Raw genomic sequence first — 141972 nt, 5'->3', positions numbered from 1 at the left:
TAGATGACAGATGAGTGATAGATGATAGGGATAGATGACAGATGGGTGACAGATGATAAGGATAGATGACAGATGGGTGATGGATGATAAGGATAGATGACAGATGGGTGATGGATGATAAGGATAGATGACAGATGGGTGATGGATGATAAGGATAGATGACAGATGGGTGATGGATGATAGGGATAGATGACAGATGGGTGACAGATGATAGGGATAGATGACAGATGGGTGATGGATGATAAGGATAGATGACAGATGAGTGATGGATAGATGACAGATGAGTGATAGATGATAGGGATAGATGACAGATGAGTGATAGATGATAGGGATAGATGACAGATGGGTGATGGATGATAAGGATAGATGACAGATGAGTGATGGATAGATGACAGATGGGTACAGATGAGAGGACAGAGGACAGATGGGTCATAGATCCTGGTGACAGATGGATAGATCCTGGATGGGAAGGCGACACTTTTGCAGGAGCCTGTGGACAGGATCGGCGCCTCCTTCTTGCCTGACGCGTGCGCCGCCCTTGCGTCCCTGCCTGTGTTCCCAGCCCCGTGCCTGCCTGTCTTCCCCTCTTCCCGCAGACCCTGCCTCTCTGTGACTGAGGACTGAGGGCACAGCTGCAGAGTCACCTCTGAGGGTGGCATTTGGAACTTCACACCTTCGGAGCCTGTCCCAGCAATGGGCCAGTGCTGGGACCTGGAGGTCAGCCACAGAGGCAAAGCCAAAACCAAGTGCAAGAGCAGTCCTGACTGTAGAGCTGCTCTCATCTTGAGGAGTGGCCCCTTGGGGGCGGGCAGCAGGCCTTCTCTGAACATGGCCCCGTCTTTATTTCACAAGACGCCGCGTCTCTGGAGGCCGGAGCTGGCAAGGAGGGACACGGTCTTGGGTCCCTCGTTGGACACAGCCTCTGGCCGCTGCTCTGGTCCTGAGGCCACCCTGTGATGCTCGCCCCTGCCCCTCCTGTGCACCCTCTGTGGTCCCAGCCGCCTCTGCTGGGGCTGCGTGAACGCCAGGGAAGGGCCGGGTGCATCGCACAGGAGCTGCAGTTCCGTCTGCGAGGAGGGCGACGGCGAGGCTCTAGCTGCTGAGGAGACTGCAACAACTCTGTGCAGCCAGAGCCGGGTCGGGGCCCCTCTCCCACTGCCCCGGTCCTGCCCCTGCGCCTTGTGACGGTGGCGGGCACTCAGGTGTTTCCACGCCTCGCCCCTCCCCGCTCCTCCTGGCCCCTGCTCTGGGTGGGTTCACGGTGCACTGCAGGCTTCAGGGTGCAGACCCTTCCCTCCGCTCTGCTCTTCCTTCCCGGCTGTCACTCAGCGTGACTGTGAGCGCGGCTGGAGGTGCAGGCGGATCTGAGCTGAGGGAACCCGCGGTACAGGGCCCGTCGCCGAGGCCAACCGCACGTGCGTTTTATTCTACCTGGGAGTCAACCCTGCTCTCTTCTGACCTGTCTCCCCTTCTTCCTCCTGAATTGTTCTTGATAACGAAATTGCCATGACGAGGATGCAGGACAGATTTGGCGCTTGCTGGACAGCAGTCCTGCAGCCGTGGCCAGTGCAAAGGCACCTCCCGTGGTAACCTGGCGTGCTTCCTGCAGGGAAGGGGAGCAGACCCGGGAGCTTGAGACTGGCGGGGGCCCAGTTCTTCAGTGGAGGACAGGCCCCAGCAGCCGGCAGGCGCACTGCTCCTGCGTGATGAGTATGCCAAGGGCCAAGCTCCTGGCTCCGACTGGCACTGCAGTCCAGGACTGTGCTGACCAAGACGGGGGCAGGGGAGAGATTGAAAGAACCAGTCGGCACCGACTGTCTGCTCACCGGAGAAGTTCCGCTTCATTCAGAGAAGGTGCACGTTTACAGAGTGGCCAGGGTAGGACGGGCGGTAGTGATTGGGCAAGCTTTGTCGCTAGGGGATTGAGGCAGGGCGTGGGGAGTGACTGGGTACGGGCCGCGCCGGCGGGAAACTGACCCTCAGAAGAGAAGCAGGATATGCGCCATATTGCTGAGGCGTGGTTCAGGGGGGGGCTTTTGCAGCTGCTTGTGGGGGGTTGGGCCTTAAGAGAGATGGGATCCGTCTGGAGGCTGAGTTTCTCTACCAGCAAAACGCTGATGCACAGAGAGAAAACGGAGGTTGAAACGTGACTGGTAGGGGAGGCCGGGGAGTGGAGGCTGTCTGTGGTCACAAGGAGGAAACACTGGAGGTCCACAAGGGAGGCAGGATCCACTGCTTTCAATGTGGCTGTGCTGTGTGTGTGGAGGTTAAGACCTGAGGCCGGCGGAGGAAAAGACTGGAGGCCGGCCGGCTGCCATCCCTCAGGGGCTAGAGTCTCAAGACCAGCCCCTTTCAAGGTCCTGTGGTGGTCACTGTCATGATGAGGAGCCTGAAAGCTGGCCGTGAGGAAGCCCATCACCTGGGCTGTCCACACGAGGGCAAACCACTTCATGGTGGTCCTCAAAACCACAGATTTCACTGGTTTCCTTACCACGTATCTCGCTTTTTGGCAAGAAAAATCAGACACGTATTGAAATTCCTTATTCCTCGGTATTTCTCTCCACGCGGCAGTAGTGATGGGTCTAGTCGGGGGGGCTGCCCGTGAGCCATCGCCTGAGCCGTGACCGAGCACGTAGCAGCTCACCACCATCTCTGCCTGCACGTTCTCCAGGGGGGGCGAGGAGAGCGCCCAGGTGAAGCCCGCCTCCGTGGGGGGCATGCAGGAGACCTGCAGTTCTCCGCCCCGGGGTCTGCGTGCAGACGGCTCTCTTGACCGCTCAGATGTGGACCAGAGGCTGGAGACGCCCACAGTCCAGGTGAGGCCTGTCGCGTGGTGTCCATGCCTGGAGCTGGTGGCCAGTGGCTCACGCTGACCTGAGCGTTTGTGAGGCTGCTTTAGACCCCATGCTCCCTGCAGACCCCCACTCTCGTGAGGAGGGCTCCTTCCTCACAGTTCTGGGGTGGCCCTGGGTGGGGGGTCAGTACCTATCACACAGGGTGGTGAGGTCAGGGCTCAGGGCTTTGTGGTGCCGCGGACGCTCTCCCTTGGTCATATCATGATCTCTGTTCCCAATTCAGTGGCACTCCTCCTGAGGACGAAGATGCCAGAAGTGACATCGGCAGCAGTGTGAAAAATGGACTTAGTGGCCACCGAGCGTCCAGCTTTCAGGCCTGAATCAAGCAAGATCCTGTTGACTCTCTCACAGGAGCCTTTCCACCAAGGGCTTCGAGCAGGGTCGAGGCGCCGGGCTTCTGCTCCTGTCACTGGTGGGCGGCAAGGACAGAGGCTTCGCGGAGTCTTAGTTGGTGTGGGCCACAGGCCAAAGTGCCACATGCTGGCTGGCTGGCCTCCTTAATGCTTGGTCTCCTGGTCTGGAGGCTGGGAGGCCAGGATGGGGGCTGGGGGCGGGTGACTGGCGAGGGCCATTCCTGGCTTGCTGGTGGGGTCTGTCGGGGGGAGGTCAGGGCTGATCTCCTCCTCCCTTCAGGAGGACAACGCTCTCCTCATGGGGACTCCACCCTCATACCTCGTCCAGACCCAATTTAGAAGGGGTCCTGCCTCTCCCCTAAGCTCGGAGCACCCACGTCCTAACATCCCCGCAGTGGGGCCAGGGTCTCAGCAGCTGGAGTTCTGAGGAGCACAGCCGTGTAGTCTGCAGTAGGGACACGAGACACCAGCGGTCTGAGCCCTCCAGGAGTCACTCTCCCTCTGCACCTGCCAGCTGCCCCAGCTCCTCCCGGCTCACCCTCCTCCCATTTGACCCAGGGCAGTCAGTTGGCTCATGGTTGTTGGAGGCTTAACTGAAGACAGGAGACTCCGAAGGCAGAGCTTTCTTAGGCTAGTGGCAGAAGAGGAAGTTAGGGAGCTTTGCCATGGGTATCACTGGCTATGCCTAGAGGCCAGGGGCAGGAACTGTGAATAACCTATGACAGTGTTTCCTGGCTTGCAGCAAGAACGGGACCTCAGCTGCACAGCCCAGGAGCTGAGCTCTGCAGAGGACATGATGAGCCTGGGGAGACAGGAGGACAGGAACCTCAACTGCACGGCCAGGAGCTGAGCTCTGCAGTGGACATGATGATCTTGGGGAGACAGGAGGACAGGAACCTCAGCGGCACAGCCCAGGAGCTGAGCTCTACAGAGGACGTGATGAACCTGGGGAGACAGGAGGACAGAAACCTCAACTGCACGGCCCAGGAACTGAGCTCTGCAGTGGACATGATGATCTTGGGGAGACAGGAGGATAGAAACCTCAGCTGCACGGCCCAGGAGCTGAGCTCTGCAGAGGACATGATGAGCCTGGGGAGACAGGAGGACAGGAACCTCAGCTGCATGGCCCAGGAGTTGAGTTCTGCAGTGAACCTGATGAGCCTGGGGAGACAGGAGGACAGGAACCTCAGCTGCATGGCCCAGGAGCTGAGCTCTGCAGAGGACCTGATGACCCTGGGAGAGAGGAGGACAGGAACCTCGGCTGCATGGCCCAGGAGCTGAGCTCTGCAGAGGACCCAATGAGTCTGGGGAGACGGGAGGGCAGGAACCTCAGCTGCATGGCCCTGGAGCTGAGTTCTGCAGAGGACATGATGAGCCTGGGGAGACAGGAGGACAAGAACCTCAGCTGCACGGCTCAGGAGCTGAGCTCTGCAGAGGACATGATGAGCCTGGGGAGACAGGAGGACAGGAACCTCAGCTGCATGGCCCAGGAGTTGAGTTCTGCAGTGAACCTGATGAGCCTGGGGAGACAGGAGGACAGGAACCTCAGCTGCATGGCCCAGGAGCTGAGCTCTGCAGAGGACCTGATGACCCTGGGAGAGAGGAGGACAGGAACCTCGGCTGCATGGCCCAGGAGCTGAGCTCTGCAGAGGACCCAATGAGTCTGGGGAGACGGGAGGGCAGGAACCTCAGCTGCACGGCTCAGGAGCTGGGCTCTGCAGAGGACATGATGAGCCTGGGGAGACAGGAGGACAAGAACCTCAGCTGCACGGCTCAGGAGCTGAGATCTGCAAAGGACATGATGATCTTGGGGAGACAGGAGGACAGGAACCTCAGCTGCACGGCTCAGGAACTGAGCTCTGCAGAGGACATGATGAGCCTGGGGAGACAGGAGGACAAGAACCTCAGCTGCACGGCTCAGGAGCTGAGCTCTGCAGAGGACATGATGATCTTGGGGAGACAGGAGGACAGGAACCTCAGCTGCACGGCTCAGGAACTGAGCTCTGCAGAGGACATGATGATCTTGGGGAGACAGGAGGACAGGAACCTCAGCTGCACGGCTCAGGAGCTGAGCTCTGCAGAGGACATGATGAACTTGGGGAGACAGGAGGACAGGAACCTCAGCTGCACGGCTCAGGAGCTGAGCTCTGCAGAGGATCTGATGTACTTGGGGAGACAGGAGGACAAGAACCTCAGCTGCAGGGCTCAGGAACTGAGCTCTGCAGAGGACATGATGATCTTGGGGAGACAGGAGGACAGGAACCTCAGCTGCACGGCTCAGGAGCTGAGTTCTGCAGAGGACATGATGATCTTGGGGAGACAGGAGGACAGGAACGTCAGCTGCATGGCCCAGGAGCTGAACTCTGCAGTGGACATGATGAGCCTGGGGAGACAGGAGGACAGGAACCTCAGCTGCATGGCCCAGGATCTGAGCTCTGCAGAGGACATGATGAGCCTGGGGAGACAGGAGGACAGGAACCTCAGCTGCATGGCCCAGGATCTGAGCTCTGCAGAGGACATGATGAGCCTGGGGAGACAGGAGGACAGGAACCTCAGCTGCATGGCCCAGGATCTGAGCTCTGCAGAGGACATGATGAGCCTGGGGAGACAGGAGGACAGGAACCTCAGCTGCATGACCCAGGAGCTGAACTCTGCAGAAGACATGATGAGCCTGGGGAGACAGGAGGACAGGAACCTCAGCTGCATGACCCAGGAGCTGAACTCTGCAGAGGACATGATGAGCCTGGGGAGACAGGAGGACAGGAACCTCAGCTGCATGGCCCAGGAGCTGAACTCTGCAGAGGAACCGATGAGCCAGGTGGGCAGTGATGGCCCTCCACATCCTTTGGATAAGGTTGCAGATAGATAGAGGACAGCATAGGTTCTATCTTTGGGGTCACAAGCAGAGACCCCCTTGAGTGCAAGGGTCTTCTGACCTGCTGAACAGTGAGGTAATAAGCGGTTCTATTTCCAGTCCCCACGTTGATGGCAACTTGTTGCTCAGCAACAGAAAACTGCACACTTCTCATCGCTGATTCCGAGAGCGAAGGCAGAAGAAATGTTGCCGACAGTGGAGGGGTCACAGAGAGCAAAGGGCGTGGGCACGTGCGGAGAACAGCCGGAGGACTGATCTGGATTTGGCTCGGCACCGCATCTGCCCCCAGGAGGCATTTGTGGGGGCCTAGAAGAGTCACGCGGGTCTGAGGCCCCCGCCGCCAACCCGCCTGCCTCCCCTGGTGTTCTCCTGGGGGAGACAGGGCTTCTTGAGGCCGTCGATGTGAGAGAGTTTAGAGAGTGCCCAGGATGGAGCTAGGTGGCGTCAGTCTTGTTTTGTTTTCTCCCATTCCATGATTTTAGTTATGTGTGTGGTTTATTTTTTATTATTTTCGTTATTTTTCTATTGGTTGTACAGAAATGAAATGGTTGTGGGTGAAGTAGAGTCACTCTGTTTGCATGGTCATACATGTACACAGGGTAACGACGTCTGTCTCATTCCATTATCTTTCCTTCCCTCCACCCCTTCCCCACCCCTCATTTCCTCTACACAATCCATCCTTCTTCCATTTTTCCCTTACTCTCCTGTTATGTATCATCATCCACTTATCAGAGAAATAATTCAGCCTTTGTGTTTTTTCTGGATTGGCTTATTTCACTTAGCATGATATTCTCCAACTCCATCCAGTTACCGCAAATGCCATGATTTTATTCTTCTTTATGGCTGAATAATATTCCATTGTGTACATATACCACAGTTTCTTTATCCATTCATGTATTGAGGGGCATCTAGGTTGGTTCCATAATCTAGCTATTGTGAATTGAGCTGCTATAAACATTGATGAGGCTGTGTCACTGTAGTATGCTGATTTTAAGTCCTTTGGTTATAGACCAAGGAGGGGATAGCTGGGTCAGATGGTGAGTCCATTCCAAGTTTTCTAAGTAATCTCTGTACTGCTTTCAAGAGTGGCTGCACCAAATTGCAATCCCACCAGCAATGTGTGAGTGTGCCTTTTCCCCACATCCTCACCAACACCTATTGAGCCAAAGCAATCTTTAGGAAGAGTGAAGCAGGGGGTATCACAATACCAGACCTTCAACTATACTACAGAGCAATAATAACAAAAATGGCATGGTACTTGCACCAAAATAGATGGTAGACCAATGGTACAGAATAGAGGACACAGAGACAAACCCACATAAATACCGGTATCTCGTACTAGACAAAGATGCCAAAAACATACAAGGGAGGAAAGAACCTTTTCAACAAATGGTGCTGGGAAAACTGGAAATCCATACACAGCAAAATGAAATTAAACCCCTATCTCCCACCCTGTACAAAACTCAACTCAAAATGGATCAAGGGCCTAGAAATTAGACAAAAGACCCTGCACCAAATAGAAGAAAAAGTAGGCCCAAATCTTCATCATGTTGGCTTAGCACACGACTTCTTTAACAAGACTCCCAAAGCACAAGAAATCAAAGCAGGAGTCAATAAATGGGATGGATGCAAACTAAAATGTTTTTCTCAACAATGTGAAGAGAGAGCCTACAAAGTGGGAGAAAATCTTTGCACCATGCACTTCAGATAGAGCATTGATCTCTAGAATTTGTAAAGAACTAAAAAAAACTTACACCAAGAATACAAATAATCCAATGAACAAATGGGCTGAGGAACTGAGCAGACATGTCAGGGAAGATCTTCAAGCAATCAACAGATAAATGAAAAAGTGCTCAACATCTCTAGTAATAAGAGAAATGCAGATCAACCCCTAAGATCTCTCCTCAGCCCGGTGGGATGGCATTATTCTGTAGAAGGCCGGGAGGAGGCAGACGGATCTGCAGAGAGACCAGGGGGAGGAGGAGGAGGCTGCTCCTCCACAGAGATGTTTCCTCTGTCCCCAGGACCAGTTCCCAGCTTCCACCACCTGCTGGGAACTTTTCAGTGCTGTGGAATGAGCCATGGGAAGGAGCCTTCCCTCGAGGACTTTCCAGCGGAGGCGAGGGCCGGCCGGGCGCCTTTGGTAGCCCTTCTCCCTCGGCCTCGCTGTCCTCCAGTGGTCCACACAGCCAAGTCCACTGCTAGCAGCCGTGCTCCTGGCCTTCTGTGCACTAACGCACGCTGCATGCGTGGGTTCCTGCCACGTCAGGTGTCTAGCCAAGCATGCGGTTAAGGGAATAATTCTGCAAAACGGGCCCATGGTGCTCAGGGCCACATGCTCTCTTTTCCAAGTAGCAATTTGTCTGCAGTTCTGCCTGGACAAAGTGCATAGGCTACATCAGGTTCCTCAGCAAGCTACCAGGTCCTGCAGGAGAAATGCAGGCCCAAAGTTGACAAGAGGAACTCAAGTTACCCTGCGGGGGGAGACTGTTGTGACCAGATCCTGAAACTTGGCAATGAGAATAATTCCTCCAAACCATAAAACCTGTAGGGATTTATGGTTAAGAATCCAGTTAGAACTGGTCAGCATGGGCCAAGGTGACCCAGAGTTGTCATGACAGTGGGGACTTGAAAGTCTGGTGTCACCATGCCGTCAGTCAAAGGTCAAAAGGTGGACCTGGGCAGGACTCTCTAGAAACTTCTCAGACATTCCCAATAAAACCGGAGTGCAGGAGAAGCTCTGTCCCTCTCCTCGCCGAGAGGATGCACCTTCTCCTTTGGGAGTGTCCCTTCCCCTCCTCGCCCTGCGGTAAACTCTTCCTGTCTGAGCAGCGTGACTCCATCACAAGAATCGGGTCGCGGGTGTTCTTCACGCTGCCTCCGTGTCCTGGAGGCCTCAGCTCAGCGTCAACAACTTGGTGCTAAGAGTCTAATCGCAGGGCTGTTTCAGAAAGGCTACTTACACACTCGGTGGTTCTCCAAGTGCTTCTCAAGTTGTCGTGTGGACAACACACACCACGCGAAGCCCTAGGGAGAGCGAGCACACAGCAACCCAGAGAGAAGGGCCCTCTGACAAGGGCTGCCCTGGTCCTGTGTCCAGCGCAGCTGGCCCGGACCCAGGGTCTGCTGTTCTGACCCATCACCCACGTCTGGAAGGATCTTCCACAGAAAGGTCCGTTCTGCGGAGCCCTGGACCTGCTAACTGGACTCAGCTCTGTCTCCGCGCGGAGGACCAGGAGCACACCCACGGCTGGTCTTGGTGGCTCCTGCTCTGTGCATGGTGGTGTCCAGACCAGACAGACAGTGACTGCATTTGGCGACTGCCCACTTGCTGAGGCTGAGGAGGGTCTGGGCCAGCCCCACCCACCGCCCACGCCAGCAGACAGGCTCAGGCGGCTTCGCAGGCAAAGCGGCTGTGGGAACGCGAGCGTGAGAGGGAGGCTGGCGACCCTGAAGCGTGCACCATGACTGGCTGGACCCGGCGGCCCTGGCCAGGTTCTGAGGACTCGAGTGCCCAGAAGGACGGAGGTGGAGAGTCAGGAGGAGACGCCGGGCTTCTGGGGAGAAGAGGGCTTGGGGAAAGGACACCAGGTCTGGACGGGAGAGGCAGGTGAATGAAACCCGCAGGCTTCTGCGGGCACTGCCCAGAGCTAGGACTGCACCTAGGACTTTGTGCAGCAAAGCACGTGCCGTGTGGTGCGAATCCTCAGAGATCGCAATCCAGGAGGACCAGAGGCCCTGCAGGGGTCAGGTCAGACCCTTATACGTGCCGGGACAAGAGCAGGTGTTCGCCTGATGCCATGAGGGAGGAGGGGAAGGAGGCCCTGCTCCCCGGGACAGGCCCTGGTGGGTGGGCGAGGACCACATGCCTGCTCTCTGCCATTTCCTCACTGGCAGAACCCTGTGCAGAAAGAGGCCCAGGCCCAGGGAGATTGTGCTCCTGCTCCGGCCCCTGGGCTCCTCCCAGCTGCCTCTGCCCCAGGCTCCCAGTGGGCTCCAGGTGCCCGTGAGAGGGGCCTGGGTGGGAAGCGCTGCGGAGGGCGGGCAGGAGCAACACCGCCCGGAGAGCACACTCCAGGAAGGGCCAGTCCCGAGGCCCAGGGCCCCGCGCCCTGCCCGACCGCAGGCCTGCCACCTCTGCGTTGGTGGACCTGCGCTGACTGTTCTGGGCCAGGTGGGAGGAAGGGCCAGCAGAGGGCTGGGCGCGGGCTGCTCTCCTGTGTGGGACCAGAGGGTTCCTGGACTAGGAGGCGACTGAAAACCCAGAGCCGGTGGTCTCGCCTCCACCTGTGTGCTGTGCGCCATGGCGAGCACTCTGGGGCCAAGGCCGCCCACCCGCCGAGCTGGGGAAGAGAGGCCCCAGACACCATGGGAGGGCGGGCCTCCATCCGACCCAGCCTGGGAGCTCTGGCAGTGCCGGTGGTATGGGTCATTCTTCCAACCACACCTGCCTGGGCGGCAGGGCAGCAGAGGCCCGCTCAGCGCAGCCGGTGCCCTTCTTGCCCGCCTCTCCCTGCTCCCCCCAGCCTCCCTGCTCCCTCCAGCCTCCCTGCTCGGGTTTCCTCCTGGGAAAGGCGGTGGGCAGCAGGCAGGGGCAGAGGATCATAGAGACATCACCCGAGGTTCAGATTTACTGATACTCCACTTAGAATTCATTCCTCAGAACCCGTTCACTTTATTTATGTTTATAAATCACTCATTACCCAGCACAATGGAATCTGAAAGCTCAGCTCGCGCCCTGCAGGCTGTGGTTTGGGGGAGGAGGCAGAGGCGGGCAGCGAGGAGGGCGTGCAGGCTGGACCAGAGGTGGCCCTGCAGGCAGGAGTGGCCCACCGTCCCTTCCTCCCTGGAGAGGGGACTCCCTGCCAGGCAGAGGTGGGAGGACTCAGCCACCGCCCACCAAAGTCTCAGGGGAGACTCTGGGGCCCCAGTGACACGGAGGAGCCACAGGAGGACAGAGGTGAAGTCGCCCTGGCTGGGACCGCAGCCCTGGGACGGGTCTTAGAATGAGCCACTCTCTGGCTCTGCACTCATGGCCCCAGCGGGCTGCGGCCAGCAGACGCAGGACACGGTGGGCGCGGTGGAGACCCCTGAGTCATGAAGGCGATTTCTCTTGCTCTCGTCGGCACAGTCAGCCCTTGAGCTCCTGAGACGCAGTCCAGCCGTGTGAGGGCTTGTCTGCCCGCCGGAGGCTGAGGTCCAAGCTCACCAGGACAGCACAGCAGTGCCCAGAGGTGCCCAGCGGCACCCACAGCAGGTCTGTGCACGGGCGGGGGAGGGGGGCTGGCGGGAATGTGCAGCCTGGGGTGAGGGAAGCTTCAGATGCACCTCACACTTTACTAGGAACAAAGAAAGCCAACCTGTGAAGTGGGAGAGGCAGGGAGAGAGCAAGCCTCTGCTCACCTCACCAGGACAGCAGCGGGAGGCCCCACGGCCAGCACGTCTGGACTGCCTTCCAGCTGAGGAAAGGGAGACCCGCGGGTGTGAAGGCACTCAGATGGAGTACGCTGGCTCCACCTGGAACCTACCCACACAGGGCTGGGTGTCTGCAGACCCAGGCGGGGCCTCGGGGACCCGCCATGGGGCTCAGCAGCCATTGCTGTCAGAAAAGCTGGAGTTCAGAGTGAGTCGCGTCTCCTCAACTCAGGTCAGACTCCTGAGTCCCACTGGGAAGAGAGGACGCCCCACTTTGCACAAAACTGTCAGCTCGGTTCCCTCTTCTGTGAGTTACAGCCATGATCCCAACAAGTCTTGGGGTCCCGAGCAAAGACAAGGCTCCCAGGGAGAACGGAAGGCGTGTTTGGGACCACACGAGTAAGGATCTGGGCCTTTAAAACCGTGGCTGGATGTCACACGACCGTGTGTACTCAGAGTGGAGCACGGCTGTGACCCGCTCTCCTGAGGCTCGGCTCCTTCTTCTGTTTAGAGATGCAGGCAGCGTGGCTCCGGCACGAGAGGCTGGCAGATCTGCACCCTGCTGTCCCATGGCACAGTGCGAAGACGTGCCGTCACCTTCAGACTCTCGGAACCCGTCTGTCCTCTTGGTGAGTCCACCCTCTTGCTGTAGGGAGCCGCTTCTGTTCATGGCCAGCAGTACCTCGGCACTGAGCCGCGCCGGTGTTATCGGTAACGCTGCCTCAGCATGCTCGTGGTCACCGGGTGGACGACCCACCTACGGTCCAGACTCACACCACAGTTGGGGCCCGTATTGCTTCTTGAAGTTCAGTGTGACATCTCGGCTCCTGATAACAATGTGTGACCCATGGCACTTAACGTAGCACGACCGGGGTGGCTGCAGGTCTGGCGGATTGCGCCTCGTGTTTTGTCGTTCCATCTGTCTTTTCTTTTTATGCCTTTTCTTTGGATGGATTTTTAAAATATGTTTAAAAAATATCCAATTGTGCCTCCTAATCGGCTGTTCTGCTGTACTTCTTTATGTACTTAGCCATTGTTCTTCTAGGTGACCTTGAGTTGCTATGGAACCTCTATATATGCCTGTTTACATCTAGGCTTTCCACTCTGTGCTATTAGAGTCATGCCTTTTCTATTTCAACGTAAGTTGTGAACTAACAATACATGTTTATTATTTTTCCTTTAAAGAGTTGATTGCATTTTAAAGAAATTAAGTTGTAAAAACAGTCTTAGACATACTGCATTTCACCGTATCAAACATTCTCTGTCTTTTCCTCATACACTATTTTCATCTTGTGTACTGAGTCGTTTCAGCCCCAAACATCCCTAAGTGTTATTTGTTGTTGTTGTTGTTGTTGTCTAGGTTACTGATTATAAATCCACCCAGATTTGTTTATCTGAGAAACTCTTCTGCATTCACTGTTGAAATTCCTTTGCTGGCTGTAGTCCCACTGTCCATCTTTATTGGTGACATTCCATTCTAGTTTAGCTTGCACTGTTTCGGACACAACGTCAGCAGTAATTCCTATGATTGGAACCTTGTGCAGAGTGTTATTTCCTTTCTGATTGCTTTTAGAAGTTTGCCTTTGTTTCGCGATTCGTCAGTTTTACTAACATATACTTCAGTGAGGTTTTCTTTGTGTTTCCTGCTTTAAACTTTCTGAGTTTTGTTAACTCAAGTAATTCGTGGAAATCAGCTTTGGAAAAACCGTTAGTTATTATTTCTTTACATTTTTTTGTGGCCCATTTTTTCCCTCTGCTCCTTCTGTAACTACAACTCCATGTGTGTTAAAGTCCTTAACATGGTCCTACATTTTTTAAAATCTGTTTCTCTCCCCAACCCAGTCTTGTGTGCATATGTTGTGTCAGCTTATTGATCTGTCTTCTAATTGACTGATCGCTACTTCTTTAATGTCCAATCTGCTGTGAAGCTCATACAGTACACGTTTATGTCAGATGTTATTTTTTTAATTTTAGAATTTTAATATCTTTAGTGTCCATGTCTCTGTTGAGATTTCTCACCTGTTCTTTCATTATGTCTAACTGTTCATTTTTCCTTTCCAAAAGACAAATTTGAGGGACAATTTATTCGATAAACAAGTTTGTTGTTTTGTAATAGTTACAAAGAGAGAGAATTTACAGAGACACTGCAGCAGGACCTCATGTATCTGTCACTCAGTTGTGCCTATATCTAACATCTCACATTTCTACCTTGCGTTTGTCGCTAGGAGGGAGCCGACATTGTTCTTTGATTTTTGGTCTTCATTTCCTCTGTCTTCCCCTCCTAGTTCAGGATCCCATCTAGGACACTGCATTCCGTCTGGTCTTCACATCTCTCTTTCTTCTGTGGTCTTTCTATCTTGCTGTTGTGGTTCCCTCGGGGTTGGATGAGGGCCGGTGTCCGTAGGGAGCTTCTCACTTTGTTTCGTCTCGTGTGTTTCCCGTGGGTCGACGGGGCTCATGGGGTTTGGAGAGAAGACAGCAGGGCAGAGAGGCCTTTCCCTCACTTGGCATCATGCATACGCCATCGTCATGATCGCTGTCAGTGGCTGTCTTGATAACAGGACCGTGGTGAGCAGGATCAGGGCCTGCTCTCTGAGGTTAGGCTGTGGCCTTTCCACGCTCTGATGTTTGGAGGCTTGTCACTAAGCACAGACCAGGCTCAGGAGGTGGGCCATCTTTTCATTTAAAAATTCTTGAGCATGTTTGTAAGAGTCGTTTAATGATCTTGCTTGTTAATTCCATCTGTATGAACATTTGGCCTATTTCCATTGTATTTTTCTCCCTGGTTAAGTGTTTTTCCCTGATTTTTTGCATGTCTAGGGGTTTTTTATCCTTGTGGGCATAAAGTTTGGAACACTCTTGCTTGCCTCCCTTTAATGTCTGTGAGCCCTGCCTGCTGGCAGTTCACTTGCTGACAGATCCGTGTGGCCCTGTCCAGAGCCGGGTGAAGGTGTCTGAGGATGGGTCCAGAGTGGCCCTAGGCATGGACTTTCCGAGTTGCTCCCTGTGGCTTCTCCTCTCCTGCTTGTCAGAAGTCTAATGCTTCTCAGAGCTGTGCAACCTGCACTCCACTCACTTGCTTCCTGTGTTTAATCTCTGCCATGCTTCAAAGAGTCCCAGTCTAGACAGGTGGAATGTATTTGGCCAAAGAAACTTACGTTCAGATTTTTGATAGACTTTTTATTTTATTTTTTGGCAGTTCTGTCTTTTGCAGTTCCTTGCTCCACAAATCACAGCTGCTTCAGCAGCCTGAAGTTTGGATCTCTGTTTCCGCTGCGGCCTGAGACTCCTGCTCTGTTTGGCTCCGCTTCCCTACACCTTCCTCTGGAAGTGGCCTCCACCCGCAGAGACCGCAGGCAGGAGGCCCTCCCCATCCCTTCTCTCAAAGATCATGGACCCACGGTGAACACGGGAACCTTCCCTCACTTGTTTCTGTTCCATTGGCATCCAACATAATGCTCCTGTGTGTTTACCCACAAATGAGTTTTAAACGATTCAAAAAGAATTGAAGAGTCTGGATAAACTGAAAAGTCATAACCATTTCGTCTTTTAATTTTAATTCCCCAAGAAGGTGGCGAATAGATCAACAACAACAACAACAGTAACTTTGTGAGGTAATGCATATGTTAACAGCTTGATTTAGTCGTTCTCAACGTAAGCATGCAGTGAAACTCAGGCTGTACGTCTTAAGTGTATGAAGTTTCTACTTAGTTAAAAAGCTAACAAAGGGCCCTTGTCACTGCTTGTGGGCAGAACTCAGATGGTAAGGCTGGAATGGGAGGACCACTAATAGTTCACTTCTGGCAAGTGTACTTACCTAAGAGTCAGAAAAGTCCCCTGACAGCCGACACTTCAGATGGCACCGTCTCAAATTGCGACTACCTTACGAGGGTCTCCTTGGTCAATAAGCAGGTAATGCTTGATTAATTAGTTACGAAGTGGGATGGAAATGTTGACCTATGGCTACAAGTGACATGATTCATTGTATGCATTCTACAAATAGGGGAGGTTGCCCCACAATGAAAAACAAATTCCCATAAACCAAAAGATGAAACGAGAATATTATTTTCCTGTTCTATGTAAGTATTCATAATCTTTAGGGCAGTTTTATTTTTTCCTTAGAGAAAATATTTAGGTTTGGATTCAGTAGAGGAATAATAACATATGATTTGTGGTTTTAGCTTTCTTAGTCGCTCTCCTCTGGAGTTAAGATGCCCTCACCGCAGAGGATGCAGCCACCCCAACCAAATACCACCAACGTGCCTCCTGAGGAGATGGCTGTGCTAGCCACCACCATCAGAGTGTCCTGAGGAGACCACCGCTCCACCCACCTCCATCAGAGTGTCCTGAGGAGACCACCGCTCCACCCACCTCCATCAGAGTGTCCTGAGGAGACCACCAGTCCACCCACCTCCATCAGAGTGTCCTGAGGAGACCACCGCTCCACCCACCTCCATCAGAGTGTCCTGAGGAGACCACCGCTCCACCCACCTCCATCAGAGTGTCCTGAGGAGACCACCGCTCCACCCACCTCCATCAGAGTGTCCTGAGGAGACCACCAGTCCACCCACCTCCATCAGAGTGTCCTGAGGAGACCACCGCTCCACCCACCTCCCTCGGAGTGTCCTGAGGAGACCACCGCTCCACCCACCTCCATCAGAGTGTCCTGAGGAGACCACCGCTCCACCCACCTCCCTCGGAGTGTCCTGAGGAGACCACCGCTCCACCCACCTCCATCAGAGTGTCCTGAGGAGACCACCGCTCCACCCACCTCCATCAGAGTGTCCTGAGGAGACCACCGCTCCACCCACCTCCCTCGGAGTGTCCTGAGGAGACCACCAGTCCACCCACCTCCATCAGAGTGTCCTGAGGAGACCACCGCTCCACCCACCTCCCTCGGAGTGTCCTGAGGAGACCACCGCTCCACCCACCTCCATCAGAGTGTCCTGAGGAGACCACCGCTCCACCCACCTCCATCGGAGTGTCCTGAGGAGACCACCGCTCCACCCACCTCCATCGGAGTGTCCTGAGGAGACCACCGCTCCACCCACCTCCCTCGGAGTGTACTGAGGACACTCTACCCACCACCCTCAGAGACCACCGCTCCACCCACTGCCATCAGAGTGTCCTGAGGAGACCACCGCTCCACCCACCTCCATCGGAGTGTCCTGAGGAGACCACCAGTCCACCCACCTCCCTCGGAGTGTCCTGAGGAGACCACCGCTCCACTCACCTCCCTCGGAGTGTCCTGAGGAGTCCACCGCTCCACCCACCTCCCTCGGAGTGTCCTGAGGAGGCCACCAGTCCACCCACCTCCCTCAGAGTGTCCTGAGGAGACCACCAGTCCACCCACCTCCCTCGGAGTGTCCTGAGGACACTCTACCCACCACCCTCAGAGACCACCGCTCCACCCACTGCCATCAGAGTCTCCTGTGTGCAGCTTTGGGCTACCTCCTCTGCCTGCTCCAGTTTTGCAGGCTGGCGAGTCCTCTGGCTGGAGAAGGCTCCTGTCTCCTGTTTTGGGTGTTGGTGGCCATGTTGGCCCTCAGGCTCTTCTCAGGGACTTCAACTCCTGGGCTGGCGGCCGTGTGGTCAGGTGGCTGACCTCCTGTTTCCGAGGTTCCTTGCAGGCTCACTGCTGCTCTCCCCGCAGCCTCCTGAGTGCCCGTTGTGTGTCTGGTGTCCGCTGGGTCCTGTGCCCGGGTCCCGCCTCCGTGCTGGTGTTGGTGAAAGCTCACTCAGTGAGCATCCTGCATCTCACCTTGGACCTGGGCGTCAGCTGGCCAGCCGTGCCCAGCCAGCCTCCAGGTGGCTCTGAGGGGAACCCCGAGAACGCCCTGCACAGGGCGGGCACGCCACCACGAGGGCCGGGTGCAGACGGTTTCCACAGCCCAGTCTGGACGGGCACCAGGTCCAGGCCCTGCTGGACAGCTGTGGAGTGGTGGGTGCAGAGCTCCTCTTGAGGCCGGCCCGGGGCCTGTGGGAAGCTGCCGTTCCCTCCAGCCCGCACAGCGCAGCTCCCGTCGGGCAGCACTTACCCCACCCTGTGAGGCACAGGCGCAGGTTGCCCCTCAGGAGGCCCAGGCCGTGCGCGTGCGAGGAGGGCACACCGGCCTCACGGTGTGGAGAGGCAGCGCAGGAGGTCGGCAGGACGGGCCGGTGACCTGCGTGGAGGCGCTGAGGCTGGCTGGGGCCTCGGGTTCTAGGCCAGGCCTGAGGACGGCTCGGGCCCCCACCACCCACGGGCTGTTTCTGCCTCATTTCGTTAGACAGAGGAGATCGCTCCCAGAAAGCCAGAGAGGAGCGCCATCTGGGACTGCGTCTCCCGACAGATGGCGGCCCTTCCGCCCGCGCTATTTCTGGCTGCGGATCACACGCCCCACGGCTGCAGTGCAGACGGGACGTGATGGACACCGTGCTGTCAGAGGCCTTCCTCCCTCGCTCCTTTGAAAGTTGTGGTAAAAATAAAACTCAACAACAAGCTTCTGGGTTTTTATCATTGTTGTTCAGATGAAGCCCTTGATTGGCAAGGTGAAAGGCCAACGGAACCCCCGTCAGAGGTGAGGTGTGGCCACTGGGGAGCCAAGGTGGCCTGAGGCTGCTGCCCCAGAGAAGGGTCTGCTGGGGATGGGGGCACGGGAAGGGTGGGAGACGGGTGGGAGACGGGGAGGAGAGAGAGAGAGACTGGGAGGGAGAGAGAGGGAGGGAGGGGGAGAGGGAGAGGGAAAGAAGGAGGGAGGGAGAGAGAGAGAGGGAGGGAGGGAGGGAGGGGGAGGGGGGAGAGGGAGGGAGAGCGGGAGGGGGAGAGGGAGGGAGAAGAGAGAGAGAGACTGGGAGGGAGAGAGAGGGAGGGAGGGAGGGGGAGAGGAAGGGAGGGAGAGAGGGAGGGAGGACATGGGAGAATGGGAGAGAGAGGGGGAGACAGGGAGGCCCATGGGGACTGTCCCTGGGGTGGCTGGGAGCTGAGCTGAGGCACCCCTGGTCTGGGCACCTGGGATGCTCTGGCACCTGTGGTCCCTCAGGGCTCTGCAGGCCAGCGGGCAAAGGCCACATGGGCCCCTGGGCCCCCAGGGCCTGGGCTCTGAAGCCCGGGGTGGTGGGTGAGAGGGGAGCCTGGGGGCACCTGGCAGGCGTGAGCGTGCAGTTCTAGGCCCAGAACGACAGTGCCACGCGCCCGTCAGCACCCGGGGACCCCTGGTCCTCGGCCTTCCCTCCGCTTCTCAGCCGCTGGGCCAAAGGTCGAGGTTCCGGGCGACGGCCGCTGTCCTCACGCTGCTCTGCGGGCTACACTTGGAGCCCTGGGACGGCCGGGAGGCCGCTGGCTCCCCGCAGCCCCGTCCTCTGATTCCGGAAGCAGCCGTCGTCACGGGCCACGCCATCTGTGGGGGCTGCTTTTTGAGGGGAAGCGCTTCTCTGTGAGCAGGCACACTGGTGGGCTCAGTGGAGACAGCTTGGCCCGGGCCCCGAGCTGCCTCGGCCTCCGCGTGGGGCAAGGGGGTGCTCTGCCCTGTCCGCCTCCTGCAGCTCCTGACTCCGCTCTCCCCTGCTCCAGGGACGGTAGGTAGGCCTGGGACAGCTCAAGCTGTCTGAGGGGTAGGAGCAGCGCTGGGCCGACTGCAGGACTCTTCTATCCGGCCCTGTTCTGAGGCTGGTGCGGCCGGACGCCATGCTCTGTGTGTGGGGCTGGGGTGTGCAGAGCTGGGGTGTGCAGAGCTGGGGTGTGCAGGGCTGGGGTGTGCAGAGCTGGGGTGTGCAGGGCTGGGGTGTGCAGGGCTGGGGTGTGCAGGGCTGGGGTGTGCAGGGGTGTGCGGGGCTGGGGTGTGCAGAGCTGGGGTGTGCAGAGCTGGGGTGTGCAGGGGTGTGCAGGGCAGGGGGGTGCAGGGCTGGGGTGTGCAGAGCTGCGGTGTACAGGGGTCTGCAGGGCTGGGGTGTGCAGGGCTGGGGTGTGCAGAGCTGGGGTGTCAGGGTGTGCAGGGCTGGGGTGTGCAGAGTTGGGGTGTGCAGGGCTGGATGTGCAGGGGTGTGCAGGGGTGTGCAGGGCTGGGGTGTGCAGAGCTGGGGTGTGCAGAGCTTGGTTGTCAGGGTGTGCAGGGCTGGGGTGTGCGGAGTTGGGGTGTGCAGGGCTGGGGTGTGCAGGGGTGTGCAGAGTTGGGGTGTGCAGGGCTGTGGTGTGCAGGGGTGTGCAGGGCTGGGGTGTTCAGGGCTGGGGTGTGCAGAGTTGGGGTGTGCAGGGGTGTGCAGGGCTGGGGTGTGCAGGGGTGTGCAGGGCTGGGGTGTGCAGGGGTGTGCAGGGCTGGGGTGTTCAGGGCTGGGGTGTGCAGAGTTGGGGTGTGCAGGGGTGTGCGGGGCTGGGGTGTGCAGGGCTGGGGTGCGTGGGGCTGGGGTGTGCAGGGGTGTGCAGAGCAGGGGTGTGCAGGGCTGGGGTGTGCGGGGCTGGGGTGTGCAGGGGTGTGCGGGGCTGGGGTGTGTGGGGGTGCGCTGTGCAGGCCTGGCTCCCACCAGTCCATGTGCTCAGACTCCACGCTTGTGCTTTGGTTAAGCAGGGGTGGTGTGGAGCAGGACGGGCGGCCGTGTCCCCTGCAGCCTCTGCTGCTCTCCACACAGAGCGGGGAGGCCAATGGCCTGGTCTTCCAACTTGCTCAGGCAGGGGCGGGAGGTGTCCCGGGCCCCACGCTCCCCCCTGTGGCCCTCGGTGTGGTCAGTGGCCCTGGCAGGCCGAGGGCCCGTCATCCGGGACCAGCTGCTTTCTGTGCCTTTGATGAGGCCCACCTGCAGATAAGGCGAGCTGGGGGCGTCAGGAAACCGCGCTGGGAAGACCAAGGCTGCGCTGTGGAGGGAAGGACGTTGGTCACTGATGGATCCAGAGCGGGAGCTCATGCCTCTGCAGGGGATCTGAAGCCCTCAGGGGACGCCAGCCTCCCGCCCTCCCCTGCTCCCAGCTCCCGCCCTCCTGCCCGCTGGGCTGGGGGCTGGTGGCGTGGGAGGCAGGGAGTGTGCATGTGTGCACATTTAAGTCCCCACTTGAAAGGAGGAAGAAAGGAAACAGCCACGGCTTTGGACCAAAGCGGCAGCTATTCATAATGGATGGGGCGTCATCATGAAAGGGCTGGGCTCTCTGCGAGGAGGAGCAGGCTCCCAGAGCAAGACGGAGGAGGCTGCGAGCTGGCAGCTTGAAAGGCCTCACTTCAGAGCTGGGGAGCGGCAGGCCGGGACCTGCCACAACACAAGTGCTCCCTCTTCTCTTTTCTTCCCCGAATCCCGTCTTGGCTGAGCCATGGCAAGACTAAATTAGAAAAAGCTGCAGAGCGTTGCGAGTCCAAGCGGAGCACAGGCCCAATCCATCACCAGGGAGCCTGCTACCTAATAAGGCCGCGCGCAGCAAATGTGCCCAGAGTCCACCCTCAACAGCCACACCGGGCTGTGGCACAGGGTGTCGGGCACAGCCTGGGGCACCTAGCGCCCGGCCGTGTCTCTGGCTCTGAAGGGCTGGGCCAGGCTGACCTGGGTGATGCCGGCTCTGCGGGCCAGGGAGCTAGAGCAGAGCCTGTGCAGACAGGTTCAAGGTTTGGGGAAGCGGGAAGGAGAACAGGCTCCTTTCTGGCCTTTCTGTCAGGAACACTTGTCAGAGCCCGAGGTTTCCAGAGTCCTGAGAGAGTCTGTGTTAGACAGCAGGGAAGGCGAGAAGACACTCTGGGCTGCCACCAGGTAGGGACATGGCACAGAGGGTCTAGGACCACCCCTAGGTCACTGGAGAACAGGATTGAGATGGGGGCAAACGCTTGGGACCCTAAGCAGGAGCATCGGCTGTGGCCAGCCTGTTTCAGGACAGCTGGACGCCCCGGGCGTCTCCAGGACCACTCCATAATTAGAAGATCTGCTGGCAGCAGCTCTGCAGCCAGACCTGCAGGTGGAGGATCTGAACGTGGGGCAGGCCCTGCAGAGCGGGGCTCTCCTGCAGAGCAGCACAAACCCAGTGCTCGGCCGCCTTAGGGAGATTCATTTATTTTTGGGACTCCAGCTTATTTGCTCAGGGAGCGTGGTGAGGGGTGGAGAGGGACATTCAAGAACTCACAGATGATTCTGACCTGTCGCTGGGCTTGAGGGTAAATCAGGTCAGAGTCCACAGAATTAGGGAGTGCTGGAAATCCCCAAAGTTCTAAAATGAACCCATGGAATCTGGATTAGGCTAAGAAATCTCCATTTTTGATACAAATCATAGGTCATTGGCAATTTCATGTGGTTCAGACCAATAGATTAAGTTCATGGAGTCCCCTGCTGGGCTTCTAGTTCTGTCCACCGCTCTTCTGTATCTAGCGTTTGACTTATAACTGGCCTGTATCTTGCATGGATTTCAGATAGCTTATAATAGCAAAAATCACATGCACAAAAATTGTCAGAAAATATAGAAAAAAGAAAGCTTTATTAAAATTAGCAATCAGGGAAAGATATGAACACAACCAAACGCTCAGTATACATTTTTGAGGTTTGGAGAATCTAAGGTAAAAGTGAAATGTATTTCCCCTGACCCTGGAGACGGTCCGTGTTCATTTTAGGGACACGCTGACTTCGGGTGGGACTTGCCCCGTGCAGACACTGGTAGCCAGAGCTGGGCAGGAACAAGCTGGCTCTGCAGAAGAGCACAGAGGACTTCACGACCCCTCAGGCAGCACAGCTCAGCGGGAAAATTTCAGGCCCACAGCCTCCCAGGGTCCAGCAGGCTGGGTGGAGGAGGCAGGGCAGCTATGCTGCCCGGGAAGCGCACGGCCCAACCCTCCCTGCCTGCTTGGGGTCCAGCTGCTGCCCAGGCTCCCCACGGGTACTTCCTGTGCCTTTGTTGCCTGTGCAATGCCTTTCTTGGCCCTCCTGGTGGGGCGCACTCAGCCTGATAGGTGGGGTTCAGGTGCACTTAGTTCATGCAGAGCCTGCTCGGCCCCAGGAGGATGTCAGTCAGTTGGAGAGGATTTATTCATTCACTGCACTGTTGCTGAGAACAGATGATGTGCCTGTCACTGTGCTAATCACAGAAATCACAGTCCTCCCAGGCATGGAATTCAGCGTAGCTCAGAGAGACGGTGGAGATGTCAGCAGAAACTTGGGGATACCGTGTATTAGGTGTAACAGAGGCATGGAGAGGAGGCCGGGCTGAGCAGGAGGAATCACTTTGCCATGAGGAAAGCCAAGCGACTTTTCTTAGCCTGGGTGGTACCAGGGTGAGGTCTGCAAAGATGCGTCAAGACAGGGGACGAGGCCTGGTGGAGGCAGGTGCTGCCTGGGCAGATGCACAGTGGCCGTGGGAGCAACGGGCAGCTCACTGATGGAGCGCAAGGGGTGGGGTTGGGGGCTGCAGACAGACGGGGACGTGGCCAGGAAGAGGCAGAAAGCAGTGTGTTCTGAAACAGTTCTGCACACACTCTACTCATTCTGCACGTATGTGAGTGCCAAGTATACGCCAAGCCCGGAGGGGCTGACGGCAGCTCTGCAGCTATTTTTGCCAGCCCTAAACATCTCGAGGCTGTTGTCATTTCCTTTCACTCCCGGCTAAGTTTAGCTCAGCTCCATCCTCTGGGTGCTCAGCAGCGTCCCTGTGGGCAGGGCAGCCTTCTGCCATCTGAAGCCCGTGCCCTGCCCAGTTCCCGTGAGCCCTCACAAGCTGAGGAAGGAAAGGCCGCACTGAGTCTCGCTCCTCCCAGGCCTCTGTCTGCCTTTGTCCTGAGGCCTGGGTCTGAGCTAATTGTGTGGGGCGTGGGTCAGATCAAGCCTCGCAGGGCTGTGTGCCATGGAAGCCGCCGAAGGCCAGTGTCTGCCACTCAGACTTAGGCAGAGAGAAGGGCAGGAAGGAGATGGACGCCCCGCGTCGCAGGCACACAGCCGGAGCTGAAGGCGGACGCGAGGCCACCCAAGAGGCAGCCGAGGCTCTGGAGCAGGCTGCGGGGCACCTGGCTGTGCTCTGCCTGGGCCGGTGAGGCCGGCGCGAGGAGCCTCCCCGCCCGGGACCTGGGCCTGCTGCCTGCTCGGCTCTCTGGGCGGCGCCGAGGAGATGGCCTTGCAATCACTCTGTAAGTGTTTCTAATGACAGCAGCTGTGACAATGAGCCAGCCGGCGCTCCGGCTTTGATGTCAGCAGAGAAGAGAGGTTTTCATTTGCTTCAAATGGAAACAGATGCATGAGGCAGAGCAAGTTCGGAGCAGGAAGTGGAGACGGGTTTCCCTGGGCATCTGTGGCCCCTCCTACGCGCCTCCGTTGGAAAACTTTCCCTCACCGACGAGCAGGGAGCCTGGTCTCCATGGCATCCCTCTTTCCTCAAAACCCCACTCCCACGAGCGTGGTGTCCTCAGAGAAGGGACAGGAAGGTGTCACGGTGCCACAAGGCTTCAAAGCTCCGCCCCCCAGGCACTGCCACGATTCAAGCCAGGTTGACTTCAAAGGCAGAGGAAAACTGCTTACTGGCCTCCGCCTCACGCCGAGACTTCTGGCAGGGGACTCGAGGCAGTTCCGTCTGCGGACAGGGAGCCTCTGTCCCCAGAACAGACAGCTCGCCTGCAGCAGGACCACATCCGTCTGGCCACCAGAAACCTCCATGTTGCTCTCTGCCCGGTGGGATCTGCAGTCAGGCCTCGAGGTCATCGCAGGTGGCAGGGCCCGTGGCTCGGTCCCTCACCACAGGTTCTGACCCTGGTCTGCTCAGGCTGCTGTTTTCAGGCCTGCAGTGCCCGAGCCTCTCCTGCATCCCACGCTCTCCAGTCTCCAGCTCGCTCCTTGCTGATCTAAGTGGTTTCTCCCTCACTACGCTTTGCTCCTGCTCCCGAGGGACCAGCCTGCTCTGGGCTCAGAGAATAGGTCCAGAGGTTGGAGCGCTTGCCATGGGGAACCTACGCCCACCCCACCCTTCTGCCCGCTTTCTCCTTCCTGGCTCCTCCGTTTTGTGCTAGCCCTGGCCCTACCTTATCTCCAGGGCTGCTGCTGTGTCCTTAGGCCTGACTTCTGCTCTGCTCCACCCCGCTGGATCCTGCTGCCTCCAGGGCTCCCACTCTCCGGATTCTGGAGTCTGGCTGCCTGGTTTGAGTCCGGCATGGGTTCAGGGAAAGGTCTTTCCACCTTCGTTTCTTCTTTGACAGGATGGCTCCTACCCACAGCGTCCTGTCCTCACAAGGATTCAGTGAGATAAGTCAAGGGCTCTACTGCCACTGGGCATAAGCGAGCCCGCAGCTTGCCCTGGCAGCGGCCAGCAGAGGACCCTCCTGGGCCTGTGGTCCTGGGTGCAGGCTGCAGCTTGAAGCCAGAGGTGGTGGCCACCGTGTCACTCCAGGGGTCCCGGCAGTGCAGGGCAGTGGGAGGATCCCAAGTGTGGGGGCCTCCGCGGTCGTGTCCACGTTCAGTCCAATGGGCAGCAAGCTCCACCTGGCCCGTGTGAGTCAGCGGCTCCCCTCAGACAAGACGAACTCCGCCTGAAGGAGGAGGCTGTGGGCCTTCCCCCTCAGACATGGCGGGCAGCCTCTCTGCGAGGCAGTGCGCTCACAGCCCTGAGGTCCACAGGCGGAGAGGCAGAGCCCACGCTGTTTGAAGGGCTGTTTAAACCAGCGTTATATTCACACCCTTAATTCATTTTTATTAAGGCATTTAACATAAAATAATTAGTTTAAAGATTAAAACCAAAATGACCACGATCTTAATTAGACCATCTTGCAGGGAATCAGGCTGTGCAGAGGCAGCCTGGGGTGGTGACGGGGCCGGCACCGTCCTCGGGAAGCCCCCTGCCAGAGGTCCAGGGCGGCCGCACCTCCCCTTGAACACAGAGGCCCCCGCGCTTGTTCTCTAGGAAATCTCGCAGAAAGAGCAAGCCTCTCCTGGCTGCTCCCTCCTCCCTGTGCAGCCTGCTGTCCTCCCCCCCGCTGACTGTGCCGGGCCGGCTGGCTCCCCAGCAGGCGGGCACTTGCCCGGGGGGTCGGCGAGGCTCCCGCCAGGCTCAACAGGTCTGGTCCCAGGACGTCCCCGTCCTGCACTTCAAAACCGAGGGGCCCTTTCCAAATTTTATTCAAGCACATTTTAGGGCCCGTGGAGGTGGGTGGAGCCGGGGCCTCACACGCGCCCTTGCACCTCAGGTCTGTGCCCAATCTCCAGTGGGGTCAGGTGGCTGGGCCACTCTTCATCACGGCGGACTCCCTTCCTGTGCTCTCCCACTCAGCCTCTGCTGCAGCTCCAGCCCGGGCTGGGCACGGCCGGTGACTCCTGAGCGATGCACTCTCTGGTGCCATGGCTGACGGCCAAGGCCACAGGGCCGGGCCCCTTCGGTTCCAGCTGCCCGAGGGCGGGTCCGACTGACGCTGGAGACAGACATTCAAGCCAGAGCTGCCGGTCATCAGTGGCACTGACCGGATTAACGAGATCGCCAGGAGGCCTGGAGGAGGACTGGCGGGTGCTGTGTGGACGGGGCCCTTCGCCCTCTCCTCTGCACTCCTCCGCGGCCTCTCCGGAGGAGCTGTGCCCCGGGGGCCTGTCAAGGGGCAGGTGGCCATGAGTCCCTCCACGACGACCCCCACCCCAGCCACACTCCCGGGCAGCCTGCAGCCCTGCTCTGAACTGGGAGCAAGGGGAGGCCACAGGACGCCGCCCACCCGGCCCGCAGAGCTGTCCACTACAACGACATTTCAAGGTGACGATTTCTCCTTCAGCTCGTATAAAAGAGAGCATTCCACGTGTGGAGTTACGGAATCGTTGTTGCACGATCGTATCCCATTATGAGCTCTTATTTCAATTGCTTTGAACAGGCTGCACGTCTGTCCCCGGGGACTACTTCCCGGCTGTGTTCCACCCAAATGTGGGTTTGGAGGAGGGAGGCTGGGGCTCCGTGGTGCAGCTGAACTATGCTCAAGGGTAGGTCCGATCGCGGTGAATGCTGGTGGAAAACCACGCTGGGCTGTGGACACCTGATCATAAGTGGATGCCGGGCCGGTCCTGCCCCCGGATGCTACTGCGTGACCAGAGGCGCCTCTTCCTCCGGGACTCTGCCCCATGCCAGGGCTCGGACCCTGGGCTGGGCTGGACCTTGGCCCCAGGTCTCAGCACAGAGCCCCTGGGGCTGGGGGCACTGGTTGATCACAGTCTGCATCCGTCCCAGAGGGGAAGTAGTGAGAACCTCCCTCAGCTTCAACAGCTTCTCTCCCTAGTCCTGGTCCTCGCTCGTCCCGAGACAGGACTGTCCTGGCTCGGTGCTGGGCAGCCTCTCCAGTCGCAGGCCTCCACTGCGCCTTCAGTGGTCCCGGGAGGCTCTCACGGGGCACCTCGGCCTCTCCTGTCCGTCCACTGTCACTACAAACGTCCCTGGGGAGCTGAATATCTTTTCATTTTTCATGAAAACACCGAAACCATTAGTTTTCTCTTGCAAGTAGCGTGCTGTGGTCACCGTGAACTCCAACATGGCGCCCCACAGACTCGGAGCACAATCCCTCCTGCTCGCTCAGGGCAGGCGCTCACCAGCCCTTGCGCCTGCATCTGTGCGGCAATCCCGCGTCCAGGGATTTTCCAGCAGAAACGTACCTCAATGAAATTCTTTTAGAATCCAACTTTGTCTCGGAAGGCTTTCTTTCAGATAAGAAGTGAATCCAGGTTACTTTTCGACGTAGGACAGTATAGAAGAACTAGTTATGTATTTTCCCCATAAGTAGTTTCAACAAAGTTTGCTGTTTTCAAAACTGTGATGTCTGAATCCCGAGTCTGGTCTGCGCTTCAGAAACGGCACATCAACCCTCTGGCTCCATCGGCTCCCGAGGGTAGATTGGACGCAGGCTGGGGTGCAGTGCGCTTGTTTTAAGTCTGAAACCTAAGAACGGTGGACCGCGCTTTCCTGAACGGACTTCATTCCCGCGGTTGGGCTCAGTGGCTGTGCACCCACCTGCTCTGTTTCCTGTCCCTCGTGGAGGTGCCCACAGGCGCCTCTGGCGGCCCCGGGGTGCTGCTGCTGACGCCAGCATGCTCCACGCTGGGCCACCATCTTCACAGTTCCCTGGGGTGTCCCTGCTGGAACCTTGATTGAATAAGTAAAATACCAGGAAACAAAAATCTGAAAGTGCCGATTAATTCGGAGAACATGAATTTTTCATTGTGTTCCAATAATTCTTTGGAAAACCCAAGGTTGGTGAAACCCGTGCACATTCACGGACACACACAGGCACACCCACGTCCGCCATGCGCTTTCCTGGAGAATAGAGGGAAGAGCGCAGGGAGGAGGGGCAAGTACAGAGGGCACTGGTGGTTCAGAGGCATCGGAGTCGCCTCTGCCGCGTCTGCAGGGTCCCGGGAGGGCCGCCTGGGAGTGTGTGGGGGGTGAGCCCGTGGAGAAGGGGTGGGAGAGCTGGCTCTCCGCCCGGGAGCTGCGCCCTGGCCTCCTTGGGTGGCGAGAGGGCATGGGCACAGGGCTCCACACGCGGAGACGCCCTTCCTGCTGTGGCCGCTCTCGGGCGCCTCACTCACAGGAGGTTTGGGGGGCTGCCAGCTGCCGGGCTGACCTGCCCATCAGAAACTCCGCACCAGCATGTTCATATTTACTCCAAAGACGCGTCTGGATGCTTCTCAGAGGCACATCCTCAGATGGCCTCTACCTCCCATTCCAGCACACAGTCAGAAGGCCCGCGCACACCCGGCGATCCAGCCCGGCCACCCGGGCTTGGCCGCTTGTCAAGAGGATGTGCCTGTTAGGACCGGGAGGGCCGGCGGTGCCGCTAACCACCTCACCAGATTGATTCTGACTCATTCACTTCAAAATGAGAATTGAGACGCTCTTGCCTTTTTTGTGTGGGGAATTTGCTTTCCTTAGCACTAAGTGCTATCATTTCTTGTGATTACAGAAAAATGCATCATAACTTTTGATTACGCCGCTATTAGGGATGCACGGTAGTGATCGCAGGAGCTCGTAAAGCGCTGCTGTGACTGAGGCTCATCGGATCTGTGTGGAGTAGGGGAGGCGGCTGTGCAGGGGTCGCTGGGAGCAGGGCCTGCTCGGGAGCTCGCTGGGGAAGGGAGCGGGCCAAGGAAGAGCTTCCGCCACGCCTGCCCCTTCCACTCCAACAGCAGCACCTGCCGCGGCACCCTCCACGCACAAACGGGCGACATTCCTGCCTTTGTGCTTAACAGCTGGGCACGCGCTGGCCACGCAGGTGGGCCGAGGTGAGCCAGCACCTGCTCTGGAGAGTTGGCAGCGCAGGCTGAGACGTCCGTCACGTGCACACGCACGTCATCCACACGGACGGGCTTGGGGGCAGCTTGCTGGTGGAGGTTTGCCTAGCGTGTGCGAGGCCCTGGGTCCACCCCCAACACGGAAAAAAAGTCAACTGGATTAAAAGTAGGACAGATGGCAGGGACCTGGGGGCCTAGGAGTCAGCCTCCGCCCTCCTCCAGGTGCCGACATCAGGCAGCTTCCCTGCTCTTGAGTGACACCATGACAGGCTGGTGGCTTCCCCCAATGGTGGCTGGTGGCTAAGCCCCTGCTGGGCACCTCTGCCACTTCATGAACTGGAGAGGGGAAGCGGTTGAGCCAGCAGGGGCCAGCAGGACAGAGGGGGAGGCGGGCCGTGCTCCCTCCGTGAGCCCGCGTGGGCTCCAGGCACAGTTCCCCAGCCTGCAGTCTCCTCAGTGGAAGGGAAGGTCCATCCAGTCGTCGGCTGGTGCTGAGCCAGAGGGCTTTCCACACTCTCGTCCAGTCTGTGTGTCCAGCATCCCTCCAGAGGGCAGGCTAGACTCTCAGCAGCGTGAGAGAGCAGAGCCCAGCAGACCCGGCTGTGTGTGGCTGGGGGGAGTCGTCCATGCTCGGTCATGATGTGGGTCCTTCAGCTGCAGCCGCGTGGCCCAACACATGTCCTGCCCTGGTCCTAAGGTGACCCTCGTAGGGGATGCTGCAGCAGCTCTGTGGGAGGGTCAGTGTGGGAAGCAGCTGTGGAGTCAGGATTTAGCCAGGCAGCTGAGACGAGGGAAGCGGGAGTGATGCAGGGGGGCGAGACCTGGGCAGCCGAGGGGGCCTGACTGGCCACTGTGAGGCAAGCTCACTGTCGGGGGAGCAGGGTGGCCTGGGCGGGCAGGAAGGTGCAGGCCCAGGGCCCATCCAGGCCAAAGGGTTTGGGTTAGGACGCTGGCCGGGAGCTGGAAGGAGCCGCCGTGCCGAGGGTTAGAGCAGGTGACAGCAGAGCAGCTGGCGACCGCGACAGAGGCTTTCGGTTACCAGAGCAGCAGGGCAGGGCCCCCAAGACCCCGCAGAGCCCCCGCGCCCTCCCCAGCTCCGCGTCCTCCGACCACCGCGGTGGAATGCCAGCCTCAGCTCCCGGCACGCTCTCGCCCTGGCGTGCTGTGCGCTGGTGTCCAGGCGACGGGCACCGGCCAGCAGAGCTCAGCTGTAGCCCGTTCCATCTCCGGTAGTCACTGCCTCTGGGCTGTGTGCTCTTAGCAGGTGTGAGGGCACGCTGGCCAGCGCCCGGGGCTGCGAAGGGAAGGCCCAGGGGCTTCAGAGACCCAGTCCTGCCTCTGGACTGATGCGAGGGGCGTGAGCACAGCCCTTGGGTGTGTGGCAGGTAGAGGTCCAGTCGCCCTCCATGGACGCTGGTGCCTGAGTTCGAGAGCGATCATGGTGCCCTGGTGGCAGTTTTCGGCAGAGGCCTGAGAGCTGCGATCCAGCTGCAAGTCAGTTTTCTGGAACACTTTTAAAAACCCTGGACCGTCCCTAGCAGACTGAACTCCAGTCTCAGGTGAGGCCTGGGAGTGGCGCTGGGACCGGGCAGTGTCCTGGTCTTGATGGGCGGTGCGTGGACCCAAGTGCCCGCTTGGCTTTCTGTGAGTGACCGCATGCCGGTCACTTCTGGGCACGCCCCGAGTGCTGACCGGTGTGACGCTGCAGCGGCTCTGTGGGAGGGGCAGTGTGGAAGCAGCGCTGGCCAGGGGCAGAGTCCGGATCTAGCCAGGCAGCGTTGCTTGGGGACGACGTTCTCCGTCACCGCTCTGTGCAGTGTGGTGCTTAAAAAGTCGGCTCGGCACCCGGGGGGCCTGGAGTGCCGACGACAGAGCAGCAGGCGGGTCGGGGCTGAGCTGCCCACCTCCACAGGAGGAGGAGGCGTGGGAGCCGCTGGGAAGGGAGCGGGGGTCTTCCTGGGCCGGGGGGGGTGCTGCCCCAGGCACTGCCAGCTCCCGGCACGTTGTGGGGCTGAACCGGGGTCGTGGGGCTCCCCAAGGCGGCTTCACGGTCTACTTAAGGATCAGGAGAAAAGGGCTGACGGACGAGGACCGGGAGATTGAGTGCAGAGGAGGACGGGAGGCGAGGGGGCTGAGGAGTCGAGCTGCGCTGGGCGAGGTCTGACCGGTAGAGAGCTGGGCGGAGGCCAGGAGCCTGGTGGGTGGAGATGTGGACGCCCACTTCCACCCAGAGTGGCAAGCGGAGCCGCCTGCGTGAGGGGCAGGGGCGTTGGTGGGAGGGGCTCGCCGGCCAGCGGGACCTCAGCTGAAGACAGATGGAGGGGCTCTCTGGAGAAGCGGCCACCCAGGGCGACATTCTCGGGGCTGGTCTCAGACAGGGTAGGGGCTGCTGCAGGGGTGGAGGTGAAGACAGGTGGGCTGCTCAGGAAATTAAAGCCCCAGCATGGCCCCGGGGGTTGTGCTTCTGTCCCTCTGCAATAAATATGTGAGCAAAGGGCCAGAGGGCAGAGGTGGAAGTTCAGCCTGGAAAATGAGGTGCCATGGGGTGTCGGGCTGTGCCCACGGCAGGTGGGACCAGGCAGACAAATGAGACGGCCAGCATGGCTTTCGCGGCTGACGGGTGGAGGGCTGCTCCCCCCAGCCTGCTACGAAAGGCCAAGTCTGGTGCTGTAGGAAAGAACATTCCAGAGGTCTTCGCGTGGCAAGGCACAGGCTCAACCTGGGACAGTGAGAGTGAAATCAAAATGGAAAATAAAGGGAAAAAGGAATGAAAGGGGGAGAAAGAATGTGGGAGGCAGAGGAGGAAGGACGGCCGTTGCAGGGAGTCAAAGGGCCAGGACTGTGCTGGGGGGCAGTGCAGCAGACCCAGGGAGACAGGAGAGTGGCAGAGCCGAGATGATTCGCAGGCTGCTAGCAGGGAGGGCCAGGAGCCAGCAGGGAGGACCAGCAGGGAGGGCCAGCAGGGAGGACCAGCAGGATCAAGGGCCAGGAGCCAGCAGGGAGGACCAGCAGGGAGGGCCAGGAGCCAGCAGGGAGGACCAGCAGGGAGGTCCAGCAGGGAGGGCCAGGAGCCAGCAGGGAGGACCAGCAGGGAGGGCCAGGAACCAGCAGGGAGGACCAGAAGGGAGGTCCAGCAGGGAGGACCAGCAGGATCAAGGGCCAGGAGCCAGCCAGGAGGACCAGCAGGGAGGGCCAGGAGCAAGCAGGGAGGACCAGCAGGGAGGTCCAGCAGGGAGGACCAGGAGCCAGCAGGGAGGACCAGCAGGGAGGTCCAGCAGGGAGGACCAGGAGCCAGCAGGGAGGACCAGCAGGACTGAGGGCTAGAAGCCAGCAGGGAGGACCAGCAGGGAGGACCAGGAGCCAGCAGGGAGGACAGTAGTGCCAAGGGCCAAGGCAGTGGAAGCCAACAGGGCTCAGGGCAGTGACCCCACCTGTGCCACACTGACACCCGCAAGCTGCTCTTCACTCCATCTCTGTCTCTTGGCGCTCAAGGGCCGCTGAGGTGCTGTGGCCAAGCTGTGCCGTTGCCGGGTTCTGGTCAGGACACTCAGGCCAAGGGGTTGCATTAGGGAGGGAGAGTGAGTCCACTAGCGGTGTGGGCCCTCTGCCGACTCCCAGGGAAGCCAGTGGCCTCCCCTGAGCTTCTTCGCTGTCTCAGCATTGTGCTGATTCCAGTGGACAGGCTGGGAATGGAGAGCAGCTCCTCTGTCCCTTTCTGGCTTCCCGAGGCTCCTGAATCTTGTCTTCTGGTTTGTTAGACCAAAGGGTCTTTGCTTGCTCTTCTGTCAGAGTGCAGGCGACGTCTGTAAATGGAGAGAGAGGCTTTGGGTTAGAGCCTGCTGTGTGGTCAGGCTTATCAGAGGCCAGGCAGGTGCAGGGTTGGAGAACCTGCCCTGCACACCTTCCAGGTGCAAACCCTAAGACGTGGATGTCCCGACTGCATGAGGGCTTGGCAACATGCAGTCTTGCCCAACAGCAAAGACCCGTCCGTGTTGCGGTGGTATGCGTCATGGTACTTAAATCCTACTTCAAGAGAAAGCAACAGTAAATAAATGTGGAAATTGTTCACTGCCACACATACAGAACCACTTAGTGTGGCGAGCACCGATGTCTGCGGTGCACACAGGTGTGATGGCCGGGGCTCGAGGGGCTGGGTACCCGGACAGATGGGGCAAGCAAGAAGGAGCCTCAGAGTCCAGGCCGTGGGCGTTCAGACGTCCACTGCGAAAGTCAATTTCACTGCGTTTGAAACGTTTGAAACGCTTGACTTACTTTAAGAAATAATCAGTAAGTGAGGAGAGGTGTTTGATTCCAGGAGTTGAGAAGAGGGAGTGAGCAGTGAAGCTTGGGGGCGGGAGTGGGCGGAGGAAGGTCACGGGAGGCTGACTCTCAGATGGGCTGGCTGGAAGCCCCCACCCGGCTACCCCAGAGCTCCCAGTGAGGGGCGCGGTGGGCCCGGGAGGCTGCGGCCCTGGAGGGGCTACCTGGGTAGCACGTCCGAGACCAGCAGACGGCGCCCAGAGCCGTGCCCACGTCTGCACCGGAGACCGTGCTGGTGGGAGCCGCGGTCTCCCATCCGAGTGCTGCAACAGGAATCCTGCGCGTTCTGCTCGGTCCTGGCAGATGGAGCGCCACGTGCGCAGCGCAGACAGTGTGAACGGCGCTCGGCAAACGCAGTCTGCGTGTCAATCTCTGACAGCAACGCGTCCTCACCACCAGGACACTCCCGTGAACGCTCCAAGGGTGAGAAAGACGGCTCAGAGCCTCCAGGCTCAGAATATCCATCCGCATCTGGAGCGTCTGCAGCTCGCGTCTGTGGCACCCTCCCAGGACCGCCGGCCCCAGCTCTGCAGGACACCGGAGAGTAAAGGGAAAGAGAAGGGGCAGCAAGGGGTGGGCTCAGGGTGGACGCCATGGCCGCGGGGGGAGACTCAGCCCATGAGCGCGGCCAGGGCTCCCCGTGGGGCCTGAAGGGTGCTGCGCAAAGTGCGCATGCCCGGGAACTTGCGGAGGCTGCGTGGACCAGACGGAGCGCGTGCAGATGGGCTCCTCCCTGCCTGGTCCTGAGGACACAGTGGTGTGAAGATGGGACTGGCCAACATCGCATGAATGTGCGAGGCCAGGCATCCTGCGAACCAAGCATGTTCACGTGTGTGCAGACAAGACGCAGTGAGCCCATCACCACACCATTCAGAGGCACCGATAAGAAGTGACCAAACATGACAGGACTGAGGCTGACCTGGGTGGACCACCATATGAGGAGGGCTGAGGCTGACCTGGGTGGACCATCCCTATGAGGAGGGCTGAGGCTGACCTGGGTGGACCACCCCTATGAGGAGGACTGATGCTGGCCTGGGTGGACCATCCCTATGAGGAGGACAGAGGCTGACATGGGTGGACCATCCATGAGGACAGAGGCTCACCTGGGTGGACCATCCCTATGAGGACTGAGGCTGACCTGGGTGGACCATCCCTATGACGAGGACTGAGACTGACCTGGGTGGACCACCCCTATGAGGAGGGCTGAGGCTGACCTGGGTGGACCATCCCATGAGGACTGAGGCTGACCTGGGTGGACCATCCCTATGAGGAGGGCTGAGGCTGACCTGGGTGGACCACCCCTATGAGGAGGACTGATGCTGACCTGGGTGGACCATCCCTATGACGAGGACTGAGACTGACCTGGGTGGACCACCCCTATGAGGAGGGCTGAGGCTGACCTGGGTGGACCATCCCATGAGGACTGAGGCTGACCTGGGTGGACCATCCCTATGAGGAGGACTGAGGCTGACCTGGGTGGACCACGCCTATGACAAGGACTGAGGCTGACCTGGGTGGACAATCCCTATGAGGAGGGCTGAGACTGACCTGGGTGGACCATCCCATGAGGACTGAGGCTGACCTGGGTGGACCATCCCTATGAGGAGGACTGAGGCTGGCCTGGGTGGACCATCCCTATGAGGAGGGCTGAGGCTGACCTGCGTGGACCATCCCTAAAAGGAGGACAGAGGCTGACCTGGGTGGACCATCCCATGAGGACTGAGGCTGACCTGGGTGGACCATCCCTATGAGGAGGATTGAGGCTGACCTGGGTGGACCATTCCTATGAGGAGGACTGAGGCTGACCTAGGTGGACCATCCCATAAGGACTGAGGCTGACCTGGGTGGACCATCCCTATGATAAGGACTGAGGCTGACCTAGGTGGACCATCCCATAAGGACTGAGGCTGACCTGGGTGGACCATCCCTATGATAAGGACTGAGGCTGACCTGGGTGGACCATCCCTATGAGGAGGACTGAGGCTGACCTGGGTGGACCACCCCTATGACAAGGACAGAGGCTGACCTGGGTGGACCATCCCTATGAGGAGGACTGAGGCTGACCTAGGTGGACCATCCCATAAGGACTGAGGCTGACCTGGGTGGACCATCCCTATGATAAGGACTGAGGCTGACCTGGGTGGACCATCCCTATGAGGAGGACTGAGGCTGACCTGGGTGGACCATCCCTATGACAAGGACAGAGGCTGACCTGGGTGGACCATCCCTATGAGGAGGACTGAGGCTGACCTGGGTGGACCATCCCTATGAGGAGGACTGAGGCTGACCTGGGTGGACCACCCCTATGAGGACTGAGGCTGACCTGGGTGGACCATCCCTATGAGGAGGACTGAGGCTGACCTAGGTGGACCATCCCTATGAGGAGGACTGAGGCTGACCTGGGTGGACCATCCCTATGAGGAGGACTGAGGCTGACCTGGGTGGACCACCCCTATGAGGAGGACTGAGGCTGACCTGGGTGGACCATCCCTATGAGGACTGAGGCTGACCTGGGTGGACCACCCCTATGAGGAGGACTGAGGCTGACCTGGGTGGACCATCCCTATGAGCAGGACTGAGGCTGACCTGGGTGGACCACCCCTATGAGGACTGAGGCTGACCTGGGTGGACCATCCCATGAGGACTGAGGCTGACCTGGCTGTACTGCCCCCTGACTGAGCCCTGCTAGTCTGACGGTCAGCCTTTCTTCTGGGTTGTTACTTGCTGTAGCCCAGGAGCCTGTCACTTTGTAGGTGGCTGGCAACATACTGACCACACTGTGAGGCGTTGTCCAGTGAAACACGTGGAGAGAGAGGCCACCACCTGTGACCCCAATGTGTCCCCAGCACGGAGGGCAGGGTGCTGCTTGGGCCTAAGACATGCTGGGTGTGCTTGCTGTTATGTCTCTGCCCGGGCCTGCCCTCAGCGCTGCTGTCCACTGGTGGCTGATGGGCAGTGGCCACCCTTCCTCCGGCCTGCAAACAGGGCTGCCCGCACACCTGGGTGGCTGTGGGCATGCTCACCAGCGGGGTCTCTGCGTGAAGACACGGCCCACGTCCCACCACGCCTGCCTCTGGTTCGCTCATGTGCTGAGGTGACCTGGGGCGCCGGCTCCCAGCCTCCGAGGTCCTCCCTGCCACATGCACTCTCCCCTCTGGTGAAGATCCTCTCCATTCTGCCTCCCTGGTGCAGGGCTGGTGTCCAAGGCGTCTGGCGTTTGGCCTGGCTCTTGTGCCTGCCGTCGGGCAGTTCGCCCTCTGCTCTCGGCTTCCTCTCTACTCTGCAGCCATCTCCGCGCTGCCCAGACACTAACAGTGCCCCGGCCGCCGGGTCCAGATCTCGCTACTCCAGGAGCGGTTAGGAATCGGGCCACTCTGCTGCGGGACGACTAGGGTTCCGCTCCCTCTGGGGCGAGCGAGGCTGGATCAGCCTGGAGGAGTTCCCGGTGGGGCTCCCTCTGGACACCCGGCCCTGAGCAGCAGTTCACGGAGGTGAAGCGACTGTGCTGAGAATGGCAAGGCTCAGAGCCCGGGGGCAGCGAGGTCTCTGGTGGGGTCGCGGTTTAGAGGTGCCGCCAGGTGCTGAGTCCAGCCCAGAACATCAGGTGGGCCACGGGGCCAGGAGGGAGAAGCTGGCGTCCGGAAATGATGCCGCAGGAGCAGGTTGAAGGCCATCCGCGCCGAGGCCAAGAGTGGCCTTGACAAGGCAGGGACAGCTACTGAGGGGTCGGAGGCAGAAGCCGCGCCAGGCGTGCCAGCCGCAGGGCCCGCTGATGAGCAGGCAGCCCCTGGGCAACTCGTGCCGAGAAGCATCCCTCACCTGTGACGTTGATGGCGGGTGAATCGGCTGCTTGGTCTTTGTTCAAGTGACTTCGTAAATGGAGGGGAGTAAGGAGACCGGGTGGTGATACGCAGCTGCCCAGGAAGCCGCTCCCGGGGGCGGCGTCTGCCTCAGGTGTCTGGAGCCGTTCCTGCTCAGGGGCTCCCTCAGGCAGCGTCTCGTCACGGGCTCAAGGTGGCCGACCCAGGCTAGCGGTCAGCCCGTGCTTTGCCAGAGGACTTACAAGAAGACGGGGTTCAGACGCTCGCAGCCCCATCGAGGTGCATCTTGGATGCCGTGGGCGCTGCCTGCTGCTGCTCTTTAGCTGGCTGCCTGGGCTTCTGGGGGCAGCAGAGACACCCCGGAAAGCAGTCTGCACGGTGACCACGAAGGCGCCTGTTGAGGGAGTTCCTGGCCGCCTGTCATGACTGGGGGTCTTACACTCCTGGGCACGGCGTCCACAGGGCCACCACTCCCCGTGGGACTGCGGAGAGGGTGGATGCGCTTGGCACACGTCGCGCATCTTGATGGACGCCCCTCCCAGAGCATGGTCACAGGAGGATGGACCCTGGAGGTGCAGCGGCCCCAGGGAGGGCAGGAGGGCACCCCCGCAGCCCCGACCCAGTGGGCTTCCTCTTTGTGAGGCCCTGGGCGCAGCGCGGGGTCGGAAGGTGGTCTTCCTGTGTTTGTGGACATGACATCTCATACTCTGCCTGACCTCACGTCTCCGGCTTGGTTTCAGGAGTTCGAGAAGTTTAAACTTCTGAACTAGTAAAAGCGATTGCGACTCTATGAGGTCAGCACGAGTCCTTGGGCTTCGAGTGTGGTGGGGAGGCAGGCGCACGGCCTGGAGAGCGCCTGGGGCCGTGGGGAGGGCCCAGCTAGGAGCACACGGGCCAGCGCCCTGCCCTGCAGGGTCCAAGGCACTGCCCGGTCAGGCGGGAGGGGTGGCCGGCAGGGACTGCGGCAAGGAACCGGGTGGGAGGCAGCACGGTGCCTGTGTGGGGGTGGGGCAGGGTCTGTGGGGTGGGGTCTGGGCTGAGGAGGGGCCAGAACGGGGGCAGCCCAGGACTCGGGCAGGCTGGCGTCTGTGGGCAGCAGTGCCCGTCCTGCCCTCCACAAAGCGCACGTCTGGCTCTGCCTCTGGGATTCTGTGGTTTGGAGATGGCTGGTCCCTCCACGTTCCACGTTCTGGAAGCTGGGTCCCAGAGGTGGCCGTGTCGAGGGGTCTCATGGGGTGAGGGCCTGGGCTGGTCTTCCTCGGGCGGGGCTGGTTCTGGAGATGGACCAGGTCTCTGGGCACGAGCTGGGCCTCCCAGGCCTGGTCAGCTGCCAGAGCGGTCACTGCAGACTGAGCTGGCTCCACCCTGCTCTGGCCTCACGCCTCCCTTGGGCACATCCACTTCCCCTTGGGCTTCTCTGCTGTGTTGTGACGAGAGGCGACGCGAGGCTCTCACCGGGAGCTGGGGAGACATGAGTCCGTGTCCTCCAACTACCTCGCCCCGAGATCCTGAGCCCAGACAAGCCTCTGCCTTATAAAGGCCCCGCCCCAGGTGTTTTCTTACAGCAACTCCAAGTGGGCTCAGAAGCCCGGGTCTGAGGAGGGGCCTGGGCTTGGCCGACGCCCTGGCCCCGGGGAGGGGTGTCAGGTGGACAGCGGCAGGCCACGTGAAGGGCACCTCTCTCCGGTTCTCTGAACCCCAGCCCGAGCCTCAGAGGTGGTGCAGAGGTGCGGGTGGCGTGCGCTTGGGCGCAGTGGTCGCTGCAGGACTTCGGCAGCCGCAGGAGCAGACGCAGCGCAGCGAGGGGTGGGGAAGGGCCCTCCCTCGAGCCCCTGGACCTCAGGGGCTGTCACGTCACAACCGTGTCTCAGGCTGTGCCGGGAAGCCCTGAGATGGGCGTCGGGCCTGGACGCTGGCCTTCCTCACGGCGACTCACTCCACGCTGTGCAGGGCTGTTGTGCGATCCACCCCGTCCCCTGGCTGGGGAAGCAGAGGCCAGGCTGCAGCCTTCTACCGGAGCGGAGGACACAGCAGTCAGCACTGACTCCTGAGGCCCTGAGAAGAGGCCGCAAGCCCATCCTGCCCACTCAGGGGAACCTCACTGACAGCCACCTGAGACCAGCGCTGGACCGCCGGCACACGAGGGACAGCAGCAGGGCCGGGCTGGCCAGTGCCCACTCTGTCCTCAGCACTCGCACCAGGCCAGGAGTAGAGTGGCCTGTGGAAGCCTCATGGACCTGGAGGGAAGGCGGCCACTGGGCCGTCATGCCCTCCTCTGCTGACCAGGCCCTGCTGCCGCAGCGAGGCCTGGACTTGACTCCTATTCTTTTGATTGCTGAATTTTCAGCGTTTTTGTTTGTGCATTACCGCTGCACACACGCGTGGGCTCCTTCTGAGTGCCCGCGGTGCGTGGGATTCGGTGGCCCCACTTCAGCCCCAGGGCTCCCTCCCGCCTCCCCTCGCCCCTCCTCCTCCCCTCCTCCTCCCCTCCTCCCCTTCCCCTTGCCCTTCCCCCTCCCCCTCTTCCCTCTCCCCCCTCCTCCCCCCTCCCCCTCCCCCTCCTCCCCTCCCTCCCCCTCCCCCTCCCCCTCCCCCTCCCCCACAGCCTTCCTCCTGTTTATTCCTAGATTTTAAATTGGTGCTTTATAGATGAACTCAGGGTGAACCCACTGTGGTGTATCTCACATGCATGTGGCTCAGTGTGATTCGGTCCATCGTTCTGCACTCCTCCCTCTTCCCGTCCCTCCGTCCTCCCTGAATCCCCTTCCTCTACCCCCTGACCTCCATTCCGTTTTCTTTTCTTATTTCTCTCCTTTGAGGAAAACACTCACCTTACCTGGGTCTGGCTCATTTCACTCGGCATGACGTTCTCCGTTCGCACCCGTTTACCTGCAAGTGCCCTGATTCCACTTCTCCCGGCGGGAGGACCCGCTGTGCATCTGTGCCACGTTCCCTTGGTGCATGCCCGGTTGACACCTGCCTGGCTGGCTGGCCGCTTGTCCGTGGTGAATCGTGCCATGTGGCTGTGTCACTGTATGGGGGTGGGATACCTGGATCAGATGGCGGCTCCACTCTCCTGCCTGCGTCAGTCAGGATTTTTTTCTCTTGTTTTTGTTGGCACTGTGGCCAAAAGACCTGACAAGAACAATTTTAGAGGAGGAAAGGTTTGTTCTGGGCTGAGGGATTCAGTCCATAGAAGGCCGGCTCCGTTCCTCAGGGCCCAAGATGAGGCAGGAGGTCATGGCGGCAGACTGTGGAGGAGGGGAGCCGCTCAGAACGTGGCAACAGAGAAGCAGAGAGAGCTCCCCTCACCAGGGACAGAGGCGGCCCCGGAGGCACCCGGTGACCTGCTCCGGCCACACCCCACCGCAGGCCGTCGGGAGGACCTTGGCACTGACCCACCAGCTGTCCATCGGGAGGACCTTGGCACTGACCCACCGGCTGTCCATCGGGAGGACCTTGGCACTGACCCACCGACCGTCCATCGGGAGGACCTTGGCACTGACCCCACCGCAGGCCGTCGGGAGGACCTTGGCACTGACTGGGTTGAGGCCCAGCGTCCACCTTCGACCTTCCGGGGTCCTCTCACAGGTGAGCCGTGGGGGACTCCTCTCATCTACCCCACGGCCCCTCGTTCTCTGGGACGGTCCATTCTGCTTCCAGAGTGGACTGTGCCCACCCAGGGTGCCCGGCTGTCCATGTTGCGGCCAGCGCCTCTCGTTTTGCTCTTGGTGGTTGGAACGAGCTGCCTGGGGGTGAGATGCCCGCCTTTCTGAGTGAGTGTTCTGATCTGCGTCCCCTCCTGGCCGGGAGGTTGGGTTTTGTCACCTACGTGGCCATTTGTGCTTCTTTTGGGGAGGGTCTGTTTCCTGAGCCGCCTGCCTGGGCCTGCTCAGGCCTGGTGCCCGGCAGCGAGCTGCCCCGCGGCCTCCACCTGCTCGAGCAGGGAGGGTGTAGGCAGCTGCTGGAGTGGAGGGCGTGGCCCGGGGGCACTACCTCCTCTCTGGTCCTCCCGCCTCCCTGGCACTGGCCTCCCCATGCTGTCCTGCTTTCCTGGCCCAAAACAGAAACACAACACGTCCCTGGGTCCACCGTGCCCCTCGCCTCTCCTCAGAGTGCACAGGCAGGTCCCCTGAGATCCCAGTTGTCTCGAGGTCAGCTGAGCTCCGGCCACTGGGACGCCAGCAGGAGTGACAGAGGCTGCCCCTTGCCTGGCCCCAGTGCGGCCGGCCGACACCTGGACACGCTCCCCTGAGCTGCAGCTCGGTGGCCGCATGTCCCAGAGGGCGTAGCAGTGCCCTGCCCGGGGCTGTGGCCTGAGCGTGGCCTCCAGGTTGAGCCCCCTGTTCCACAGCCGCCAGCACCACCCTCGCGCAGGCGGATCCTTCCACGGGCTCGCGGGGAGAGCAGGCCGCGGCCAGGCTGCCACGGAGCCCCTGCCCTCCGCTCCCTGCCCAGCCCGTGGGCCCTGTGGGAGATGCTCGGACAAGCCCTTGGGGGCCTGGAGCCTGTCTCTCTGCTGTGTCCACCTTGGTGCTTCAAGACACCTGTGCTGGCCACGTTCCCCTGCCCTGGGCCGTGTCACGACCTGGCTTTCCCACCTAAAGCAGCTGCAGGGTTGGCTTGGGAAGCTGCAGCGGCACAAGGAAGAGGCGTGGAGCGGCCTCCGCCGGCCTCCGCCAGCCTCCGGGGGAAGCCCGCCCTCACCAGGCCTGCCTTCCAGGCTCGGATGCAGACGGTTCCCAGAGGCCAGGTCCAGGCCTGGGAGTGGGGTGCTGCTGCGGTCCTGGGGTCGCCCTCAAGCCCCGCCCTCCAGGGAGGAAGGACAGCACCCTCCCGCCGCCGGGCAGCCTAGCTCCCCGGCCCTCTTGCTGCTCCCGCCCGCCCATCGAAGCTCCTCTCCCGTGGGGGGCGGCAGCGCCTCTGGCCTCTGCCGAGCAGGGCAGCCCTGGCCAAGAGGTCTGGGCCGAATCCCTGCAGGTCACTCGGCCCCACCGTTAGAGGAGATGCTGGCACCAGAGATAAAAGGGATATAATGAAAATGTAAACGAAAAACTTCATCCAGGCCCGTCTGACAGAGGGAAGATTGATACCCCATGATGCTCTGTCTTGATGAGACAATGAAAAATAACCACCGCGCAGCTGTGTCAATATCAGACTTGGTAATGCACCGCTGGCTGTGGGTTTTTATTTAATCCGCTTTGCTTTAAGATGATAACGGTTGTTACTTTTCAGTGCCTGTCTGTCAGCGCCCGGCACTGCAATATTCCTCCGCAGCTCTGAGAGCGGGTTTCATTTATTTTAAAATACCATTTCACACACTGCTGACTTTTAACAGTGTTCTGTGTGAGTTTGTGAGATTGAATAGTGACAGAAACAACACTTTTTATGAGAATACAGAATATTAAAAACGGGGCACAATATACAGATGGCAGTCTCCACCACGGCTGGTTTTCCCTGCCTCTCCCCCGCGCCTTCCCACTGAATGCATTTGTAGTAACACCATAAATGTCACTTTCACTGACTGCCGTTTGGCATTTTATTTAAATGGAATTCAGCTCTGGCTTGCTGCTGCCGGTGCTGCCGCCACCTTACCCACTTGTTCTGGGGAGGCTCCGCGTTACACGATCCCCACGCAACTTCATCCTCGTGGCTCAGAACAGGAAATGGGTGGCCACCTGCTCCCTGGCCCCTTGGCAGAGAGCCAAGGCCTAAGGATGCTCAAGATGCCCAGGGGAGGCACTGCAGCTGCGGAGGGAACCTGCTCACCACCAGGTGGCCAGGGCCAGGGAGGGCCTCAGGGGAGAGGCAGGAGGGTCTGGGAGGGCAGGACTGGGTGACTGACTGGGCCCCGTGTGTCCCGTTGCCTGGGTGCTCTGGTCGGGGGTCCTCCCAGCTGCTGCCCTCTGTCCCTGTGGGGGTGGCTTGTGCCGCCAGCATGATGCTGAGGTGTGCAGATCCCTTCCTCATTTCCTGCAGCAGCCCTGCTTCGTCCGCTCCAGAGACTAAGTGGAACAGACAGAGCAGTGAAGCCTTTTCCTGGGCGGACTTGCATTTGGGGAAAGCTTGCTTGTTGTCTGAACCAATGAGCCTGGAAATAATCTGCTTAGTCCAGCCCCAGAAGCGTGTCCACAGCACAGACAGGGGCCAGAGTCCAAGCCAAGGAGATTCCTGGCCAAGAGCTCAAATTCTCAGAACACTGGACAGCTTTCTAGAAATGAATTAAACAGGAAATACAGTTCAGGGCCTCAGTACAGGCCTCTGGATGGCCGTTCACTGCCCTCATGTACAAGAGCCCTTAGTGGCAGAGAAGAGAGCGCTCAGCAGGTCCAAAGCTGTTTGCAGGCCTGAGCAGGTTCCAAGGACATTTGAACACCAGTCCTAACCTCTCTGCAGCCTTTTGTTCTAATAATCAGAGGAGGTAAGAGGTAGAGACTGGAGATGCCCACAAAATAAACTTCTTAATACCTTTGTTTTGGATTATTTACACTTATTTTCAGATAATTGTTGATGACCCTTTCAGCAGTACAGAGCTCGAAGTGATGTGATGAGTTTGGAAATGCAGATACTCAAGGTCCTTGAGAAAAAAGAGAGAGAAAAGAGGAATAGAGACTGGGTAGGATAAGATCCATGGGAAATGCAGGGACTCAAGGTCCTGAGGTAAAAGAGAGGGAGAGAGCAGTGGAGTCTGGGCAGCATAAGGCCCATGAGAAATGCAGGTACTCAAGGTCCTGGAGATAAAAGAGGGAGAGAGCAGTGGAGTCTGGGCAGCATAAGGCCCATGGGAAATGCAGGTACTCAAGGTCCTGGAGGTAGAAGAGGGAGAGAGAAGTAGATTCTGGGCAGCATAAGGTCCATGAGAAATGCAGGTACTCAAGTTCCTGGAGATAAAAGAGGGAGAGAGCAGTGGAGTCTCGGCAGCATAAGGCCCATGGGAAATGCAGGCACTCAAGGACCTGAGGTAAAAGAGAGAGAGAGAGCAGTGGAGTCTGGGCAGCATAAGGCCCATGGTAAATGCAGGTACTCAAGGACCTGGAGGTAAAAGAGGGAGAGAGCAGTGGAGTCTGGGAAGCATAAGGCCCATGGGAAATGCAGGTACTCAAGGTCCTGTAGGTAAAAGAGGGAGAGAGCAGTGGAGTCTGGGCAGCATAAGGCCCATGGGAAATGCAGGTACTCAAGGTCCTGGGGGTAAAAGAGAGAGAGAGCAGTGGAGTCTGGGCAGCATAAGGCCCACCGGAAATGTAGGTACTCAAGGTCCTGGAGATAAAAGAGGGAAAGAGGAGTGGAGTGTGCACAGCATTAGGCCCATGGGAAATGCAGTACTAAATGTCCTGTAGGTAAAAGAGGGAAAGAGGAGTGGAGTGTGCACAGCATTACGCCCATGGGAATTGCAGGTACTAAATGTCCTGTAGGTAAAAGAGGGAAAGAGGAGTGGAGTGTGCACAGCATTACGCCCATGGGAATTGCAGGTACTAAATGTCCTGGAGGTAAAAGAGGGAGACAGCAGTGGAATCTGGGCAGCATAAGGCCCATGGGAAATGCAGTTACTCAAGGTCCTGGAGGTAAAAGAGGGAGAGAGCAGTGGAGTCTGGGCAGCATAAGGCCCATGGGAAATGCAGGTACTCAAGGTCCTGGAGGTAAAAGACAGGGAGAGAGTAGTGGAGTCTGGGCAGCATAAGGCCCATGGGAAATGCAGGTACTCAAGTTCCTGGAGATAAAAGAGGGAGAGGACAGCGGAGTCTGGGCAGCATAAGGCCCATGGGAAATGCAGGTACTCAAGGTCCTGGAGATAAAAGAGGGAGAGAGCAGTGAAGTCTCGGCAGCATAAGGCCCATGGGAAATGCAGGTAGTCAAGGTCCTGGAGGTAGAAGAGGGAGAGAGAAGTAGATTCTGGGCAGCATAAGGTCCATGAGAAATGCAGGTACTCAAGTTCCTGGAGATAAAAGAGGGAGAGAGCAGTGGAGTCTGGGAAGCATAAGGCCCATGGGAAATGCAGGTACTCAAGGTCCTGTAGGTAAAAGAGGGAGAGAGCAGTGGAGTCTGGGCAGCATAAGGCCCATGGTAAATGCAGGTACTCAAGGTCCTGGAGATAAAAGAGGGAGAGGGCAGTGGAGTCTGGGCAGCATAAGGCCCATGGGAAATGCAGGTACTCAAGGTCCTGGGGGTAAAAGAGAGAGAGAGCAGTGGAGTCTGGGCAGCATAAGGTCCATGGGAAATGCAGATACTCAAGGTCCTGGAGGTAAAAGAGGGGAGAGAAGTGGAGTCTGGGCAGCATAAGGCCCATGGGAAATGCAGGTACTCAAGGTCCTGGAGATAAAAGAGAGAGACAGCAGTGGAGTCTGGGCAGCATAAGTCCCATGGTAAATGCAGATACTCAAGGTCCTGGAGGTAAAGGAGAGAGAGAGAGCAGTGGAGTCTGGGCAGCATAAGGCCCATGGGAAATGCAGGTACTCAAGGTCCTGGAGGTAAAAGAGAGAGAGAGAGCAGTGGAGTCTGGGCAGCATTAGGCACATGGGAAATGCAGGTACTCAAGGTCCTGGAGGTAAAAGAGGGAGAGAGCAGTGGAGTCTGGGCAGCATAAGGCCCATGGGAAATGCAGATACTCAAGGTCCTGGAGGTAAAAGAGGGGAGAGAAGTGGAGTCTGGGCAGCATAAGGCCCATGGGAAATGCAGGTACTCAAGGTCCTGGATAAAAGAGAGAGAGAGCAGTCGAGTCTGGGCAGCATAAGTCCCATGGTAAATGCAGATACTCAAGGTCCTGGAGGTAAAGGAGAGAGAGAGAGAGCAGTGGAGTCTGGGCAGCATAAGGCCCATGGGAAATGCAGGTACTCAAGGTCCTGGAGATAAAAGAGAGAGAGAGAGAGCAGTGGAGTCTAGGCAGCATAAGGCCCATGGGAAATGCAGGTACTCAAGGTCCTGTAGGTAAAAGAGGGGAGAGCAGTGGAGTCTGGGCAGCATAAGGCCCATGGGAAATGCAGGTACTCAAGGTCCTGGAGGTAAAAGAGGGAGAGAGCTTGGAGACTGGTCAGCATAATACCCATGGGAAACGCAGGTACTCAAGGTCCTGGAGATAAAAGAGAGAGAGAGCAGTCGAGTCTGGGCAGCATAAGTCCATGGTAAATGCAGATACTCAAGGTCCTGGAGGTAAAGGAGAGAGAGAGAGCAGTGGAGTCTGGGCAGCATAAGGCCCATGGGAAATGCAGGTACTCAAGGTCCTGGAGGTAAAAGAGAGAGAGAGAGCAGTGGAGTCTGGGCAGCATTAGGCACATGGGAAATGCAGGTACTCAAGGTCCTGGAGGTAAAAGAGGGAGAGAGCAGTGGAGTCTGGGCAGCATAAGGCCCATGGGAAATGCAGATACTCAAGGTCCTGGAGGTAAAAGAGGGGAGAGAAGTGGAGTCTGGGCAGCATAAGGCCCATGGGAAATGCAGGTACTCAAGGTCCTGGAGATAAAAGAGAGAGAGAGCAGTCGAGTCTGGGCAGCATAAGTCCCATGGTAAATGCAGATACTCAAGGTCCTGGAGGTAAAGGAGAGAGAGAGAGAGCAGTGGAGTCTGGGCAGCATAAGGCCCATGGGAAATGCAGGTACTCAAGGTCCTGGAGATAAAAGAGAGAGAGAGAGAGCAGTGGAGTCTAGGCAGCATAAGGCCCATGGGAAATGCAGGTACTCAAGGTCCTGTAGGTAAAAGAGGGGAGAGCAGTGGAGTCTGGGCAGCATAAGGCCCATGGGAAATGCAGGTACTCAAGGTCCTGGAGGTAAAAGAGGGAGAGAGCTTGGAGACTGGTCAGCATAATACCCATGGGAAACGCAGGTACTCAAGGTCCTGGAGATAAAAGAGAGAGAGAGCAGTCGAGTCTGGGCAGCATAAGTCCATGGTAAATGCAGATACTCAAGGTCCTGGAGGTAAAGGAGAGAGAGAGAGCAGTGGAGTCTGGGCAGCATAAGACCCATGGGAAATGCAGATACTCAAGGTCCTGGAGGTAAAAGAGGGGAGAGCAGTGGAGTCTGGGCAGCATAAGGCCCATGGGAAATGCAGGTACTCAAGGTCCTGGAGGTAAAAGAGGGGAGAGCAGTGGAGTCTGGGCAGCATAAGGCCCATGGGAAATGCAGGTACTCATGGTCCTGGAGATAAAAGAGAGAGAGAGAGAGCAGGGGAGTCTGGGCAGCATAAGGCCCATGGGAAATGCAGGTACTCAAGGTCCTGGAGGTAAAAGAGGGGAGAGCAGTGGAGTCTGGGCAGCATAAGGCCCGTGGGAAATGCAGGTACTCATGGTCCTGGAGGTAAAAGAGGGGAGAGCAGTGGAGTCTGGGCAGCATAAGGCCCATGGGAAATGCAGGTACTCATGGTCCTGGAGGTAAAAGAGGGGAGAGCAGTGGAGTCTGGGCAGCATAAGGCCCATGGGAAATGCAGGTACTCAAGGTCCTGGAGGTAAAAGAGGGGAGAGAGCAGGGGAGTCTGGGCAGCATAAGGCCCATGGGAAATGCAGGTACTCAAGGTCCTGGGGGTAAAAGAGAGAGAGAGCAGTGGAGTCTGGGCAGCATAAGGCCCATGGGAAATGCAGGTTCTCAAGGTCCTGGAGGTAAAAGAGGGGAGAGCAGTGGAGTCTGGGCAGCATAAGGCCCATGGGAAATGCAGGTACTCATGGTCCTGGAGATAAAAGAGAGAGAGAGAGAGCAGGGGAGTCTGGGCAGCATAAGGCCCATGGGAAATGCAGGTACTCAAGGTCCTGGAGGTAAAAGAGGGAGAGAGCTTGGAGACTGGTCAGCATAATACCCATGGGAAACGCAGGTACTCAAGGTCCTGGAGATAAAAGAGAGAGAGAGCAGTCGAGTCTGGGCAGCATAAGTCCCATGGTAAATGCAGATACTCAAGGTCCTGGAGGTAAAGGAGAGAGAGAGAGAGCAGTGGAGTCTGGGCAGCATAAGACCCATGGGAAATGCAGGTACTCAAGGTCCTGGAGGTAAAAGAGGGGAGAGAAGTGGAGTCTGGGCAGCATAAGGCCCATGGGAAATGCAGGTTCTCAAGGTCCTCAGATAAAAGAGAGAGAGAGAGCAGTGGAGTCTGGGCAGCATAAGGCCCATGGGAAATGCAGGTACTCAAGGACCTGGAGGTAAAAGAGGCAGTGAGCAGTGGAGTCTGGGCAGCAGAAAGCCCATGAGAAATGCAGGTATCAAGGACCTGGAGGTAAAGAGAGAGAGAGAGCAGTGGAGTCTGGGCAGCATAAGGCCCATGGGAAATGCAGATACTCAAGGTCCTGGAGGTAAAAGAGGGGAGAGCAGTGGAGTCTGGGCAGCATAAGGCCCATGGGAAATGCAGGTACTCAAGGTCCTGGAGGTAAAAGAGGGAAAGAGGAGTGGAGTGTGCACAGCATTAGGCCCATGGGAAATGCAGTACTAAATGTCCTGTAGGTAAAAGAGGGAAAGAGGAGTGGAGTGTGCACAGCATTACGCCCATGGGAATTGCAGGTACTAAATGTCCTGGAGGTAAAAGAGGGAGACAGCAGTGGAATCTGGGCAGCATAAGGCCCATGGGAAATGCAGTTACTCAAGGTCCTGGAGGTAATACAGGGAGAGAGAGCAGTGGAGTCTGGGCAGCATTAGGCACATGGGAAATGCAGGTACTCAAGGTCCTGGAGGTAAAAGAGGGAGAGAGCAGTGGAGTCTGGGCAGCATAAGACCCATGGGAAATGCAGATACTCAAGGTCCTGGAGGTAAAAGAGGGGAGAGAAGTGGAGTCTGGGCAGCATAAGGCCCATGGGAAATGCAGGTACTCAAGGTCCTGGATGTAAAAGAGAGAGAGAGAGCAGTGGAGTCTGGGCAGCATAAGACCCATGGGAAATGCAGGTACTCAAGGTCCTGGAGGTAAAAGAGGGGAGAGCAGTGGAGTCTGGGCAGCATAAGTCCCATGGGAAATGCAGGTACTCATGGTCCTGGAGGTAAAAGAGGGGAGAGCAGTGGAGTCTGGGCAGCATAAGGCCCATGGGAAATGCAGGTACTCATGGTCCTGGAGGTAAAAGAGGGGAGAGCAGTGGAGTCTGGGCAGCATAAGGCCCATGGGAAATGCAGGTACTCAAGGTCCTGGAGGTAAAAGAGGGGAGAGAGCAGGGGAGTCTGGGCAGCATAAGGCCCATGGGAAATGCAGGTACTCAAGGTCCTGGGGGTAAAAGAGAGAGAGAGCAGTGGAGTCTGGGCAGCATAAGGCCCATGGGAAATGCAGGTTCTCAAGGTCCTGGAGGTAAAAGAGGGGAGAGCAGTGGAGTCTGGGCAGCATAAGGCCCATGGGAAATGCAGGTACTCATGGTCCTGGAGATAAAAGAGAGAGAGAGAGAGCAGGGGAGTCTGGGCAGCATAAGGCCCATGGGAAATGCAGGTACTCAAGGTCCTGGAGGTAAAAGAGGGAGAGAGCTTGGAGACTGGTCAGCATAATACCCATGGGAAACGCAGGTACTCAAGGTCCTGGAGATAAAAGAGAGAGAGAGCAGTCGAGTCTGGGCAGCATAAGTCCCATGGTAAATGCAGATACTCAAGGTCCTGGAGGTAAAGGAGAGAGAGAGAGAGCAGTGGAGTCTGGGCAGCATAAGACCCATGGGAAATGCAGGTACTCAAGGTCCTGGAGGTAAAAGAGGGGAGAGAAGTGGAGTCTGGGCAGCATAAGGCCCATGGGAAATGCAGGTTCTCAAGGTCCTCAGATAAAAGAGAGAGAGAGAGCAGTGGAGTCTGGGCAGCATAAGGCCCATGGGAAATGCAGGTACTCAAGGACCTGGAGGTAAAAGAGGCAGTGAGCAGTGGAGTCTGGGCAGCAGAAAGCCCATGAGAAATGCAGGTATCAAGGACCTGGAGGTAAAGAGAGAGAGAGAGCAGTGGAGTCTGGGCAGCATAAGGCCCATGGGAAATGCAGATACTCAAGGTCCTGGAGGTAAAAGAGGGGAGAGCAGTGGAGTCTGGGCAGCATAAGGCCCATGGGAAATGCAGGTACTCAAGGTCCTGGAGGTAAAAGAGGGAAAGAGGAGTGGAGTGTGCACAGCATTAGGCCCATGGGAAATGCAGTACTAAATGTCCTGTAGGTAAAAGAGGGAAAGAGGAGTGGAGTGTGCACAGCATTACGCCCATGGGAATTGCAGGTACTAAATGTCCTGGAGGTAAAAGAGGGAGACAGCAGTGGAATCTGGGCAGCATAAGGCCCATGGGAAATGCAGTTACTCAAGGTCCTGGAGGTAATAGAGGGAGAGAGAGCAGTGGAGTCTGGGCAGCATTAGGCACATGGGAAATGCAGGTACTCAAGGTCCTGGAGGTAAAAGAGGGAGAGAGCAGTGGAGTCTGGGCAGCATAAGGCCCATGGGAAATGCAGATACTCAAGGTCCTGGAGGTAAAAGAGGGGAGAGAAGTGGAGTCTGGGCAGCATAAGGCCCATGGGAAATGCAGGTACTCAAGGTCCTGGAGATAAAAGAGAGAGAGAGCAGTGGAGTCTGGGCAGCATAAGGCCCATGGTAAATGCAGATACTCAAGGTCCTGGAGGTAAAGGAGAGAGAGAGAGCAGTGGAGTCTGGGCAGCATAAGGCCCATGGGAAATGCAGGTACTCAAGGTCCTGGAGGTAAAAGAGAGAGAGAGAGCAGTGGAGTCTGGGCAGCATTAGGCACATGGGAAATGCAGGTACTCAAGTTCCTGGAGGTAAAAGAGGGAGAGAGCAGTGGAGTCTGGGCAGCATAAGGCCCATGGGAAATGCAGGTACTCAAGGTCCTGGAGGTAAAAGAGAGAGAGAGCAGTCGAGTCTGGGCAGCATAAGTCCCATGGTAAATGCAGATACTCAAGGTCCTGGAGATAAAAGAGAGAGAGAGAGCAGTGGAGTCTGGGCAGCATAAGGCCCATGGGAAATGCAGGTACTCAAGGTCCTGGAGATAAAAGAGAGAGAGAGCAGTCGAGTCTGGGCAGCATAAGTCCCATGGTAAATGCAGATACTCAAGGTCCTGGAGGTAAAGGAGAGAGAGAGAGAGCAGTGGAGTCTGGGCAGCATAAGGCCCATGGGAAATGCAGGTACTCAAGGTCCTGGAGATAAAAGAGAGAGAGAGCAGTCGAGTCTGGGCAGCATAAGTCCCATGGTAAATGCAGATACTCAAGGTCCTGGAGGTAAAAGAGGGGAGAGCAGTGGAATCTGGGCAGCATAAGGCCCATGGGAAATGCAGGTACTCAAGGTCCTGGAGATAAAAGAGGGAGAGAGCAGTGGAGTCTGGGCAGCATAAGGCCCATGGGAAATGCAGGTACTCATGGTCCTGGAGATAAAAGAGAGAGAGAGAGAGCAGTGGAGTCTGGGCAACATAATACCCATGGGAAACGCAGGTACTCAAGGTCCTGGAGATAAAAGAGAGAGAGAGCAGTCGAGTCTGGGCAGCATAAGTCCATGGTAAATGCAGATACTCAAGGTCCTGGAGGTAAAGGAGAGAGAGAGAGCAGTGGAGTCTGGGCAGCATAAGACCCATGGGAAATGCAGATACTCAAGGTCCTGGAGGTAAAAGAGGGGAGAGCAGTGGAGTCTGGGCAGCATAAGGCCCATGGGAAATGCAGGTACTCAAGGTCCTGGATGTAAAAGAGAGAGAGAGAGCGGTGGAGTCTGGGCAGCATAAGGCCCATGGGAAATGCAGGTACTCAAGGTCCTGGAGGTAAAGGAGAGAGAGAGAGCAGTGGAGTCTGGGCAGCATAAGACCCATGGGAAATGCAGGTACTCAAGGTCCTGGAGGTAAAAGAGGGAGAGAGCTTGGAGACTGGTCAGCATAATACCCATGGGAAACGCAGGTACTCAAGGTCCTGGAGATAAAAGAGAGAGAGAGCAGTCGAGTCTGGGCAGCATAAGTCCCATGGTAAATGCAGATACTCAAGGTCCTGGAGGTAAAGGAGAGAGAGAGAGCAGTGGAGTCTGGGCAGCATAAGACCCATGGGAAATGCAGGTACTCAAGGTCCTGGAGGTAAAAGAGGGGAGAGAAGTGGAGTCTGGGCAGCATAAGGCCCATGGGAAATGCAGGTTCTCAAGGTCCTCAGATAAAAGAGAGAGAGAGAGCAGTGGAGTCTGGGCAGCATAAGGCCCATGGGAAATGCAGGTACTCAAGGTACTGGAGGTAAAAGAGGCAGTGAGCAGTGGAGTCTGGGCAGCAGAAAGCCCATGAGAAATGCAGGTACTCAAGGTCCTGGAGGTAAAGAGAGAGAGAGAGCAGTGGAGTCTGGGCAGCATAAGGCCCATGGGAAATGCAGATACTCAAGGTCCTGGAGGTAAAAGAGGGGAGAGCAGTGGAGTCTGGGCAGCATAAGGCCCATGGGAAATGCAGATACTCAAGGTCCTGGAGGTAAAAGAGTGAGAGAGCAGTGGAGTCTGGGCAGCATAAGGCCCATGAAAAATGCAGGTACTCAAGGTCCTGGAGATAAAAGAGAGAGAGAGAGCAGTGGAGTCTGGGCAGCATAAGTTCCACCGGAAATGTAGGTACTTAAGGTCCTGGAGGTAAAAGAGGGAGAGAGAGTAGTGGAGTCTGGGCAGCATAAGGCCCATGGGAAATGCAGGTACTCAAGGTACTGGAGGTAAAAGAGGCAGTGAGCAGTGGAGTCTGGGCAGCAGAAAGCCCATGAGAAATGCAGGTACTCAAGGTCCTGGAGGTAAAGAGAGAGAGAGAGCAGTGGAGTCTGGGCAGCATAAGGCCCATGGGAAATGCAGATACTCAAGGTCCTGGAGGTAAAAGAGGGGAGAGCAGTGGAGTCTGGGCAGCATAAGGCCCATGGGAAATGCAGATACTCAAGGTCCTGGAGGTAAAAGAGTGAGAGAGCAGTGGAGTCTGGGCAGCATAAGGCCCATGGAAAATGCAGGTACTCAAGGTCCTGGAGATAAAAGAGAGAGAGAGAGCAGTGGAGTCTAGGCAGCATAAGGCCCACCGGAAATGCAGGTACTCAAGGTCCTGGAGGTAAAAGAGTGAGAGAGCAGTGGAGTCTGGGCAGCATAAGGTCCATGGAAAATGCAGGTACTCAAGGTCCTGGAGATAAAAGAGAGAGAGAGAGCACTAGAGTCTAGGCAGCATAAGGCCCATGGGAAATGCAGATACTCAAGGTCCTGGAGGTAAAAGAGTGAGAGAGCAGTGGAGTCTGGGCAGCATAAGTCCCACCGGAAATGTAGGTACTTAAGGTCCTGGAGGTAAAAGAGGGAGAGAGAGTAGTGGAGTCTGGGCAGCATAAAGCCCATGGGAAATGCAGGTACTCAAGGTACTGGAGGTAAAAGAGGCAGTGAGCAGTGGAGTCTGGGCAGCAGAAAGCCCATGAGAAATGCAGGTACTCAAGGTCCTGGAGGTAAAAGAGGGGAGAGAAGTGGAGTCTGGGCAGCATAAGGCCCATGGGAAATGCAGATACTCAAGGTCCTGGAGGTAAAAGAGAGAGAGAGCAGTGGAGTCTGGGCAGCATAAGGCACATGGGAAATGCAGATACTCAAGGTCCTGGAGGTAAAAGAGGGAGAGAGCAGTGGAGTCTGGGCAGCATAAGGCCCATGGGAAATGCAGATACTCAAGGTCCTGGAGGTAAAAGAGAGAGAGAGAGCAGTGGAGTCTGGGCAGCATAAGGCCCATGGGAAATGCAGATACTCAAGGTCCTGGAGGTAAAAGAGGGGAGAGCAGTGGAGTCTGGGCAGCATAAGTCCCATGGTAAATGCAGATACTCAAGGTCCTGGAGGTAAAGGAGAGAGAGAGAGCAGTGGAATCTGGGCAGCATAAGGCCCATGGGAAATGCAGATACTCAAGGTCCTGGAGGTAAAAGAGGGAGAGAGCAGTGGAGTCTGGGCAGCATAAGGCCCATGGGAAATGCAGATACTCAAGGTCCTGGAGGTAAAAGAGAGAGAGAGAGCAGTGGAGTCTGGGCAGCATAAGGCCCATGGGAAATGCAGATACTCAAGGTCCTGGAGGTAAAAGAGGGGAGAGCAGTGGAGTCTGGGCAGCATAAGTCCCATGGTAAATGCAGATACTCAAGGTCCTGGAGGTAAAGGAGAGAGAGAGAGCAGTGGAATCTGGGCAGCATAAGGCCCATGGGAAATGCAGGTACTCAAGGACCTGAGGTAAAAGAGGGGAGAGAAGTGGAGTCTGGGCAGCATAAGGCCCATGGGAAATGCAGGTACTCAAAGTCCTCAGATAAAAGAGAGAGAGAGAGCAGTGGAGTCTAGGCAGCATAAGGCCCATGGGAAATGTAGGTACTTAAGGTCCTGGAGGTAAAAGAGGGAGAGAGAGCAGTGGAGTCTGGGCAGCATAAGTCCCATGGTAAATGCAGATACTCAAGGTCCTGGAGGTAAAGGAGAGAGAGAGAGCAGTGGAATCTGGGCAGCATAAGGCCCATGGGAAATGCAGGTACTCAAGGTCCTGGAGGTAAAAGAGAGAGAGAGCAGTGGAATCTGGGCAGCATAAGTCCCATGGTAAATGCAGATACTCAAGGTCCTGGAGGTAAAGGAGAGAGAGAGAGCAGTGGAATCTGGGCAGCATAAGGCCCATGGGAAATGCAGATACTCAAGGTCCTGGAGGTAAAAGAGGGGAGAGCAGTGGAGTCTGGGCAGCATAAGGCCCATGGGAAATGCAGGTACTCAAGGTCCTGGAGGTAAAAGAGGGAGAGAGCAGTGGAGTCTGGGCAGCATAAGGCCCATGGGAAATGCAGGTACTCAAGGTCCTGGAGGTAAAAGAGGGAGAGAGCAGTGGAGTCTGGGCAGCATAAGGCCCACCGGAAATGTAGGTACTTAAGGTCCTGGAGGTAAAAGAGGGAGAGAGAGCAGTGGAGTCTGGGCAGCATAAGTCCCATGGTAAATGCAGATACTCAAGGTCCTGGAGGTAAAAGAGGGAGAGAGCAGTTGAGTCTGGGCAGGTCAGTTTCCTGCCGTTAGCTGGTCCCAGAGCGTGGGCAGTGCAGAGGTCTCTGTGTCCTGCTCACCACGTCTCAGAAGCTGGTGAGAAGCCCCACGCAGTTCTCTAGAAGACGTCCCTGGTGTCCTTTCCTCTTCGTACTGGTGACCCTAACTTCCAATCCGTCCCTGGGCCCTGACGAGAGCTCTTCCGTTTGCCCCACGGCTTCCAGGTGTTTCCCTGCAGCAAAGAGCTAGTGTGCACCGCAGCTGATGTCGCAGTAGTTTCCTTCTGTCCTTAGTAGGCCCTCAACCGTGCTTCAGCATCCAGCAGGGCTTTCTGAAGTCCGCCAAGACCTTGCACCAGCCTTGCTTACCTGCCTCAGGATGGTCGCGGAGTCCAGGTGTTCAAGTCTCCGTCCCCCTGGCTGCCTGCCTCTCTCCCTGGACCTGCCCTCCTGTCGTCCTCTCTGAATCTCCTACACACATGCCTCTTCTCCTCTCTTGGCATGGAGGGCATCATGTTTGTCCCCTTCTTCACCTGGATGAGGATCCCACAACCTCGATCCATGATCAATAAACATGTGCAAGGCCGCTCCATGTGGTTTGGGTCTAATGGCAGCTCAGCTGCTGAGAGCCAGTGGTAGCAGGCAGCCTTGCACTACAGGTGGTGGTCAGGGGATGACCTTCCACCAGCTCACAAGTGGGGGACGTCCCAGGGCGGGCAACATCTGTCGTCTTGGGATGGAGATGGGACTTCTACCTGCAAATCCTTGCTTGGCTACATTGAATTTTTTCACCAATACTTGGGATTGAACGCAGATCCCCATGCATGCCAGGTAAGGGCTCTACCACTGAGCTACACCCTCAGCCCTGTGTAATTTATTTAGAGACAGGGTCTTGTCAGGTTGCAGAGTCTGGCCTCCAATTTATGTACCCTCCCAAGTAGCCTCCCAAGTAGCCCAGATCCCAGGCGTGTGCCACCTACTCTGAAGTTTCTTAGATTTGATAAGGAATTGAGCTCAAGCATTCAGGACAGATGGCTTGTCCCTAGCTGGAAAGGTTCCCACTCGATATAGGGAGATGTAGGCCGATCCCTCCAAAGCCTCACTCTTCACAATTTCTACACCAATCAAGCATTAATGTTCGTAATGACTCTGAGTGACAGACTCCTTGTTGCTGAGAGTACGTGTTGTCTTTCCCTAGCCTTCCACTTCCCCAAAGCAGATGTGCCTCCCTTGGCCCCTCTCCCCTGCCTCACCACTAGCCATGAGCTTCTGTCGCTGCCCACACTAGGGCCTCACGTTCTCATGAACTGAGCTGCTGTGGGTATTCCAGGGACCCCAGGCCGTACTTTCACCCAGCCTGATCTCCTCTCGAGTCGTGAGCTCAGAACTTAACTCTGAGGAAGATTTCCTGTGGATCTTTGCTCAGCTGCTTTAAAAATCAGCACACCCCAGACTGAAGTTACATTTCCTGCTTCCTGAACCTGGAGTAGGACACAAGCTTCATCCTGAGTTTGAACTTTGAATAAAGTAAGAAGGGAAGAAGTAAGTAATGTGCGAGCTCTAAGGAAGCAGAACCAACAGACTCCATGTGGTTGGAGTTCAGCGAGGGTGAGGCCAGGGTCCTCCGCTGGTCCCTCGACAGGCGTGGAGGGACTGACTCACCTCCCCTGAAGGTCCATCCACTAAGAAAAGACGGAGCAGGAAGCCCAGGGAGCCTCTGTGTGGAGGTACAGGAGAAGGGAGCCTGAGGAGCCAGCCAAGGAGGAGCAGCACCGTGGACACGGGGCTGGACGGTCAGCAAGAACCACTCCAGTGTGGAGGTGCAGGAGGAGGGCGGAGTTCAGGGGATGAGGAGTGAGAGAGAGGCTCACCCAGGTGCAGGGGCGAGGCCGTCACCGAGGATGGAGGAGCTGCTGGGGCCTGGGAGCAGCAGGCAGGAAGCCTTTCCCAGGCAGAGGCAGAGAGGCCGGAGCAGGTCAAGCAGCACTGTGGTCACCGCCCCTGCCACATGTTCCCTCCCAGCGTGCAGCCAGCTGGCCTCATGCCTCACCTTGGCCTGCGCTGCCTCCATGGGCTCCTGAGCCCTGCGCCCAGATGGCAGCTGGCGCGGGGTCCAGGTTCTCCTGCGCTGCTTTCTGCCATTGTAGGATTTTGAGTTTGCGATTTCTTTAAAGGAGGTTACGGACGCCTTCTCACGGTGGACGCACTTCTGCATCCACAGGTGCGAAGCTCTGCGCGGCCATCAGTGCTGCTGTGACCGAGCATGCAGTGGCCTGGAGCAGTGTGCGCTCACCAGTGCCGGTGACGCGGCCAGGCGTGTGGGACGGGCCTTAGTGGACTGGCTCAAGAAGCTGGGGGCCTGTGTTCGTCCGGAGAGACGCGGGGATGCGCCAGGCTCCCCAGTCTCATCTGCAGGTTGCACTTGCCTTTGCCCCCGAGGCGCTGTGGTCGCAGGTCCAGGGCTTGGACGCCGAGGCCGCGGGGTTGCGCGCTGCCTGCCGCGAGTGCGTGTACCTGGCTCCCCCTGTTCTCCGTGAAGCGCTCGCCAGCTGCTGGTTTTAAGTGGAAGCTGTGACTCCCGCCCTCAGTCCGTGAGCCTCAGAGGACTGCGTGACGTCCCGCCGCTCCTCCAGGGTCCAGCTGCAACCTTCCGCTCCGAAGGAGCGCGTGGCGTCAACCTTCCGCTCCGAAGGAGCGCGTGGCGTCCCGTGCGCTTGTCACGCCTTTGCCATACGCGTTTCCGTCTTAGCCCACGACGAGTAGTCAAGGCTCACTTCAGCTCTCAGGGCGGAGGACGTCAGCCTGCGGCGTTCGCGGGAGTGCACGTGCTGACCGCTTCCCCTGTGGTCAGGAAGCTATTCCCATCACCCAGCAAGTCCAGGGATGGATGGCTGGGTACGTCCCTCCTTGAGCTTCTTACAAATGCTGCGGTACCGCTGTGCCCTTCGTGGCGTTTCTGGGAAACTTGTAACAAGCTAGATCTCTCCACTTCGTAGTCGACTCCACCTCTTTGATCAGAGCCCCTGATTTGATCGGAGCCCCTGATGACTTTTAGTTTTTTGTGTCCAAATTCATTATTATGGGTCAATTTTCTTTGGTACCTACCTGCTGAGCCCTTTTAATGTTTAGAATCTTACTTTATTATTGGAACATATTTTTATATTATAATTTAAATTTTAATTATCTCATATGATTTTGACTTTTTCCATCCATTTCTGTTTCTAGTTTTGGCATTTCTGATTCAAGGTGCTTATTAAAGTGCTGTGTTACAATTTTCTTCAACTTTGTAGATGTAAACATTTGCAGCAATTTTTCCTGGTGTAGCCTTTTAAAATTTTTCTTTCTACCCTTCTTCATTCCAGGGACACAGTTCAGCGTCTGATAGTGAATTGTGACATTCTGCTCCCTTCTCCTTTCTTCTGTGCAGTAATTTAATCTTGATGCTTCTCATGTGGATTTCTTCATGCTTATACTGCTGCGGATTTGTTGAGATTCTTGGATCAGTAAGTTGATCAATATCAAACTGGAAAAGTTTCAACCCTTGTTTTTGTAAAGGTTTCTTCTATCCTCCTCCACTTTGTGGAACTAAAATTTATATATATATTTTTTCCATAGTCCACTGAATCATTATTTTTTCAGTCTTTCCCTCTGTTTTAGTTTGAACATTTTCTATCATGATATTTTCAACTTTACTGATCATTTCTTCTTCAGTGTCTAATTTGTCTTAAATCCTATCCATGTAATTTTCATTTAAAATATTTTTCACCTCCAGAAGTTCTCCTTTGCTTTTCAACATCCTATGCATTTTGATCAACATTAGGTTAGAGTTTTTCTTTCAGTCACTGAACCTATTTAAAGTAATTCTTAATAAGTCTTGGTAATTTATTTTATCTTTCCCTTTGGGGTATATTTCTATTTACTAATTTTTTCTGGTTATAGGACCTACTTTGTTGTTTTTACATGTTATTTTTTGATTAACACGGAACTCTTTGAAGATTGATTGCATGGTTCTCTGCTGAATCTTGTCTTTTTTAAACACCATTGGAGCTTGTTCTATCAGGCGGCACCACAACTGGGTCAGGCTGGCCTTCTTCTAGGCTGGCTTTAGGTTGTAAGGGCAGGAGGAGAGGAGACTGTCCTCCTCACGCCACTGGGTGCATCTCTTGCAGTGTTCTATTTAATGTCTGCTGTGTTTGACACCTTCTCTCCTCTCCGAGCAGCCAGACTCCAAGTCTCCCCAGCCTGTGGGACTCGCATGCTGCTCCCCCTCAGTTCCTTTTCCTCTGGCAGGTGTTCTTTGCACAACCTGTGGAGTTTCCTTCGTGTGCACAGGTCAGAGGTTTGCCCCACGCCCTGGGAATCCGTGAGAATGCAGGAACACATCCTCTGCAGAAGGCCCTGTTCCCTGAGCCTCTGCCCTGCAAATTCCAGCCACATCAGCATCTCTGAGACCCCTCCCCATCTCGTTGTTTGTGAAACCTCCAGGTGTTTGTTTCAAGCCCCTTCCTGCATCAGAATCAGAACATTCTACCAGGCAGAAATCTAGGATAAGCATAATAAAGGAGGTCATTTTATTTCTTTTCTCTCAAGAATCACAGTCCTGTGCTGGTTTCTGTTCACTGCCTGCAGAGAGCTTTTCATACAGAGTCTGGCCTTCGAGTCCTTCATGGAGAAGGGAATGTCTTGTAGGAATTACCATGTTACTGCTGGAAGCAGAAGTTAGGTAGGTGCCTCACCCTGGAAGTAACCAGGAGTGACCTGGGAAAGCGATGAGCAAAGAGAGAGGATGGCGGGTTTCTGTGCCCAGAGAGCATGCTGCCTGAACCCCGGGAGGGGCAGGACAGACCTGGCCCAAGGGCACAGGTGCTGTGCAGCTCCAAATATTGCTCCAACCTGATCTTCATGGTTGGTCAGTGAAGGGTCCTTGAAGGTGGGTGTACACCATGAGTGTCAGAGTGTTCAGTCCCTCTTTCGCTTATAAAAATGGCAAGGTCTTGCCAGATAAAAGGGCAGATGGCCTAACCTGAGAGAGACGGAAGCGAGGCCAGAATGTGGAAAAGGGATTGCAATAGGGAGATGGGGAAGCAGAGGGACCCAGGTGGACGTCCAGCTGGGACAGCACCCCGAGGTCAGTCCTCCAGGACATGCTGAGGTGTTTATGCTCTATTTAGCAGATGAGGGGGAGTTATTGAAGGTTAATGATCAGGAGCACGGAATTATAACAATTGGCCACATTTAATTAGATTTATGGATTTTTCTGGTCCTACTTGATTACTGTGCTTGGGTTAGACCTGTCACTCTATCAAAAGGTACCCCAGCGTTAGAGCGCCATAGAGAGAGAATTCCAAGTGGTGCTTCCGGGATTCCTCGCCCCTGGTTAGGCATCAGACGTCCCTGTGTGCACTGTTTAAAGAGGCTTTGCAGATGTGATTACAGTCGCAAATCAGTGGACCCTAAAATACAGCGATTATCCATGCGGGTCTAATCTGCCCCCATGAACCTTGAGCGCAGAGATTGAGAGGGTAAGCGGTGTTTGCCACGGGGGCCTCTGTTGCTGCTTCTGTAGTGGGGTGTCAGGGGCCGGGACTGGGCCAGGAGAGCTCTTGGAGCTGGGAGTTTCCCGCTGACTCTGTCAGGGGAGTGGATTTGGTCCCACAGCCAGAGGAACTCACTTCCACCAATAACAAGGAGGTGTTGGTGGGGCCCTCGGGCTCCAGATGGGCCTGCGCTGCTGATTCCTGGGTGTGAACTTCAGCAGAGAACCCAGCCATGCCCCTCAAACGTGGCTCTCAGGACCGAGAGCTAGCAGATGGGGGTTATCTTAAATGGTTAAATTCGCTACACAGCAACGAAAACTAATGCAAAGGCTAGTAAGATAAAACGGTATGTTCATCAAGGTCAATTATAAAAGCCCACATTTTTGAATCAAGAATGATTTCAGGTTTTAATATTATTGCTTTAAAGATTTTTACCAGAAATTTTTATGTTGAAAATATAAGTCTTTCACAAAGACTTTTTTGGTTAAAGATTGGACGACCTTTCTCTTCTCTCTTGGGTGGATGATCTGTGGAGTCCTGGAATGGATACCAGTGTGTTGGGGCGAGGACTGTGACCCATCCTGGTTCACCCAGGATTGAACCAGAGTGTGGGGCAGCCTCAGCTCTCCTCCTTTAAGCTGGTGTTCCTCACTGCTGCTGCAGGGCCTTAGCATCACCCCGTGTGTCTGCAGCCGTTGCTCAGGGTGCTCGTTTACTGCCAGTCTTCCTCACTGCATGTCATCATCCTTTATTCAGATCAAGATCCTGCTGCTCACGGATCTTCCATTGGCACTCAGCGAGGTCCCTAAGACACCGCATCTGAGTGTTACTTTATAAACGCAGCTTGTTTCTCCTTATGGTCCTAGACTTGGCCACTCACTCACTCCCCGGATCTCACCGTTACTTCAAGCTTGAATCTTAGCCACAGACCTGGCTTCTCATGCATGGCTGGTGCCACACGAGCTGACCGGTGAGCACCAAGCTCTCCGCATGAGTTCTGGGCATCCTTCCTTCCCAGCTGGGAGAGGGATGGAATTTCCAATGAATGCGAACAAGCTTTTGTTTGTACCCTGAGGTGCTGCTGTTCCATGTGAGATCCACAGTGATCCATCCTGAAGTGGGCTCATGGGACGTGACCGCATGTCACTGGGACATGACCGTATGTCAAAGGAACATGACCACATGTCATTGGGACATGACCACATGCTGACCTTTGTGTCCTCCCCCCACCATAGCCTAGGTCGAGGCTCCTCCAGGCCGCGGGCCTTGGTGGCAGTTTGGTCTTGGCCCACGTGAGTCCTCGCACCAAGAGCGTTCCTCCTCCCGTGTAAGTAAAGATCAATGTGAGACACTTGCCAAGGGAAGAGACGCCTTCCAAACACACCAGGGAGCAGGCCTAGCCCACTAATGGGTCTTAGGGCAGACGTCTGGCCTGGGTCTTGAGTGCTGGTTGCTGAGGAGGTCACTCTGCATAGGCAGGATGATGGACACGCGGGCGACCAGGAGGGGGAGGCGCCCCTGCTGGGACCTGGGTCTGCACAGGAAGCAGGCTCCTGCACACGCGAGCTAAGCGGCCCTCAGGCGGCTGCGTTTCCACTGGTGTGCGGGTGAGCAGCTTCCCAGCCCCAGGTGCCCTGAGGTGCTGCCCAAGTGGAGAGGCAGAGCTCGGTCGGCCATGTCTCAGGCAGCCGAAAGTGCTTCGTAGCACTGCCTCAGGTCCCTGTGGTCAGGAAGCAATCGCCCTGCAGGAAGCAGGCCTGGAGTCCAGTGATCTCACAAGACTGGGCACAGGGCCGGCCACACACGTCCACAGTCCATCGCTCCTGTCCTATTCCAGCGGGAAGACCCAGAGCTCCCTTTCCATGGAGACCAAGAGCACTCTTGGGGTCAGGGAGGACCAGGTGCATTACTGCTCTTCCTTTCATGCACTTGAGTAAACAGTGGTTCGATGATACTTTCAGAGCTGGCTCTGAATGCTCTTCCCGGGTGACGTCTCTCTAGGAAGTGGGACTATGGTGTTTCACAGCATGTTCTCTCTACGTTCAGAACCCACAGGGTTTTGCTCTCCTAAACCACAGCCCCCCATGGCACTAGCACATGAGGGGAATTCCAGTCTTATAGGAAGGTATCCTCTTTATGTCTTCTAAAAGCTCCTAAGGAGATGAGGACAAAGCACCATTTCAAGTACTTGGCGACCTTGAAGCACATCCATGCACTTGGCCTGGGACCTTTGGAGGCATCCTCCACCAGCCTCGCTCGGAGGCAGGGCAGAGGCTGGGTTATTGAGGCACAAGTGCCCTGGGTAGACAGATTGTTCACAACGTCCTCATTTCCTTTTTGATACTGACTTAGTTCACATCTTTCTCTTTGTCCTATAGCAGGGCTGGGGACATGTAGTGTTTTGCTTGATACTAAGATTAAATCATGCAGACACTAATGCAAGAGATAAGGATCCTGAGTGGTCAGGAAACATGGCCCCAGTGAAGGACGAGGATCAGCACCAGTGACCAGCCTTAAAAGAACAGATCTAGAGAGCCTGACCAGGAATTCAGAGTACTCACCCTAAAGAGCCTCAGCGAGCTACAGAAGACAGAGACTGACGGCTGAAAGACCAGGAAAGTGATTCACGGAGAAAATAAGGACTTTAACAAAGAGCATACATCACAGAAACGTCAGCACACAGAAATTCTGGATCTAAGAACAGAACAGCTGAACAGAGCCTCCTTATTCAAGCAGGAGAGAATCAGCAAGCTCAGATCAAACAATCAGAAGAACCAAATAAATAAATAGAAGTGAAGAAAGCTCATGGGCCTGTGGAGCAACAGCAAGCAAAGCCAACACACACGTTGGAAGAGTCTTGGAAGGAGAGGAGAGAAAGGGGAAATGCATATTTAAAGATGGAATGGCAGGAAGCTTCCTGAATCTGTAGAGGGTTATGACTATTCTGATTCCTAAAACCCACAAATTCCAGATAGACTAAACAGAGAGGTCTTCACTAAGACACATTAGAATAAAGTTGTCAAGCATCAAAGGGAAAGAATTTTGGAAATGGTGAAAGAAAGTGACTCACCACAAGGCTCCTCTGAATAGAACTATATGCAGAATTCTCAGCATGATCTTTGCAGGCCAGCAGAGAATGGGATGATATATTCAAAGTGCTAAGTAACAATCAAAACACCACCCGCGAAACCCCGCCAACCAAAATACCATACCCGCAAGACCCCTCTTCATCTGTGCAGCAAGAGAGCTACAGAGCCTCCCAGGCAAGAGCCCTGCGAGTTCAGCACCCCGACCCACCTACAAGGCTTGCCACGGGGCGCCAGCGCTCAGGCGGAAGTGGATGCCCTCTGACAGCAGAGCGCACAGTGAACCTCTCCTGCAGAGGCAAGAAGGCCGCCAGATTCAGAGCCTCTAAGACCATCGCTTGAAGTCTAGCATGGAAAGGACAAAGTCCTACCAATGGCCATAGGTGTGGGAATCTGACAGTTGCTACAAAGTGTACAAGTTGTCCATTGTGATGCAATCACACAAATGTGGGGAGAAACAACATGTAGGAATTTTTTGCTTGCAAAGTTAACTTGTTATTGGCTTAACTTAAAACAGATTTTATGATTTTAAGATGCTTTATGTGATTCTCAAAGTAGCCCCAAGGAAAAAAGTTGCAGAAAATATAAAAAGAAAGTAATAAAACTTATGACTATTAAAACATTGGTGAGTTGCAGAGGAAGGCAGCAAGGAGGGAAGGCAGGAAGAAAGGGGTCACCCAGGTGGCAGCGAGTCCCTACTCACCAGTCATCGCCTTGAAGATGCAGGCACTGAATTCACCAATCAAAAGACACAGGCTGATGAATGAACAGAACAAGGCATTTGCCTACTCTTTATTGACACACACCCACCAAAAGCAAAGCGATGGAAAAAGATGTTCAATCTAAATAGATGCCAAAAGAAAGTGGAGGTGACTGAATGTACATCAGACAAAATGGGATTTAAGTAGAAAATTGTCTCAGGAGACAAAAGAGGCACTCTATAATGAAAAAGGGACTGATATGTCAAGAGGATGTAATAATTGTAAACATATATGCACCCAACAACATAGAACAGAAATACATAAAGCAGATATTACCAGAACTGAAGGCAGAAATAGCAATACAATGACATTTGGGGACTTCAACATCCCACTTTCAAAAGAAGCATCACAACTGGTGCCCCAGAGATACAAAGAAGGGACCACGATGAAAAACTGCATGTGAGCAGACTGGGTAGCCTAGGTGGTAAGGATAAATCCCTAGAAACTTGTGACCTCAACATGACACTAGCCTGCAGCCAACATCACACACTCAGTAGTGAAACATTGAACACTTTCCTGAAGATTGGGAACAAGGCAAAGATGTCCCATCTTGCTCCTTACATCGATTGTGGTAGAAGTCCTAACCAGAGTACTGACGTAGGAAGAGGAAATACGTCACTCCAATCAGAAAGGAAAACATAAAACAGTCTCTGCAAATAACTTGATGTTATCTGTAGAAAAACCTAAAAACACCACCAAAAAATCGTTTGAAGTAATAAATTTAGCAAGAAAAGCTGCAGGATACAGAATCGATATACAAAAAGCAGTTGCATTTCTATACACTAACAACAAACCATCCAAAAAGGAAATATCTCATTTATAACTGGAAAAGCAAGTGAACACCCAGGAATAAGCTGAACCAAGAAGGTGAAAGGTGCACACACTGAAAACTGTCAAGACTGATGGGAGGAGGCCAAGACTTCTTTCCACAGATAAACGCAGGTATTCCATGTTCATGGGCAGAATTAACACTGTGGAAAGGTGCCTTTTTCTTTTTTTGGTGCTGGGGATTGAACCCAGGGCCTTGTGCATGCAAGGCAAGCACTCTACCATTGAGCTATATCCCAGCCCTACACTGGAAATGTGCACACCACCCACAGTGTATGTGATCTGCAGGTTCAATGCAATATTATCAAAATCTCAATGACATTTTCATGAATAGATAAAGTCAGTTGATTTAAGTCCTTCAAAATCCAATCAAAGCAGTGTCTAGAGACAGCATGGTTGAAAATCTGGGAGAAGACGTGTGTACACAATGGAGCTGGGAACTTGGGATTCCTCTTAGAATTCTGCCTACCACATGAGGTCAGCACATGTTCAAAGTCCTTAGAGGGTTAATAGAACACTTTACACCCATTGAAAAAACTGCATACCATGGAAAAGAAACAGAAGAAAGCTCTTGGAAATTAAAACTTGAAAAAAAAAATTAAATGTAGAGGAAGAATAGATAGCAGCTAAGAGGCAAATGGAATGTAGTAAAGGAAAACAATACTAAAAAGTGCATGCAGGAGTTAAAATTAATGCATAATACGCATAAGTGCTAAATTGAGAGACAGAATACAAAAAGAAATAGTAAAACGTGTCTCTTAGTACAACATCTTTTGGTTAAAACAAAATCAGAATCAAGTCAGTAGAGTCGGACACTGAGCAGGGTTGACACTGAATTGCTAGATGAACGTAGAGCCTTCACTTCTCCCAAAACAGAGGAGTATGTTTCAAATGTTATCACAGCAAGGAGAGAAAACCAGGGGAGACTGGCTAAGCAGAAGGCGAAGCCCACCCTGCAGAGGGCAGGAGGTGAGGCCCGGTGGTGGAGGCTGTGCATTCTGTAGAGGCTCTGTGCGTTGGTGTGCATTAGCTTCTGAGTGCACTTTTCAGACCAGAGGCTGAGGGACAGGGGACGTTCGAGGATGGGGCATGTGAGCAGCTCTGGGGATCCTGGGATCTGAGGCGAGCAGCTGAGCTGGGGCAGGCAGGAGAAGCCGTGGAGTCTCTGGCCCGCTGAAGCTGTTCCTACCCATGCTCCTCTGCTTCGGCTCTCGGCTCTCCAGCACGTGCCCCAGTCCTCTACCGCCTCCTGGCGTGCAGGCGCCCCAGCTCCTTCGCCTTAGTACTAGAGCTGTGGGAACAGGTTCCCAGGGTGTGTGGAGCACGTTCCGCTCGTCCGGCCCCTTGGCGGCCTCTTGGGTCAGTGTCTACCTTTCTCCCTTCCGTTGGTTTGCCACTGCGCGTTCCTGGGACCCTCGTCTGCTGTTTTCCTTGAGAGTCTGCATCTTTCAGGATGCCTGTGCTGTCACTCAAAAGGCACAGAGCGGGCGAATGCGTGGGTTAGTCCCACCACCCAGAAACTCCTTGCACTGGTTTTCCTTTTGGCTTATGAGGCAAATTTACTTACTAAAAAAGGTCAGAGTATCTCAACAAAGCCAGCCAAGGGCAGGCAATACCGCCATTCCCTGGAGTCAGCCTCCAGTCCTCAGAAAGGGACGAAGCCCCTTCAACTCTGCCGTTGCTCTTGCATCTACTCCTAGAGGAAAGAGGCCTCAGTGTTCCCTCGGAGAGCTACTTTGCCATTCTTAAAAATCAAGAGCTTGTGTTTACGAAAGGAACTGGGAACTCATCTTCCGTGCTGGAAAGTTTGTGCAATTGTGAGCATTCACTCTCCCTGGCGTGACGGGTTCAGATTCTCCACTTTTTGTTATCTTTCAGGAAGTATTTTTTGAGGAGTTTGTGCATCTCGTGTGACTTTTCAAAGTGACGAGTTGAGCTGCTCTCAGTCTGTAACAGCTCCGGTGACGCCTATTTTAATCTCTCGTGTTGGTGACTTCCCATCCCTTTTTTATCTCTTGATCAGCCTCACTGGTCTCAATTTCATTGGCCTTTTTTGACTTTACTGATGCTGTGTTGCATGCTTGTTTTCTGATTTATTTCTGCTTTCATACTTACGTCTTTCTGGCTTAACATGCTCTTTTAGTCCAAATTTGGAGATGTTCTTGGTTCCTCGATTGGAGCCTTTCATGATGTCAAATAAGCATTCCAGGCTACTCATTTCCTTCTAAGCACAGCCTTAGCTGCATCCTGGACACTTTAATGCCATGTTTCCATTATCATTCATTTTGACAGTCTCTAATTTCCACTGGCATTTCCTCTTTGAATTGCATCTAGTCTAGGCTATGGGCACCTTCTAGTTATCTTTTAATCATGGATTTCTAACTTCAGGCATCATAAGCAAAACAGGCTTCTGCACGAGCTGCATGGTTTGCAGTTTGCTATGCTTAGGTCTGACGAGGTTTGTGACGGCTCCTGTGCAGCCAGAAGGTGTGAATTCTGCAGTGACTCGTCCAGCGTCCTGCATCTGTCAGTCAGATGGAGCTTCCTGACCATGCTCAGGTCATCCGAATCCTTCTGATATTCTTGTCTGCTTGTCTCATCCATTAGGAAAAACACATTAAATTTTGCAAAAGGATGATGATTTTATATAATCTTCAAACTGTCAATAATTCAAACTTTGGATTTTTTTTTGGTAAATTATTAGCTGCATACAAATTCAGAATTGTTATCAATCCTTTCATCATTGTAAAATGTCCTCGACTATTTGTAGCATTTTTTTCCCTTAAAGTAGACTCTATTCTTTCCTTTATTCTCCACATGGGCCTGAGCAGTTTTCAATCATGGACTGGACAGCGTTGAGGCTGTCAGAGGATTTGGTGGGGGCCTTAGAGTTGGCGAGGGGCAAAGCCACCGCAGTGTGGACGGAGAGTCTGGCCTCTGGGCCAGGTCCTGCTGGACTCTGAGCTCTGCCAGCTCCACTCCACAGCCTGGGGCAGCGTGCTCTCCAGGCAGAGCTTGGGGCCGCTGGGCTCTGGCCTTGCCTTCCTGTCCCCTCCTGGCCGCCTCTTCTGGGAATGGGGATGCTGCTCTAGGTGGGCTCAGCTCCTGGACTTCCTCCAGGGCCTTGACACTGCGATTCGCCGATGCTTCCTGACAGGGACGGAGACTCTTTAGAATCTGGGCCTCACACGTGCAGTGCCTCCCCGCAGCACAGCCCCAGCCCTGATAACGAATCTCTGGCCCCATGCTCGTCAGGCGCCTCGCTCTGCAGCAAGACCCAGCTTTGTTCTGTAAAGACGTGAACAAAACACTAGCACCGTTGCTAAGGTCTCCGACTCCATGCCCACGACGGCCCCAGCAACCCAGGAGCTCCTCTAGGGAAACTCAGGGCTTTGTAGTTGACCCTGAGGACGGGCCCTCTCCCGGCTCTGGAGACGGGGAGCATGATGGGCAGCACAGCCTGACGGGCCACGTGGGCCAACCCCCTCCCGGCGGTAACAGTTGCTCTGCGGAGCCCCCGCCTGCCCCTCTCCCCAGCCCCTCCCTCTCCTCGTAAGAGCGGCAGCCACCTCTGTTGAAGCTGAACTCAGGCCACTGGACCCGTGCCTCCTTGGAAGTCTGCCCTCACCAGGTCACTGGTGTCCCAGGTGCTTCCCTCTGTCACATCCAGGAGGACTTCAGGCCGACCCAGCGTGTGTCCCCGCCTGCCTCAGGTTTCCATGGAGGGAGGCAGAGGTTACTTTGCCTTTTCCAGGAGTGGAAGCCCCTGACCCTTCCTACACACGGGGGTGGAGCGCCTTCCGGGGGAGCTCCCCGAAAGGCCTGCTGGCCATGGTTCGCAGGTTCCACCAGTTCTGGAGACCTCGGGTTCCTGCTCTGCTCTGCGACGCTCAGCTCAACCCGGAACTCCGTGTGACCTCATGATGGCAGGTTGCAAGTGACCCTCCATGATCACTTTTATTTTTCAGCTGTCAAGCAAGAAAGAGAAAGGAACGAAGTCATTTATCCCCTTTTGAAAACCCTTTCTGGAAGTTCTTACCCCAAAATTCTGTGACTATATCCTTGAACAAAAATAATTACTCATCCCCAATTTAGTCAAGGAAGACTAAGAAAGAGGATATTTGACCTGAGCATAATGTCGACTCTGCAACAGCCAGGGGTGCCCGGCAGCCCAGAAGGTGCGGGCCACTGCAGCTGCCCCTGGGTCCTGAGTAACCACGCCCCTCCTTCAGGAGGCGCCCCAGCCCAGAAGGAGTGGGCCACCGCAGCTGCCCAGGTTCCTGAGTAACCACGCCCCTCCTTCAGGAGGCACCCCAACCCAGAAGGCTCGGGCCACTCCAGCTGCCCCTGGGTCCTGAGTAACCACGCCCCTCCTTCAGGAGGCGCCCCAGCCCAGAAGGCATGGGCCACTGCAGCTGCCCTGGGTCCTGAGTAACCACGCCCCTCCTTCAGGAGGCACCCCAACCCAGAAGGCTCGGGTCACTGCAGCTGCCCTGGGTCCTGAGTAACCACGCCCCTCCTTCAGGAGGCACCCCAACCCAGAAGGTTCGGGCCACTCCAGCTGCCCTGGGTCCTGAGTAACCACGCCCCTCCTTCAGGAGGCACCCCAACCCAGAAGGCTCGGGTCACTCCAGCTGCTTCTGGGTCCTGAGTAACCACGCCCCTCCTTCAGGAGGCACCCCCGGCCCAGAAGGCATGGGCCACTGCAGCTGCCCTGGTTCCTGAGTAACCACGCTCCTCCTTCAGGAGGCGCCCCAGCCCAGAAGGCTCGGGCCACTGCAGCTGCCCCTGGTCCTGAGTAACCACATCCCTCCTTCAGGAGGCGCCCCAGCCCAGAAGGCTCGGGCCACTCCAGCTGCCCCTGGGTCCTGAGTAACCACGCCCCTCCTTCAGGAGGCACCCCAACCCAGAAGGCTCGGGCCACTCCAGCTGCCCCGGGTCCTTAGTAACCACGCCCCTCCTTCAGGAGGCACCCCAACCCAGAAGGCGTGGGTCACTCCAGCTGCCCCTGGTCCTGAGTAACCACATCCCTCCTTCAGGAGGCGCCCCAGCCCAGAAGGCATGGGCCACTGCAGCTGCCCTGGTTCCTGAGTAACCACGCCCCTCCTTCAGGAGGCACCCCAACCCAGAAGGCTCGGGCCACTCCAGCTGCCCCGGGTCCTTAGTAACCACGCCCCTCCTTCAGGAGGCACCCCAACCCAGAAGGTTCGGGCCACTGCAGCTGCCCTGGGTCCTGAGTAACCACGCCCCTCCTTCAGGAGGCGCCCCAGCCCAGAAGGCATGGGCCACTGCAGCTGCCTGGGTCCTGAGTAACCACTCCCCTCCTTCAGGAGGCACCCCCGGCCCAGAAGGCGTGGGTCACTCCAGCTGCCCTGGTTCCTGAGTAACCACGCCCCTCCTTCAGGAGGCACCCCAACCCAGAAGGTTCGGGCCACTCCAGCTGCCCCGGGTCCTTAGTAACCACGCTCCTCCATCAGGAGGCACCCCAACCCAGAAGGCTCGGGCCACTCCAGCTGCCCCTGGGTCCTGAGTAACCACGCCCCTCCTTCAGGAGGCACCCCAGCCCAGAAGGCGTGGGTCACTCCAGCTGCCCCTGGGTCCTGAGTAACCACATCCCTCCTTCAGGAGGCACCCCAACCCAGAAGGCTCGGGCCACTCCAGCTGCCCCTGGGTCCTGAGTAACCACGCTCCTCCATCAGGAGGCACCCCAACCCAGAAGGCTCGGGCCACTCCAGCTGCCCCTGGGTCCTGAGTAACCACGCCCCTCCTTCAGGAGGCACCCCAACCCAGAAGGCGTGGGTCACTCCAGCTGCCCCTGGGTCCTGAGTAACCACATCCCTCCTTCAGGAGGCGCCCCAGCCCAGAAGACTCGGGCCACTGCAGCTGCCCCTGGTCCTGAGTAACCATGCTCCTCCTTCAGGAGGCGCCCCCGATCCAGAAGGCTTGGGCCACTGCAGCTGCCCCTGGTCCTGAGTAACCACGCCCCTCCTTCAGGAGGTGCCCCCAGCCCAGAAGACTCGGGCCACTGCAGCTGCCCCTGGGTCCTGAGTAACCACGCCCCTCCTTCAGGAGGCGCCCCATCCAGAAGGCTTGGGCCACTGCAGCTGCCCCTGGGTCCCGGGTTGCCAACTTCCGTCCAAACCACCCCCTTGCTACCTGCAGACTCTGGAAGGCACGGAGCTTCCCCCTAACAGCAAGAACAGGGCTCCAGGATGATCTTCAGGAACTGCGGTGGGTAGCGCTCCCTTTCTGTTTTGGGGGGTGGGAGGTGACAGATTCCGCCCAGTGTTTGGTCCCGCTACCCAAAACTGTGTCTGTGGCATGCAGGGAAAGCCCCCGTGGGCACGTTTGGACCCTGGGGGCCCAGTGTTGTAGGACGCCGGCCCTGGTGCCCGTTGGCTGCTGACAGTGTGCTGGACCAGGCAGGGGTGAGGAGGGAGGAGGTGGCCCATGGCCCTTGAGGCCCATGTCCTCTCCGGCTTGCTCATGGGGGTCCCCTGGGCCCTGCAGGGAGCAGGACGGCACTTACTGATGTTGCAAGATGAGGGCGGCAGGAGCCGGAGGTGCCTTCTGAGAGCCGTCCGCAGGCGCCTGCTCTCTTCCAAGGCCTCTGGGTCCTACTCGCATGTGGGGGTGGGCTCATGACCCACGTGCCCACTGTCCTTCCAAGTCAGTTCTGGCAGTGTCTTACTGTCCAGGCCCTGACCACACTGCTGCCGTGGCTGGGGCTCTGGGGGCAGCACAGCCCACCAGCTGGCCCTATGCAGAGGGGAGAAGGGCTGCCTGAGGCCAGCCTCCAGCCTTCTCAGCTCTGACCCAGCCACGGCAGGCCCTGGTGTCCGCCCCTCCGTGGTCCTGCACCTGTCTTGGGGAGGCTCACATCCATCATCCTCACCAAGGCACCTCCTGGCCCTGCCCACAGGCCAGAGCTGAACCGGGGTCTCTGTCTCCCAGGATAGAGGCCAGTTCCAGTCCCTGCACCCTGACTGCAGGACACAGGTGGGGGCTGCAGGAGGCTGGCCAGGGTTTCTTCCAGGTGACCCAGGGAGGAGGGGAGCCTCATGTGCCTCGGGCAGGTGCTAATTAATGTGGGGGGACCATGCAAAGCCCCAAGAGCACCCCAGGGCACTTGGGACCAGTGTCCTGGACACCGTCCTCTCATCCTGCTGGGGGACAGGGCTGGGGTCTCCTGTGGTGTGAGGGAGGCGTCCTGGGCGTGTCTCCTGCTACATCCTGTGAGGGTCTGTCGCTGGGCCTGTGCTCATGGTGGTGGGTCCAATCTCCGGCCCCGGGCGGGCACTCTGATCCTACCTGGGGTGCTCGTGGGCTTGGTTATCAAGATCCGACTTCTGCAGACGCCTGGAAGGCAGGTCGCAGTGTGACCCAGTTCTGTTCCCTGAGGTACAAGGGGCAGCTACTGTCCGAGGCTTCTGGAGAGGTGCTATAAGGTGTACCCGACCCCTGCCTCCTTGCTCCTGCCTCCTTCCTCCTGCCTCCTTGCTCCTGCCTCCTTGCTCCTGCCTCCTTCCTCCTGCCTCCTTCCTCCTGCCTCCTTGCTCCTGCCTCCTTGCTCCTGCCTCCTTGCTCCTGCCTCCTTCCTCCTGCCTCCTTCCTCCTGCCTCCTTGCTCCTGCCTCCTTCCTCCTGCCTCCTTCCTCCTGCCTCCTGCCTCCTGCCTCCTTCCTCCTGCCTCCTGCCTCCTGCCTCCTTCCTCCTGCCTCCTTCCTCCTGCCTCCTTCCTCCTGCCTCCTTCCTCCTGCCTCCTTCCTCCTGCCTCCTTGCTCCTGCCTCCTTCCTCCTGCCTCCTTCTGCTTCCTTCTTCATTCCTCCTTCTTCATTCCTCCTTCCTCCTGCCTCCTTCCTCCTGCCTCCTTGCTCCTGCCTCCTTCCTCCTGCCCCCTTGCTCCTGCCTCCTTGCTCCTGCCTCCTTCCTCCTGCCTCCTTGCTCCTGCCTCCTTCCTCCTGCCTCCTTCCTCCTGCCTCCTGCCTCCTGCCTACTTCCTCCTGCCTCCTTGCTCCTGCCTCCTTCCTCCTGCCTCCTTGCTCCTGCCTCCTTCCTCCTGCCTCCTTGCTCCTGCCTCCTTCCTCCTGCCTCCTTGCTCCTGCCTCCTTCCTCCTGCCTCCTTCCTCCTGCCTCCTTGCTCCTGCCTCCTTCCTCCTGCCTCCTTGCTCCTGCCTCCTTCCTCCTGCCTCCTTCCTCCTGCCTCCTGCCTCCTGCCTACTTCCTCCTGCCTCCTTGCTCCTGCCTCCTTCCTCCTGCCTCCTTGCTCCTGCCTCCTTCCTCCTGCCTCCTTGCTCCTGCCTCCTTCCTCCTGCCTCCTTGCTCCTGCCTCCTTCCTCCTGCCTCCTTCCTCCTGCCTCCTTGCTCCTGCCTCCTTCCTCCTGCCTCCTTGCTCCTGCCTCCTTCCTCCTGCCTCCTTGCTCCTGCCTCCTTCCTCCTGCCTCCTTGCTCCTGCCTCCTTCCTCCTGCCTCCTTGCTCCTGCCTCCTTCCTCCTGCCTCCTTCCTCCTGCCTCCTGCCTCCTGCCTACTTCCTCCTGCCTCCTGCCTCCTGCCTACTTCCTCCTGCCTCCTGCCTCCTGCCTCCTTGCTCCTGCCTCCTTCCTCCTGCCTCCTTCCTCCTGCCTCCTTGCTCCTGCCTCCTTCCTCCTGCCTCCTTCCTCCTGCCTCCTGCCTCCTGCCTCCTGCCTCCTGCCTCCTTGCTCCTGCCTCCTGCCTCCTGCCTCCTGCCTCCTTCCTCCTGCCTCCTTCCTCCTGCCTCCTTGCTCCTGCCTCCTTCCTCCTGCCTCCTTCCTCCTGCCTCCTTGCTCCTGCCTCCTTGCTCCTGCCTCCTTCCTCCTGCCTCCTTCCTCCTGCCTCCTTGCTCCTGCCTCCTTCCTCCTGCCTCCTTCCTCCTGCCTCCTGCCTCCTGCCTCCTTCCTCCTGCCTCCTTCCTCCTGCCTCCTTCCTCCTGCCTCCTGCCTCCTGCCTCCTGCCTCCTGCCTCCTTCCTCCTGCCTCCTTCCTCCTGCCTCCTTCCTCCTGCCTCCTTCTGCTTCCTTCTTCATTCCTCCTTCTTCATTCCTCCTTCCTCCTGCCTCCTTCCTCCTGCCTCCTTGCTCCTGCCTCCTTCCTCCTGCCTCCTTGCTCCTGCCTCCTTCCTCTTGCCTCCTTCCTCCTGCCTCCTTGCTCCTGCCTCCTTCCTCCTGCCTCCTTGCTCCTGCCTCCTTCCTCCTGCCTCCTTGCTCCTGCCTCCTTCCTCCTGCCTCCTTCTGCCTCCTTCTTCATTCCTCCTTCCTCCTGCCTCCTTGCTCCTGCCTCCTTCCTCCTGCCTCCTTGCTCCTGCCTCCTTCCTCCTGCCTCCTTGCTCCTGCCTCCTTCCTCCTGCCTCCTTGCTCCTGCCTCCTTGCTCCTGCCTCCTTCCTCCTGCCTCCTTGCTCCTGCCTCCTTGCTCCTGCCTCCTTCCTCCTGCCTCCTCCTGCGTCCTTCCTGGTTCTCAGTTCTCGGCATGGCTGGAAGAGCAGTGGCCATGTCCACACCAGTGATGTGGAAGCTGGGAGGTCTGGGCACCTGGAAGGGGTCCCGTCAGCGGCCCTCTGAGGGAGCCTCTGTCCCGTGCACGTGAGTTCTCCTATTTCAGCAGCCGTGAAGAGAGTGAGTGCCGTCCGCTCAGGTCCCCTGAGCCCTGCTCTGCAGCCTGAGTCACTTCCCTCTCTCAGAGCATCGGTGGAGGGTGTGGGGTCAGGACCGGTGCCCAGGGCAGCTTGGGTGGCCTCCCCGACTTGGGGACTCAGCGCGTTCAGGGGAAAGGGAGTTTGCACACACCCTTTAGGGTCCTGGAAGACATCAGCATGGGGTGGCAGTGACAGGTAAGAGCGGGTGGGAGGGAGCAGCCGGACCAGGAGGGTGAGCGCATTGAGGACTGAGCTGAGCCTGCACCCCCTCCAGAGCCCTGCCCTGGGCGGAGCTGCTGCACAACATCAAAGCTGTGACCTCCTGTCCTGGGCTGGCACTGGGGGTGGCAGGAGGAGGGGTCAGCAGCTAGGGGGCATCTGTCTAGGACTTGGGTGCCTTCAGCTCACAGCTGGTGGACACCAGGCCTAGCAGCGCGTCCCTTCTCACAGCTGCGTCCTTGCTTGGTTCTACCTGTGGCCAGACAGGACCTGGTGCTGCTGGCTCCCAAGAGCACTCCTGCCTGCCCAGCCCGTCCAGCCCGCCCAGCCTGCGGCCGTGAGGGGAATTACCCTGCCCCCCAGGGCCAGCCTTTCTCTGGGGAAGCACCGTGTGAGTTCACAGGGGTCAGCGGGCTGGACTCAGAGAGCTCAGCCCCAGGAATTCAGGCCTTGTGGGCCTGGTGGGGAGCGAAGCCCTGGGCAGCCTGGAATGCCCTCTGGAGACCTGCCCCCGTGGCAAGCCTGCAGGCCCACTCCCCTCCTGCTGGGGCCAGCAGAGCACAGAGGCAGCCGGGCCTCCTCCAGCACACGGCCTCCAGGCCCCCGAAGAGGATGGGCGCAGCGGGCGCAGGGCACAGCGGGCTCAGGGCCCCCCGAGAGCTAGCCTCTCTTCACTCTATTTTAAAAGCAGCGTATTCGTTCAGAAATACCAGTGACTTCTGTGGAAACCGAATGCACCACGTGGAGCCCCGAACTCCACCTGGCCAGCGGCAAGGCCAGGAGCCTGCTCCCGAGGGCGGGCAGAAGCCCACAGTGCCCAGCTTCCTCAAGGGCCAGAGGCCGTCCTCCCCAATGGCGTCTCGGGTCCACTGGCCACCCTACCATCCCACTGCCACGGTCCATCCTCATGGCCAGGAGAGCTGCCTGCTCCTCCCTTAGTTCACCCCCACCGTGTCCTGTGGGGTCACAGGTGGGTGGAAGCAGGCTGGCCCCACTGTCTTCGGGATTGTTGTTGTTCCAATGGCTCAGTCTGTGCCTTGTGCAGCACAGCTGCCCCAGGACAGCAGGACAGGTGTCCACAGCACGGGGAGGGGCCTGGGAGCCCCCCTTGCCCCGTGGCTGCACCGCAGGAAGGACCCTCCTTCCTGGCTGGGCGCTGGGCTGCCTCCAGGAGGTCCTGAGGTAGCCATGAGGCAGGTGTGCTGACCACCAGGGAAATTCAAAGCCAACTCGAAGGCCTGTGGGGGACGGGGCACAAGAGACGTGGCTCCAGGTTGGGAGGGCAGGTGGCGGGCATGGGTCCCTGTGTCTGTGCAGCCCCCCGGTTTGTCCCCCGTGCTGGCTCAGCGCCAGCTCCCAGGCGCAGGCCCTGTGGACGGCTGGGGCGAAGGGCAGGCACCCAGTGGGGAGGTCGATTGCTCCAGCCCTGCCAAGCCGGGAAGCGAGCGGTGGCAGGAGGACTGGCAGCACGGGGAAAGTGTCCCGGTGGCTTGTGCGTGGCGCCACAGGAGGGAGCCCTTCAGACCTGGAAGAAGCCGCAGGCGCTGGCCACGGCAGGCCCCGCACCCCGCGAAGGAAGGCCCGCGCCTCTGGCCTCCCTGACTCCCTGCGTGCAGCTCCGCGGAGGCCTGGCAGCTTAGGAAGGTCTCAGCAGAGGAGCAGGATGTCCCAAGGGTGAGGCGCTCGGCGTGCCAGGAGGTCCTCGCGAGCAGCGCTGGGCCTGCCTCTCTGGCCCTGGCTCTCCTCCACTCTCAGGAGCCCATCTGGCCGTGTCTGCCACAGAGATCCCGGGCCGCATCCCTGCGCCGAGCTCTGCGCTCAGTGAACGGGCCTCCTCCCTCCCACCCAGGCTTCTCCGCAGACCCGGTGACCAGAGGAGAGAAGCCGTGCGCGGTGTTTTTAAAAGAGATGGGAATGGAAGGACAGGGGACCCCGCAGCACACAGGGCCTCCGCGTCGACCTTGCTGGCCCTGGGCGACATGTCGGCTCAGGTGAGGGGAGAGCAGACGGGAGACGCGGGGCCGACGTTGCGTCTGTGGCCCTCTCCAGAGATGAGGCCTGCCCCGCCTGTCCTGCACGCAGGCCGCCCTCCTCCTCCTTTCTGGAAGGAGCTTCATGCCTAACGACCAGCATCTGATCCTCCTGGAAGAGGCGCGGCTGCCGAGGAGGAGGCAAAGTCCATACCAGCAACCAGCAGCGGCGCAGCCCGGGCTCCGTGCGTCCGGGGTCCGCAAGTCCAGCCGGCCTGCGCGCGCTCACGTTCCATCGGCAGGCCCCGTCCGGGCGGCACCGCCTCCAGACGCTGTCAGACGGGATAATGATATCGTCTTTAGAGTTCGTGAAATTTATTGAGGCTTACAAATCATTGTTTGGCACCGGTTCAATATTTAAACATTTCAATCTAACGCATCATAAGGCTGTTTTTTATTTGGAGATGGGAGAGAGGAAATTATGTCTCAGTATCCTGAGTGCTTCCAGCATTGTTTTGAACCTTGTTTTTACTGCAATACGTGCTTTTCAAAGATGTTGACAATGGGCTTTGTTCAGGCAAGCGAGGAAGGTGGTGAGAAGCCCTCTTTTAACCTCTGCACGGCATCCCGGGACGCTCAGTCGGGAGGAGAGACTGGGCGGCTCAGGTCACTTTGGGAGGCCAGTGTGCATAGATCCTGGACAAGGGCCTATGATGTAGACCTGCAATCTGCCCCACGAGCCATGGAGGTCCAGGGGAAGGACTCCAGGAGTCTAGATGTCGAACCCAGCAGGGCTACCTCTGCTCTGGGGAGCCTCTCAGGACTGCCCAGTCCACAGCCCCATGTGGGTCAGTGTGTGTGGATTGTGGAGGGTGCTGGGCCTGCTTTGAACCAGGAGGCAACTTGGCAGGTCCAGCCTGGGTGGCCACTGGTGGCAAAGCAGCTCCACTCTGGATGTCCAATGTGCACCTTGTCCCCATAGGCAAGAAACGTTTCAAAGAGTCCAGGGGAAGGGAAGATGCTTTATGGGGAAATAAGACTGGAAAAATGTTTCCAAAGCCCCAAATTGGTTTATGAAAAAGATCATAGCTTCTGTGAAAGACTAGAATGCAGGGCGGGACGGTTTTTCTAAGCAGCACGGTTGGGTTTGCACAGGGGAGAGATGGAGAACCCCTTCTCCACCAGCCATTTAACACAGGCTCTGTCTTTTGTTCTTAAGGGCTTTTTGAAGTGTGATTTAAATACTGCTCAGCTCACTCCTTTCAAGTGCACAAGACGGGGCGTTGACAGGGGCAGTGCTGGGAGACCATCATTGCGGCTGATTTCAGGGCACTTTCCTCACCTGGGAGGAAGAAGAGGCCTCAGCAGGGCCTGGCCAGGTGGCGACCTGTGGGTGGTCTGCTCTGGACACCTGCACCAGCCCCAGCACAGCTCAGTGGTGGCATCCTGTGGGTCCGTCTGCAGTGAGAATCCTACAGGACAGTCCTCCAGCTGCACACTGCATCTAGACACTGTGAGTCACACTGGAGCAGTGAGATTCCTACAGGACAGTCCTCCAGCTGCACACTGCATCTAGACACTGTGAGCCCCAGTGGAGCAGTTAGACTCCTACAGGACAGTCCTCCAGCTGCACACTGCACCTAGACACTGTGGGCCCCAGTGGAGCAGTGAGAATCCTACAGGACACACGTCCTGCTGCACACTGCACCTAGACAGTGTGAGCCCCAGTGGAGCAGTGAGACTCCTACAGGACAGTCCTCCAGCTGCACCCTGCACCTAGACACTGTGAGCCCCAGTGGAGCAGTGAGACTACTACAGGACAGACCTCCAGCTGCACACTGCACCTAGACACTGTGAGTCCCAGTGGAGCCGTGAGATTCCTGCAGGACAGTCCTCCTGCTGCACACTGCACCTAGACACTGTGAGCCCCAGTGGAGCAGTGAGACTCCTACAGGACAGTTCTCCTGCTGCATACTGCACCTAGACACTGTGAGCCCCAGAGGAGCAGTGAGACTCCTACAGGACAGTCCTCCTGCTGCATACTGCACCTAGACACTGTGAGCCCCAGTGGAGCAGTGAGACTCCTACAAGACAGAGATCCAGCTGAACACTGCACCTAGACACTGTGAGCCACAGTGGAGCAGTGAGACTCTTACAGGACAGTTCTCCTGCTGCATACTGAACCTAGACACTGTGAGCCCCAGAGGAGCAGTGAGACTACTACAGGACAGTCCTCCTGCTGCACACTGCATCTAGACACTGTGAGCCCCAGTGGAGCAGTGAGACTGCTACAGGATAGTCTTCCAGCTGCACACTGCATCTAGACACTGTGAGCCCCAGTGGAGCAGTGAGAATCCTACAGGACAGTCCTCCTGCTGCACACTGCACCTAGACACTGTGAGCCCCAGTGGAGCTGTGAGACTCCTACAGGACAGTTCTCCTGCTGCATACTGCACCTAGACACTGTGAGCCCCACCGGAGCAGTGAGACTACTACAGGACAGTCCTCTAGCTGCACACTGCATCAGGACACTGTGAGCCCCAGTGGTGCAGTGTGATTCCTACAGGACAGTCCTCCAGCTGCACACTGCATCTAGACACTGTGAGCCCCAGTGGAGCAGTGAGACTGCTACAGAACAGTCCTCCAGCTGCACACTGCATCTAGACACTGTGAGCCCCAGTGGAGCAGTGAGACTACTACAGGACAGTTCTCCTGCTGCACACTGCACCTAGACACTGTGAGCCCCACCGGAGCAGTGAGACTACTACAGGACAGTCCTCCTGTGCACACTGCACCTAGACACTGTGAGTCACACTGGAGCAGTGAGACTCCTACAGGACAGTCCTCCTGCTGCACACTGCACCTAGACACTGTGAGCCCCATTGGAGCAGTGAGAATCCTAAAGGACAGTCCTCCTGGTGCACACTGGACCTAGGCACTGTGAGCACCAGTGGAGCAGTGAGACTCCTACAGGACAGACCTCCTGCTGCACACTGCACCTAGACACTGTGAGCCCCAGTGGAGCAGTGAGACTCCTACAGGACAGTCCTCCTGCTGCACCCTGCACCTAGACACTGTGAGCCCCAGTGGAGCAGTGAGACTACTACAGGACAGACCTCCAGCTGCACACTGCACCTAGACACTGTGAGCCCCAGTGGAACAGTGAGACTCCTACAGGACAGTCCTCCTGCTGCACACTGCACCTAGACACTGTGAGCCCCAGTGGAGCTGTGAGACTCCTACAGGACAGTTCTCCTGCTGCATACTGCACCTAGACACTGTGAGCCCCACCGGAGCAGTGAGACTACTACAGGACAGTCCTCCTGTTGCATACTGCACCTAGACACTGTGAGCCCCAGTGGAGCAGTGAGACTCCTACAGGACAGACCTCCAGCTGCACACTGCACGTAGACACTGTGAGCCCCAGTGGAGCAGTGAGATTCCTAGGGGACAGTCCTCCTGCTGCACACTGCACCTAGACACTGTGAGCCCCAGTGGAGCAGTGAGACTACTACAGGACAGAGCTCCTGCTGCACACTGCACCTAGACACTGTGAGCCCCAATGGAGCAGTGAGATTCCTACAGGACAGTCCTCCAGCTGCACCCTGCACCTAGACACTGTGAGCCCCAGTGGAGCAGTGAGACTTCTACAGGACAGTCTTCCTGCTGCACACTGCACTTAGACACTGTGAGCCCCAGTGGAGCAGTGAGAGTCCTACAGGACAGTCCTCCTGGTGCATACTGCACCTAGACACTGTGAGTCCCAGTGGAGCAGTGAGACTCCTACGGGACAGTCCACCAGCTGCATACTGCCCCTAGAAACTGTGAGTCACACTGGAGCAGAGAGACTACTACAGGACAGTCCTCCTGCTGCACACTGCACCTAGACACTGTGAGTCACACTGGAGCAGTGAGACTCCTACAGGACAGTCCCCCTGCTGCACACTGCACCTAGACACGTGAGCCACAGAGGAGCAGTGAGACTACTACAGGACAGTCCTCCTGCTGCACACTGCATCTAGACACTGTGAGCCCCAGTGGTGCAGTGTGATTCCTACAGGACAGTCCTCCAGCTGCACACTGCATCTAGACACTGTGAGCCCCAGTGGAGCAGTGAGACTGCTACAGGACAGTCCTCCAGCTGCACACTGCATCTAGACACTGTGAGCCCCAGTGGAGCAGTGAGACTGCTACAGGACAGTCCTCCAGCTGCACAGTGCATCTAGACACTGTGAGCCCCAGAGGAGCAGTGAGACTACTACAGGACAGTCCTCCTGCTGCATACTGCACCTAGACACTGTGAGCCCCAGTGGAGCAGTGAGACTCCTACAAGACAGAGCTCCAGCTGCACACTGCACCTAGACACTGTGAGCCACAGTGGAGCAGTGAGACTCTTACAGGACAGTTCTCCTGCTGCATACTGAACCTAGACACTGTGAGCCCCAGAGGAGCAGTGAGACTACTACAGGACAGTCCTCCTGCTGCACACTGCATCTAGACACTGTGAGCCCCAGTGGAGCAGTGAGACTGCTACAGGATAGTCCTCCAGCTGCACACTGCATCTAGACACTGTGAGCCCCAGTGGAGCAGTGAGAATTCTACAGGACAGTCCTCCAGCTGCACACTGCATCTAGACACTGTGAGCCCCAGTGGAGCAGTGAGAATGCTACAGGATAGTCCTCCAGCTGCACACTGCACCTAGACACTGGGAGTCACACTGGAGCAGTGAGACTCCTACAGGACAGTCCTCCTGCTGCACACTGCACCTAGACACTGTGAGCCCCATTGGAGCAGTGAGAATCCTACAGGACAGTCCTCCTGGTGCACACTGGACCTAGGCACTGTGAGCACCAGTGGAGCAGTGAGACTCCTACAGGACAGACCTCCTGCTGCACACTGCACCTAGACACTGTGGGCCCCAGTGGAGCAGTGAGACTCCTACAGGACAGAGCTCCAGCTGCACACTGCACCTAGACACTGTGAGCCCCAGTGGAGCAGTGAGACTCCTACAGGACAGTCCTCCTGCTGCACCCTGCACCTAGACACTGTGAGCCCCAGTGGAGCAGTGAGACAACTACAGGACAGACCTCCTGCTGCACACTGCACCTAGACACTGTGAGCCCCAGTGGAGCTGTGAGACTCCTACAGGACAGTTCTCCTGCTGCATACTGCACCTAGACACTGTGAGCCCCACCAGAGCAGTGAGACTACTACAGGACAGTCCTCCTGTTGCACACTGCATCTAGACACTGTGAGCCCCACCGGAGCAGTGAGACTACTACAGGACAGTTCTCCTGCTGCACACTGCACCTAGACACTGTGAGCCCCAGTGGAGCAGCGAGACTCCAGAGGACAGACCTCCAGCTGCACACTGCACGTAGACACTGTGAGCCCCAGTGGAGCAGTGAGATTCCTACAGGACAGTCCTCCTGATGCATACTGCACCTAGACACTGTGAGCCCCAGTGGAGCAGTGAGACTACTACAGGACAGAGCTCCTGCTGCACACTGCACCTAGACACTGTGAGCCCCAATGGAGCAGTGAGATTCCTACAGGACAGTCCTCCAGCTGCACCCTGCACCTAGACACTGTGAGCCCCAGTGGAGCAGTGAGACTTCTACAGGACAGTCTTCCTGCTGCACACTGCACTTAGACACTGTGAGCCCCAGTGGAGCAGTGAGAGTCCTACAGGACAGTCCTCCTGGTGCATACTGCACCTAGACACTGTGAGTCCCAGTGGAGCAGTGAGACTCCTACGGGACAATCCACCAGCTGCATACTGCCCCTAGAAACTGTGAGTCACACTGGAGCAGAGAGACTACTACAGGACAGTCCTCCTGCTGCACACTGCACCTAGACACTGTGAGTCACACTGGAGCAGTGAGACTCCTACAGGACAGTCCTCCTGCTGCACACTGCACCTAGACACGTGAGCCACAGTGGAGCAGCGAGACTCCTACAGGACAGTCCTCCAGCTGCACACTGCACCTAGACACTGTGAGCCCCAGTGGAGCAGTGAGACTCCTACAGGACAGTCCCCCTTTGCACATTGCACCTAGACACTGTGAGCCCCAGTGGAGCAGTGAGACTCCTACAGGACAGTCCTCCTGTGTACACAGTACCTAGACACTGTGAGCCCCACTGGAGCAGTGAGCCTCCTACAGGATAGTCCTCCTGTGCACACAGTACCTAGACACTGTGAGCCCCACTGGAGCAGTGAGACTCCTACAGGCCAGTCCTCCTGCTGCACACTGCACTTAGATACTGTGAGCCACAGTTGAGCAGTGGAATCCTATAGGACAGTCCTCCTGCTGCTCACTGCACCTAGACACTGTGAGACCTAAAGAAGCAGTGAGGCTTCCACAGGACAGTCCTCCTATGCACACTGCAACTAGACAATGTGAGCCTCTAAGGAGCAGTGAGACTCCTACAGGACAGTCCTCCTTCTACACACTGCACTTAGACTCTGTGAGACCCAGTGGAGCAGTGAGACTCCTACAGGACAATCCTCCTGCTGCACACTGCACCTAGACTCTGTGAGCCCCAGTGGAGCAGTGAGACTCCTACAGGAGAGACCTCCTGTGCACATTGTACCTAGACACTGTGAGTCGCATTGGAATAGTGATTCTCCTACAGTCCTCCTGCTGTACACTACACCTAGACACTGTGAGCCCCAGTGGAGCAGTGAAACTCCTACAGGACAGTCCTCCTGCTGCACACCTCACTTAGACTCTGTGAGCCCCAGTGCATTAGTGAGACTCCTACAGGAGAGACCTCCTGTGCACATTGTACCTAGACAGTGTGAGTAGCACTGGAGCAGTGATTCTCCTACAGGACAGTTCTCCTGCTGCACACTGCACCTAGACACTGTGACCCTCAGTGGAGCAGCGAGACTCCAGAGGACAGTCCTCCAGCTGCACAGTGCACCTAGACACTGTGAGACCCAGTGGAGCAGTGAGACTCCTACAGGACAGTCCTCCTGCTGCACACTGCACCTAGACACTGTGAGCCCCAGTGGAGCAGTGAGACTCCTACAGGACAGTCCTCCAGCTGCACACTGCACCTAGACACTGTGAGCCCCAGTGGAGCAGTGAGACTCCTACAGGACAGTCCTCCAGCTGCACACTGCACCTAGACACTGTGAGCCTCAGTGGAGCAGCGAGACTCCAGAGGACAGTCCTCCAGCTGCACAGTGCACCTAGACACTGTGAGCCTCAGTGGAGCAGCGAGACTCCAGAGGACAGTCCTCCAGCTGCACACTGCACCTAGACACTGTGAGCCCCAGTGGAGCAGTGAGACTCCTACAGGACAGACCTCCAGCTGCACACTGCACCTAGACACTGTGAGCCCCAGTGGAGCAGTGAGACTCCTACAGGACAGTCCTCCTGCTGCACACTGCACCTAGACACTGTGAGCCTCAGTGGAGCAGCAAGACTCCAGAGGACAGTCCTCCAGCTGCACACTGCACCTAGACACTGTGAGCCTCAGTGGAGCAGCGAGACTCCAGAGGACAGTCCTCCAGCTGCACACTGCACCTAGACACTGTGAGCTCCAGTGGAGCAGTGAGACTCCTACAGGACAGACCTCCAGCTGCACACTGCACCTAGACACTGTGAGCCTCAGTGGAGCAGTGAGACTTCTACAGGACAGTCCCCCTGTGCACACAGCACCTAGACACTGTGAGCCCCAGTGGAGCAGTGAGACTCCTACAGGAGAGACCTCCAGCTGCACACTGCACCTAGACACTGTGAGCCCCAGTGGAGCAGTGAGACTCCTACAGGACAGACCTCCTGTGCACACAGCACCTAGACACTGTGAGCCCCAGTGGAGCAGTGAGACTCCTACAGGACAGTCTTCCTTCTGCACACTGCACCTAGACACCTGTGAGTACAACCACAGGAGTTAGTGTCTTGTTAGGTCATTAATGTTTCTGTACATGGGATACTAAAATGAGATTAACAGATAGGGTGAGACTGAAGAAATGAAACGAGAGGTGAATGCAAAGTGTAAAAATGAGTGTGTGAAGTAGATAGTAGAGTTTGGTTTGTGAGTCGGGGATGTAGAGGGAAATAGAGGAAATGTAAAGGGAAATGGAGGGAGTTGTAGAGGTTATGGAGTGAATAGGAGTGGTGAGAGGCAAAGTTAGAGGGCAAGGGATATATGAGGAGATTCCTCTCCTGCTCTCTTTGTCTCTCCCCTCTTTTCTCTCTCTTCTTACCTCTCCCTATACTTTTTCTGCTCCTTCTCTCTCCTCTCTCTCTAGCCCTCTCTCTCTCTCTCTCTTGCACCCCCCCCTCCTTCTTTCTCTCTTTTCTTGCTTCTTGATCTCTCTGGTGCAGTTAGAGTCCTGTCATTGAGAGAAAGAAGGTTAGGAAGATTGAGTGAGGAGATAGAGAGGAAGAGAGGGGATGGAGAGGGGGAGGGAGAGAGTGAGAATGAGAGTGAGATGGAGAGGGGAGATAGGGAGAGGGAGAGTGGAGAGGGAAGAAAAGGGGAGATGGAGGGGAGGATAGTGGAAAATGAGAGGGAATGGGGGAAGGATGAATGGAGAGGAGAGAGGGGAGGGGAGGGTGGAGAGGACAGTGGAAGGAAGATTCACCTTCTGGGCAGCCCCCAGGGACCCACCTCATCCAGCCATGCCCCATATGCCTGCTGTTACCATCCAGTCCATCCAAATCAGGATGGACCGATTGTGTAATAATTCTCAAAATCCCGTCATTTAAACTCTGAGTATTCCTGCATTAACAGGGACTTTTGGGGGATCCCTCCCTTGCAATTCATAGCCTACTGTCCCCGCCCCCCAGAACTCTTGTCCATCTCAATATGAAATTCATTTACTACGTCTCTGAGAGTTACAGTCTTAACAGTTTTAGTGTTATCCAACAGCCCAAGTCCAAACTCCTGGCTATGAGACTCTGCTTATGTGAAAATCATAAGCAATCACACACATCCCATACACAGTGGCTGGAGTAAACATCCCACTTCAGAAGGGAGGAAGAGGGGCATAGGAAGAAGTGGTGAGGCATAAACAAGACTGAAATCCAGCAGGGCAAATTTGCAGGGGACTGCCCATGACTCTGCTCATAACATCTAGGACACATGACAATGAGATGCTATTTTCAAAGGATGTGGGCAGTTCCTTGGGCCTCCATAGTTTTAGTGCACATGGGCTCTCTCTGCCTGCCTGTTTGCAGAGAGCAGCCTTTCTCAGCAGATAGTCCACATTACTGGCATCTTTCTGTTCTAGTTTTAGCTTCAGTTTCATCTGCACAGTTTTACACATGGCCTTCTCAGTGGCAACCTGCAGGCACTCTGACCCTGTTACTTTGCCTGGCCTTCCAGGCTTCTCTTTGAAATTTTGTTAGAAGCTTCATGATCTCACTCACTTTAAAACTCGGTATTCCTGAAGAAATAGCACAATGTTGATGACTCCAAGGACTCTGCCAACTCAGGCAGTACCCGGACTGCCCGGGATCATGGCATCAGGGCCCTCTGCATGCCTGAGGGCTCAGCATGGTGAAACTGCCTAGGTCACCCTTTTGAGAGCAGGGTGCCCCCAGGATTGCTTCTCAAAGTGATTTTCCCTTCTGAATCCATGAGCCTTCAGTGAGTAAGGTCTTGCAAATTCCTGAGATATCCTATTGTGGCTGTGAAAAGTACTTAGCATCTCCTTAGAGGCTGTAATCTCTTCAACAAGTACCTTCTTTGTCCCAACTTTATGGGCATTTTCTGGCCAAAGTTCAAGTTTTTAAAATCCTTTATCTCTACTTTCTGCTCCATTTCTCATAGTAAACTGGCCAAAAGTTGTCAACAATATTTACGCTACTGACTGAATGCTGTACTGCCTTCGAATTTCCTCCATCATACATCATCTTTAAATTCAGCTTCACACAAAGTCTCAGGATATGGACTAAACATAACCAAGTTCTTTGCCAGACCATAACATTAGTGACATCTAGTCCAATTCCCAACGAAATTCTCATTTCCTTCTGAAACCTCATGAATACAGACCACATTCTGACCAGTGTTATGGTCTTCTGAGCTCCACCAAATCACCCATTAAACTCCACTTACAGCATTCTACATCTTTTCCAGCTTGCATCTCCAAACTTTTCAAAACTCCTCCCACAGACCATCTTCAAATGCTTGTGAACCACATGATCAGAACAGTCACAGCAATGACCCCAATCTCAGTACCAATTTTTGTTTTAATCAGCTTTTTGCATCTCTGTGACAAAAATATGTGATGAAAGCAACTTAGGATGAAAATCTTATTTGGGCTCATTCTTTCATAAACCTCAGTACATAAACAACTGACATCCTGTCCTGGAGCCCAGGGCACTTGGGGCAGTGCACATTATACCCACAGATGTCTCACAAAGACCTGAGACTGTGTGAGGCACAGACATCTGTGCCTGTGGGCTCCATCAGGCACTTGAAACCCAAGCCTGTTTTGCCTACCTTGCTCCCTCCCCATCTCGATACAGCTGTGGGTCCCTAATAGGTGCTTTTCCAGGGACAAGCACATCAGACCATGCAAAACCAGCCTGTAGGTGAGGAATTCATCATCTGCAGGAATAGGGGTGACAGGAGTTTGAGTGATCCTGTGGCAGACACTCAACTCCCTTCCATGCCCTGTCCTGAACAAGCTGAGATCCCTGACCCCCTCAATGTGACAGCACCCTGAAGCTCTCTGAAGTGCAGCTAGCTCTCATTATACCCATTTTTAAAATGGGGACACAGGTACAGAGCAGTTGAGTAACTCACCAGAGGCCAAAACTCAAGCACGTGGCCTGTCTGGGCTGCAAGTCAGGCCCCCAACTTCCCAGCAACACATTGTCCACCACTCTCAGTGCAGGCCAGCTCCCCAGGAAGCATCCTGGAAGGGGTGACATACAGTTGTAAACAACTAAAGAACTGCAGGTTGCCAGGCAGACTAAGAAAGTCCCCATAAGATGGAAAGGAGGCTAAGGTCACAGCAAGTTCTGACTGCAGGTGTGCGAGAACACAGACTATTCAGAGTCACAGGTCATTCAAGGTCAGCAGAGACTAAAATGCAAGGTGATGAGCAGGTGCAGACATGGGAGAATCAGGTAAGAACCAACTCAAGAAGAATGGGAGGTTCAAAAATGTGGATGCAATGGTGAACACCGCACCACAAATCTATGAAATCAAAAATTCCGAGAGTTGAATAACACTCAATGCTGCTCTCAATCATGCACTTTAGAAAAGTCATGTATGAAAGTATCGTCATCCCAGAGAGCCACCCATTCCCATCATTTGGAACCACATTCTGTATGCCAAACAGAGAAGACCATTACTTCCCCAGCTTCTAAACCCACTCGGTCCCCAAAGCAAAGGCAGCCATTCCCTCCTCCTTCTCTACTCCACTCTGCATCTACACCAAAGACTGGCATTCCTTTGTCCTTCTCTTCTCCACTCTACATCTACACCAAAAAGAGTTATTCCTTCATCCTTCTCTACTCCACTCTGCATCAACACCAAATACTACAATTTCTTTTTCTTCTCTACTGCACTCTGAATCTACACCAATGACAGACATTCCCTCCTCCTTCTTTACTCCACTCTGCATCTACACCAGAGACAGTTATCCCATATATTCTCTATTCCATTCTGCATCTACACCACAGACTGCCATTCTCTCCTCCTTCTCTACTCCACTCTGCATCTACACCAAACAGAGCCATTTCCTCCTCCTTCTCTACTCCACTCTGCAACAACACCAAAGACTGCCATTCCCTCTTACTTCTCTAATCCACCCTGCATCTACACCAGGGACAACCATTCCCCACTCCTTCTTTACTCCATTCACGATCTACACCAAAGACAGCCATTCCTTCCTCCTATACTCCACTATGCACCTACACCCAAAATTGCCATTCCATCCTCCTTTCCTACTCCATTCTGCATCTACACCAAGAAGAGTCATTCCCTCCTTCTTGTTGACTCCACTCTGTATCTACACCAAAGACTGCCATTCACTCCTCCTTCTTTACACCACTCTGCATCTACAACAGACAGCCATTCCCTCCTCGTTCTCTACTCCACTCTGGATTTACACCAAAGACAGCCATTCCCTCCTCGTTCTCTACGCCATTCTGCATGTACACCAAAGACAGTCATTCCCTCCTTCTTCTTTACTCCACTCTGCATCCACACCAAAGACCGCCATTTTTTCCTTTCTCTACTCCACTCTGCATCTACACCAACGACTGGCATTCCCTCCTCTTTCTCTACTCCACTCTGCGTCTACACCAAAGAAAGACATTCCCTCCTCCTTCTTTACTCAACTCTGCATCTACACCAAAGACTGTCATTCCTCCTCCTTCTTTACTTCACTCTGCATCTACACCAGAGACAGCTATTCCTTCCTCCTTCTAACTCCACTCTGCATCTATACCAGAAACAGTCATTCCTTCCTCCTTCTCTACTACACTGTGCATCTACACCACAGAGAGCCATTCCTTCCTCCATTTCTAGTCCTTTCTGCATCTACAACAAGTCAGCCATTCCTTCTTTTCTAATTCAATATGCCTCTGTACCAAAGACTGCCATTTTTTTCTCTACTCCACTCTGCATTTACACCAAAGACAGCCATTCCCTCCTCATTATTTACTCCACTCTGTATCTACACCAACAATTGCCATTCCCTCCTTCTCTACTCCACTCTGCATCTACACCAATGAAAGTCATTTCTTCTTCCTTTGGTACTTCTCTCTCCATCTACAACAAAGACAGTCATTCCCTCCTCCTATACTCCATTCAGCATCTACACCAAAGGCAGCCATTCCTTGCTCCTGCTCTACTAAACTCTGCATCTACACCAATGATTCCAATTCCCTCCTCCTTCTCTACGCCATTCTGCATCAACATGAAAACAGCCATTCCCTCCTCCTTTCTACACCACTCTGCATCTACACCAAAGAGTGACATTCCCTCCTCCTCTACTCCGCTCTGCATCTACACCAGAGACTACCTTTCCCTCCTCTATGTCTACTCCACCCTGCATCTACATCACAGGTAGATATTCACTCCTCTTTCTCTACTCCACTCTGCTTCTACACCAGAGACTGTCATTCTATCCTCCTTCTCTACTCAACTCTGTATCTACACCACAGACTACCTTTCCCTCCTTGTCTACACCACCCTGCATCTATACCACAGTTAGCCATTCACTCCTCCTTCTCTACTGCACTCTGCATCTATAGCAAAGACTGCCATTCTCTCCTCCTTTTCTAATTATTTCTGCATCTACACCCATGACATCCATTTCCTCCTCCTGCTCTACCATATTCAGCATCTACACCAAATACAGCCATTTCTTGCTACTCTCTACTCCACTCTGCATCTACACCAAAGACAGTCATTCCTTTCTCCTTCTTTAATCCACTCCTCATCTACATCAAAGGCAGAAATGCCTTCCTCCTTCTCTACTGCACTCTGCATCTACAGCAAAGACTGCCATTCACTCCTCATTTCTCTACTCCATTGAGCATCTACACCAAACAGAGCCATTCCTTCCTCCTTCTTTACCCCTCTCTGCATCTACAGAAAAGGTTTCCATTCCTTCCTCCTTCTCCACACCATTCTGCATCTACAGCCAAGACAGGCATTCCTTCCTCCTATTCTACTCCACTCTGCATCTATACCAAAGACTGCATTCCTTTTTCCTTCACTACTCCACTCTGCATCTACACAAAAGACAGCCATTCCCTCCTCCTTCTCTACTGCACTCTATCTACACCACAGACTGCCATTCTTTGTCCTTCTATATTCCACTCTGCATCTATTCCCTCTTCCAACTCTATCAGACTGCATGTACACCAAAGACTGCCCTTCCTTTTTCCTCCTCTAGTTCACTCTGCATCTACACCAAATAAAGTCATTCCCTCCTCCTAGTCTACCCCATTCAGCATCTACACCATGACATCCATTCATTGCTATTTCTCTACTCCTCTCTGCATTTGCATCAATGATTCCCATTCCTTCCTCCTTCTCTACTCCACTCTGCATCTACACCAGACTGCCATTCCCTCCTCCTTCTCTTTTGAACTCTGCATCTGCACCAAAGACAGCCATTAACTCCTCCTTCTCTACTCCTATGTATCAATACCAAAGACTGCCATTCCTTCCTTTTTCTCTTTTGCACTTTGCACCTACCAAAAAAGACAGCCATACCCTCTTCCTTCACTACCCCATTCTGCATCTACACCAAAGACAGCCTTTCCCTCCTCCTTTTTACTCCACTCTGCATCAACATCAAAGACTGCCATTCATTCCTCATTCTCTAATCCACTCTGATTCTACACCAGAGACAGCAATTCATTCCTTCTTCTAAACTCCATTCAGCATCTACACCAAAGATAGCCATTCATTCCTCCTTTTCTACTCCACTCTGCATCTACAACAAAGACGGATACTCCCTCTTCCTTTTCTACTGCACTCTGCATTTACACCAGAGACAGCCATTCTCTCCTCCTTCTCTATTCCGCTCTGCATCTACAGCAATGACTGCCATTCCCCCCTCCTTCTCTACTCCACTATATATCTACACCACAGACTACCATTCCTTCCTCATTGTCTCCTCCACTCTGCATCTACACCACAGATAGCCATTAATTCCTCCTTCTCTACTCCACTCTGCATCCACACCAAAGACTCCATTCTCTCCTCCTTCTCTACTTCACTCTGCATCTACACCCATGACAGTGCCATTCCCTCCTCCTTCTCTACCCTGTCCAACATCTACACCAAAGACAGCCTTTCCCTTCTCCACCTCTATTCCACTCTGCATCTACAACAAACACAGCCATTCTCTTCTCCTACTCTACACAATTCAGAAGCTACACCATGACATCAATTCTTTCTGACTTCTCTACTCCACTCTGCATTTACAACAAAGATTTCCATTCTCTCCTCTGTCTCTACTTCACTCTGCATCTACACCAAAGACAGCCATTCCTTTCTTCTTCCTTTCTGCACTCTGTACCTACAAAAAGACAGTCATTCCCTGTCCTTTTCTACTCAATTCAGCATCTACACCAAAGACATCCATTCCTTTCTCCTTCTCTACTCCACTGTGCATTTACACAAAAGATTGCCCTTAATTCCTCCTCCTCTACCCCATTCTGCATCTACTACAAAGATGGCCATTCCCACCTCCTTCTCTAATCCATTCAGGATCTACACCACACAGAAATTCCTTCCTCCTTCTCTATTCCACTCTGAATCTATACCAAAAACAGTCATTCCTTTCCCCTTCTCTACTCCATTCTGCGTCTACACTAAAAACAGCCATTAGTTCCTCCTTCTCTACTTCACTCTGCATCTACACCAAAGACTGTCATTCCTTCCTCCTTTTCTACTCCAATCTGCATCAAAACCAGAAAAGACCCATTCCCTCCTCCTTCTCTACTCCACTCTGCATCTACACCAAAGACTGCCATTCCTTTCTCATTCTCTCCTCCCCTCTGCTTCTACACCAGAAGGAGCCATTCCCTCCTCCTTCTCTACTCCACTATGCATCTACAGCAAAGACTGCCATTCCCTTTTCCTACTCTACTGCACTCTGCATCTGCACCAAAGACTGCCATTCCCTCCTCCTTCTCTACTCCACTCTGCATCTAAACCAAAGACTGCCATTTTTTTCATTCTCTACTCCACTGTTCAACTATATCAAGACAGCCATTTCCTCCTCTTTCTCTACTCCACTCTGCATCTGCATCAGAGACAGTCATTCCCTCTTCCTTTTCTACTCCACTCTGAATTCACACCACAGACAGCCATTCCATCTTCCTCCTCTACACCATGACAGCCATTCCTTCCTCCTTCTCTACACCACTCTGCATTTACACCAGAGATTCCCATTCCTTCCTCCCTCTCTACTCCACTCTGCATCTATACCAAAGACAGCCATTCCTTTCTCCTTCTCTACTCCATTCTGCATCTACACGAAAGACTGCCATTTTTTCCAGGTCTACTGCACTCTTCATCTACACCAAAGCCGCCATTCATTCCTCCTTCTCTACTGTACTCTGCATCTACACCAAAGACAGCCAATTCCTCTTCCTTCTCTACTCCACTCTGCATTTACACCAAAGACTTTCATTTTTTTCTCCATCCACTCTGCATCTACATCAGAGACAGTAATTCCTTCTTCTTTCTTTACTCCTATCTGCATCTACACCAAAGACTGCCATTACTTTCTACTTCTCTCCTCCACTGCATTTACACCACAAAGAACTATTCCCTCCTCCTTCTCTACTCCACTATGCATATACACCAAAAACTGCCATTCCCTTTTCCTTCTCTACTTCACTCTGCATCTACACCAAAGACTGCCATTCCTTCTTCCTTCTCTACTCCACTCTGCATCTAAACCAAAGACTGCCATGTTTTTCATTCTCTACTCCACTGTTCAACTACATCAAGACAGCCATTCCCTCCTCTTTCTCTATTCCACTCTGCATCTGCACCAGAGACAGACATTCCCTCATTCTTCTCTACTCCACTATGCATTTACACCACAGACTGCCATTCTTTTTCCTTCTCTACTCCACACTGCATCTAAACCAAAGACAGTCATTCCCTCCTCCATCTCTACTCCACTCTGCATCTACAAAAGAGACTGCCGTTCCTTTTTCTTCCTCTACTCCACTCTGCATCTACACCAAATACAGCCATTCTCTCCTCCTCCTCTACCCCATTCAGCATCTACACCATGACAGCCATTCCTTTCTCCTTCTCTATACCACTCTGCATTTACACCAAAGACAGCCATTCCCTCCTCCTTCTCTACTCCACTCTGCATCTACACCAGAGACTGCCATTTCCTCCTCCTTTTCAACTCCACATTGCATCTACAACAAAGACTGCCCTTCATTCCTTTTTCTTTTCTCCACCCTGCACCTACAAAAAAGACAGCCACTCCCGCTTCCTTCTGTATTTCATTCAGCATCCACATCAAAGACAACCACTCCTTCCTCCTTTCTACTCCCCTCTACATATACACCAAAGATTACCATTCCTTCTTCCTTCTCTACACCATTCTGCATCTACACTAAAGAGAGTCATTTCCTTCTCCTTTCTACGCCACTCTGTATCTACACCAAAGACTGCCATTCCCTCCTCCTTCTCTACTCCACTCTGTACCTACACCAGAGACTGCCATTTTCTCCTCCTTTTCAACTCCACATTGCATCTACAACAAAGACTGCCATTCATTACTTTTTCTTTTCTGCACCCTGCACTGACGAAAAAGACAGGCACTCCCACTTCCCTCTCTACTCCATTCAGCATCTACATCAAAGACAGCATTTCCTTCTTCCTTCTCTACACCATTCTGCATCTACACCAAAGACTGCCATTCCCTCCTCCTTCTCTAATCCCCTCTGTATCTACACCAGAGACAGCCATCTTTCCTCCTTCTGTACTCCATTCTGCAACTACACCAAATACATCCATTCCTTCCTTCTACTCTACTCCACTCTACATCTACACCAAAGACAGCCATTTTTTTTCTCTACTCCACTCTGCGTCTACAGGAAAGACACCATTTCCTTCTTCTTCTCTACTACACACTGCATCTACACCAAATACTACTATTCCCTCTTTCTTCTCTACTACCTTGCATCTAAACCAGAGTCAGTAATTCCTTCCTGCTTCTTTACTCCACTCTGCTCTGCATCAAAGACAGCCATGCTCTCCTCCTTCTCTACTTTCATCATCTACATCAAAGAAAGCCATTCCTTCCTCATTCTCCACTCCACTGTGCATCTACACCAAAGATTGCCATTCCTTCTTCCTTCTCTACCCCACTCTCCACCTTCACCAAATATTGGCATTCCCTCCTCCTTCTCTACTGCACTCTGCATCTACACAAAAGAAGCCATTGCTTCCTCCGTCTCTATTCCACTCTGCATCTACACCAAAGACAGTCATTTCCTCCTCCTTCTTTACACCACTTTGCATCTACACCAAATATAGCCATTCCTTCATCCTTCTCTACTCCATTCTGCATCTAAACCAAAAACAGTCATTCCATCCTCCTTTCTGCTCCACTCTTCATCTACAAGAATGACAGCCATTCCCTCTTCCTTCTTACTCCACTCTGCATCTAAAACACAGAATACCTTTCTCTCCTCCTTTTTTACTCCACTCTGCATCTACAAAAGAGATAGCCATTCCCTCCTCCTTCTTTACTGCACTCTGCATTTACACCAAAGATTGCCATTCCGTCCTCCTTCTCTACTCCACTCTGTATCTACACCAGAGAGAGCCATTTCCTCCTCCTTCTCTACTCCACTTTGCATCTACAGCCAAGACTGCCATTCCTTCTCTACTCCATTCTGCATCTAAACCAAAGACTGCCATTTTTTTTCCTTCTCTACTCCACTCTGGAACTACACCAATCATTCCCTCCTCCTTCTCTACTCAACTTTGCATCTACAGCAAAGATGCCATTCCTTTTTCCTTCTCTGCTCCACTCTGCATTGAACCAGAGACAGCCATTTCTTCCTTATTCTCATTGTCTCTGCACTTACATCAAAGAGAGCCATTTCCTCCTCCTTCTCTTTTCCACTCTGCATCTACACCAAAGACTGACATTCCCTCCTCCTTCTCTACTCCACTCTGCATCTACACCAAAGACAGCCATTCCTTCCTTCTTGTCTACTTCACTCTGCATCTACACCAAAGATTGCCATTCCTTGTTTCTTCTCTACTCCATTCTGCATCTACACCCAAACAGCCATTCCCTCCTTCTTTCTACTTCACCATGCATCTGCACCAAAGACTGCCATTCCCTCCTCCTTCTCTACTCCTCTTTGCATCTACATCAGATACAGCCTTTTCTTCCTCCTTCTCTACCACACTCAGCATGTACACCAAAGACAGCCATTCCTTTTTCCTTCTCTACTCCACTCTGCATCTACTCCAAAGACAGTCAATCCCTCCTTCTTTACTCCACTCTGCATCTATTCTAAGGACTGCCATCCTTTTTTCCTTCTCTACTCCATTCTTCATCTACACCAAAGACAGCCATTTCCTCCTCCTTCTTACTCCACTCTGCATCTACACTGAAGACTGCCATTCCTCCTACTTCTCAACTCCACTCCAAATCTGCACCAAACATTGCCATTCCTTCCTCTTTCTCTACTCCATTCTGCATCTACCCGAAAGATTGCCATTTCTCTCTCCTTCTCTACTCCTCTCTGCATCTACACCAGAGACAGCCATTGCTTCCTCCTTCTCTTCCTCCTCTGCCTCTACACCAAGGAACTTTGACAATACTTTGCTCATTTTCTCATTTTTGTAGCACTTATGCAATGAACATTAATTACCTCTCATGCATCAGGAACTTTCCTGGCTACTCTGTTTACAGGTGTGGAATTGGAACATGGATCTGCCTGTAGCATGCTTGGCTCTGCATAGACAAGCATGCAGGCATAATTTATAGGCAGTAGGCAGTAGGCTGTGCCCTTGCTGTGCTTGAAGTGAAGAAGTTGATTATTTTGAGGAAACAGGCCTCCTGCATGCTGCCCGGAGCATCGAGTTCTGGGTTCCAATCCCAGCTCTGCCATGTCTCTGCCATGTGGTTCTTGGCTCTGTGTGGTCATCTCGCAAGCTCAGGTCCCAACATGAGGACCCCAGATGTTCGGTTTCGATGGCTGACCTGGAACCCTGCAGAGCTCCTTCGTAAAGCAGGGGCCCGAGGGGACGAGGTTCCCCAGCAGGTGTCGCTGCCACACTGCGATCACGAGACAGGTGAGCCTCCCTGCAGGCACGCAGAGTCCTGGTGCAGGTCGTCCAGCTCCATAGAGGGCTGGTAGGTCGGGCCATGGGCAGGCTGGGGCCCGCCTCTGGCCTGTGCAAACCTCCTCTCCTCTTTGATCCCATCTGGAGGTCCAGGTGTCCTCCTCTGGCTCTCAGGGGAAGCTGTTCTCTCCCTCTTTCTAGGAAGTCTGGGTTTATCTCCTTCAGCTCAGGCTGTCAGGCAGCACTTGCTGGGCTGAGTCCAGACTGTTGAGAAGCCTGACCAGTGATGGCAGAGGTGCGGGGCCTGACTTGGAAAGGACCTGAGAAGCACTGGGACCTGGCGAGAGGAAGATCTTGACAAGCAGCAGCTGCGGACTTTGGGGGTGGCTTTGTGGCGATTAGTTTAGGGCTCGGTCAGAGAAGGGTTGGAACTCAGCGATTCTGGTCTTCCGCGACCTCAGGGAGCTCAGCGCAGGCGCAGTGTTGGGCAGTGTTTCTTGCTGGTTCCTGACGCTGCCAGGACCCACCTTTGAGGCGAGTGGGCGGTAAGGAAGCTTGAGCAGCTAGAGGAGCAGCTGCGGGGCGAGGCTCACACACGTCTATGTGTGCCAGTCTGCAGGAGGTGCTGGGTTGCCCCGGAACCCCCTGCAGTGTCCTTTAGGGCTCCATGGTGGCCCACTGCAGAGGCACGTTCACTGCCCACTGACGGTTTCCAGGATTCCCAGCACAGTCAGGGAGGCACAAGGGCCCACACTCAGCCGCTGGGTCCATGCCTCTGCACCCGCCCCGTTCTGACCTCTCTCTAACCAGTTCTCTGACACGGCTGCAGTGGCTGGGCGTGGCCCGTGGTGGAGACACACCCGGCTCCCACTCTGCTTCTCGGCATCCCAGGGTTTGGCAGGTCTGTGCAGGAGCTGCAGAGGGGCACCTGGAAGGGCTCTCACCACCCCAGGTACCGCTGTGGGACTCGGTGCAGTCGCCTCACCCTGCGAGGGAGGGGTCTTGGCATATGCGCTGGTGGATGAGACAGATGCTGTGATGCCGTGGCCCCTGGGTGCCCTCTGCCGGGCACCCGCCAGGCGCTCTGAGGTCCTGGCCTCTGCTGGTCCTGTGGTCCTCTAAGGAAGGTGTGAGCCTCAGCCCAGGACCAGGCTGCCTGTGCACGCTGGCTCTTGTGTGACCCGCGTCCTGTGCCGCGGGGTTGCCGTCCGTGGGGTGGGCGAGCAGTGTGGCACTCAGCTGCAAGCGTTCCTGCACCATGCTGAGCGGCCCTCGGCTTGCAGAGGCCACAGAGGCCTGAGCCTGCCCTGAGGACACGTCCAGGAAGTTGGACAGGTTCAACGTCACCAGAAAGCTGTTTGTTGTGCCTGGGGGACTCGCAGAGCCTGAGGGCGATTCGACACTTCAAAGGCAGCCCGGGCAGTGAGTCTGCTCGGGGAACCAGGGTGCGCTTACCTTCCACTTCCAGTGTACATTTTGTTTAAATGAGAAGCAAGATCAATGCGATAAGGCTTGAACCTTTCTCGGAAATTTATGTCTTCTTTTAATAAACCTCATAAAAGACACTTTTAAACATATGCAGCACATTCTTACAGTAGTGGCTCCCTTCTTGAAATACGTAGTATTTAGGTTGCATCTAAAATGCCGTAAAAGTATCACAAAGGCTGTGAAACATCGTTAACGGGAAGACATCCCTTAGAGGGGTAGACATCTTCTCGGCAGAGGGAAGAGCCCTGAACCGTCTGGGGGAAGGCCGGGCCTGAGGAGCAGCAGCTGCCTGCGGTCCTCCAGGCCCTGCCTCATCAGGGGCCCTGCCTCGCGGGGGGCTGGACTGGAGCCAGCTGCTGCCCCAGCCTGGAGGCAGCCGACCTGGGCGGCCAGCGTGCCCGTGAGGACAGGCTCCACGTGGAGCCGCCCCGAGGTCCGGGGAGGAAGGAGGCGCATGGGACGGGCGCTGCAGGCCTGTGTGAGGCCCGCGCTGCGGGCAGGGCTGGCCGCGCCCTGGCCATGCATGTGCAGAGAGGCTGCTTCCTGCTCTGGGAAACGGGCTGCGAGTTCCTGCCAGTGCCACAGGGCCTTGATCACGTGGGGCCGAGAAAGTGGACCTTAGGTACACGGGGCTACCAGAGTCGGGAGCGGGACGGGGACAGCTGACCACAGCCCGAGCCACAGCCAGGAGCGAGAACTCTGGTGTGTGTGCCCAGGCTGGGCACGCGGGTCTCACCCGAGGCGTGCGCTGTGGCCGGAGACGGCGTGTGCCTCCTGACTTAAACAGGACACGTGCACGACGCGTCCAGACCCACATGGTGCCCACTGACCTGTGTGCATTTTATGTCTTCACGTAAAAACTGCAGGGAAGAAACCCCAGGATGCCATGTGGCCACTGTGTGAGGCTGCCGTGGGGTCACAGGAGAGGCCAGAGCATGTCCCTAGGGCCAGGGGGCGTGGGAGCACGGAGACGGCAGGTGTTGTGAATCACATGAGACAGAGAAGACTGGACTCTCAGAGCCATGGGTGGCCGGGGGCCCTGCTGCCCGGCCCTGTCCTTCCTCTCCTGTGCTCCTGGCTGAGCTGCTTCCGCCGGTCTGCAGGGGCGACAGTCTGCCCCTTCGTCAGAGAGGTCTCTCCTTCTTTTCCGGAGGCCTGCCTCCCTCTGCAGACCTCCCTGGGACCCCCTCAGAGAGGCACGGCTGCTGCAGGTGGAGATGGAGCCCAGCCTCTTCCCAGCCCAGAAAAGAGGCGGGTCTGCAGCAGGACCTGGCGCCTGCCAGACTCTGCTCCATTTGCTCCTGGGAGAAACCCGGGCCACAGTTCCACACAGACATCGGCAGAGAGGAGAGTAACGCTCCTGGGCCATGGTCCCCAAGAGTCCCAGGCGATGCACGGAGGACCCCACTGCAGCCTTCGCCAGAGGATGGTCTCAAGAAAGTGGACGTGCAGAGGACCAAACCAGGCTGGAAGCAAAGGGGACTCCAGCTCCCTGGCTTTTCCTGCTCAGCCCCGTTAAGTATTATCAGCATGTATCACTTTCTCTAAAGTAAAGTACATTTAAAGAAGATTTGTCAATCTAATGGAATATGAGCTGTTAGGTGCTGACGGCCATTAGCCGTTTGGGCTAATTTCTCTGGGACGGACACCGTCTTCTCTCCTAAGTCTGCAGCACAGCCTTCCTTAACCTCAGAGAACTTACCAAATATCCAACCGTGATCTCGTGGGCCAGGGGGATAATCGAACATGGCGGCCCCATTTTGAGGAGAGGGTGGCGATGCCTACGGGGCCTTCCGGACGCGGTGCCGCGGCACCCCCGGCGTGAGCCGGGCAGAGGCCGGTTCCACAGTGCGGTTCTGCACAGGCCTCACAGCCGGCCCCAGGCGCGACCCGGTTCCCCTGCTAATTACCTGTGCTGCGCCTTTCAGTTGCTCTACCTCCACCAAGTAAAGGTGCCGCCTCTGGTCTGCAAGGAGGCTCAGAGGCCGCAGCAGACCAGAGGTGGTGGCCGCTCAGGGTGGGCTCTTCCCTCTGCTTAGCGCAGACATTTTGCCCTTCAGCCCTGGGCCCAGGGGACCCTGCCTCTGCTGTTCTTCACACCTCAGTCTTTCTCCTGGAGGATCTTCTCCTTCCCGCTGTGGCACAGCTGAGCTGGCACTTATTCATTTCACAGTGCAAGGGATGGAACCCAGGCCCTCTCACATTTGCCAGGCAAGCTCTTCAGCTAACCTGGACCCAAGTCCTTCTTCTTCCTCCCTAAGGTCTTGTTAAATTCCTATTTTCAAAATTTAAAACCCTTTCCAAAACTTGTTTGGCTTATGACTTGTTGCTACTGACAGCTGTGCTTCCCGGATCTCAGCCATGTGGAGACGGGAACCATCGTCACAATAAGGCTGTGACCTTCCGGTACCACAGCCAATGTCCAGAAACGCCCGCCCTCCGCCCGTCTGCCTCTGAGCCAGCCCTTGGCTACCAGGTGGTCTCCATGATCTTCCATCCCTCCATCTGGTATCAGCGGTCATGTTCTTGATTGCAGAATCAGAGACACCGACAGAGGCAGAAAGTGTGCTCCCTGCTGACTGTGACACGGTCCTGCAGCAGCTTCTGTCAACAGCACCCCACTGGCCCAGGAAGCTGTGCAGGGTTACTGCCCAAACTGGGACCACCAGTGACCAGTAGGTCATCAATAGCCCACAGACCACCAGTGCCCCATAGACCACCAACGCCTACTAGACCACCAATATCCAACCAGACCACCAATGGCCCATTAGACAACAATTCCCCAGTAGTCCAACAATGCCCACAGCCCACCGTGTCCAGTTAGACCCCTGATGCCCAGCTGGGGCACCCTGTGTTTCTTAGAGCCCAAATTGCAGAATGTCTAGCACCACCCTTTTATGGAGCTCTTAATGTAGCTTTATTTAGTTATTGAAAGTACTGACCTCAATTATTCTCTTTCTCTCTCTCTTTAATATTTAATCACTTTATTATTGATGGGTGCTTCATTCTAGAACTTGGGCATGAGCCCAGGGACCTGGTTGGTGAAGACTCACAGTGATTTATATCATAATTTTCTTAGAAGTACTTTGCCTTCGACTCTGGCCTATTTTCCTTGAAGCAGACTTATTCAACTTTACTACCTATTATTTTAGAATCAAATACTGCCAAGAATACTCATCCTTAATGTAAACCTTTTGCAACAATTTTCCATTTATTTATCCAAGCAGAAACTTATTCAACAAATGCATATTTCAAACTAATGTGTACCCAAACAAGGAGGAATTGGTTGGTTGGATTCTTGATAGCAGGAACAACAGATATGAAGTCCCAGAGCTGAAACAAAAGTACTCCCAGGAGAGAAGCAAAGTCACGCTCCCTAAAATACCTGAAAGGAACACAATGGCACAAATAGAAATGAATGAGCAAAGAGAGGAACTGCAGAAGACAATGCAGGAAAGGCAGGCAAGGCCAGTTCAAGAGGGTCTGTTGCTGTAAAGTGATTTGAAGACCATCCTGGAAATGCAGGTTCAATAAAATATTTTAAGCAGAATTTCAGAAGTAGACAAATGTTCTAGAAAGAAGACGGTGGGACAGTAGAAAGTGATGGGTTCAAGGCAGGACAAGGCAGGGAGTAATGCTAAAAGGCAGTTATGCAACTTGGCAGAAGATTTCTCCATGGGGAGGGGAAGAACATGCGTCCATGGGGAGGAGGAGATGGTGTCCACGGGAGATGAAGGGGATGAGTCCATGGGGAGGGGAAGAACATGCGTCCATGGGGAGGAGGAGATGGTGTCCATGGGAGATGAAGGGGATGAGTCCATGGGGAGGGGAAGAACATGTGTCCATGGGGAGGAGGAGATGGTGTCCATGGGAGATGAAGGGGATGAGTCCATGGGGAGGGGAAGAACATGTGTCCATGGGGAGGAGGAGATGGTGTCCACGGGAGATGAAGGGGATGAGTCCATGGGGAGGGGAAGATCATGTGTCCTTGGGGAGGAGGAGATGGTGTCCACGGGAGATGAAGGGGATGAGTCCATGGGGAGGGGAAGAACATGTGTCCATGGGGAGCAGGAGATGGTGTCCATGGGAGATGAAGGGGATGAGTTCATGGGGAGGGGAAGAACATGTGTTCATGGGGAGGAGGAGATGGTGTCCATGGGAGATGAAGGGGATGAGTCCATGGGGAGGGGAAGAAACTGTGTCCTTTGGAAGTGGAATAAGGGTGTACCCTGGACATGGAGGTGATTGGAAGAGAGCCTAAAGTCCCGGATTGAGGGAGAGGTTGTGGGACAACTTTTAACTGCAAAGAAAGAAGGATGAAGAGTTTATTTGGGGAAAAGGGAGTTTAGGCTTATGTGTAAGGGCAGTTGTAAAAATATGTAGTCAAATATGAACCCAGACTTTTGGAAAAAGCATTACACTAAATATATATGCTTGCTATATTGAATTCCCATGATTATTATAATTTAGATTCCATTGTATTTTGTTGGGGAGGAAATAAGATCTGGAGCACAAAATAATAACAACAAAAATTATAACAACGTGCATTTGATCAGCCTTTTTATATGTCCTTTATTTATGTTAGTCCTCTCAATGTATCTTTTAGCACATCAGTCATTTAAGGTAAGATAATAGTTGTTAAGAAACAGAGGGTCAGGATTACAGTTCAGTCTTACTAGAATTTGTAAGCAAAGCATTCAAAGATGTTCTGTCATAGAAGCAAATGTTCTCACTCAAACATTTCTCTGGGACAGATGTACATCTGTCCTGACTCTGCCACGCATTTGCTCTACAAACTTGGTCAAGTGAGTCATCTTCATTAGTCCTTTATTTGTCCATAAATTAAATGGGGCCTGTTTGCCTCACAGCAGGTAGAGGCAGGTGAGATACACCTGGGCTACTCAGGTAGTGCCCCATAGACTGGCCTCTCCTGCCCAGCACTCCCTACCATCTCTATCCCTGAAAACCTACCCATGTAAGTTACATAAAACATGTTCAGAGTTCCACATTTATACAGTCCAATCCATGACTAGTAAAATCAGAGGAGCGCAGGACTCTTTTGAGGTAGTAGTGACATTGTAAGAGGTAGCAGAGGGCACTCAGGAAATCCTGAGGAAATAAAGCATGTGAGAAGGGTGGAAGTTGAGGCTGGCCTGGATCTCCAAGGCCTGGAGCTTGGAGCTTGGCTCTCAGTGGTTTGGAGCCAAGATCTGATCACCTGATCAAGAAACCCAAGATGGAGCTACATAGCAATACTGAGTGGTGAGAAGGGAGCTGAGATGAACCCTGCAGTTGATGGAGGGAATTCTCACCAGTGTTCTGCTGGCTGCTATAGAGAGGAGACACACTGGACAGAACCTCCTTGAGGGAGGAGACACACTGGAGAGTATCACCTAGAGAGAGGGGATGCAGTGGAAAGGACCACCTAAAGAGAGGAGACACATGGAACAGAACCTCCTAGAGAGAGCAGACCCATTGGACAGGACCTCCTAGAGAGAGCAGACCCATTGGACAGGACTTCCTAGAGAGAGCAGACCCATTGGACAGGACCTCCTAGAGAGAGAAGATGTACTAGACACTGTGGGCTTGCAGGCCCCCGACAGATGAGCAGACAGACTTGGAGGCAAACCATAAGCTCACAGATCTAGATCATAGATCACAATCACCAGGACTGAGATGTTTCTCTGTTCAGATACAAGGGTGGAACGGCTCTTGGGAGTTTAAAACGAGAAACCATTGGGAATTTAAAATATTTGAAAATAGAAACAAAACTTCTCAATACTAAAATAAGAATAATAACTATTTTTTAAAAAGTAAAAACTCCTTAGTAGATAACTTTAAGTGAAAGACCAGAAAAAGTTAAAGTGTAAAAAAATAAGAAATAACTGATGTCTGTTATTTTTTTTTATATTTGAGCAAAGGTCTTAGTCCTCAGATGTACTTTCAAGTGGCATCATGATAAAATAAATTCATGCTGAAACCTATCCTCATGAACCATGACTCACCAAGGGGGGCGAAAAACATTCCCATACCTCAGACTCTCCCCTTCTGCATCTGGAAGCCCCATGGCAGGTGGACACCCACTGATCCATATCTGTGCAGAGACCCCAGAGCTATTCTCTCCCGTACACCATGTTCATTGCTCTTTTCCTTCACGGCCAGTGCTACCCCTATCTTGTGTAGCATGTACTTCAACTTCTTCAGTGGTCTTTCCTGCCAGCCCCAGAATACTTTAATTGTTTCCACAAAATGCACACACACATACCTTCAGACATGTTCTCTTCCCTGTTCTCTCTGTGATCTCTGAGACTCCACTCTGACTGGGAAAACTGTCTCATTCTGTTCTGCATGTCTAGCGTCACTCTATCTTTCATCTATATCATTGCCTGTATATTAAGGAACAATCTCTTAACAAGATGATTTATGTAACAAGAAGAGGTTCTAATGGGTTGAACCAAACTGCTCTCATCTCCAGCTTCTTCACCCTTGTGTGTAAATCCTCATTTCTGTCTGGCATAATTGTCCCTCTTCTACGGCCTTCCTTTCATTTCTTCTAGTGTGGATCATCTAGTGATGAATTCTCTGCTTCTTTATGCCTAAAGCACCTTTTCTTACCTTTACTTTTATATTGTATATTGAAGGCATCAACCTCACTTTCGAGAGGTGTTTTTACAGGTACAGAATCCCACTTGACAGGTTTTGATCCTCTCAGTTCTCCCTGATACTGTTCCATTGTCTCCCCACTTGCATTGTTTCTGAAGAGAAATCTGCTGTCTTCACTACCTTTGTTCCTGTGTGCATATTTGTCACATAGAAAAAAATTTCTCTGGCTACTTTTAAAATGTTTTCTTCATCGATTTTTTTGAATAGATGGATTATGATATAATTTCACACAGTGATTTTCATTTTTCTTGACAGAGTGATTGAGTTTCTTATTTCTTAGAGTTTATGCTTTTCATCAAATTTAGAGATTTTTAAAATCATTATTTCTTCAATTTTTTTCTGTACATTTCCTTCTTTCTTCTAGGAACTGTAATTAAACATTATTTGGCCCCTTGAAGTTTTTCTGCAAGTTACTGAGACTATTTTTCTTCTTTCTTTTTCTGTTTCACTTTGGATAATTTCTACTACTTTGCATTCAAGTTAACTAATTTTTCCTTCTGTTTTTTTTTTTTCTTTTTCTTTCTGATATACCATCAATACCATCTGGTGTGGTAAAATTTACATCTCTAGAAGTTCTATTTGCATATTTTTATGCCTTCCATGTCTCTATCTATTTACACTTATGGGGTACAGGTATAATGACCACGTGCATTTTCCTGACATGTAATTTTCTCTGGCTTCTTTTGCTAGTACGACCTTGGTGTTAACTCTAGATTTGTTTTGATAAATTGAATTTTGTCCTCACTAGGGGCATTGTTTTCCATTTCTGTGTGCACATAGTAATTTTGTTGCATTTCAAGCATTAGCGCTGTTATGTATGAGGTGTTACATGTTTTTGTATTCTTATGATTACTCTTGAACTTGCTAAGACAAGGTTCTTCAGAACAAATGCTCAAGACCCCATGGTTACTAGGGTTTCTAATTGAATCAGCATTAGCAAGCACTATTCCCAACACACATTCCCCAGACACTGTTGCCTCTCACTGCTCCTGACTCTTCTTCCCTAGTTCTAGGTCAGTCCTTGCTGAAGAGGTGGGTGCCCTCTGTGGTTCTATTCTACTGTGCAAATGTGTTCTCTCTGGAGTCTGTCTCATGAGCTCTATTTCCTTGCTCTTCCCAGTCTTTTGGCTGTATCTTCTTTTATCAGTGAGTCTGAAGGCTTTCTGTGCTAGGGTAGAGTTGGCCTAGGTATAGGACTATGGCTAGGGTAGTGTTGGTCTAGGTGTAGGACTATGACTAGGGTAGGGTTGGTCTACTGTAGGACTATGCTTTGGTAGGGTTGGTTTAATGTAGGACTAGGGCTAGGGTAGAGATGATCTAGGTGTAGGGTCAGGGTTAGCGTAGGGTTGGTGTAGGTGTAAGACTATACTATGGTAGGGTTGGTCTAGGTGTAGGACTATGTCTAAAGGTACTGTTGGTCTAGGTGTAGGACTATGTCTAAAGGTACTGTTGGTCTAGGTGTGGGACTATGGCCAGGGCTAAGGCTAGGGCTGGTCTATGTTTAGCACTAAGGTTGGGACTTGTGCTAGTACTAATGTGTACTAAGGCTAGGTATAGTGCTACGGCCAGGGTCACATCCACTCTAGGACCAGGGCTAGGTTTAGGTCTTTACCTTTGGCTAGTACCAGTGCTATGGTTTGTTGTATGACTAGGTCCAGTGTGAGGGTTAGGTCTGGGTCAGGCCTAGGCTGAGGACGAGGGGTGTCTTTTGACCTATGCTAGGGTTAGGACTGTGGTTTGGGCTCCCCTTAGATCTATGGCGTGGCCTGGGTGAGGGTCAGACTTCAGGCCATATCTAGGTCTGTGTCTGGATGTAGCCTTGTTCTCGGGTCGTTAGTCCAGTGTTAGCTCCATACCCAGGTCTAGGGCTGGGCTCAGGCCCTGGTCTACACCTAGGCCTATGATTGTTCTGTGTTAAGTGGAGGCTTAGTTCTAGGTTTGGGGTGTGTTTTGCGCTTCCACTGTGTCTATGGCTCAGACTAGTTCAGACTGGTTCTTGGTTTAGGTTAAGGGATGACTTCCCTGGGGTTTCCTCTTTCGTTTGGACTAGGTTTAGTGTGCTACTTTTGGTTAAGTTTAGGCCTTTTGTTTGGGCTCGGGTTAGGCCTCGCCTGCTGTCTCATTTTAGGTCTATTATTGGGGTAGAGTATTGCTAGGACTGGCTAGATCTTGCTGTAGGCCATGGCTGGAGAGGCAGGGACTCTGCTCCTTTGCCTCTCTGCCCTGAGAGTTCTAGTTCTGACCGTTCTGCTTCTCACCCCTTGAAGAGGACCTTGTCTCTCTACATCTCCTCTGTTCATGCTCCTGCCGGACACTCTGAGGTTTCTCTGTCCTTGCTTTTACATCCAATGTCCTGAGGTATGTTCCTATGTTGTGTTCTGAATTTTATTTCCTTCAAGCCCTTGTTATTTCAGTGGTCTAGATAAGAAGTTCTCACAATCCTGTTTTGACCAGGATGTAGAGAGAGACTGGAGATACTGAGAGTGGTTGAGTCACAGCACAGAGGCTGGTTCTGGGTATTACAGAAAGATCGAGGGCTGAGAAAGGTTGTTCTGCAGCAGGACGGCACGAGGAGTCAGGGCTGTGAACTGCCCAAGTACCGGGTGCTGAGCAGGAGCTCCTGTCCTGAGCCCTTCCTGATCGCTGGCCTCGGCAGCCAGCCCGGGAGCCTGTGTGGGCGGCCTGTGAGCAGAGGCCAGTTGTGAAGCACACCCCAGAAGTGTCCCCAGAGGCCTCCAGGTAAGACTGATTTGGCTCCAGGAATTGAGAAGCAAAACCTGTGTTCGTTTCCTCATCTGTGGGAGCAAATGACCTTGGAAGCAGCACTTATTGCAAACAGAACTTTATTCCCTCAGAGTTCTGGAGCTTGCAGTATAGACTCGAGGTTCCAGGAGGTTCCAGGGACCAACCCCCTTTCCCCTTCAGCCACAGGCGCTCCGCACGCCCTGGCTGAGCAGCACGCTGGACCCCTGCCTCCACCTGGTTTCTCCCTTGAGCTGGCAGTTCACACTTGCTCTGAGTTCTTGACTTTGCTGCAGTCTCTGCGCGTGGCCCTTCCCTTCCCTTCCCTGTTGCTCCCGCGCCTTCCCTGCCACAGGTGAGGCCTTTCTCCAGAGCAGATTCCAGGGCGGCAGCGGAGCACGGACTCGGTGCAGACCTTGCAGGTGCAGCCCGGCTTCACCGTGAGGGGCTGTACAAACCTGAGCACAGGTCAGAGCATTTCTGTCTGTTTTCCTCTTCTGGAAAATGAGGATGAGCATCGTGAGTCACTCTGAGGTCCTGAGAGCCGTCAGCTCCCAGGACCTGCGGTGGGAGCCAGACTCCAGGAGAGGGTCCCATGGGCTGCGGCCAGCTCGCTGGGCGTTGCCCACGTTTGGCTTGCTGTGTCTTGACGCCCCGGCTGTGCTCCTGACACCCTGCGTTTAAGAACCTGGCTTCGGGGTCTTTGGACGGTTTTCAGAATTGCCTTAAGGGAAGGTTCACGAGTTCCCTGAACTTCAGGACGTCTGAGCAGACGCGGCAGCGCTCTCTTTCCTAAAGTCAGGGCAGGAGTTAGTCCTGGTGAGAAGCCGGGTGTCTGCAGCACAAACAGAGGGCTGATCAGATGGTCTAGGCTTCTGGGAGCCTCTGAGACCCTCTGGGACTCAGTTTGCTGGCAGCTGGAGCCCCAGGGGATCGTGGCTGCAGCGTGACCTCTCGGGACGCACAGCTGGCCCCAAAGGGCACTTGGAAGGCATCACTGATGCGCAGGCGCTAGCGTTAGTGTGTGCACGAAGGAGAAGGAGCAGCCTGAACGAAGACCGCGCCTTTGCTGAGTCTTGGATGCTGTCACGGCATCACCGACAAGGGGTCAGACGGCCAGCGCTGTGACTGGCCGTGTGGGGTGTGAGGCACCTGCTGATCATTCAAGAGGAGACACAAAGGTGCACTTGGGTTTGCAGCTTCAGCCCAGGCCGGGCTGCCAAGTGAGGAGTCCTCTGTGGGTGTGGAATTCCAGCTCCTGAGAGGTCATCTGAGGAGACAGGGCAGGAGAAACCCATGGACGGAGCCTGCAAGTGGCCTGGCACACTCGGACATGCAGGGTGTTGCAGGAACAGAACAGGCAGGGGCTGAGCAGCGGGCTCAGCAGAGTTGAAGCAGAAAGTTCTACCAGGAGGCTGAGAGCTCATGGCTGTGCTGGCTCTGCCAGAAATCGAGCAATGGTGGCTTTGATGAGCTCCTCGTGGGACTCGGAACAGCCCAGCAGAAGTGTGTGAGGGCGAGGGGAGCGTGGAAGCAGAAGTGGTGACCACCTACGGCTCTCGAGGCACCTGTGGTGCATGGCGGGGTAAGAGCTGAGGCAGGAGCTGCCCTGGAGCAGGCTCGGGGGCTCGAGGGCCGTCCTTGGAGATAGTCTTCTGCCCCGTCAGGTGTGGGTTCTGGTGTTAGTGATCCCGTGGTGAGGAGGGATTGTGGTGAGGAGCCAGCGAAGCGCTGGGCGGGGAGCACTTGGAGCCTGAGAAGGACCCTGGCGGTGTGGAGGTGGGAAGGGATGCTTTGTGCAGAGGGGAGGAAGAGCAGACTCTGAGGCCATGTGCAGGTGGCCAGGGAGGCTGCTGGGGGTACGAGGTGTGCGCGGTCCTGTTCATGCTCCCGGGGTCAGATGCCGAAATTGGAGTTGGAGCAGAAAGACTCCAACTGGTGGGAAAAAGAGGTGAGAGAGTCTTTCCGGGAAAAGGGCAAGTGAATCAGCGTGGGCCTGTGGTTTGGATGTAGGACGTCCCCAGAGCGCAGGGCGAGACCGTGCAGGAGGTGCGGGGGAAGGAGTGGGAAGACAGCCTGAACCAAATCAGCAGGTTGACTCAAGCCGCCCATTGGCTGGCGGCGACTGTCAGCAGCGGGGTGTGGCTGGAGGCGCTAGGTCACTGGGCCTTTGTATTTTGTCCCTGGTGAGCGGCGCTCTCTCTACTTCCTGGCTCTGTCCTGAGCTGCTCTCCTCTGCCATGCCCTTCTCCATGATGCTCTGCCTCACCTGGGCCCAGAGCTGTGGAGTCAGCTGGCCATGGACGAGACCTCTGAGACCCTGAGCCAAAGCAAGGTGTCCTCCTCCACCTTGCTCCAGTAGGCCTTCACAGCGATGGAAAAGCTGACCAGAAGGGGCATCAGCAGGGCCGTGTGATGTTGTGTGCCCAGGTCGATGGTGCTCAGCTGAAGGAGAACAGCTCCTGGTGCAGGTGTGAGTGTGTGCACGTGCGAGTGTGTATGTGAGTACAGGCCGCACACTGCATGTGTGGGCATGAGTATTAAGACTGTGTAGGTGTGGCCACATGTGTGCATTGCATGCTAGTGTGCGTGTGTGTGCGTGCGTGTGTGTGTGCGTGTGTGTGTGCACGTGTGTGTGCGTGTGTGCATTGCGTGTTAGTGTGCGTGCGTGTGTGCATTGCGTGCATGTGTGCATTGCGTGTTGGTGTGCGTGCGTGTGCGTGTGCGTGTGCGTGTGTGCGTGCATGTGTGCATCATATGTTAGCGTGTGTGTGCGTGAGGTGTGCATGAGGTGTGTGTGTGTGTGTGTGTGCATTGCATGTTAGTCTGAGTGTGTGTGTGTGCGTGTGTGTGCATGTGTGTGCGTGTGTGCATTCTGTGTTAGTGTGCGTGCATGCGTGTGTGTGTGCGCATGTGTGCATTGCATGTGTGCATTGCATGTTAGTGTGCGTGTGTGCGTGTGTGCGTGTGTGTGTGTGCATGCGTGTGTCCATTGTGTGTTAGTGTGCATGTGTGTGTGTGTGCGTGTTTGTGTGTGCGTGAGGTGCACATGTGTTTGTGCGTGTGTGCGCGTGTGTGTTGCATGTTAGTGTGCATGCGTGTGTGCACACATGTGTGTGCATTTGTGTGCGTGCGTGTGTGTGTGCATATGTGCATTGTGTGTTAGTGTGCGTGCGTGTGTGTGTTTGCGTGTCTGCACGTGTGTGTGTGTGTGTGTGCGCGCTCTCCTGAGCATGGCGCAGCTGCTCGGGCAGGTTGAGGACGGGGCACTGACAGTAGAGCGGCAGGAGGGAAGGAGTCGGGTTCATGTGTGGGATGTTTTGGTGCCGGGGCAGCCGCCCAGGCTGGGCGCTCTGGAGAGCAGAGAGCTCGAGTGCCCGGTGCTAAAGGAGCTCTGTGCCCACGAGGCGCCCGCTCCTCCCCTGCCCTCCCGGGGACCTGCTCCCCGCTTCTTGCCATTGCCTGCCTCCGTCAGGGGCTGAGCCTGGGATCAGGGGAGGGGACTTGGAGATCACAAGACACTTGTCTCCAGTTCAGAGTTCCTTCCCTCCAGGGCCTGATTACCTGGGCTCTGCACGCGACCCTTCCTGGCATGTCCTTGCCCTGCCTCTGGTGGGGAGCATCACCAGGGGCTGGCCCCGCTGCTCAGGCCAGCGCCACCAGAAACCCAGGACCCACCCGTCAGAGATCCCCGGTGCAGAGGTGTGCAGTGGTGACGTGCGTGGGTGGAATACAGCTCAGGGGTCAGAAGACACAGCCTCGGCTCTTCCTCTGCCTCTGCTGAGTGGGCCACACTGGCCTTGGTTCCCTCACAGGGGACGTGAAGAGGTTGAGCAGGGGGGAGGTCCCTTCCAGGTCTGCATCGGCAGCTGTGTGGAACTGGCACCCCGGGAGCCCCCAGCTTCAGGAACCACGTCCCACTCAGGCTTCCAGCTAAAGCGTGAGTGTCCAGCTGATTTGCCAGAGGCCCAGAGAGTGGAGGGGCGGCCTGATGAGATCTGGGGTTCACCACTGTTCCACAACAGGATCCCCTCCACTCTGAGAAACCTCTTCCTCTCACCTCTTCCTGGAAGAACGTGGGTCAGCAATTCCTCGACTGCACTGGGCAGTCTGATGGAGGGGAGATTTTGTTACCACTGTCGGGAGATGCTGTGGGTGCACACACATGGGGGAGCACCAGGTGAGCAACAATGAAAGCACAAGAATGTGGGGGGGCCGACAGCCCGACTCGCCCTTCCTCCAACAGAGGGGGCTTGAGGTGGATTAGAGCTCATCCGTCAGTTGAGGAGACCCAGGCGGGGGAGCGTGCGCGTGCTCGCTCAGGCATCTCGGGCAGTGGCGCCAGCCCCAGAGGCCAGGCTCCTGGCCACACCACGTCTGCCACCCTGTGAAAACAGCTGCATTCCTGACCATGGCACGGCTGACTCTTCTTGACTCCTCTGCACCAGGCAAGCTGGCTGTGTGTTGTTGCACGTGGACAAAGGAGTGGAAAAAGTGTGTTTTGGTCTGAGAAATGCAGCAGACAGCAATCTCTGCATTTGGGATCAAAAACACTACAACCCTGGTAACCTCAAGAAATAGCCTTTTCTGCTTCTGGGAGGCCCACACGGCCATGAGCCAGGAGGTCCGTCCTAGCAGGCCCTTCCACCCAGGGCATCAGCAGACACCAAGAGAAGCAGGTCTTGAGCTTTCCTAAGCAGGAGCCCCACAGCCTTGAAATCTGGGGGACACTGAGCTTGAGGCCCTGGCCCCTTCCACCGCTCTCCACATCCCTCTCCTCTCCTTCCTTCCTTCTTCCTTCTGACCAGGAGGTGGCTCTGTAATACATGCTGGATCACCCATGGAGCACCAGCACCAAGGCCCTGAGGCGACCAAGGTGGAAGCTGGTGAGGAGAGAAGCAGACTCCTCCCAGCTGTGAAGGGGAGAAGCTGCCTGCTCTAGCACACTTGTGCAGATGCACGCTCACTGGCATGCACATGCAGGTGCATGCTTGCTAGAACACACGTGCAGATGCACTCACTAGTACTCAGTGTAGATGCACACTCACTGGCACACATGCAGGTGCACACTCACTGACACAAATGCAGGTGCACACTCACTGACACAAACACAGGTGCACACTCACTGACACAAATGCAGACGCACACTCACTGACACAAACACAGGTGCACACTCACTGACACAAACACAGGTGCACACTCACTGACACAAACACAGGTGCACACTCACCGACACAAATGCAGGTGCACACTCACTGGCACACAAGTGCAGATGCACGCACGCTTACTGGCACACATGCAAGTGCATGCTCACTGGCACACATATGCAGAGACAAGCTCACTGACGTGCACATGCAGGGTGCACACTCACTAGTACACACATGTGAATGCATGCTTACTGGCACACACATGTAGATGCAGAGCCAATGCATTTCCTAAACTCACTGGCTCCCGCAGACTCCGAACACACAGAAGCCCCGCTTAGCTGCCAGATCGGATGGAGGACCAGGGGAAGAATGGTGGCTTTCCGAACCCAAGAGGTCAGTTGCAAGCATCAATGCACAGCTCTGAGTAGGGTGAACGCGTGAGAGGACGTGCAGTGAGAGTGTGGGAAGAGGTGACTCAGAGGGCCTGCTGCTGAGAGTTGGGCACAGGAAGGGACAGAACCCGACTGGGAAGCAGCACCTCCAACAGGCACTGCAGGAAGACCAGCCGTGCAAGGAAGGAGAAAGGGCGACTGACCCCAGCAGGTGCCACCTGGACTCCGGCCATCACCACCCAGGCACCGCCCACACCAGCAGGCCAACCCATGGACACTGGGCAGCGATGCCACAGGACCACTCACCTGGGTCCCTGTCGTCTCCTGGGCTGGGGCTGTGGACTGCCCTCTTGCTGACCTCGTGCCGTGGTGAGGCGGCTCTCGGGACACCCAGCACTGAGAACTCAGGACCACAAGCCTCCTCCACAGGCTCTGTGAGCCCGCAGGCACCGTGAGGGGTGGCCCTGCTCACTGCTGTGGACCGCGCTTCAGCCGGCACCACCTCGTGGTCTCTCTCCTGCCGACGCCCAGGCCGAGTGCCGTCTCAGGGTTTCCTCAATGCCAGGTTCTGCGCCACTGCAACAGACCCCAGGCCTACTCCCAGACTCTAGGATGGACGCCAGCGTGGAGCTGCAATGGAGTCAGCTTCCGCTCTGCTAACCTGTCCACGTCGCCAGCGTGAGCCAAACTGGGGACCAGTGTGTTCTGCAGCCATTGAGTAAAGCTTCACCTTTGCCCTCCGTTCTCCGGGCCGGCGAGTGCTGCTCATCTCTCGCCCTCACCCCAGGAGGTGCTGCATCTCGAGGACGGACACGTCCCAAGGCTGCGCTCACTCAGGGGCAGGGGGCTCACTGTTGGACTCGAGCAAATCAGCTCCCTTCAAGCTTGTGCGTCCTCTGCAGGCAAAGCTGGAGGTGAGATGCTCCATGGCAGGCAGTGGTGTCCGGGCTCCGTCTGAACCAGGGAGGGCTGCCGGTCGTGGCCGTGTGGCAGGACACACGGGGAGGGCCTTAGGAAGCGGTGCGTGGTGGGCCGTGGCACAGGGCCTTCGTCTGGACTGCAGGCTGCCACGGCGTGCTGATGTGAGTTCACCGCGCCGGGTCCCACAGACATGGCTTTGTCCTCTATCTGAGGAAAAAATAAATAAGAAAGAGCAGACACAGAAATCGGAGAGCTGAGTTGCCATGAGCTTACTTCCAATAGGTCCACTGTGACGTCTCAGCATTTCAACTTTATAAACCCAGATATTTTTTGTATCAAAACCCTCAGATGCTAGTTATGGTTACTTAAAGCCAAACCATCGACCCCTTCCCTGCCCCTCTGTCCCGTCACCCCGCCCCGGTCGCCTCAAGGAAAGACTTGGGACTGGGTCCGCGTGCTGAGGAGGTGCCGCTCGAAGGTTCCGTCTGGGGTTTGCATTTCACTCGGGGGCAGTTTGCCCTCCCCAGGAGTGAGCGCTGACGGGCTGTCCTGGCTACACAGGAGGCTGGCGAGGGCGGCAGGAATGGGGGTGAGGGAGGGAGGCGGTGCCCACGCCCCCGGGTGCAGCCAACCCTGACGCACCTGGCCTGGCCTGTCTCGCGGCGCCCCTGTCCTGGGAAGGCCCCTCCCTGCAGGAGCCTCCTGCAGTCCCTCGGTGCTGAGGGCCCGTCTGCGTTCCATTCTGTTCCTCCCAGTCTTGGATCCGTTTCTCCTTCCCCGGCCACATTAAGGGCACTGCATTTCACATTTTGTTTCAGTATTAGTCTCTGTGAGTGTTGATATATTTCTCCTGAACTTCATGGATCTTTAGAGATGTGGCCCATTGGCTTTCAGGGCCTCAGTGGTAAAACACGCTCTTAGGCAAAGTCTGCTTTAGACTGTGGCATTTGACAGTGAGAGATGTTTCTCTCCAGAGCACGTTGCCGCTGAGCCACATCCCCAGCACTTTTCATCTTTTTTTAGAGACAGGGTCTCACTAAGTTGCTTAGGGCCTTGCTAAGTTGCCCAGACTGGCTTTGAACTTGATTCCTTTGCCTCAGCTTCCTGAGCTGCTGGGATTACAGGCATGCACCACCATGCCCAGCAAGAAATGCTTCTAACAGCAGAGCCTAAGGTCAGCGCAGGTGCCACGGCACCCCACCGCTGCTGGCCCTACTACTTCCCAGCTGCCCAGTGCCGGGCTCCAGCAGGGCAAGGCGACCCTCTGTGTGGATGGAGGGGGGGTGCGTGGGAAGTCTGGCTCCCGCGGCCCAAGCACATGGTGTCTCCCTGCCCCTCATCTCTTCCCAGCTGAGTCCGCCAACCAGCAAGCCAGCGTTTGGGGAATCAGAACTCTGGCACCACACACCAAAGCCGGGCTTGCCTGGGCTCCCACCCTGATCCAGTGGGCCTCCGCCCCAACCCCAGCCTGGGCCCCCTGTCTGTCCTCTGGTGGACTCCTGGCAGCTGTGGGTGGCCCCAGCCCTGGACTCCTGACCGCCAGCTGCTTCCTTCTCCTGGCCCAGGCCCGGGTCCCGCTCTGGGGAGCGTGTGAGAGTCCCACGACTGCAGCTGTGTTCCTGCCCCCAGATCCCTGGGAGCATCTCTTCCTGTGGTTTCATTGCACCAGATTCTCACTGAATGATCTTCTGTGTTCCCGCTCTGAAGTCATGGTGGTATTTTGGTTTTTATCTTCTGCTTTTCTTCTGTCTTTTCTTCCTTTTTTTTATTTGAAGATTTAGGCTATTCTAAAATTGCATTTCACTTCTGTTCCTGGCTGCCTGGCCTGGGTAACGGGTTCTGTACAATTGTGTTTTCCACGTTGCTCTGAGCTCATTCCTTGCATGGAATTGCTCTGCCTTGCTGTGCAACCCACGGGCCCTTTCTTCCGAGACTCCCAAATTATTTTCAACATGGGATTGCCATGGTATTAAAATTTTTTATTATGAAATGCATCATCTAGAGAAAACTGTATATACCATATATTTAGAATTTAAAGGAAAATGCCAGAATGAACTCACGCACCTGTCAGGCTGCACAGGACTCTGAGTATCACGGCACCTCCCGGCCTCCCACTAGCCAGGACGCCCGGCCTTGGCCAGCAGCTGTCTGTAGTGGGGCTCTTGGTTCCCTCTCTGTTCTGCACACAGGTCTCTGAACAGGTTGCTCTAGCGCCTCTGCTCTTGACTCCTGGGTAAATGAATCCTGTCCCACGTACTTTGCAGTTTGAACGTTTGATGATCTAAAGACTCTTGAGACGTTTGAGCTCTGCACGTGCGTGTGCACCATGGCTGTAGAGCTCCCGTTTTCCCAGTGCCCTGATCCTTTCCCTTCTACTGTTGGGTGTGGTCGTGGGTTTTGCTGGCAGAGGCAGAGCTTCCCTGAGCACTCTTCTGGGTCCCCGGGCAGTTCCTCTGGGTTGGAGAGCCTACACACCTGCGCCTCTCCTAGGCCTATGATCAGGTGTGGGGATCGAACTCAGGGCCCTGTTTTGTATTTTATTTAGAGACAGGGTCTCACTGAGTGGCTTGGTGCCTCGCTTTTGCCGAGGCTGGCTTTGAACCCTTGATCCTCCTGCTCAGCCTCTCGAGTTGCTGGGGTTACAGCTGCACCACTGCACAGCTGCCATCAGCTGTTCTCATCAGACGATTTCTCTCCCAGGCAGCAGAATGCGTGCCGACTCTTACTACTGTCTGGTGTTCTAATGTTTGGAATGCATGGCCATAGCTTCTTGCCGATTTTCCTATTGTGATCTTGTCTTTTTCTGTTTGAATTGAGCTTTTTCTTTCCTCTGAACCCGATCTTTTATTTTACCTGTATTACGAACTTTTCCTCCCAGTTCACAGCTCATGCTGTCCAGTTGCTTTACAGAGTCTTTTGCTGAAAGCAAGTTCTGATTGTAATGCAGTTGAAGCTCTCAGGGGCCCTCCACTCAGTGCTGCTTTCTGAGTGGGGTCAACGGCTCCTTTCCCACCCATCTTAGCTGATGGGCACTCTGGCTTTGCCCCTCACGGGCAGGCCCCGCTCCCAGCGTGGCTGACATTTGTGTGTGGAAAGTGGACACCCAGCCTTGCTACGTTTCCTGTGGCTGACTCGCCGTCTCCACTGGGGTGGACCCGGGGCCTCATGCAGGCCAGGCCAGTGCTCCACCAGGGAGCCACACCCCAGCCCTCCCTCTGTTAATGTCATGCTCAAAACCTTTAAAGTCCACGTGTAAAGTTGGCTCATGGTTTTCAGGTCTTCATGATTTCCCTTCTCATTTTGAATTTGAAGCTACATCAGTCCTACAGAATGAGACAGGCAGCGTTCCCTTCTTTGTAGGTCTCTGTGGGAACATGTGAACATGGAGGGGACTCCCTGTCTCCCACTTGCTTGGTGGAGCTCCTCAGTGAGCCACGGAGCTGGGTGGTTCTGATGGTTCCCTCCACACTGGTGCTCACAGGCCGGAGCTCCAGGAAGGACTCGGATCAGGCGCTGGCCGTGCGGGACAGGACCCTGGCCAGAGCTCACCCTCGGGCTGGCGGTGGGGTGGAGGGTGGCCCTGCAGAGGCCCATGTGGCCCACGGGGCTCTGGAGCCAGAAGCAGCCTTGCTGTGCCCGGCAGCTGTGTGGCCTGGTTCTGTGGAAGGACTGTGCTCCACACGAGAGCTTTCCTGAGTTGACATTTGTGGAAACTCTGTTTTCTGACCATTCCTGCCACCTTGTCTGCGTGTTTGTGCACGATTCTCACTGTCCAGTTAGTGCTGTTTGGCCTTTGCTGTGACAGGGTCATGTCCCCTTTGTCCCAGTGTTGGCTTCGGGTCTTTGCCTCCTGTCACCGTCTTCTCTTTCTTCATTGTGAGCATCACTGATGTTTCCCGCATCTCCCAAGCCTGGAGGCCATGATCTCACAACCTGCCATCGAGGAGCCTGGCGCAGCGGTGTCAGAGGCCAGTGTGTCCTGCTGCTGGGGCGCGGGCAGTGCATTGACAGCCGGGGGACGAGGGGCTTCAGGAGGGGGTGCAGGCGGCAGGGATCCTTCGCTTCCTGCCAGGATGCTGGACGCTGCGTCGAGAAAGGCAGGGGCAGCACCATGTCTGCACCTGTGCCCCCACGCCCTCCTCCTCCTCCTCCCCTGCTGAGGTGGCTGCAGAGCGGAGCAGCGCGCCAGTGGCAGCTCAGTCCTCATCGCACGGTGCCCAGCAGGGAGCCAAGGTTCCCAGGGACCCATGCTGGGTTTTCTCTGGGTGTTGGTGTTGGATGCATGTTGTACCCATCCTGAAAGGATCCTGGTGGCCACAGGGATTGGTTCATTACCTTCCCTGCTGCCCTGCCAAGGGATGGGCAGTGGCTTTGAACAGTGGAGCTGCTGGCCCCAGCTTCTCAAGGGCCTGCTGATGGTGCTGGCCAATCGGGAGGTACACTCAGGAGGTACACTCAGGAGGTGTGCTCAGGAGGTGTGCTCAGGAGGTGAGCTCAGGAGGTACGCTCAGGAGGTGTGCTCAGGAGGTACACTCAGGAGGTGCACACAGGAGGTGCACTCAGGAGGTGCACTCAGGAGGTGCGCTCAGGAGGTGCACACAGGAGGTGTGCTCAGGAGGTGCACTCAGGAGGTGTGCTCAGGAGGTGCATACAGGAGGTGCACACAGGAGGTGTGCTCAGGAGGTGCATACAGGAGGTGCACACAGGAGGTGTGCTCAGGAGGTGCACACAGGAGGTGCGCTCAGGAGGTGTGCTCAGGAGGTGTGCTCAGGAGGTGTGCTCAGGAGGTGCACACAGGAGGTGCACACAGGAGGTGTTCTCAGGAGGTGCATACAGGAGGTGCATACAGGAGATGCACACAGGAGGTGTTCTCAGGAGGTGCATACAGGAGGTGCATACAGGAGATGCACACAGGAGGTGTGCTCAAGAGATGCGCTCAGAAGGTCCCCGCCAGCTCCTCCCTCCCCGCTCCTCCTCTTTAATTCGACTGAAGCAGGATTGACTGTGGGATGTTGTGGAGTACACAGCACCACTTGGTGGGTTTCATGCACCGTCCTCCTTCCACCAGACCCCTCCTCTCCTCCGCTGACCTCCCTTCTGTGTTCTCTCGATTCCCCCACGTTCCCCTTATTCCTCTCCAGCTTCCGCATAGGAGAGGAAAGCTCCGACCCCGAGGTTCTGGGTCTGGCTTCTTTCACTCAGCACGACCTTCTCCATTTCTGCCCTTTACCCGCCATGACGTAAAGCCGTCCTTCATGGCTGGGGGACCTCCGCCGGGGCAGAGGCCACGTTTTCCTGAGGTTCGTCTGTCGAGGGCCCTGACTGGCTCCACATTTTCTCTCTTAGACCTGGACGTGCCACATCGCTGGGGCGCGTGGGCGGGATTCCGGGTCAGGGCCGCCTTTCACCCAGCAGCAGAGTGGTCTGCAGGCTGCCCAGATGGCTCTGTGCTTCCGTGGGTCAAGAGTGAGGTGACAGTGCCCCCTCCAGCGTGGTGGCCGGCCACAGCAGGAAACAGGCCCTCATCTGGCAGCCGCCCAGCCGCGAGCTGGCGGGGTCGGTATCAGCACGCCTTCTGGCGCAGAAGGCGCAGCGGCTTCTAACAGGCAGTCTCAGGTCTCAGAACGGTCCTTCCTTCTGATTATAGTCGAAGAGCCCCTTTCCAGCCAGACTTGCACCTGGGCTCGATGACGTTCGGTGTAAGAAGTGGGACCCTGGCTTAAGCGGCGGGCCCTGGCTCACTCAGGAAGCTCCGGTGTGTTCCTCGCTGCCTCCCTGCAAGCCTACCAGAAGCCGAAAGGCCCGCCCCACCCAGCGGAGACTCTGCAGGGCTGCACGGTCGCCCGGGAGACTGGGGGAGCTCGGGTGTCCACGTTCCAGGAGCAGACGAGACCCACAGGCCTGGGGCGTCTGCGAGGAGGACAGGTGGCGAGGACGGGTGGCCATGGCAACACCGTGGAAGTGCCTCTCAGAGCAGCCGGCACACGGGGAGACCGACCGGGGCCAGGGCTTCACAGCACCTAGACTCAGGAGAGCCGGCGCCCTGGCTGGGCAGAGTCACGCACCCAGGGGACGTGCGGCAGGCAGAGCCAGGCGATGGGGGAGGGAACGGGCAGGCTGGGCTGGGCTGGCCCCTCCAGAGACCAGCATGCGGCCTGTGCTGGGGCCGGCAGGGAGAGGTGGGCGGTGACAGGTAGGTGACAGGTAGGACATGAGGGACGAAGAGGAGATGAGAGGCCAATGTCAGGCAGCAGGCAGGTAGGTAGTGACAGGAGGGGACAGGTGTGTGATGATGATGGAAGATAGATGACAGGTCAATGACAGGTGGCAGGTAGGTAGTGACAGGTAGGTGACAGGTAGGTGATGATGACAGAAGATAGATGAAAGGTCAATGACAGGTGGCAGGTAGGTAGTGACAGGAGGGGACAGGTGTGTGATGATGATGGAAGATAGATGACAGGCCAATGACAGGTGGCAGGTAGGTAGTGACAGGCAGGTGACAGGTGGGTGATGATGACAGAAGATAGATGAAAGGTCAATGACAGGTGGCAGGTAGGTAGTGACAGGTAGGTGACAGGTGTGTGATGACAGAAGATAGATGACAGGTCAATGACAGGTGGCAGGTAGGTAGTGACAGGTAGGTGACAGGTGTGTGATGACAGAAGATAGATGACAGGTCAATGACAGGTGGCAGGTAGGTAGTGACAGGTAGGTGACAGGTGTGTGATGACAGAAGATAGATGACAGGTCAATGACAGGTGGCAGGTAGGTAGTGACAGATAGGTGACAGGTGGGTGATGATGACAGAAGATAGATGACAGGCCAATGACAGGTGGCAGGTAGGTAGTGACAGGCAGGTGACAGGTGGGTGATGATGACAGAAGATAGATGAAAGGTCAATGACAGGTGGCAGGTAGGTAGTGACAGGCAGGTGACAGGTGGGTGATGATGACAAAAGATAGATGAAAGGTCAATGACAGGTGGCAGGTAGGTAGTGACAGGTAGGTGACAGGTGGGTGATGATGATGGAAGATAGATGACAGGCCAATGACAGGTGGCAGGTAGGTAGTGACAGGTAGGTGACAGGTGTGTGATGATGATGGAAGATAGATGACAGGCCAATGACAGGTGGCAGGTAGGTAGTGACAGGTAGGTGACAGGTGGGTGATGATGACAGAAGATAGATGACAGGTCAATGACAGGTGGCAGGTAGGTAGTGACAGGTAGGTGACAGGTAGGTGATGACAGAAGAGAGATGACAGGTCAATGACAGGTGGCAGGTAGGTAGTGACAGGTAGGTGACAGGTGGGTGATGATGACAGAAGATAGATGACAGATCAATGACAGGTGGCAGGTAGGTAGTGACAGGTAGGTGACAGGTGGGTGATGATGATGGAAGATAGATGACAGGCCAATGACAGGTGGCAGGTAGGTAGTGTCAGGTAGGTGACAGGTAGGTGATGACAGAAGAGAGATGACAGGTCAATGACAGGTGGCAGGTAGGTAGTGACAGGTAGGTGACAGGTGGGTGATGATGACAGAAGATAGATGACAGGTCAATGACAGGTGGCAGGTAGGTAGTGACAGGTAGGTGACAGGTAGGTGATGACAGAAGAGAGATGACAGGTCAATGACAGGTGGCAGGTAGGTAGTGACAGGTAGGTGACAGGTGGGTGATGATGATGGAAGATAGATGACAGGCCAATGACAGGTGGCAGGTAGGTAGTGACAGGTAGGTGACAGGTGTGTGATGATGATGGAAGATAGATGACAGGCCAATGACAGGTGGCAGGTAGGTAGTGACAGGCAGGTGACAGGTGGGTGATGATGACAGAAGATAGATGACAGGTCAATGACAGGTGGCAGGTAGGTAGTGACAGGTAGGTGACAGGTGGGTGATGATGACAGAAGATAGATGACAGGTCAATGACAGGTGGCAGGTAGGTAGTGACAGGTAGGTGACAGGTAGGTGATGACAGAAGAGAGATGACAGGTCAGTGACAGGTGGCAGGTAGGTAGTGACAGGTAGGTGACAGGTAGGACATGAGGGACGAAGAAGAGATGAGAGGCCAATGTCAGGCGGCAGGCAGGTAGGTAGTGACAGGAGGGGACAGGTGTGTGAAGATGATGGAAGATAGATGACAGGCCAATGACAGGCGGCAGGTAGGTAGAGAGAGGTAGGTGACAGGTGGGTGATGACAGAAGATAGATGACAGGTCAAGGGCAGGTGGCAGGTAGGTAGTGACAGGTAGGTGACAGGTAGGTGATGATGACGGAAGATAGATGACAGATCAATGACAGGTGGCAGGTAGGTAGTGACAGGTAGGTGACAGGTGAGTGATGATGACGGAAGATAGATGACAGATCAATGACAGGTGGCAGGTAGGTAGTGACAGGTAGGTGACAGGTGGGTGATGACAGAAGATAGATGACAGGCCAATGACAGGTAGCAGGTAGGTAGTGACAGGTAGGTGACAGGTGGGTGATGACAGAAGATAGATGACAGGTCAGTGACTGGTGTCAGGTAGGTAGTGACAGGTAGGTGACAGGTGGGTGATGACATAAGATAGATGACAGGTTAATAACAGGTAGCAGCTAGGTTGTGACAGGTAGGTGACAGGTAGGTGATGATGATGGAAGATAGATGACAGGTCAATGACCGGTGGCAGGTAGGTAGTGACAGGTAGGTGACAGGTGAGTGATGATGACGGAAGATAGATGACTGGTCAATGACAAGTGGTAGGCAGGTAGTGACAGGTAGGTGACAGGTAGGTGATGATGACATAAGATAGATGACAGGTCAATGACAGTTAGCAAGCAGGTAGTGACAGGTAGGTGACAGGTGGGTGATGATGATGGAAGATAGATGACAGGTCAATGACAGGTGGCAGGTAGGTAGTGGCAGGTAAGTAGTGACAGGTAGGTGACAGGTGGGTGATGATGACAGAAGATAGATGACAGGTCAATGACAGGTAGCAGGTAGGTAGTGACAGGTAGGTGACAGGCGGGTGATGACAGAAGATAGATGACAGGCCAATGACAGGTGGCATGTAGGTAGTGACAGGTAGGTGACAGGTGGGTGATGACAGAAGATAGATGACAGGCCAATGACAGGTAGCAGGTAGGTAGTGACAGGTAGGTGACAGGTGGGTGATGACAGAAGATAGATGACAGGTCAATGACAGGTGGCATGTAGGTAGTGACAGGTAGGTGACAGGTGGGTGATGACAGAAGATAGATGACAGGTCAATGACAGGTAGCAGGTAGGTAGTGACAGATAGGTGACAGGTGGGTGATGACAAGATAGATGACAGGTCAATGACAGGTAGCAGGTAGGTAGTGACAGGTAGGTGACAGGTGGGTGATGACAGAAGATAGATGACATGTCTATGACAGGCAGCAGGTAGGTAGTGACGGGCAGGTGACAGGTGATAATTGATGTCAGTTGACAGATGATAAGTGACAGACACAGGACAGATGATATGTAGGTAGATGATAGTTTATTGATAGGTGATAGATGGTGAGTAGATTTCAGGTGACAGTATAAGTGGATAGATACATAGTTGACACACTGATGGCCAGATAATATAGGATAGATGATTGATTCATAGATGATATATAATTAGTTATCTGATAGGTAGAGAGATGATAGCTTGTGGATAGATGATATGCTCATAGATGATGATAGATGATAGTTGATTATTAATAGATGATAGCAACATAGATGTCAAGTGACAGATGACAGATAATGCATAGATCATATACTTAGATGGTGGATGATTGGTAAATGTTGGGTAGTTACTGCCTAGGTGTAGATGGGGATACAAGATGGTAGGTGATAGTAAGTGGCAGTCAGTGCAGGGGTGACACTGGTAGATATATAGATGATAGGCTGATAATACAGAGACGTAGATACGTAGATGGTGCACGATCGATAAGCAGACTGGTGATGGACAGTCACTGCACAGCTGATCAGTGGCAAATGTGCAGGTGGTGGTTGGTCAATGGATCGTTAATGGACAAGGACAGCTCACAGACCATAGATGGCGGATTCGTAGATGACAGAGATATAGGTGGTAGACAGGTAAAGGGCAGCTTCTGACGGCACGGGAGGACAGGCAGAGGCCCACCCCTGTCCCCGGGCGGTGTGTGCCTCCACGCTCGCTGGCTGGCGTGGTCCCGGGGATGCCGGGGGCGTGAGCTCTGTGGAGACCCTCCTTGGGAGCCTCCTTCCTGCTCTGCGGGTCACTTGCTGCCGCTCACAGGCTTGGCCAGCAGCCATCGAGGACACCTGACGGCTTTTGGACGAGGAGAGGTAGCCGGGCAGGTCTAGTCAGAGGTCTCCTCCTCCTGTGGCCCCACACTTGACTTGCTCACTGCGTGTGGTCTGGAAGACGCCTCCCTCTAGCGGCCTCCGCGGGGCCAGCGGGCGTCCCTCGTGAGACACCCGCCTCACCGCTGGACCTGTCCTGCGTGGACTTCTCTTCTGCTTGTTTTCTGTGGCCGTGGACTTCAGACCTCTCCACGTGAGGTGCATGCAGCTCCAGGGGCTCCCCTCCCAGGTCCACAGCGCGGCGTGCACCTTGGTGCCCTGGGGCCTGGCGGAGCACACTTGTCCACCCTTGACTGGCCCCGTGCTCTGGGCCAGCGGTGGCCTGGTGTGAGGAGAAGATGCTGGGTACTTTGCGACCGCCTCCTGGTGTGCTCGGCCCTTGTCCTGAGACAATTGGTGGAAGAGGGTGAGGGGCAGGCAGCCCTGCTGCAAGCCGAGAGGCCCAGGCCATCCCCAGAGGCCCAGGCGCTCAGAGCCCCTGGGGGCGTAGTGTCCACTGGCAGAGGCCTTGCAGTGTGTGCCACGCAGTTCTGTGGCACAGGCAGTGGGCACGGTGCCCAGTACAGCCCTTCAGATAACTTGAGACTGAGCATTTGGGGTTCTAGAGGTGAGCGCTGAGGGTCTGAGCGGGACCCAGGGATCCATCGGGGCGGCAGACCTATCAAGGGCCTGTCGTGAGCAATGAGACCCGCGTGTGGGCCAAGGCGGGCGGTGCTGCCGTGCTCCAGAGTTCCAGAGCCGGTCGGGAGAAGGGGCAGCAGCACGGGCACGAGCACGGGGCCGTTGGGGGACCCGAGCCTCAGTCCAGCGTCTGGCGGGCCCTGCCCCGTGCTCTTCTTGAAGCTGAGCCAGGCCATCCTGGCGTGGGTCCCTGTGAGCTGCAGCCCTGAGCCTGTGAGGGGCGCTGGAGAGAGCGAGCGAGTGGGCAGGGCCCCGGTCCAGCAGACGCCCCCCTCGCTTCTCTGCCGACTTCAACTTTACATTCCCGCTCTGCCTCTTCACAGGAGGCGTGATGAGCTTGGAATAAAATCAAACGACGACACCAGACAAGCGGGCAGCTCGTTTCCTACTCTGCGACCTAGAACTCCTTTCTCCTCCCTACCTGTGACCGGACGTCTGCTGTCCCGCCTCACCGCAGCCGGGCTTGCGGTAAGCAAGGGCACAGCCTGCACCCCCACGCTGGTGTGGACCAAGACCCCAGGTCCAGCACGACTTTCCCGTGGGGCAGGACTGAGGGGTGGCCTTTGCATCTTCTACCAGCTCACATGGCCTCCTCACGAAGGCAGACCCACCTCCTGCAGAAACCTAAGGCAAGCGGAGGAAGAGTGCGCCGGCGGCACTCAGCCTGCTCCGGCTGGCCTCCTGCGGCGCCGGGCGCAGGAGTCAGCACGGCCGCGTCCACTGCGCGAGGTGGCCGTGCTGAGAGGCTGCACCTGCCGAGCTCAGGGCCCGGTGCAGGCTGCGCCTCCTGGTCAGAAGGGCAGCAGGACCAAGTGTATCCGAGTGGCTGTCACTTGTTATTGATCTCCTGACGGCTTCTAAAAATGTCGCGTTTGAGCTGTCAGTGGGTTTGCAGACGCTCCTTGATGAGAGGGAGTGGGAGGTATTGATTGGCCTCATCTGCTCTCCATGTTATGCTGATCAGACCTGCAGCCTTCCCTTTGTGCCGTCCTGAGACAGAGCCGTCGGGCGGTTGGGATGCAGACGGGGTGTGGAGAGTGGGGCGAGCGGGTCTGGGTGGAGGGGCAGCTGCCACGGCTTCCCAAGAGCGGATGCCCACGCTTGGCGTCCTCTCTGGGCTGGCTTCGTTGCCAGAGACGTTGCCTTGTGGACCCAGTGGTTGGATTCTCTGTTACAGCCCGTCCTCCGGCTGGGCCGTGGCGTGGAGCAGTGCGCGTGTTGCCCTCTTTAAGGAGAAGCTAGGGGCTCGGCCAGGCGGGGCAGGAAGCTGAGCGCGTTTTCTCTGATCTCCATCTGCCCTTAGACAGTGAAGAGTCCTCCCCTTTCTGAAGAGGTTATCTTGACTCCACAGAGTGAATTGTCCTCGAGCGTGGAACTTTAAATAAAGGCTTTGGTGCTGGTGCTTACACCGCTTCCTCGGGCCCACAGATTTAAGGAGGCTGATGTCAGGCTGGGAGCTCTCACTGATCCACACTGGGTTGGGCACCTGCTACTGGCCCAGCGTAGGATGCTCTTCGGCCTCCCTGGCACGCATGCCCTCAGGAGGTGGTTGAAACGCCTTCTCAGGCCTCGGCGGCCTCCTTCAGGGCCTCCTCTGCTCCATGCACCCAACGCTCAGCAGGTCTCCAGGAGGTTCTGTTCATACCCAAGTGGAAGAACTGCCTCAACCTGCGTCCTCGGCACAAAGGGAGCATGAGAGGAGATTCTGCCTCAAATTAACTCGCTGAGGGGGTCCTAAGGCGGTCACAAAATCAGCGAGATCATGCTGGCGTCAGCGACCATCTGGAAAAGGGCATTTGAAATCCCCTAGTCTGGAGATCTCGATTTTTGTGACTCGAATCCTGCAAGGCGCCCCGTGAACAAGCAGCTCTGGGACGTGAGGGTGCAGAAGCTCTGCACTGGACGCAGGCACCGAGCCTCGGTGGGCAGCCGGAAGGGTGCTCGGGCTGCTGGTGGTTGTGGAGCAGGTCAAACGGCAGCATCCAGAGGTGTGGCCGCCGGCTGGCCCCCGTGCGCGGCCTGAGTGCGAAGGCTTGCTGGTGGAAATGGGGCTGTCCCCCGTCCCTGGGAAGCTTCGAGGGTACATCTTAAAAGTAAAGGTGCACTTGTTCTGGACGCAGCAAGTCCGTCACTGGCTCTTGGCCCACAGAAACAGAAGCGCGGGCACCCGAGGGCTGCCATCGTCCAGCCTTCAGCGGCTGAAGCCGCGCGTGGGGACAGGGACGTGGTCTCTCTGCCCAAGAGGTGTGTGCAGGTGCCAGGGCAGTGCGGCTCTCCCCAGGGCCGGGATGGACCAGCAGGGATTCACGCGAGAGTGGCCGAGTCAACGACGTTGGTCCTCAGTGGGTGCCTGTCCTCGTGGTCACTGTCACAGGCGCTGAAGGCTGGGAGTGGCCAGTGCTGCTCATCTGGGGAGCGCGAGAGAGGAACGGTGATTCAGGTGGAAAAAGCTGTGTAAGATGCAGGGCGTGCACCGTGCGCCGTCTCCCGACCCCGTTGACTGGAGGAGCCAGGAGCCTCCTAGGAAGGCACGCGGAGGGTAGCGACGGGCTCTCAGACAGATTTTCCTCTTTTATTATGCTTTCGTTTGTCGTTGGATGTTTTTAAAGCCATCATCATGAAGAACAGAAACAAAACCATGATTCCAATCACACCGCCAGTTTGCAAGTCAGTAAAAGGCCTGAGAAACGTGTGCGGTCCTGTCAAACGGTGAGCCACAGAGCGCGGGGTGGACGGCTGTGGGGTCCAGCAGCGGGCTGGGCAGGCGCCTCTGGCCCTCCAGACAGACCCTGTAAGGACTGACTGGCAGATGAGTGACTCCCACATGGAGGGAGAGCCCGTCAACTTGATTCCAAGGGCAGGGTGGTCACGGCCACTGTGTGGCTTTAGTCAGATGCTGGAAAGGCCGGCCAGCGTGGGGCGGTGATTCTGGTGGGAGACACAAGGCCCGACAGGACTCTTGCCCCAGGAGGAAACCGTACACCACACCCCTCCTGGACCTCAGGTCAGCTCACATCTTCACAAGCCTGAGTTGAATCAGTGGTCCTGCAGGGTCAGCTTTGAGGGCCACCCTGGCGGATCATGGGGTGTCCGCCTACTAAACCCTGCGGGGTTAGTTTCAAGGGCCACCCTGGTGGGTCATGGGGTGTCCGCCTACTAACCCTGCGGGGTTAGTTTTGAGGGTCACCCTGGCTGGGTCATGGGGTGTCCGCCTACTAACCCTGTGGGGTTAGTTTTGAGGGTCACCCTGGCTGGGTCATGGGGTGTCCGCCAACTAACCCTGCAGGGTTAGTTTCGAGGGCCACCCTGGCGGGTCATGGGGTGTCCGCCTACTAACCCTGCAGGGTTAGTTTCGAGGGCCACCCTGGCTGGGTCATGCGGTGTCCGCCTACTAAACCCTGCGGGGTTAGTTTCGAGGGCCACCCTGGCTGGGTCATGGGGTGTCCGCCTACTAACCCTGCGGGGTTAGTTTCGAGGGCCACCCTGGCTGGGTCATGCGGTGTCCGCCTACTAAACCCTGCAGGGTTAGTTTCGAGGGCCACCCTGGCGGGTCATGGGGTGTCTGCCTACTAAACCCTGCGGGGTTAGTTTCGAGGGCCACCCTGGCGGGTCATGGGGTGTCTGCCTACTAAACCCTGCGGGGTTAGTTTCGAGGGCCACCCTGGCTGGGTCATGGGGTGTCCGCCTACTAAACCCTGCAGGGTTAGTTTCGAGGGCCACCCTGGCTGGGTCATGGGGTGTCCGCCTACTAAACCCTGCAGGGTTAGTTTCGAGGGCCACCCTGGCGGGTCATGGGGTGTCCGCCTACTAACCCTGTGGGGTTAGTTTCAAGGGCCACCCTGGCTGGGTCATGGGGTGTCCGCCTACTAAACCCTGTGGGGTTAGTTTCAAGGGCCACCCTGGCTGGGTCATGCGGTGTCCGCCTACTAAACCCTGTGGGGTTAGTTTCGAGGGCCACCCTGGCGGGTCATGGGGTGTCCGCCTACTAACCCTGCGGGGTTAGTTTCGAGGGCCACCCTGGCTGGGCACAGGGTGCCCATCTTCTTGGCTTAGTGTCACTCCTGATGTGAGGTTTTCCAGATGAGCTGAGCCCTGAGAGGTGGACTCAGCAGTGCAGGAGGACGGGTGGGCACCCTTCAGTCCCTCGGGGTCTAGCAGAACGCAGGGCAGAGGGGGTAGAATCCCCCTCCTCTCCCCTGGTCCTCGGCCTGGAGGCTGGGTTCTCCCGCCCGTGGCTGGTTTCTGCCCTCAGGCCTCTTTGCGAGCCTCCTGCTGCGGACAGCAGCTGCGCTGCCTTCTGGGCTCCCTCGCTGCTGAGCCGACTCCTGGTTTCCCGCCCCACGTGTCCATCCCCTTCCTCCCGGTGTGTGTCTGGACACCCCGGTCAGCACACACCTCCGAGAAGCCCTTCCTAGGCTTGACCAGCCGGGGCCAACCACCGTGGCCCAGCGTCCTGGCCGTGAAGGGCACGACGAAGGTGAAGCACGGGGCAGTGACCACGGTGTGGTGGGCGGTCAGGCACACGCGGAAAGCTGAACAGACGATGACCACTACCAAGCCAGAGTGGCTACTGGGTGCTCCCCTGGACAAATTCCACGCTGCCTGTTAAGAATAACGGACACGGCCACCCGGGATGGCGTCAAGAAACGTCACGCTGCTCAGTTCACAATAGCCAGATTGTGGAACCAACCTAGATGTCCTTCAATTGATGAATGGATAAAGAAAATGTGGTATATATATACAATGGAATATTACTCAGCCATAAAGAACAATAAAATTATGGCATTTGCAGGCAAATGGATGAAACTGGAGAATATCATGCTGAGATAAGCCAATCTCAAAAAATCAAAGGAAGAATGATATCGCTAATAAGTGGATGATGACACATAATGGGGGGTGGGAAGGGTTAGTGTTGGGGTTGGAGTTGGGTTTAGGGAGGGGGGCAGGAATGGAGGAAGGAAGGACTGTATAGATGGAGGGGAAGGGTGGGAGGGGAGGGGGGGAAGGGAAAAAATGGCAGAATGAATCAAACAACATTACTCTATGTAAATTTATGATTACACAAATGGTATGCCTTTACACCATGTACAGACAGAGAAACAACAGGTATCCCATTTGTTAACAATAAAAAAAAAAAAAAAAAAAGAAACGTCACGGGCAAAGCAGAGCTGAGCCCTCTCAGCCGAAGATTCCTGCCCCTATTCAGACAGGGCCTCCGAGGGCGGCTTCTGACTTGGGGAGGCCCTGTGGGCTGTGGGGTCCTGCTGACGGGCCGCATGCATCACAGGAAGGCCAGGGACCCCTCGTCCCTTGGCCGAGCAGCTTTCCCTGAGGCAAGGGGCAGTGGTCCAACACCTCCACTCTGTGACGCCGTCCACAGCTCTGGCCCTCAGCTGCAGACCTGCCCACCGAGCAGGCACTGAGCTTCCCCTGGGAACGCAGGAGGCACTTCCAAGTTCCCCTCTCTTCAGGGCCCTCTCCCTCTGCTCCGCAGGCCAGGAACACCGGGAAGTCCACCCCCTGAGCTGACAGCCCCGGAGGCCTGGAGACACGCACCCTGGTATTGGAACCGGCTTCACTTGTGCTTTGGCAGGAGAGCCGTCCGTTGCCCTGCCAGGGAAGGGTGGTAGCCAGCGACAGGCCTCTCCAGCCAACTGCTCCCGGCCCTGAGAGATGAAGGCCAGGGAGGCGCGATTCCAGTCCTGGCAGCCTCTTCAGAACGTGGCCCTGACGCCTCTCTTTGACCCCAGTTCCGATCTCGCTCCTGCGTTCGACTCAGGAAGTATCCCGCTCAACGTTCTTCTGTATTTAACCTCGGTAAACTCAGGGGAAGTTTCTTCCTTTCTTTTCTCTTTTTAACCTTTGGGGAAATGTGTCTTTTGAGTGCTGAGAAGGTCATCTGATCTACCGGCCCTGGGGCCTCTCTGGGGAGCAAGCCTTTCTGACAGGTTTGACTTGGTACCGTTCCTCCACCCTGGCGCTGAACTGGACCCTGACCACTACAGATTGACCGGTGGCTCAGAATCCTGAACGTGGCTCTGGCTTTTGGTGCCTCAGGCTCCTGTGATGGTGCCCTTCACGGGAACTTTCCTGGGATTCACTGTTAGCAAATCGCTGGCTCATTGCACAAGGTCAAGCAAGGTCATCGGTGGCTGCTTTCTCACCAGGACTAAGAAGAGGAGACTGACATTGGAACCCTGGGGATCTGGGACCACACGTGAAGGAAGGCCGGGCAGCACATCAGGTGCTGCTCCTGGAGACGGGTCAGGGCCTGACGGAGGTGACAGGCAGCTCCTGTCAAACAGTCCCTTCTGCTGTCCCCAGTGCTCTGAGAACCTGCACTCCAAGGGTTTGGGGCTGGGCGAGGCCACTTATCTCGTGGGAGAAGATCTTTCCTGGACCGTGATGCTGATTTTAACTTTGCTCTGCGCAGCCTGAGTTCACTTGCCATAGCATGAAAGGGCCCTTGATGAGCCATCAAGAGACCATGTCATCAAGCTTCCTGCCCCGCTTCCTCATGTCAGAACAGTTTCCTGGACGCAGAGGCCAGAGCGAGAGCAGGCCAGCTTTCCTGAGTCATGGGAGGTGGGCCTCCTTGTCTTGACCACGGGTTGCTGTGGAAATCCTGGACCTGCGCACCAGCTCGGTTCTCCGCGCCGGGTAGGCTGAGCTGCCTCCGCTCTAAGACGCCTTCTCTGCTTTCAGTGCTGAATGAGCTCCGAGGAAGCCCGCCCCACTGCAGGACAGAGTGCTGCAGGATTCCTGAGCGTCTTTACGAGCATCGGGGGCTCACAGCCTCCTGCTTCCGTGTGCAGAGAGTCTGGGAGCAGAAGCAGAGGCCGTGCTCGGGAAGAGGACACCCAAGACATGGTGCGGGAGCTTCCGAGGGGCAGCTCTGCCCTGTGCCATGGCTTCCCTTCCCTTTGTAGTGGGAATGATTTTTCTCTCCTTGTGGTGCTGGGTAGAACCCAGGGCCTATGCACGCTGGGCCAGCGCTCTGCCACTGAGCTGCATCTCCAGCCCTGCTTTTATTTTTTAAAGATCATAATAATACTGCAGAACCACTGTGAAAATATTAGACACAGAAAATAGTCAAGAGGAAAAACAGAAAGGCAACCCCACTGTTTTTGTCTTGCACTGTTATAAGGAAAGGCCACAGACTGGGATTTACAATAGGAATCCTGGGATCTGGACAGGACCCTCGGGTGTGGTGACCTGGCCAAGGCTGACCACCTCCTGTGGTAGGAGGGACAGTGAGAGACAGGGCTCTGTCCTCCTGGGAGGAACCCACCCTGGGATTGCGGCACGCCCACTCAGGAGGGGTCCTCAGCCTAATTTCCCTCAAAAGGCCCCAGCACACTGCTGCCCAGTGGTCGGATCCCAAGCCCTTACCTCTGGGGGACACCTGTAACCCTGACCCCTGAGATGCACATTCAATGAGGCTGCTTTTAACTTCAGCTCCTTCCTTTGAACTCTCCTTGGTGCACAGAGCTCTCAAAGCCCTGACCTGAGAGCAGGCCGGGGAGTTTCTGTGTAATGATGGGGGTCACGGCTCTCCTGGGGGCACTGCAGGTGGCAGGGCTCCTCCTGGGGGTCCAACAGCCTGCAGCACCGAATAACCACAACAAAGGCAGGGGGCGTGAGCACCCTGGGAGGAGGGGAAGTGGGGCAGGGGAGATGCTGGGACTCCAGTGCTGGTGCACAGAGCTGAGTCCACAGGGGCAGGGGAGATGCTGGGGCTCCAGTGCTGGTACACAGACTGAGTCCACAGGGGCAGGGGAGATGCTGGGTCTCCAGTGCAGGTACATGGAGCTGAGTCCACATAGGCAGGGAAGATGCTGGGTCTCCCAGTGCTGGTACACAGACTGAGTCCACAGGGGCAGGGGAGATGCTGGGGCTCCAGTGCTGGTACATGGAGCTGAGTCCACAGGGGCAGGGGACATGCTGGGTCTCCAGTGCTGGTACACAGACTGAGTCCACAGGGGCAGGGGAGATGCTGGGTCTCCAGTGCTGGTACACAGACTGAGTCCACAGGGGCAGGGGAGATGCTCGGGCTCCAGTGCTGGTACACAGACTGAGTCCACAGGGGCAGGGGAGATGCTGGGTCTCCAGTGCTGGTACACAGACTGAGTCCACAGGGGCAGGGGAGATGCTGGGGCTCCAGTGCTGGTGCACCAACTGAGTCCACAGGGGCAGGGGAGATGCTGGGTCTCCAGTGCTGGTACACAGACTGAGTCCACAGGGGCAGGGGAGATGCTGGGGATCCAGTGCTGGTGCACCAGACTGAGTCCACAGGGGCAGGGGAGATGCTGGGTCTCCAGTGCTGGGCAAAGACTGAGTCCACAGGGGCAGGGGAGATACTGGGTCTCCAGTGCTGGTACACTAGACTGAGTCCACAGGGGCAGGGAGACATGCTGGGTCTCCAGTGCTGGTGCACAGACTGAGTCCACAGGGGCAGGGGACATGCTGCGGCTCCAGTGAAGGTACACAGAGCTGAATCCACAGGGGCAGGGGAGATGCTGGGGCTCCAGTGCTGGTACACGTAGCTGAGTCCACAGGGGCAGGGGACATGCTGCGGCTCCAGTGCTGGTACACAGAGCTGAATCCACAGGGGCAGGGGAGATGCTGGGGCTCCAGTGCTGGTGCACAGACTGAGTCCACAGGGGCTGGGGAGATGCTGGGGATCAGTGCTGGTGCACCCACTGAGTCCACCGGGGCAGGGGAGATGCTGGGTCTCCAGTGCTGGGGCAAAGACTGAGTCCACCGGGGCAGGGGAGATACTGGGTCTCCAGTGCTGGTACACGTAGCTGAGTCCACAGGGGCAGGAGACATGCTGGGTCTCCAGTGCTGGTGCACAGACTGAGTCCACAGGGGCAGGGGACATGCTGCGGCTCCAGTGCTGGTACACAGAGCTGAATCCACAGGGGCAGGGGAGATGCTGGGGCTCCAGTGCTAGTGCACAGACTGAGTCCACAGGGGCATGGGAGATGCTGCGGCTCCAGTGCTGGTGCACAGACTGAGTCCAGAGGGGCATGGGAGATGCTGGGTCTCCAGTGCAGGTACATGGAGCTGAGTCCACATAGGCAGGTAAGATGCTGGGTCTCCCAGTGCTGGTACACAGACTGAGTCCACAGGGGCAGGGGAGATGCTGGGGCTCCAGTGCTGGTACATGGAGCTGAGTCCACAGGGGCAGGGGACATGCTGGGTCTCCCAGTGCTGGTACATCCAGCTGAGTCCACAGGGGCAGGGGAGATGATGGGTCTCCAGTGCTGGTACACAGACTGAGTCCACAGGGGCAGGGGAGATGCTCGGGCTCCAGTCCTGGTACACAGACTGAGTCCACAGGGGCAGGGGAGATGCTGGGTCTCCAGTGCTGGTACACAGACTGAGTCCACAGGGGCAGGGGAGATGCTCGGGCTCCAGTCCTGGTACACAGACTGAGTCCACAGGGGCTGGGGAGATGCTGGGGATCAGTGCTGGTGCACCCACTGAGTCCACCGGGGCAGGGGAGATGCTGGGTCTCCAGTTCTGGGGCAAAGACTGAGTCCACAGGGGCAGGGGAAATGCTGGGGCTCCAGTGCTGGTGAACAGACTGAGTCCACAGGGGCAGGGGAGATGCTGGGGCTCCAGTGCTGGGGCAAAGGGTGAGTCCAAAGGGGCAGGGGAGATGCGGGGTCTCCAGTGCTGGTACACAGATCTGAGCCCACAGGGCAGGGGAGATGCTGGGGCTCCAGTGCTGGGGAACAGACTGAGTCCACAGGGGCAGGGGAGATGCTGGGTCTCCAGTAAGGTACACAGACTGAGTCCACAGGGGTAGGGGACATGCTGGGGCTCCAGTGCTGGTACACAGACTGAGTCCACAGGGGCAGGGGAGATGCTGCGGCTCCAGTGCTGGTGCAAAGACTGAGTCCTCAGGGGCAGGGAAGATGCTGGGGCTCCAGTGCTGGTACACAGACTGAGACCACAGGGGCAGGAGAGATGCTGGGACTCCAGTGCTGGTACACAGGCTGAGACCACTGGGGCACGGGAGATGCTGGGTCTCCAGTAACGGTACAAAGACTGAGTCCACAGGGGAAGGGGAGATGCTGGGTATCCAGTGCTGGTACATGGAGCTGAGTCCACAGGGCCAGGGGAGATGATGGGTCTCCCAGTGCTGGTGCACAGACTAGGTCCACCGGGGCAGGGGAGATGCTGGGGCACCAGTGCTGGTACACAGACTGAGTCCACAGCGGCAAGGGAGATGCTGGGTCTCCCAGTGCTCTTGCACAGACTGAGTCCACAGGGGCAGGGGAGATGCTGGGTCTCCAGTGCTGGTACATGGAGTTGAGTCCACAGGTGCAGGGGAGATGCTGGGGCTCCAATGCTGGTACACAGACTGAGTCCACAGGGGCAGGGGACATGCTGGGGCTCCAGTGCTGGTACACAGACTGAGTCCACAGGGGCAGGGGAGATGCTGGGTCTCCAGTGCTGGTTCACAGACTGAGTCCACAGGTGCAGGGGACATGCTGAGTCTCCCAGTGCTGGTACACAGACTGAGTCCACAGGGGCAGGGGAGATAATGGGTCTCCAGTGCTGGTACACAGACTGAGTCCACAGGGGCAGGGGAGATGCTGGGGCTCAAGTGCTGGTGCACAGACTGAGTCCACAGGGGCAGGGGAGATGCTGGGGCTCCAGTGCTGGTGCACAGACTGAGTTCACAGGGGCAGGGGAGATGCTGGGTCTCCAGCACTGGTGCACAGACTGAGTCCACAGGGGCAAGGAGATGCTGGGTCTCCCAGTGCTGGTACATGTAGCTGAGTCCACAGGGGCAGGGGAGATGGTGTGTCTCCAGTGCTGGTGCACAGTCTGAGTCCACAGGGGCAGGGGAGATGCTGGGGCTCCAGTGCTGTTGCATAGACTGAGTCCACAGGGGCAGGGGAGATGCTGTGTCTCCAGTGCTGTTACACAGACTGAGGCCAAAGGGGTAGGGGACATGCTGGGTCTCCAGTGCTGTTACACAGACTGAGGCCAAAGGGGTAGGGGACATGCTGGGGCTCCAGTGCTGGTACACATACTGAGTCCACAGGGGCAGGGGACATGCTGGGGCTCCAGTGCTGGTACACATACTGAGTCCACAGGGGCAGGGGAGATGCTGGGGTTCCAGTGCTGGAACACAGACTGAGGCCACAGGGAGACGGGAGATGCTGGGGCTCCAGTGCTGGAACACAGACTGAGTCCACAGGGGCAGGGGAGATGCTGTGTCTCCAGTGCTGGTACACAGAGCTGAGTCCACAGGGGCAGGGGAGATGGTGGGTCTCCCAGTGCTGGTACACAGACTGAGTCCACGGGGGCAGGGGAGATGCTGTGTCTCCCAGTGCTGGTACACGGAGCTGAGTCCACAGGGGCAGGGGATATGCTGCGGCTCCAGTGCTGGTACACAGACTGAGTCCACAAGGGCAGGGGAGATGCTGGCCTCCCAGTACTGGTACACAGACTGAGTCCACAGGGGCAGGGGAGATGCTGGGACTCCAGTGCAGGTACACAGACTGAGTCCACAGGGGCCGGGGAGATGCTGGGTCTCCCAGTGCTGTTACACAGACTGAGTCCACCGGGGCAGGGGACAAGCTGGGTCTCCAGTGCTAGTACATGGAGCTGAGTCCACAGGGGCAGGGGAGATGCTGGGGCTCAGTGCTGGTGCACAGACTGAGTCCCCAGGGACAGGGACAGGGTGGGGCTCCGGTGCTGGTGCACAGACTGGGTCCACAGGGGCAGGGGACATGCTGGGTCTCCAGTGCTGGTCCACAGACTGAGTCCACAGGGGCAGGGGAGATGCTGGGTCTCCAGTGCTGGTACAACGTAGCTGAGTCCAGAGGGGCATGAGACATGCTGGGTCTCCAGTGCTGGTGCACAGACTGAGTCCACAGGGGCAGGGGAGATGCTGGGGCTCCAGTGCTGTTGCATAGACTGAGTCCACAGGGGCAGGGGAGATGCTGTGTCTCCAGTGCTGTTACACAGACTGAGGCCAAAGGGGTAGGGGACATGCTGGGTCTCCAGTGCTGTTACACAGACTGCGGCCAAAGGGGTAGGGGACATGCTGGGGCTCCAGGGCTGGTACACATACTGAGTCCACAGGGGCAGGGGACATGCTGGGGCTCCAGTGCTGGTACACATACTGAGTCCACAGGGGCAGGGGAGATGCTGGGGTTCCAGTGCTGGAACACAGACTGAGGCCACAGGGAGACGGGAGATGCTGGGGCTCCAGTGCTGGAACACAGACTGAGTCCACAGGGGCAGGGGAGATGCTGTGTCTCCAGTGCTGGTACACAGAGCTGAGTCCACAGGGGCAGGGGAGATGGTGGGTCTCCCAGTGCTGGTACACAGACTGAGTCCACGGGGGCAGGGGAGATGCTGTGTCTCCCAGTGCTGGTACACGGAGCTGAGTCCACAGGGGCAGGGGATATGCTGCGGCTCCAGTGCTGGTACACAGACTGAGTCCACAAGGGCAGGGGAGATGCTGGCACTCCCAGTACTGGTACACAGACTGAGTCCACAGGGGCAGGGGAGATGCTGGAACTCCAGTGCGGGTACACAGACTGAGTCCACAGGGGCCGGGGAGATGCTGGGTCTCCCAGTGCTGTTACACAGACCGAGTCCACAGGGGCAGGGGACAAGCTGGGTCTCCAGTGCTAGTACATGGAGCTGAGTCCACAGGGGCAGGGGAGATGCTGGGGCTCCAGTGCTGGTGCACAGACTGAGTCCCCAGGGACAGGGGACAGGCTGGGGCTCCGGTGCTGGTGCACAGACTGGGTCCACAGGGGCAGGGGACATGCTGGGTCTCCAGTGCTGGTTCACAGACTGAGTCCACCGGGGCAGGGGAGATACTGGGTCTCCAGTGCTGGTACACGTAGCTGAGTCCACAGGGGCAGGAGACATGGTGGGTCTCCAGTGCTGGTGCACAGACTGAGTCCACAGGGGCAGGGGACATGCTGCGGCTCCAGTGCTGGTACACAGAGCTGAATCCACAGGGGCAGGGGAGATGCTGGGGCTCCAGTGCTAGTGCACAGACTGAGTCCACAGGGGCATGGGAGATGCTGCGGCTCCAGTGCTGGTGCACAGACTGAGTCCAGAGGGGCATGGGAGATGCTGGGTCTCCAGTGCAGGTACATGGAGCTGAGTCCACATAGGCAGGTAAGATGCTGGGTCTCCCAGTGCTGGTACACAAACTGAGTCCACAGGGGCAGGGGAGATACTGGGGCTCCAGTGCTGGTACATGGAGCTGAGTCCACAGGGGCAGGGGACATGCTGGGTCTCCCAGTGCTGGTACATCCAGCTGAGTCCACAGGGGCAGGGGAGATGATGGGTCTCCAGTGCTGGTACCCAGACTGAGTCCACAGGGGCAGGGGAGATGCTCGGGCTCCAGTCCTGGTACACAGACTGAGTCCACAGGGGCAGGGGAGATGCTGGGTCTCCAGTGCTGGTACACAGACTGAGTCCACAGGGGCAGGGGAGATGCTCGGGCTCCAGTCCTGGTACACAGACTGAGTCCACAGGGGCTGGGGAGATGCTGGGGATCAGTGCTGGTGCACCCACTGAGTCCACCGGGGCAGGGGAGATGCTGGGTCTCCAGTGCTGGGGCAAAGACTGAGTCCACAGGGGCAGGGGAAATGCTGGGGCTCCAGTGCTGGTGAACAGACTGAGTCCACAGGGGCAGGGGAGATGCTGGGGCTCCAGTGCTGGGGCAAAGGGTGAGTCCAAAGGGGCAGGGGAGATGCGGGGTCTCCAGTGCTGGTACACAGATCTGAGCCCACAGGGCAGGGGAGATGCTGGGGCTCCAGTGCTGGGGCACAGACTGAGTCCACAGGGGCAGGGGAGATGCTGGGTCTCCAGTAAGGTACACAGACTGAGTCCACAGGGGTAGGGGACATGCTGGGGCTCCAGTGCTGGTACACAGACCGAGTCCACAGGGGCAGGGGAGATGCTGCGGCTCCAGTGCTGGTGCAAAGACTGAGTCCTCAGGGGCAGGGAAGATGCTGGGGCTCCAGTGCTGGTACACAGACTGAGACCACAGGGGCAGGAGAGGTGCTGGGACTCCAGTGCTGGTACACAGACTGAGACCACTGGGGCACGGGAGATGCTGGGTCTCCAGTAACGGTACAAAGACTGAGTCCACAGGGGAAGGGGAGATGCTGGGTATCCAGTGCTGGTACATGGAGCTGAGTCCACAGGGCCAGGGGAGATGATGGGTCTCCCAGTGCTGGTGCACAGACTAGGTCCACAGGGGCAGGGGAGATGCTGGGGCACCAGTGCTGGTACACAGACTGAGTCCACAGGGGCAGGGGAGATGCTGGGTCTCCAGTGCTGGTACATGGAGTTGAGTCCACAGGTGCAGGGGAGATGCTGGGGCTCCAATGCTGGTACACAGACTGAGTCCACAGGGGCAGGGGACATGCTGGGGCTCCAGTGCTGGTACACAGACTGAGTCCACAGGGGCAGGGGAGATGCTGGGTCTCCAGTGCTGGTTCACAGACTGAGTCCACAGGTGCAGGGGACATGCTGAGGTCTCCAGTGCTGGTACACAGACTGAGTCCACAGGGGCAGGGGAGATAATGGGTCTCCAGTGCTGGTACACAGACTGAGTCCACAGGGGCAGGGGAGATGCTGGGGCTCAAGTGCTGGTGCACAGACTGAGTCCACAGGGGCAGGGGAGATGCTGGGGCTCCAGTGCTGGTGCACAGACTGAGTACACAGGGGCAGGGGAGATGCTGGGTCTCCAGCACTGGTGCACAGACTGAGTCCACAGGGGCAAGGAGATGCTGGGTCTCCCAGTGCTGGTACATGTAGCTGAGTCCACAGGGGCAGGGGAGATGCTGTGTCTCCAGTGCTGGTGCACAGTCTGAGTCCACAGGGGCAGGGGAGATGCTGGGGCTCCAGTGCTGTTGCATAGACTGAGTCCACAGGGGCAGGGGAGATGCTGTGTCTCCAGTGCTGTTACACAGACTGAGGCCAAAGGGGTAGGGGACATGCTGGGTCTCCAGTGCTGTTACACAGACTGAGGCCAAAGGGGTAGGGGACATGCTGGGGCTCCAGTGCTGGTACACATACTGAGTCCACAGGGGCAGGGGAGATGCTGGGGCTCCAGTGCTGGTACACATACTGAGTCCACAGGGGCAGGGGAGATGCTGGGGTTCCAGTGCTGGAACACAGACTGAGGCCACAGGGGCAGGGGAGATGCTGTGTCTCCAGTGCTGGTACACAGAGCTGAGTCCACAGGGGCAGGGGAGATGGTGGGTCTCCCAGTGCTGGTACACAGACTGAGTCCACGGGGGCAGGGGAGATGCTGTGTCTCCCAGTGCTGGTACACGGAGCTGAGTCCACAGGGGCAGGGGATATGCTGCGGCTCCAGTGCTGGTACACAGACTGAGTCCACAAGGGCAGGGGAGATGCTGGCACTCCCAGTACTGGTACACAGACTGAGTCCACAGGGGCAGGGGAGATGCTGGGACTCCAGTGCGGGTACACAGACTGAGTCCACAGGGGCCGGGGAGATGCTGGGTCTCCCAGTGCTGTTACACAGACTGAGTCCAAAGGGGCAGGGGACAAGCTGGGTCTCCAGTGCTAGTACATGGAGCTGAGTCCACAGGGGCAGGGGAGATGCTGGGGCTCCAGTGCTGGTGCACAGACTGAGTCCCCAGGGACAGGGGACAGGCTGGGGCTCCGGTGCTGGTGCACAGACTGGGTCCACAGGGGCAGGGGACATGCTGGGTCTCCAGTGCTGTCCACAGACTGAGTCCACAGGGGCAGGGGGGATGCTGGGTCTCCAGTGCTAGTACAAAGACTGAGTACACAGGGGCAGGGGAGATGCTGGGTCTCCAGTGCTGGTACATGGAGCTGAGTCCACAGGGGCAGGGGAGATGCTGGGGCTCCAGTGCTGGTACACAGACAGAGGCCACAGGGGCAGGGGACATGCTGGGGTTCCAGTGCTAGTGCACAGACTGAGTCCACAGGGGCAGGGGAGATGCTCGGGCTCCAGTCCTGGTACACAGACTGAGTCCACAGGGGCAGGGGAGATGCTGGGTCTCCAGTGCTGGTACACAGACTGAGTCCACAGGGGCAGGGGAGATGCTCGGGCTCCAGTCCTGGTACACAGACTGAGTCCACAGGGGCTGGGGAGATGCTGGGGATCAGTGCTGGTGCACCCACTGAGTCCACCGGGGCAGGGGAGATGCTGGGTCTCCAGTTCTGGGCAAAGACTGAGTCCACAGGGGCAGGGGAAATGCTGGGGCTCCAGTGCTGGTGAACAGACTGAGTCCACAGGGGCAGGGGAGATGCTGGGGCTCCAGTGCTGGGGCAAAGGGTGAGTCCAAAGGGGCAGGGGAGATGCGGGGTCTCCAGTGCTGGTACACAGATCTGAGCCCACAGGGCAGGGGAGATGCTGGGGCTCCAGTGCTGGGGACACAGACTGAGTCCACAGGGGCAGGGGAGATGCTGGGTCTCCAGTAAGGTACACAGACTGAGTCCACAGTGGGCAGTGGACATGCTGGGGCTCCAGTGCTGGTACACAGACTGAGTCCACAGGGGCAGGGGAGATGCTGCGGCTCCAGTGCTGGTGCACAGACTGAGTTCCTCAGGGCAGGGAGATGCTGGGGCTCCAGTGCTGGTACACAGACTGAGACCACAGGGGCAGGAGGAGATGCTGGGACTCCAGTGCTGGTACACAGGCTGAGTACCACTGGGGCACGGGAGATGCTGGGTCTCCAGTAACGGTACAAAGACTGAGTCCACAGGGGCAGGGGAGATGCTGGGGTATCCAGTGCTGGTACATGGAGCTGAGTCCACAGGGCCAGGGGAAGATGATGGGTCTCCCAGTGCTGGTGCACAGACTAGGTCCACCGGGGCAGGGGAGATGCTGGGGCACCAGTGCTGGTACACAGACTGAGTCCACAGGGGCAAGGGAGATGCTGGGTCTCCCAGTGCTCTTGCACAGACTGAGTCCACAGGGGCAGGGGAGATGCTGGGTCTCCAGTGCTGGTACATGAGCTGAGTCCACAGGGGCAGGGGAGATGCTGGGGCTCCAGTGCTGGTACACAGACTGAGTCCACAGGGGCAGGGGACATGCTGGGGCTCCAGTGCTGGTACACAGACTG

The sequence above is a fragment of the Sciurus carolinensis genome, chromosome 12 (genome assembly GCF_902686445.1).
Source record: "Sciurus carolinensis chromosome 12, mSciCar1.2, whole genome shotgun sequence".
Lineage (NCBI taxonomy): Eukaryota > Metazoa > Chordata > Mammalia > Rodentia > Sciuridae > Sciurus > Sciurus carolinensis.
This window is presented reverse-complemented; position numbering follows the sequence as displayed.